The sequence below is a fragment of the Panicum hallii genome, chromosome 5, assembly GCF_002211085.1.
Source record: "Panicum hallii strain FIL2 chromosome 5, PHallii_v3.1, whole genome shotgun sequence".
Classification (NCBI taxonomy): domain Eukaryota; kingdom Viridiplantae; phylum Streptophyta; class Magnoliopsida; order Poales; family Poaceae; genus Panicum; species Panicum hallii.
Window position 1 is genome coordinate 2,855,797 of NC_038046.1, and position 121,990 is coordinate 2,977,786.

General features: G+C 48.6%; 21 protein-coding genes and 1 long non-coding RNA gene across 34 annotated transcripts; 9 read left to right on the top strand and 13 right to left on the bottom strand.

Moving 5' to 3' along the window:
• The first annotated feature begins 12,459 nt into the window (after positions 1-12,459).
• On the top strand, positions 12,460-15,486 carry LOC112895044 (transcription factor bHLH77-like). The gene is made up of 8 exons (XM_025962908.1): positions 12,460-13,655; positions 13,747-13,959; positions 14,054-14,119; positions 14,220-14,288; positions 14,411-14,485; positions 14,590-14,814; positions 14,899-14,995; positions 15,086-15,486. The coding sequence occupies exons 1-8, from the start codon at positions 12,975-12,977 to the stop codon at positions 15,121-15,123; spliced, it is 1,464 nt and encodes a 487-aa protein (XP_025818693.1). The 5' UTR covers positions 12,460-12,974; the 3' UTR covers positions 15,124-15,486.
• A 4,716-nt stretch (positions 15,487-20,202) lies between these two features.
• On the top strand, positions 20,203-28,899 carry LOC112894148 (probable UDP-N-acetylglucosamine--peptide N-acetylglucosaminyltransferase SEC). 4 transcript variants are annotated; one of them, XR_003228959.1, is made up of 28 exons: positions 20,203-20,526; positions 20,627-20,772; positions 20,882-20,980; positions 21,074-21,124; positions 21,297-21,413; positions 21,515-21,571; positions 22,002-22,121; positions 22,400-22,462; positions 22,543-22,621; positions 22,933-23,042; positions 23,139-23,192; positions 23,286-23,353; positions 23,422-23,524; positions 23,682-23,884; positions 23,991-24,087; positions 24,367-24,438; positions 24,517-24,593; positions 24,704-24,820; positions 24,907-24,991; positions 25,112-25,279; positions 25,795-25,905; positions 25,996-26,082; positions 26,318-26,445; positions 26,956-27,038; positions 27,116-27,221; positions 27,314-27,481; positions 27,544-27,664; positions 27,744-27,763. XR_003228959.1 is itself a non-coding variant. In XM_025961770.1 (28 exons), exons 1-28 carry the CDS (start codon positions 20,385-20,387, stop codon positions 27,831-27,833), a joined length of 2,901 nt encoding a protein of 966 aa, XP_025817555.1. In that variant the 5' UTR covers positions 20,203-20,384; the 3' UTR covers positions 27,834-28,899. The 4 variants fall into 4 exon arrangements, 2 of the variants coding, with proteins under 2 accessions (XP_025817555.1, XP_025817556.1); XM_025961770.1 differs by having other exon boundaries at positions 27,314-27,460; positions 27,744-28,899; XM_025961771.1 differs by having other exon boundaries at positions 24,367-24,408; positions 27,314-27,460; positions 27,744-28,899.
• A 970-nt stretch (positions 28,900-29,869) lies between these two features.
• Positions 29,870-30,935, bottom strand: LOC112895151 (cysteine proteinase inhibitor 4-like). The gene has a single exon (XM_025963030.1). It carries the CDS (start codon positions 30,529-30,531, stop codon positions 30,103-30,105), a length of 429 nt encoding a protein of 142 aa, XP_025818815.1. The 5' UTR covers positions 30,532-30,935; the 3' UTR covers positions 29,870-30,102.
• Positions 30,936-38,386: 7,451 nt separating this feature from the next.
• LOC112894378 lies at positions 38,387-39,591 on the top strand. Its single transcript, XM_025962069.1, has one exon. It carries the CDS (start codon positions 38,552-38,554, stop codon positions 39,434-39,436), a length of 885 nt encoding a protein of 294 aa, XP_025817854.1. The 5' UTR covers positions 38,387-38,551; the 3' UTR covers positions 39,437-39,591.
• Positions 39,592-44,093: 4,502 nt separating this feature from the next.
• LOC112894697 (protein YLS7-like) lies at positions 44,094-47,425 on the bottom strand. Its single transcript, XM_025962482.1, has 4 exons — positions 47,285-47,425; positions 46,734-47,206; positions 46,294-46,571; positions 44,094-45,287 (listed from the first exon to the last, which is right to left on the bottom strand). The coding sequence occupies exons 2-4, from the start codon at positions 47,158-47,160 to the stop codon at positions 44,490-44,492; spliced, it is 1,503 nt and encodes a 500-aa protein (XP_025818267.1). The 5' UTR covers positions 47,161-47,206; positions 47,285-47,425; the 3' UTR covers positions 44,094-44,489.
• A 1,006-nt stretch (positions 47,426-48,431) lies between these two features.
• On the bottom strand, positions 48,432-51,367 carry LOC112895429 (signal peptide peptidase-like 3). The gene is made up of 12 exons (XM_025963382.1): positions 50,862-51,367; positions 50,634-50,753; positions 50,409-50,533; positions 50,106-50,294; positions 49,969-50,003; positions 49,722-49,878; positions 49,566-49,619; positions 49,363-49,455; positions 49,141-49,280; positions 48,929-48,999; positions 48,765-48,845; positions 48,432-48,668 (listed from the first exon to the last, which is right to left on the bottom strand). The coding sequence occupies exons 1-12, from the start codon at positions 51,283-51,285 to the stop codon at positions 48,604-48,606; spliced, it is 1,554 nt and encodes a 517-aa protein (XP_025819167.1). The 5' UTR covers positions 51,286-51,367; the 3' UTR covers positions 48,432-48,603.
• A 297-nt stretch (positions 51,368-51,664) lies between these two features.
• LOC112894712 (pentatricopeptide repeat-containing protein At3g29230-like) lies at positions 51,665-54,028 on the top strand. Its single transcript, XM_025962504.1, has one exon. It carries the CDS (start codon positions 51,698-51,700, stop codon positions 53,471-53,473), a length of 1,776 nt encoding a protein of 591 aa, XP_025818289.1. The 5' UTR covers positions 51,665-51,697; the 3' UTR covers positions 53,474-54,028.
• A 1,805-nt stretch (positions 54,029-55,833) lies between these two features.
• On the bottom strand, positions 55,834-57,994 carry LOC112895775 (EPIDERMAL PATTERNING FACTOR-like protein 9). 2 transcript variants are annotated; one of them, XM_025963766.1, is made up of 3 exons: positions 57,570-57,994; positions 57,362-57,429; positions 55,834-56,302 (listed from the first exon to the last, which is right to left on the bottom strand). In XM_025963766.1, exons 1-3 carry the CDS (start codon positions 57,685-57,687, stop codon positions 56,120-56,122), a joined length of 369 nt encoding a protein of 122 aa, XP_025819551.1. In that variant the 5' UTR covers positions 57,688-57,994; the 3' UTR covers positions 55,834-56,119. The 2 variants fall into 2 exon arrangements, with proteins under 2 accessions (XP_025819551.1, XP_025819550.1); XM_025963765.1 differs by having other exon boundaries at positions 57,362-57,435.
• A 1,283-nt stretch (positions 57,995-59,277) lies between these two features.
• LOC112895776 (putative lipid-transfer protein DIR1) lies at positions 59,278-59,917 on the bottom strand. 2 transcript variants are annotated; one of them, XM_025963768.1, is made up of 2 exons: positions 59,797-59,850; positions 59,278-59,757 (listed from the first exon to the last, which is right to left on the bottom strand). In XM_025963768.1, the coding sequence occupies exons 1-2, from the start codon at positions 59,833-59,835 to the stop codon at positions 59,512-59,514; spliced, it is 285 nt and encodes a 94-aa protein (XP_025819553.1). In that variant the 5' UTR covers positions 59,836-59,850; the 3' UTR covers positions 59,278-59,511. The 2 variants fall into 2 exon arrangements, with proteins under 2 accessions (XP_025819553.1, XP_025819552.1); XM_025963767.1 differs by having other exon boundaries at positions 59,278-59,917.
• A 1,987-nt stretch (positions 59,918-61,904) lies between these two features.
• Positions 61,905-62,685, bottom strand: LOC112895777. The gene has a single exon (XM_025963769.1). The coding sequence runs from the start codon at positions 62,570-62,572 to the stop codon at positions 62,267-62,269; it is 306 nt and encodes a 101-aa protein (XP_025819554.1). The 5' UTR covers positions 62,573-62,685; the 3' UTR covers positions 61,905-62,266.
• A 4,693-nt stretch (positions 62,686-67,378) lies between these two features.
• LOC112895778 (non-specific lipid-transfer protein Cw18-like) lies at positions 67,379-68,156 on the bottom strand. The gene has a single exon (XM_025963770.1). It carries the CDS (start codon positions 68,040-68,042, stop codon positions 67,737-67,739), a length of 306 nt encoding a protein of 101 aa, XP_025819555.1. The 5' UTR covers positions 68,043-68,156; the 3' UTR covers positions 67,379-67,736.
• Positions 68,157-69,338: 1,182 nt separating this feature from the next.
• On the bottom strand, positions 69,339-70,419 carry LOC112895675. The gene is made up of 2 exons (XR_003229244.1): positions 69,823-70,419; positions 69,339-69,740 (listed from the first exon to the last, which is right to left on the bottom strand). It is a non-coding gene; the product is annotated as an uncharacterized LOC112895675 (long non-coding RNA).
• Positions 70,420-79,027: 8,608 nt separating this feature from the next.
• LOC112895197 lies at positions 79,028-80,697 on the top strand. The gene is made up of 4 exons (XM_025963117.1): positions 79,028-79,178; positions 79,709-79,891; positions 79,998-80,159; positions 80,516-80,697. The coding sequence occupies exons 1-4, from the start codon at positions 79,173-79,175 to the stop codon at positions 80,570-80,572; spliced, it is 408 nt and encodes a 135-aa protein (XP_025818902.1). The 5' UTR covers positions 79,028-79,172; the 3' UTR covers positions 80,573-80,697.
• Positions 80,698-87,187: 6,490 nt separating this feature from the next.
• LOC112896006 (pentatricopeptide repeat-containing protein At1g05600) lies at positions 87,188-88,672 on the bottom strand. Its single transcript, XM_025964040.1, has one exon. The coding sequence runs from the start codon at positions 88,670-88,672 to the stop codon at positions 87,188-87,190; it is 1,485 nt and encodes a 494-aa protein (XP_025819825.1).
• LOC112894887 (glycine-rich RNA-binding protein 4, mitochondrial-like) lies at positions 88,424-97,083 on the top strand. Of its 8 annotated transcripts, none has more exons than XM_025962728.1 (6): positions 88,443-89,038; positions 89,147-89,215; positions 92,496-92,602; positions 92,688-92,771; positions 93,329-93,442; positions 96,667-97,083. In XM_025962728.1, exons 1-5 carry the CDS (start codon positions 88,873-88,875, stop codon positions 93,389-93,391), a joined length of 489 nt encoding a protein of 162 aa, XP_025818513.1. In that variant the 5' UTR covers positions 88,443-88,872; the 3' UTR covers positions 93,392-93,442; positions 96,667-97,083. The 8 variants fall into 8 exon arrangements, with proteins under 8 accessions (XP_025818510.1, XP_025818511.1, XP_025818509.1 ...); XM_025962727.1 differs by lacking the exon at positions 96,667-97,083 and adding an exon at positions 93,531-93,614 and having other exon boundaries at positions 88,444-89,038; XM_025962725.1 differs by lacking the exons at positions 93,329-93,442; positions 96,667-97,083 and adding an exon at positions 89,344-91,552 and having other exon boundaries at positions 88,424-89,038; positions 92,688-92,708.
• On the bottom strand, positions 93,477-97,527 carry LOC112894889 (protein NRT1/ PTR FAMILY 2.13-like). The gene is made up of 4 exons (XM_025962733.1): positions 97,306-97,527; positions 96,715-96,932; positions 95,551-96,131; positions 93,477-94,656 (listed from the first exon to the last, which is right to left on the bottom strand). The coding sequence occupies exons 1-4, from the start codon at positions 97,418-97,420 to the stop codon at positions 93,759-93,761; spliced, it is 1,812 nt and encodes a 603-aa protein (XP_025818518.1). The 5' UTR covers positions 97,421-97,527; the 3' UTR covers positions 93,477-93,758.
• A 3,236-nt stretch (positions 97,528-100,763) lies between these two features.
• Positions 100,764-102,009, top strand: LOC112894891. Its single transcript, XM_025962735.1, has 2 exons — positions 100,764-101,375; positions 101,501-102,009. Exons 1-2 carry the CDS (start codon positions 100,890-100,892, stop codon positions 101,549-101,551), a joined length of 537 nt encoding a protein of 178 aa, XP_025818520.1. The 5' UTR covers positions 100,764-100,889; the 3' UTR covers positions 101,552-102,009.
• A 4,306-nt stretch (positions 102,010-106,315) lies between these two features.
• On the top strand, positions 106,316-106,681 carry LOC112896010 (peroxidase 5-like). The gene has a single exon (XM_025964043.1). The coding sequence runs from the start codon at positions 106,316-106,318 to the stop codon at positions 106,679-106,681; it is 366 nt and encodes a 121-aa protein (XP_025819828.1).
• A 774-nt stretch (positions 106,682-107,455) lies between these two features.
• LOC112894890 (putative pentatricopeptide repeat-containing protein At5g37570) lies at positions 107,456-109,181 on the top strand. The gene has a single exon (XM_025962734.1). It carries the CDS (start codon positions 107,459-107,461, stop codon positions 109,025-109,027), a length of 1,569 nt encoding a protein of 522 aa, XP_025818519.1. The 5' UTR covers positions 107,456-107,458; the 3' UTR covers positions 109,028-109,181.
• A 364-nt stretch (positions 109,182-109,545) lies between these two features.
• On the bottom strand, positions 109,546-110,653 carry LOC112892245 (thioredoxin F, chloroplastic-like). Its single transcript, XM_025959382.1, has 3 exons — positions 110,231-110,653; positions 110,000-110,099; positions 109,546-109,905 (listed from the first exon to the last, which is right to left on the bottom strand). Exons 1-3 carry the CDS (start codon positions 110,545-110,547, stop codon positions 109,771-109,773), a joined length of 552 nt encoding a protein of 183 aa, XP_025815167.1. The 5' UTR covers positions 110,548-110,653; the 3' UTR covers positions 109,546-109,770.
• A 1,327-nt stretch (positions 110,654-111,980) lies between these two features.
• Positions 111,981-114,221, bottom strand: LOC112892244. The gene is made up of 5 exons (XM_025959381.1): positions 114,062-114,221; positions 113,735-113,973; positions 113,149-113,229; positions 112,564-112,920; positions 111,981-112,416 (listed from the first exon to the last, which is right to left on the bottom strand). Exons 1-5 carry the CDS (start codon positions 114,219-114,221, stop codon positions 112,312-112,314), a joined length of 942 nt encoding a protein of 313 aa, XP_025815166.1. The 3' UTR covers positions 111,981-112,311.
• Positions 114,222-114,874: 653 nt separating this feature from the next.
• Positions 114,875-118,820, bottom strand: LOC112892243 (snRNA-activating protein complex subunit). Its single transcript, XM_025959380.1, has 11 exons — positions 118,370-118,820; positions 118,217-118,269; positions 118,044-118,110; positions 117,899-117,954; positions 117,079-117,523; positions 116,397-116,485; positions 116,207-116,297; positions 116,024-116,119; positions 115,814-115,939; positions 115,471-115,731; positions 114,875-115,292 (listed from the first exon to the last, which is right to left on the bottom strand). The coding sequence occupies exons 1-11, from the start codon at positions 118,520-118,522 to the stop codon at positions 115,011-115,013; spliced, it is 1,719 nt and encodes a 572-aa protein (XP_025815165.1). The 5' UTR covers positions 118,523-118,820; the 3' UTR covers positions 114,875-115,010.
• Positions 118,821-121,990: the final 3,170 nt, after the last annotated feature.

Below are 121,990 nucleotides of genomic sequence, written 5' to 3' on the forward strand. Positions count from 1 at the left end.
GTTGCTGACCTGTAGCTGAGCTGCGCGCATCGGCGCGTGGCGGGGACGGAAGCGACGCACGCCTCGCCGACGACGACGGCAGTGGCGTGCCCGGCTCGCGCAAGGGAGGAGGCGCCACCGCGGTACCGCACTGTGTGCCTAGCGTCCGGATGGGGTGCTGATGTCTGCTCCGTTCTTGCATTGCATTCCCTTTCGTTTTGGTTGCCATGGTAGTATAGCTTGAGCGTTGTTTGCCAAATTGCCGTTGCTGTAGTTGCTATGCTACGTCATCTGAATTGTTGAAGAATCATCGATAATTTTTGGACATTAGATTAAAAAAATGGCTAGCTGCTGCGTCCAAAAGTTTGAAAGAAGTGTTGATGAGAAGTTACCGTGTCTCCACTTTTCTGCATCTTTGGATTTACAGAAAACATCTCAAGGAGAGCTGTTGTTGGACATGCCGGGCCCATCGTATCAATTCCCCTCGGATTTCCACTACAGTGACAGCAACAGTCCCCCTCCCTCTGCGATACTTGCAGCGTAGGATCACTGATGCCTGACGTCGTCCTCCGGTACTCGAGGGCCGTCCGAGCCCTGCGCGTTCAATGTTCAACTGAACTGTACTTGACATGTTGCGCGCACAGTACAGTCACAGCATCTCTGCTGGACTGCTCCGCGTCGTGCCGCCGCTCAGGCAACTCACAGTCGCCGGACCGGAGCACCAGCCGGCCAGCTCTCCCTCCTCTTTACAGCGAGCCGTGCTCGAGCTCGAGGGCTCTGCTGCTAGAGCTCCTCGTTTTTACTGGGACTGGGAGAAAGGGGGAATGACACCTGCCTCCGCTGCGGTCACTGATTGGGGCTGGGTCACGGTCGCAGCAGGGAGAGAAGCAGACGAGGGGAGACCAATGACCATGGCCTACCCCCATCATCCACGACCGGTCTACAACAGCGGCACCAGCGCTGCCTCCTGCAGCGAAGCAAGTCCCAATGGCAATCCCTGTCCAATTAGGACAGTAATCAAGCCCCGCCTGCCCTCCCTATCACCTCGCCGCTGCGCCATGTCAGGAGGCCGCGTACGGTGATTTCATGAATTCCACCCCCCCCCCCCCCCCCTGATTTAACCCCTCAGTCCATCACCAACTCATCACCCCTCTCTCTCCTGCAGTCAGCCGATAATTATACTGCTACAACTACAGATACAGCAACAGGCAACTGCATCAGCATCACACGGTGGTCTCGGTAGCAGGTCTCTCTCTCTCCCCTGCCCGTCATCTCAATGATTGGAGGCCATGTTACCGAGGCGGAGGAGCAGGTGGTGGAAAAAAGATGTCTGTCACAGGCACCGGTAAAAAAGACGGCAGCTTTCTCCTCTCCACATCATCAGCAGTGGAGTCGCAGGACGAGAGTACCCTGCTGGCGCTCCGCCTCCGCGCACTACTACTACTACCATACTAGCCCTACTAAACAAAGCTGCGGCTTTGCCAATAATAACTATTTATATATGTAATAACTAGTTAATAAACAATTAGTTGAGCCATGCTGCATCGATCGCGATGATGAGTTGTAAACAGCCGGCGTCGATCGCCCGAAAAGATTCAGCCCCGTCGATCGATCGGCTCGCTGGCGATCGCCGGGGAGATTAGCCAGCCGGTGGGCCCCGGCGGGGGGCGTCGTCCATGGGGACGCGAGATGCAATCTGCCAATCTCGACGGGACTGGATCGCTGACGGACGGGGAGGTGGCTGGCGGCCCCGGCGATTAGCGGTGGTTAGATCTTGACCGGGCGCCGGGAAGGATTATTAATTATCATTTTCTTTCGGGATTATACTAGTCGTGCCCCCTGCGTGTGTGCGTCTCTCTCTCTCTCTGTACACTACGCCGCGGGGGAGGGGAGGGAGGCGCCCGGCGCGGCAGCCCCCACATGGCCGGCGGGATAAACTAGCCGCCGGCCACTTACCCCTCGCCCCGCTTGCTGCGGTGTTGCTCCGGTGAGACGCCGGGAGAGGGGGTATTGTTTAATCCGGGGAACGGGCGCGGGGGACGAGGTAATCATTGACAGCGGATTAGATGCCCTGCCCAGTGAGCCTGCTCCGCTGTTGGGATTGTGCACTGCTGCCCAATGGTGATTTCTTTTTTTCCCATTTGGTTGGTTCCTGCGGTTGCGTCCGTACAGACTACAGAGGGAGCCGGTGGTTTTTACTGGCTGACCGGGGAGCTTTTGGGGCTGATCCATCGGTAATTCCTGTCATTAGCAGTGCTAATCTAATGATGGGCGTGTCGTCTGCTGCATGGCAGATTGGCAGGGAATCATTGTCGAGCTCGCCTGGGGGAGTGTGCAGGCACCAGGCAGGTACTGGTACTGTAGAAAAGAAGTGCCTGCTGCTACTACTACTGAATACCGATACGTATGCCAGGCGCTGCAGCAGCGGCGAGCGATCCTACCGTCAGGTCAGATGGCATGCGTGCTTGGAGCTCCAAGCAGTTTCTTTGATGAAGCATTGCCATTTCAATCCTATCCCCGTGTAGTTTCGTGATCTCACCACCATCTTCCTTCAGGTCCAGAACTATTCCCAGACAATATTGGAAAGAAAATATACTCCAGTAATCTCTTTTTTCCTAATAATTATTGGATTCTTCCAATATTTCATTCCAATTTCTCTCAAATTAAGGGAGAATTTTTGCTCTCCATAATATATTCGTTGTATTGGGATGAAATTATTGGAAAAATGTAAAAGCATCTCTCCCAATAAGCTATGAAAGTGGTATTGGGATATTACAATACTATTTTATTAAAAGTTGTTTATTAAAAAATTGCTGGAGATGCTCTTACAATTGTTGTGCTACGCTATGGAGTCGTGCTTGGTTTCTACCAATTTTGGTCGAGTCGAGAAGCACATACTATTAAAAAAACCCTTTAGGGATATATTATCATTACAAATTACTTTTGCTCGTACATTCAAAAGCAGAAGCACATACTACATCAGGGTAAAGGATTTTGAAACTCCACCAAAGTTCCAAATCCAGCCAAATCAAGTTATACCTTTTGTTTCACATTATTTTAGCCGCCTGTCTTTGTTTTCTCTTCATGAGCCCGCAATTAGTGCTGATGCTGCTGACACCGAGGACATGAGGACAAACACCTGGTTGCAGTGATGAGCTGCGTGCATGCATCACACCCTTCACAACTCATGTAAGCTTCCACTGCATCGGTCGCCTGGCTAAACAAAGCCCGAGGGAATGGTTGAAGCAAGCAATATACAAGTACCAGCAGTGTACTCTACACCACTTTATATTCGCAAAAACAAAGTGCTCCAGATCTGGGATTCAAACAGAGCTGCACCGTAACCACTTGGCGTCCATTGCTTGGCAGCCGATTTGTATATTGCTGTCAAAGGCGTGTGCAAAAAGATGCCGCGAGACAGGTGTTTGAACAGGGGCAACATCTGAATACAAAATTACCCGGCTTTTGGCTTCTGAAGATGCTGAGGAATTAGAAACGGCCTTTGCCTACCTGGCATGTTGGTGGCCCTTTTCATCAGGGATCAAGTACTTTAGTACTTTCATACTGGTACACAAGTGGTAGCTAGCTCAGCTCAAAAAAATAAATAAAAAGGGTGCATTTCACTTTGTTCTTGCGCAGACATGAAGCTCTCGTACAATGCATGAGCTCATCGTGTTTGGATCGGCTGGACCAAAGTTCAGTTGTGTTATATCGGATGTTTGGATACCAATTAGAAGTATTAAATAAAAGCTAATTATAAAACTAATTGCATAAATGGAGGCTAATTCACGAGACGATCTATTAAGCATAATTAATCCATCATTAGTATATGTTTATTGTAGCACAATATGGTCAAATCATGGACTAATTAGGTTTAATGGATTCTTCTCGTTAATTAGCCTCCATTTGTGCAATTGGTTTTGTAATTAGCCTATATTTAAACTCCTAATTGGTGTCCGAACATCCGATGTGATGGGATTAAAGTTCATTCCCCTTCATCCAAACAGCCCCTTGGAGAATTCTGAACCTGTTGTACAAGAATGAATCACATCAGAAAATGTAGGTCTTAGAGAATTCTGAACCTGTTGTACAAGAATGAATCACATCAGAAAATGTAGGTCGGTTGGTGCTGAAGTGATGTGATCCGGGACAAGAGTAATGCGCCCACCCATTCTGGATTGTGAGCTTCATTCAGTTCGGCGCCTCTAATGATTTCATTCCCGTGTTGCTCAAAGAAGAAAAGATGCCAGATCCAACAGGGAAGCGTGCTCACCCTAGCTTGTCTACAAAGGATTCCCGAGCACAACCTCGGTGGTCGCCTCATCATCATGTTACAAACAAAAATGTAGGCCAATGATTCATGTTCTGCTAGAAGCGGGAAAAATATCCGCACGAATCTTAAAGGCATTCGACGGTCAGATGACTCGAGACGTCGTAGTCATTTATTCATTCGAATTTGACCGGTACACTGCAGAAAATTTGGTGCTCCACAGACTTATTAGCCGACACGAACTATACGACTATTCGGGCCTTACGATTTTCCCAGTATTTAAAGTGGGGCATCTTTTTAGTATTGATCAGGCCTACCATACCATCAACTTGAAGCAACTGATGCTACAGGCTGCTTGCAGGTGTCCAGACAAAGACTGAAAGAGAAACATCAAGAAAAGATCAAGATGATATTTTGTTCTTTTGGGCATGGAAAGAAATAGCTCCTGTTCGGGCGAATACGGTCGCTCTACAGTCGCGAAGATATGATAAAACAGGCAGAGCTGCTCCAACAATGCATCTGATCAGAATGTGCCAAATTGCCACTGAATCATGCATGCATGCAACGGATCATTGAGATTGCAAGGACAGGACAAATGATCTTCTTAACCTGGGCCCCAGACGAGACGCTGCAGGAACACACAGAGGAAGGCGACTGCGAGTTTTCAAATTCGTCTAGGAGGAGATTAAGAACTCTTAACCTCCCCATGGCAGCAGGCATAAGCGAGGTTTTTCAATTGGCATGTTTGCTCTGATCGATCTCTGAGCTGCAGCGGAAGCATTGTTCGAGCCATCACCGCTGTGACACTATACTCCCTGGGTCATGCCTGACATCATTGTCAGCACTGCGAACCACAGACCACAGAACTACACATACTTTTCTTTTATTGCCCAAACGATCGAAGAAAAAAATCGTGCATGTAGTCACCGGAGAATTAATCTACTCTAATAAATCTGACGACATTGACAAAAATGGACAAAACAAGGGAGGAAATGTCTGACCGCCAGCGGGTCCGTACGACTCTAGAGCTCTCCGTCCCTCGCGATTGGTGGCGCCCCCAGTTTCTCCCGGCCCGCGGCGGCTATCGCTCGACGCCGATCCCCCGACACGCGCTGCAAGTTGCGCGCGTCGCGGTGGCGCTGTCATTGCCAGGGTTCGATCCGGTCTGCCGATGAGGAGCCAAATCGCCCCCGACGCTAGCCCCATCCCCAGCGAACGCTCGTTTTCACCGGGATATCGCCGCGATCTGCCTCCCCGGCTCGCCATCCATTCCTCAGGACCTCAATGCAATGCACGTCAACTCGCCAGGCCTTTTCACTTCTTCATGGCCTGCCCACACACCCTCTGGCCTCTGCCGGCAGGTGCGGTAACAACAAATGGCTACTGAGACAGAACGGGTAATGGCCTTCACATTTGCGTGAGATGACACGGTTGGTGGCGCCAATCAATTTGGCTGGGGGGATCGCTTGATGAGCGATAGGAACAGGGACTGCAGTGCAGCTCCATGGTCCAAGCTACCTTTTTCAGATTGCTGGGTTTACTCTGGACCCCCGGGAAAAAGGCTCTGTACTGTACCTGGCGATGCATGCACGCATTCAGTGCTCTGCATGCATGCTCTTGCTCTCGCTCTCCTCTCCTCTCGTCGGCCGCCCCGGTCAGTCACTACTCACTGTGCCTGGGAATCTACTGTGGCTTGATCCGCTGGGGAGACGCACTGTTGCTGTCACTAGCAGGTGGGGCCGCCAACAACATGGTATGGTCTCATGGTCTGTGCCCTCTGGTTTACAGAGCTGCGTGTGTAGATTTGGAAATGCATGTAGAATGAAGAGGTGGAAAATGGGTCTGAGTTCAGTTCAGAAAAAAGAAAATGGGTCTGAGTGCCTGACACTGGAGGAGAGAATCTCTCCGAAATACATCAGAGTCCAAGCTCCCTTCTAGAAGAATACAAAAGTAATCAGGCTCCAGCTCAGGCTGTAGACTCGTAGCACTGTTAGGTATTAGCCTCTAAGAGCTATGCTACTAATGTGAGTGTGCCAAGCCTAATGCAGTAGAATTGACCTTTACTGCCGTGCCTGATCTGCTTGGCCTGTTGTAGTATCATCACCAAGAAGAGCTCCGTGACTCGCGTCAACTCGACTTGCACGAAAGCAACCGAAGAAAATTATCTGCATTTACGGTTGTCAGTGAAACCAGTGACAAGTAAATATAATTTTAGAATAAGTTTTGAAGTGAACTCCATGTGATCTGATCCTGGTCTCAGTAATTTTTTTTTTTGCAAAGCTCCTGTAAAATCCTAGTGCTACAAAACATAGCACACGCAAACATCAGACACTGTATAAAGTAATTACCTGAAGTGTACTTACGACGGAACAAGAATTTAGGAGCACAAGATGGGATGGGCAAGCTACTCACGTAGCACTAGTAAATCAATTGCATGACACGCCTCGCAAGCCGGGGAGCCGGGTCGCAACAAGCTTGGGGGCAAAGAGATTTGCCGGCAAAGCAGAGAGAAACCTGCCTTGGGGCCAGCCAAGGAGGGAGACCAACGCCAAGTTTTCAGCAAGGAGAGATGGGATCACAAACAGTTTACCACACTCCGGTAGCCTGATTTCACAAGCACCTCCATTAAAATACACTGGTTTCCCCGGGGTGAGAAGCATCAGGTCAGACTTCCATGGTTTAAACCGCGATACACAATCGTCACCCTTAAAATAATTACCCAAGCAAAAAAATACTACTCTAGCAGCTGTCATCAACCCCAAGAAAACCGCCTGCAAAATATCAAGGCCGTTTTCAATTGGCCACTGGCACTGTACTCTTCCTAGCTAATAGTACGATTTGTATACTACATCTGCTCTGATTCACTTGCCTTTCAGATTCGAGCGTAGAAACAGTCTCTGGTGCAAAGGGCGTGATAGGTAATTTTCTAGAGTCGTAGGTATCATACTCTCTCCGTCCTCCACCTCCAGAAGGATAAAGCATTTTAATTTATCCTAATTCAAACTGTTCAAACTACTGCCCTCCACCCCTTGTTGAGAATGAGGCCTCGATTCGCTTGCAGCTCACTCTAGTGAGGCGAGCACGAGCAATTGAGCATCGCATTCGTTCGTTCCCTTCTCACTCACTCCCATCTAATTTCGCTGCTGGCCTTTCCGGGTCCCAATGATTGCCGGGGAGATGGTAACTGCCCCCCCTGCCTACGGGGCTCTTTGCTTGCAACCAAAGGAGCAGGGCTATTGAGTAGTACTGCCCCCGCCGCCGCTGCACCGGCTGCAACACAACGCAACCACAGTGGGGCCAGGCCAAGGCCAGGCCCTGTGGCTGTGGGTGACGAGCCGACGGCGAGACGGACGGGCGTACGGCGACGCGATGCTCAAACAAATGGTCCCAAAGCCGGTGTCTGCCGATCGGTGTTCTCCCTGCTCAAAGTGGCCTCAAACGTGTGCTTCCATTCTACTTCAGCCGATCGTATCATTCTACGCGAGGAAATGTCGCATGATAGCCCCCAGCCTCCCCGCGCGCGCGCGCGTGTTTCTCAAAGCTGATTTTACTGTAACTTGAGGCTTAGAGCCTTTTTTGGTACATCTTCTTGAAAAGCTAAGAGTTTCGAAAAGAACTTCATATGAAGCTATGCTAAAAAGTATTTTCTCAGCAGGTTCATCCATAAAATATCCGATGAAGCTGTTTTCAGTTTATACTGGGAGGAGAAGCTGAAAATCGTAGCTTCGTCCGGCTCCTCCCATAGACCCACGTTTCGCCAAATAATTTTTAAAATAACTTCAGCTTCACCAAGAAAGCTGCTTCAGGAGCCGTTTCAGATAAGGCTAAAGCTATGCCAAAGTCCCGTTTGGTATAGCTTATTTTGGCTTCAGCTTCACCTATTTTCGCAAATTGAGATACTATAGAATGAAAATAAGCTCGTGCGAAAATGAACCAGAAGCCAGACGAAGCTAGTTTTTCTAGCTTCACCAGTGAAGCAGGCATAAGCTATGCCAAATGGGATCTAAACACCCGTAGTAGCTGTTTTTCGAAGGACTGACGTTGATCAATCATCAACCCGTTTGTTTTACTTTTAATGCCGGTGTCGGCTCTGCAAATGGAGCTTTACACTTTACAGTGGTGGAGAAAAGTCGTAGGGGCTTATATGCATGGTCCTCGGCTTATTGTGCATCTGACCTTTGTTACAAAGCGCGCGATGTCGTTGTTAAGGCGCAGGGGAGCTTTTTTTGTACGTGGACTCTTTTGGGCTCCAATCCGAGGTTAAACTAAGAGCCCAAAAGGCAATGACAGCGAGTAAAAGGGAGTAAACTAATGTAAGACTCGGAAAGAGAGGGTAAAAGGTTGGTTAGTGTAGGACTAGCCAACTGGTGCTTTGGGCACGGGCACTGCTCCATAGGCTGCAGTCCCTTCCATCCACAGGGAGATGTTTTGTTGTTCTCGCACTCTCTCTCTCTCTCTCTCTTGATTTCTTTTATCTTTTTATATGCTTTTCTCAAAGGGAATTTCCCTTTATTATACTGGTATTTTGTGTTCTTCTCACCAACAGGCATGTGACTGTCAGCACCGATCCCGATGCAGCGATTAGAATAAGCTGCGCGCGCGTCATATCTGTAAAGAAATGTTTAGGTGCCCAACTGTCTGGTGCCGCTGCCTGCAGTAATTAACCGGCGCTAATCCCTTCCCCATCACTTCATCCCCACAACCGTACCGAGCCAGTTGCAAGTTCACATTCCCGTCTGCAGGCTCACACAAAAGTCAATGACGATTTGCAGGTTAGAATAAGCCTGCAACTGAGAGAACAGCAAGCTGCCACACAATGTACCCTCCTCCTCAAATGCTACCCATAAACTACACCAAAACTCCAACTTCTCAGAGCTTCTGAAGCGTACATCCATGGGAAATAAGCTGCAATTTTTGGAAGTAGCAGCGAGCAGAAACATTTCAAGCCGGCCATTGACAACAGTGTGTTCTTGCCTCTTTGGGTTTTTTGTTTTTCAAAAAATGGAAATAAAATAATGAAAAGAAAAAAGGGGCTCTGTGGTACGGTGGAGAAGCGGTGTTGGACGCAGAAACCGGGGGTGCTGTTGGTGCCGTGCACTAGGGCAGAATTAAATCGAACTGGGACAATTTAATTCCGGAGGCTCATCACTGGTAGGTGCGGTGTGGACAGGCACAGGCACAGGCACAGCCCTTGGCCTTGCTCCCCACCTTTCCCTCCAGCTCCAGCCAGTACGAGCAATGCCTGTACGCCCCTGTCCCGTCCCGTCTCGTCGGCACCACCCCCAGGAAAGCGAGCGGGCACGTCCACGGTTTCCTTGGATCCGCTTCGTTTCATTGGTTTGGTTTGGTTCGGAGACGGTGGACTTAAAAAAAAGGAGGCCATTTCAATGAATTAATTTATTTATAGATCAACCGATCGAGGAGACGAAATTCTCCACGAGATGGTTAGGAGTCCCGGAAGTCAGAAGATCAGGCACCGTGGCCGACTTCATTTCCCTTTTCGTGCAGAGGGGTGGCCATGGTCATGGTGCTAGTAGAACATTCCAATCTTTCTAGAAATTTTGGGGACTGATTCAAATCCTGAAATCATGAGCATTGTTTAAAAAACACACCTGCATCTCCTCCCTGCTGCTTCCATAAAGAAATTGGTAAACCATACAGTGTTCTACACATCAAAGCTGTATAAACGTATCATTTTTTTCTTACGTTTCAACACAGGATGAATTGAAGTGAGTGCTGACAAAAGAGTTTTATGAAACCAGACGAAAAAGAGAGAGAGAGTGAGAGAGAGAGAGGAAGAGACTAGTAGTGCAGCAGAAGCAAGCATGAATGAAAGACTCCCGACTCCCTCCTTTTCCTTCCGGGATGACTTGTGCGTAAAGGCTTTATCATTTTAAGGCAAAGGGATCGATCGGGTTTACCCTACCACCCTGGTGATTCATTCCCAGGGAGACATTTTTCCCGTGCCCTCGCAACGGAACAGTGGCCCTATCCGTAAGCGCCACTGTTTGGCTTGTATACCGGAAGAGGCAGCGCTACTGCTCGTACATTTGGCTCCTGCACGGCTGCCTCGACGGATTTGGGATGGAAATGGTCTCGGTCCATGGAGAGGGGAGCTCCACCACTTGTTGACCCCGTTAGATGGTGGTTTATTAAGTTTATTAACAGCATTTTTTTGCGTTACTCTCGAGGTAGATGTTGTCGCTGGGTGAAGGAATCTCATGCCACCAGGAGTTGTCTCACGAGATTGAAATAGGACAGCAGAGTGCTGCGATAAAAAAGGAACGCGAGAGTATTCCCTTCGCTCCTTCTTAATATAAGGTGCATTTTGCATACATTTTTATAAAATTTATGATATCTAAAAATTAGGCTGTGTTTATTCTCGTTGTGCACAGTCGGAAGAGTTTCAAGATTTCTATATCATCTTGATGCTTGAAACTAATAAAAGTTCTCGTTTCAAAAAAAATATTTTCCTAAATTTATGACATCTAAAATATTTTACTCTAAATTACTCCCTCCGTTATAAAATGTAGATAGTTTTGGAAAATTTAAAAATATAATTTTTTCTATGTATTTAGACATAATATTTATCTAGATGCGTAGCAAAAGTTACGTATCTAGATTTGCCAAAACAACCTATAATTTAAAACGGAAGGAGTATGTGATAAGCTAATTACCACAGAAAATTTTTGACGCGACAGCAAAATTCTGATGGTTGAGACGAACTTTCTCTCAAACTCTAATAGTCTAAATTGTGTTTTACGATAGCAACGGCAGCAAGTGGCCTGGTATCCACTAGACACTGCTAGTAGTTCAATGCTCTCAGTAGTATAGGTATCGTACAGTGTACGTGTACATGTTTGGTGGGCAGATGGGGTTGGACAAATCTCCCGGCTCAATCCTAAAGACCTTACCGTTTCTGTTCGTCTTTCATTCCATTTGAATGCATGTCTATCAATCTACATCCTACAGAGGTCTACATGAAGAACTCCCAGAATTGAGTTTTTGCAAACCATGTATCTATTTTTACTAGTGCCACCACAAACCCATATTTTGCACTTTTGCCCTGTTGTTTATATTAATCTTCATTCTCAAGTATCTGAACAAGAATATTTATTATAATTTCCAAATCACTTAACCCGAAACGTTGTCTGCGTGATGTCTCTGTCAGTATTGGAGATTACATGGACACCATAGGCGGGCAAAAATAGAATTACTGTTAATACACTGATGGTGTAGAATATCCTTGGGTCAAAGCTCTGCTATGTGTCTTTAATAACACAATAAGCTCACTGAGAAATAAAAGTTTTGGTTTCGTTAGCATGGGTAGGGAAGAAGAATGCATGAAGATGAACAGGTAAACCTCAAGAACACATAACAAAATTGAAATAATGTGAGAGGTTTGGAGGAGAAAAAAAGTTATTACCATCATCATCCTAATCAAACTAAATTATGTCTTAGTATGTGCCACAAATGGTGGATCATTCCGATTTTTTCCAAGAAAAAACTAGACAGTTCAAAATTCAAACATTAATGTACAAGTGCTACTACAAAATGATCGGCTACAAATAACTTCCACACCATTCCATTTTTTAACTTGTCGTTTTAAATCTTAAGTAATCAGAGCACATGTGCTTAGGGTGAGACTCGGCTGCTAACAAAAACAGGCGGGCAATTCCAATTTTCCACCCACGCCAAGGCACCAACATCATCGAACAGAAGCGGCTGAAAACCTCAATCAGCCATAAAAAAATTGTCACAGCACACAAACAAGCGGTTCCCATCCAATGGGCTCCTTGTTCTATCTTGGATTTAAAAACTGAAAAAAAAACAATAAAAATACTTTGGTTTTTGGCCAGTATACGATCTAACCCAGACTACCAAGCATCCTTTTGTCCCCTTGTGGCCTAGCCCCCTCCCCGATTTAATGATTGGTTGATCCCTCAATTTCATGAGCCAAACAACACACCATCCCTGCTTGTGCTTGGGGACCATCACCTTCATCTAAAACAGTTCCAGGATCAGAAAACAAAAATGCAAGCAAATTGCAAGCATTGTTTTTTTCTCGGGGGGTTTACAGCACAAATAAAGGCGGCAGCAGTGCCATCACCCTTTTCCCCCCTCCTCTCCGCCTCCCGCAAGCAACTCACCGCACCCGCACCGCACCACCACACTCCTCTCCAGTGCTGCTCCCTCTAGCTTCTTCCTCCTCCACCTCCCCCCCCCCCCCCCCCCCTCCTCCTTTCATGGCAGGAAAGGCTGGGGTGATGATGCCCATAAGCCATCCAATTTGACCCATGCCATCCTGGACCTATATACATACCGTCCCTGCTCGCACATTCGCAATCTCTACTTCTCTACCACTGCTGTGCTAGCTCCTCTCTCTCTCTTCCTGCTTTTGCCTCAGCCTGCTGCAAGCTTTTGCTTTGGTTTAGGTGCTTCTTTTCCACTCCTTTACTGTTCCCCCACTTTTGCTTGCTTTGTCACGCACACGAAAAGCTCCTGCCTTTACCTTCTCGGACCTTATCTCCGCCCCGTAGTGGGATTTGGTGGGAGCTGCGCTGCTTGCCCCTCGCGTTTCTTTGCTCAATTGGGGTCGCAGCTCGCGGGTGCGCGTGCGCGTGCTCGTGCTCGGAATTCGGGTTCTCTGGGTGGGGATTGCGCGGTACCCTGGGCGATTGCGGACGCTCGCTGCAGATCTTTGCGCAATTCCGGCGAGACGGAGATGAACTGTGGGCCGCCCGACCAGCTGCCGCCGGCGTCGGCGCCGTCGGCGCCGTCGTGCTTCCTCAACCTCAACTGGGACCAGTCCATGGCCGCCGCCGCGGCCGGCGACCACCTCGACCCGGCGCTCAGCTCGATGGTCTCCTCCCCGGCGTCCAACTCGACGGCCGCCGCGGCGACTGATGGGCTCGCTCTGCACGGGATCTCGCCGCAGCCGCAGTACGGCGGCACGCCTCTCAGCTCGCCCCCCAAGCTCAACCTCTCCATGATGGGCCAGTTCCACCACTACCAGCCGCCGCAAGTCGGTGGCGCCGGACCCGGCGGCTTGCCAATCCTGGAGAACTTGATGCCGATGGGCCACCTGGACCAGTTCCTCGCCGACCCAGGCTTCGCCGAGCGCGCGGCGAGGCTTTCCGGCTTTGATGGCCGCCCCGGTGGAAGCGGCTATGGCGGCGCCGTGCCGGGACAGTTCGGCCTCCCGGACGCCGGCCCCGTCGGTGCATTGAAGGAGCTGGAGCTCGGGAACGGCCGGGATGAGTCATCGGTGTCCGATCCGGCGTCGGCCAGCGCGGAGATGGCGTTGAAAGGTCCTTCCGACGGCAATGCAAAGAAGCGGAAGGCCAGCGGGAAGGGGAAAGGCAAGGACGGCCCTGGGTCCACCGCCGCAAAGGATCCCGCCAAGGTACGTCCGCAATTGCGTTTGTTTGGTGCCTCAATTCGCGACGCGGTTCAGTTTTTGGAGCAAAAGATTTCATTTTGGGAGCGTCTTCCAGGAGGAATCCAGTGGGAAGCGGTGCAAATCGGCGGACGAGAGCAATGGCGCGGAGGACAACTCCGGCAAGGGGAAGGCCGCGCAGAGCAACAGCGAGAATGGTGGCAAGAAGCAGGGGAAGGACACATCGAAGCCCCCCGAGCCGCCCAAGGACTATATCCATGTCCGGGCGAGGCGCGGTGAGGCGACAGACAGCCACAGCCTTGCTGAGAGGGTACAATTCCTTGTGGCTCAATTGCATTGTTCTTGCTGTCATCCTTGCTGTAGGTTCATGTTTTGATTTCTCTCGCTTCTGTTGAACAATTCAGGTGAGAAGGGAAAAGATCAGCCAGAGGATGAAGCTGCTGCAGGATCTTGTGCCGGGTTGCAACAAGGTAACAGAAAAATGCCCTCATAATCGATATCAGGCACTTGCTGTCCCTAGAGTAGTCTGTTGTGCTCATATTTGAAATTGGGAAATGTTACTGGTTTCAGGTGGTTGGCAAGGCAGTCATGCTCGATGAAATCATAAACTATGTGCAGTCCTTGCAACGGCAAGTCGAGGTATGTGCCCACTTTCAATTCACAGCTGGAGTCATTGTGAAACTGCAGTTTTTGCCATTTTAGAATGGAACCAACGTCGATATATGCTATCTGAACCCTTTCCTTTAACATCCATTTTGCAGTTCCTGTCCATGAAATTGGCTACTGTGAATCCCCAGCTGGACTTCAACAATTTGCCTAACCTCCTTCCTAAAGATGTGAGGACAAGCATACATGATTGATCGCATTACCTTGTTTGGTTCCTCTTATTGAGGCAACAGTATTTCACCCTATCTCATATTCCAATTCTGTTTGTAATCAGATACACCAGTCCTGCGGCCCGATGCAGAACTCGCATTTTCCACTGGAGACCTCAGGTGCACCGCTGCCATACCTTAACCAGTCTCACCAGGGGAGCCCTCTAGGTTGCAGCCTGACCAATGGCATGGACAACCAAAGTAATATGCACCCACTTGACCCAGCATTTTGCCGGCAGATGAATTCTCAACATCCTTTTCTCAATGGAGTTAGCGATGCGGCCTCGCAGGTAAAATGCACACCAACTTTGTGAGCTTAAATTATCAGCATCTGTATGCAGTGACACTGAGTATGAATAAACAATACATCACAGGTTGGGACTTTTTGGCAAGATGATCTTCAAAGTGTTGTTCATATGGATATTGGGCAAGGTCAGGAGATTGCAGCCACCTCTTCGAACAGCTACAATGGTAGGCAAATTTCTGCATCCTAGTGAGCCAATATCTTAATTGTCAAACATGGCCATATATGAATTCTGATATTGAATTACCGCAAGCCAGGTTCGTTGCAAACAGTCCACATGAAAATGGAGCTTTGACATAGCTGAAATTCAATCCAAAGCTCGACGCCCGTGTATATAAAGACGAGAGATCAGCTTGCAGCGGAAGCACTCTGAGATTCAACCTAACAACGTTGGGCCCTAGCAGTGTTTTAGCTTCTAATTTTCCCCTTGGTGTAATCATTCTTTGAACAAAATGTGAAGAGCACCACGCATGACGGTTGGTTACGCCTTCGCCTATTTAGCTGCAAGATCGCACGCAACGAAATGTGGTGCCTGCCGTACATGCTCAATCAGACCCTTATCCTCTCAAGCGAGAGGGAAGACCTGTAATATCATTTGTATTGCCATTATATTTGTAGCTGATAAATATAAATATTTAAGATCATCCCTATTACTGTCGTTCCTGGTCTCGGTGAGCTGAAATCCTTGCTTCTGGGTGAATTATAGGCTTCTTTCTGATTCCTGCATCTCCTTGAGTAAGAGGCATAGCATTTGTTCTAGTTGGTGCTTTGAGCTTTGGAGCTAGGATTTTTTGGTTCTGGAATATATTCAGCCAAGAAGAGGGATCCTGTGAAAGGACATGGACAGAAGGAACAAGCAACTTGTGCCGGGAGTGGATTTGTGGGTGCTTTTTAGCTGTATGATAAGTCCCCGAAGAAAGGGACAGCACTCCACTAGGGCAGGGGAGAGCTCAGCTGAGGAGGCCATCGTTCCCCTTTCGAATTATTTCTAGGCTGGTTTTCGCAGAGATGCCATGCCAGGCGTACATCAGGCGCGCAGTGCAAGTGTGCAACGGCATTCAGTGGCGATGCTATCATGCTATGCTGCTCCTGTTCATCTAAAGCTACATCAAACAAGAAAGAGAAAAGAAAAAAAGATTCATCCCTCTTTAGTCGTTAAGTTGTTAAGGATTGGAGCTACCACTCCACTTCAGCGGGTCCAAATCGTCCAGGCTGTGATCACGCGCCGGAACGGAATCAGCGGAGCGAGTTGTTCTGATCTCTCACTTTCCTGAGCCTGACCGGACGATCTAGTGCAGGATATAGCTGAGCCATCTCCAGATCATGACTAGATTGCACACCTCGCAGCAGCGCTTACTGCTCCCAAATCACTCTGCTCCGATACCCTGTTACCGGAGCACTTACCGCTGCTCTGTCTGACCAGATGCAATCGCACTGCAGCACGAGCTGTAAATTCGCAGCAAAAATGAGTGGGACAAGCTCGTAAGTCGGAAGGGGATTGTTCTGCAGCCGGGAGGGCAGACAGAGGGAAGGTGAGATAGGGGATGATACGTTTATAAATACGGGAACAGGGAAGAAGAGGACGGTACAACGTGACGTGTCTCGTACAGGAGTTCGTTCGTGGCCTCGGCGTGAGACTGCGAGATCGTGGTCGCCACGAACACCCAACGCTTCCTGCTTTCGCCCCAGATCATGGCTTTGTCACGAGCAAGAACAAGAAACTTTTTTTTCTACAAAAAAATATCCCATGGCATGACAAGTGTTTTTTTTTGCCCCTGAGAGGACCAAGGCGAGATAACTGATCCGGGCAGATTTTCTGGTGGGTGTTTTGGTCAGAGTGGGCGTTTGGCCCTCGTCGTCGCTCCATGTCGAGAGGTCTGCAACTGGAGTGAGGCGTAATTTTCTGTTCGCTTTGAAGCGAAGACTAGTGCGTCACCTGCCGCGAAATGCTGCATCGCAAGGGGGATGTGATGCGATCGCAACCACAGCAGCAAGTCAAACGCCCTTGCTTTTGTTATGAGAGATATGTGTATCACCAGCTGGTCCAGATCTGGACACCATATTCCCGGAAAAAATTTAAGGTCTGCGCCTGGCCTCCACGGTATGAACTGAATTTTTTTTTAGCAAAGTACAGTCTCACGATGCAGGCGTCACCGTCAGCATCCATGACAAAATGTTCATTGCTAGCTTAGCAGTACGGGCAGAATCGAACGGCAGCTTCATCCGCTGACACCCTGAGCCCTCCTCGAGTCCTTTCAAGGGCGATCGATGGCACCTGCAGACTGCGTAGGCACGAGAGAAGTGCCGGGCAGCTTTTCTGAAGCCATCGATTCTGAATCTTTCTCGCCTGCATACATGCAAAAGAAAGGCGCCCGAACTGTCCATATCCGCTCCAGCTTTTGCATCATCGGGCACGCAATCATGAGCGGCGAGATCGAAGCGAGGCCAGTGCTGACCCGCAGCCAGCCCTACAGAGTTAGGCTGTTTTTCACCGGAAAGAAAAAGGAATCTGAAGCCGAGCCACGAGCCTGTTCATTCTGCTTTGCGATTGCATTGCGTTCTGTGAGACGGAACATGAAGGGGAAGAAGGCACGTCAGGTTCAGGAGGGCCCTGCCCCTGCGGATTAGTCCTGGCGGCAACCAAAGCCAAGCCATGGCAGAGCGGACCAGCACTGGCTCGCGGTTGGCGTGATGGAGATCTGCCTCCTAATCCCGCCCCCGCGCGCGCCATCTCATTTCCCACCCGACATAAGCCAGCGCGCGAGGCCGGGGGGCGCGCGTGCACAGTCGCCGCCGCGCCGGCCGGCTGGTGGCCCGTCGGCGTTGCCGCCAATCCCCATCGGCAGGTGTAGACTCCGTCGCCTCGCTCGTCGGACAGGTACGCAGCCACAGGCCGATCATTGCGTCCAACCCAAACCAAATACCCAGTCCACACCGTCGTACGAGTACATTTAAACACAGTCCAGTCCGAGGCTGCCGGACCCTGTGTGCAAGCATATCATTTTTTCCCTTTTTTTAAAAAAATGAAAAAGAGATGCTGGCAGGCCATGCAAGTCACTTCTGAAACGAACGGGACACCAAGGTCATCCGTTGTGATTTCCCGTGGGATTTCTATGGCGCGGGAGCCCTGCGGGGGTGAGTGGTAGCTCGACAGGTGCCGTATCGATCTTGGGTGGGATGGGGGGTGAGGCCGGCCGGCGAGATGAGGAACAGAACAGGAGCCCGCAGGAGGGCCACTCCTGTTCCAGTGGCTTGCGTGCGTTGGTATGTGCCTGTCAGCCCGGTTGCGCCCGTGGCCCCGCCGCCATGTGTGCGTGTCACCACGCCCCAAGGGACAACGCCCGTAGCAACGTAAATGTACGCGGCCTGGGTCTGGGTCTCCCCTGATGACGCTCGGTTACTGCTGGTACCGAGCACTGGCGATGGAGAAAAGGTGCGGTGGCCGGACGGGCCGACGACGGCGACGCGGCGCGGTACGCCCCCGCGGTCCCCGTGCGCGCGAGACCCACGCAATCATGCCGTGCGGCGAGCTAGCGATCGGCCACGGCCAGAGACCCCCGTGCGAAAAGAGGGCGAGGTGCTCTGCGCCCCCGCGGCTCGTGTGCGCGGTGGCGCGCAGCGTGCGGGCGGGCGGGCGGACGCGCGGCCGCCTCGCGCACCGGTTGGGCCTTCCTCCCACGCGGTCCCGGGTCCTCCTCCCCCGCACGGCCGCGGCCGCGGGTCGCGCTGCTCGGGGCGCGCGCGCACGGGGGGCGGGCGGGTCATCAAGCCCGGACGGCGATGTGCTCCGCTCTCCGCGGGGTGGCTTTGTGCCGCATGGATGAGGCCACGGAGCCGGCACTGGAGCGCGCGCGCGTTGCGCGGAGTCGTGAGGCGGGGCGGGCGCGACGGCGCCGTGGCCGTGGCCGCGGTGCGGCTCGCTGCGCTGCTGGGTGGGGGTGGGAGCAAAGCGCCGCGCGCGGGGACGTGACACGGTCCCGGGATGACACACGACGCGTCGCATCGGGCGCGGGGTGGCTGACGGGACCGACCGATTTGAGAGGTCCCTGCGCCCGCCCTACAGGCGCTGTGGCGTCGTGGCCTGATTGAGGGTCGACGGCTCGGGCGCGCAGGGGCAGGGCTAGGGTTGGGCTCCTTGCATTGCAGTGGCTCTCTAGTCTCTACCTATGTGTGTAGCTAGGTGGTCCGTCCGGTCTACGAGACCGGTAAGAGCTAGCCTCTATCATCGCCGGCGTACTTCAGGGGCTGACGACGTGCACAGGACCGCAGCTTGTAGTAGAGGGCATCTGGGTAGCCTACGGGGCTACAACTGGCCGTTCACGTGGCCTAGCGTATAACAGAGCATCTAGGTCCAGACGAAGAATGCTGCAGAGACTCGGTGTGTTTGGTTCCTAGCCACACTTTACTTTACCAAATGTTAGTCAAACTTGATCATGTTGGTAGATGTTTGATTGGTAGCTAAGCTTAGGCAAGATCCTCATGTCGTGAAATAAAAAATATGGCAAGATTCTTTTAGGTAAGGGAAAAAAATGTAACTTTCAAATTCTTTACCACACTTGCCTAACTTTAAATGTGGCAAAGTATGATTAGCAATCAAACATGCTCAGAGTTGTTGGCCAGAGTACCATTTTCTTTCAATATACTGCTGAGTTCTGAGTTATGCACGTTTGAGTAACTAGCAACATCGAAGCAACATTTACTGTATGGAAAGGAGGCCTGCAAGTACTGCAATCAGCAACCAGCTTTGGCATTATAACCTGAAATAAACCCAGCACAAGTACGCAGGTCCTTACACATGCTGTACACCGTAGCGCGTTGGTGGAACTTCAACTATAAAGACGGGAGATTGATGCAGTTGACGCATATGCCGGTGCACGATCACCCTCATCAAGATGAGAAGAAAACGGTGCAGACCAAAGTCATGGATGGTGTCAGTTTCAGCAGGGGAAATGTAGTTGAACCGGGGGGGGGGGGGGGGGGAAGAAAGGGAGGTGTAGAGTCATACATGGGCTCGAAGTGGAAGCTCTATGGGCTATGCAATTTATTGTTAGTTAGTTGGGCCATCGGTTTTTATACCGGCCATCGTGTGTATAGCGAAGTGGCCGATGAGCCCAAATACTGCCGTTCGTTAAGTGCGGCCCAGCCCAACCAAACAAGCAAAACCAAACTCCACTGGCCCAGCTCATAGCATGACGCCATCCCGTCCGTCCAACACCAGAACCCCGGAATCCAATCCAACGGCCCGAAACTGCCGAACCGCGCCAACGACAACTCCGCGCTATCGAGCTCCCGCGCCCACCCGATTTCCAATCCCAGCGGCGACAGGCCTCGCCTACAAATACCCCACACGTTCCCCAAATTCTCCACACGAACGCGACGCGTCCGAGCGAAGCCACCATCATCCCCGAAAGCGGCCGAGACGCGTGAGCCATCGACCCCTCCAGCCTCACTCCCACTCCCACCCCACCCGCACGCGGAAGCTCGACTCCGTGCGGCGGTTAGGGTTTGGCGCCCCTTCTAGTAGAAGCTTCGGACCCCCGATCGGCGTTGGCGGCGATGCTCTCAATTTGCGGCCACGGCGGCGGCGCCGTGGCCGCTGGTGAGGAACAGCGCGCACCCTACCCGCTCCCTCCTCCCCATCCTCGGCCGCAGCAGCTCGGCGCGGCGATCGGCGCCCTGCTGCTGAACCCCCTCCAAGGTTCCAACCGCTCCGAAACCCTCCCCTGTTCTCCCGCCGATGCACGCAATTCAGTTCGATCGAAATGATTCGTAGTGTTTTGGTTGGTATTGTGGTTCAGTTGACGAAGGCACGCGCCTGGAGATCGCGCAACAGAGTTACAACGCAGGGGATTACAGAGCGGCGCTTGAGCAGAGCAATGCGGTGTACATGGAGAACCCGAGGCGCCTGGAGAACCTCCTGCTGCTCGGCGCCGTTTATTACCAGGTTTTTCGGCGAAATTAAGCCTCAAGTTGTTGATATGTGCTTTTGCGTGTTCTGGAGAGCTGTATTGATGCCTTTGTTTCCTTAAAAAATAAAATAATAAATTGTCTAGCTGCGGGAGTTTGACATGTGCATCGTGAAGAACGAGGAGGCTGTGGCAATCCAGCCCAATTTCCCTGAGTGCTTCAACAACATGGCGAATGCATGGAGGGTGAGCCCATTTTCTCAGGAAAGTCTTGGTGGGAATGTGCGGTACTATTGTTCGCATGGCTTAATGCATTTTTGGTTCTATTGTCTGTTGCAGGAGAAAGGCGATATAGATCGTGCCATCCAGTACTATAAGCATGCAATTCAGGTAAGCGTACTATCTGATGACTGAAGCTGAAATGTGTGTGTGTGTGTGTGTGCGCGTGTGTGTGTGTGTGTGTTTGTGGTGGTGGCAGGGGGTCACTGTACACTTTTTTTTGAACTTTTTCGCTACGTTTTTTTTTGAACTTCCAGACTAATGCAACATTATAATTTTGTAGCTGCGACCGACCTTCGCTGATGCATTCTCAAACTTGGCAAATGCTTATACTCGAAAAGGAAATCTCATCGAGGCAACCAAATGTTGCCATCAGGCGCTAGCACTAAATCCTCGTTTGGTAATTAACTATTGCTTTTGCTAATTGGACGCTAATGAATAAATCTTCAAAGTTGACCGGGCTTTCTGGAGGTTTTGATTTGACAAACATTGCAAATCTAGGTTGATGCCTACTGCAGCCTTGGTGACGTGTTGAAGGCACAAGGATCATACAGAGATGTAAGTAGGGAAACAAAACCTTATCTGCTGCCCATGGCATTATTAACCAATCTGTATCAGATTTTATGCCTGCGTACAATAAAACAGGCATTCGTACCGAGTATCCCATGGGATTTCCAGTTATAAGTCATTTTCATTTTTAGTAATCATGCAGTCGTGCTTCGTTTCATACCAAGTTTATTGTTTTCGTGTATTGATAAATCGGTTATTTTATTCACTGCTAGCAAGTTCAACTAACTTAAATTGGGTCCATTTATTGCTGATTTTATCTCCGCAGTTCTAGTCCCAAATGAAAATCGCACACTTTGCCTGTTATTTTCCCTTGAATTAAAATTCTTTGTAACACTACTTCATGTTGATCAATGAGACACGGCATCTGTACTGGTACGAACCATGATTTGGACGTTGATGCGACTTCCATCTTGTGCAGGCATACAGTTGCTTTAGAGAGGCTGTAAGCATATCACCTAGTTGTGCAACTGCTTGGTATAATATTGCTGGACTTTTCATGCAATGGGGAGATTTCAATAAGTCAGTTCTCTACTATAAGGTGTGTAATTTGCACTGACTTGGCATTGCTTCTTGTTTATATCTTCTCCTTAAGAACTAAATATCACTGTTTTATTGTGATTCATGAGTGGATCATAAGTTCACCAAGGTACAACAAATAATTTAATTATTCTGGAGTTTATAAGCATGTGGGTTCTTGTGTTAGATATTTCAGTTTTTTTCCTAATTCTCTTGTGGTGTAACTGCCACCTTTCGTTTCTTTGGGAAATGACCAGTGTAACCGCATTATGACTCTCTTAAGTTTGACTACATTATCAGGAAGCAATCAAATTCAAGCCGGCATTTTATGATGCCCATATGAACTTGGGCAGTCTTTACAAGGTACCATTCCATTTATATTAAATGGTGGTTTCATGTGGAAACATCTTTCTGACATCTCTGAGGGAAACATTGCTTTTTAGGCTGTTGGAATGTGTCAAGATGCAATTGTATGCTATCAAAATGCAGCACAGGCATGCCCACAAAATGCAATAGCTTATGGTGAGTATATTTACCTCTGGTTGATATTAACTAAGAAGAAACAAGTTAACCATAGGTTCCCAACTGTAACCTGACTTCTGAGATATCCATAATTACTTTATATGGCGCAACGAGTTATTTTTACCTAACAGTGGGATATTATTATTTGGATGAACGCAAGGATTATTTCTTAGGATGTCGCAGTTATCAGTTAGAGATATTGTTTACTGCACTGAAAGACACACATGTAAAACTCATTATATTATTGGTCATTAACTCGTGGCTCTGTGATGAGCTTGTGGGTTCATCATGATGATGTTCTCTGTTTGCAGGTAACCTTGGTGATGCCTACTATGAACAAGGCCAACTGGGCTTAGCTATTTTAAGTTATAGACATGCCACTACCTGCAACCCGTCATATGTTGAAGCTTATAATAATCTGGTTTGTTACTCTTTGGCATTCATCTATGCTGGTAGACCTTCACTTCTTTTGATCACAAAGCATGACACTTAGTATGTATTATATTCAACCTGGTAGGGAAATGCTTTAAAAGGATCTGGAAGATGTGACGAGGCAATCGGTTGCTACCAGGTTGCCAACAGCTTCCTTAATTTTTCTTTATGTTCTCATCTATTTCAATTCTATGATGCAAATTTGGCCTGTTGTGCACTTTGCTGTTTGCAGTCATGCCTTGCTCTTCAACCTAATCACCCTCGAGCTCTGACAAACCTTGGGAACGTTTATATGGAGAGGTGAGTTTATTAGGATGTGGATCATTTATTTCTATTGTACGAGAGTTATATTTTGGAAATACTTGCAGGAGCATGCTGGACATAGCGGCTTCACATTTCATGGCAGCTCTTACAGTTACTACTGGATTGTCTGCACCTTACAACAATTTAGCGACGATTTACAAACAACAAGTACTTGTGTTATCGAACTGCTTCATTCTGCCAACTAACTATTTTGGACGCATACTTTTGTTTAATTTACAATTTATAATTCTTCATCATTATCTTTGTGTGTACATAATAGATTCTACCTAGAATATGATAATATTTTTCCTCATTGTTGAAATAGGGAAACTATGCTAATGCCATAGCATGTTATAACGAAGCACTCCGTGTTGATCCTTTGGCTGCCGATGGTCTTGTGAATAGAGGGAATACATTGAAAGAAGCAGGCAGGGTCAGTGAAGCAATTCAAGACTATTTGCAGGCTGCTGCAATTAGACCAACCATGGCTGAAGCTCATGCAAATTTGGCATTTGCGTATAAAGACACGTATGTGCATTCCTGTCCCAATTACTGCAAGGGGAAATCGCACTTAAGACAACTGAGCCTTACTACATCGTGCTTATATGCTGTCATCTTATATCATCATTTGCAGGGGCCTAATGGAGTTGGCAATTATCAGTTACAAGCAGGCCTTGCAATTACGTCCAGATTTTCCAGAAGTTGCGTGTAATCTCTTGCACACTCTACAGGTGCGGTAAAATGTTTGCCACATTAATAACTCTCCTAGTCTGGCATGAGCAATCTTCAATCATATATCAATAATAAAAAGGAGTTAAATTCTATGTTAGCGAAAGCTACAACTTATTTCCTTTTTACCGTCTGAACTTTTGCTGCTGTACTAACTTTACATCAGAGCGGGACACGATTTGTGAGATCAAAATGATTTCCGTAGAACTTAGGTTAGGATTCTTATTAACATGAAACCTGAGCCAGTCGAGTTTCTTTTGTTTGATTTACAATTTTTGCAGTGCGTATGTGATTGGGATGATAGAGAAGAGAAGTTCATCAAGGTAGAGGGGATTATCAGACAGCAAATAAAGGCATGAGCCTTTTACACCTTCCTTTTTTTATCTTTTTTCCCCCCTTAATAGCTGTCATTCTTATTTGGCCATCTCCAGATGTCCCTTCTCCCAAGTGTACAACCATTCCATGCTATGGCATTCCCGATCGATCCAAATCTTGCACTGGAGATCAGGTGAGACTCCTTTTCTGTACTGACCTCTGTAATCTTTGTAGAAATGAACAAATGGTAATTCAATAGCCGCATATATTAGAAGCACGACGACTTGACTTTTTTCGTTTCAGTAAAAAATATGCAGATCATTACTCTTTGGTTGCGTCACGTTTTGGGCTTCCTGCATTCTCACACCCCTCACGTGCTCCTATCAAGACTGATGACAGAACTTCTCGCCTTAGGATTGGGTACATTATCTATCACTGCTGCATATTGCTCTAACTTACAAGTTGTTGCTCCCTGACAAAATCCTGTTTCTCCATTTGGTTTTTAGATATGTGAGTAGTGACTTCGGGAATCATCCTCTGTCTCATCTCATGGGATCTGTATTTGGAATGCACAATGAAGACATTGTAGAGGTTGCTCGGTTTTTTGCTCTGCCATGTTGATATATATATATATACATATATATATATATATCATAATTCCTTAAGAATTCTGTTGAAGGGGGAAATAGTTATTTATGAATAATTCTTCAGGTTTTCTGTTATGCTCTGAGCCGAGATGATGGTACGGAATGGAGGCAACGTATTAAAGGTGAAGCAGAGCACTTCATTGATGTGTCAGAGATGTCATCTGATATGATTGCTAAAGTTATCAATGAAGATAAGATACAAATTCTTATAAATCTTAATGGATATACAAAGGTAGTATTTATTTTCCGTGACAATCAGTGATCATTCCATTAATTTAATGCAATGTAAATAATGACTTTTTTCTTCAAAGTTTTATTTGTTTTTGTATTATTGATTCAATTATATCAGTCTGATCTGTTGGCTTTCTGCCCTCAAATTGGTCCAGTTTCCATTTCCATATGCTGTGTAATAAGAATCGTAACTGAACTTCACTATTTCAGTTAGCACCAAGCGTCCAAGCCTCAAGACTAATATTGGAAATGAACTTTAGTAGTTAAGTCGTAAACTTAATTATAAAGGATAGCATTGGAATTGTGAAGTATTCAGCTATGCAACTGTTAATTTTGTGCACTACTTTGTAAATGATAGTTTTTTCTTTTCTTCGCAACTTTAAAGCTGTGTAATCTGGTTCTCCTGTGCTATATATTTTCTAGTACAGCTTTCTGTTTCTAGTGAAGTAATGACATCCATTCAAATTTTTTTCAGCGATTATTTTTACTTTTGCAATAAATTTGTATGTTTTTCAGGGTGCACGCAATGAAATTTTCGCCATGCAGCCAGCGCCAATCCAGGTTTCTTACATGGGATTTCCTGCAACTACCGGTGCAAGTTATATTAATTATTTGATTACTGATGAGGTAAACATATTGAAGTTCTGTGCCCTATCTTATTTGAATGGCACGTCCTTTCTTTGCCTTCATATTAATTTAAACTTGTTGCTCTGGCAGTTTGTCTCTCCGTTAAAATATTCTCATATTTACTCAGAAAAGCTTGTCCACCTTCCTCATTGTTACTTTGTGAATGATTATAAACAGGTATGTATTGTGTCATACATATCAGGTAAAAGTTGCTTTAGTCCTCCAGCCTTTGAGAGAGCAGATTTCCTCCTTGCTTCCATTATAATATATTTATTTCCAAAATGATTCATAAGATAAAGTAACACTAGAGGAATAAACAAGGGGTTTATGCCTCATATGAAACACCTAAATGCAATAAGTTTGTGTCTCTGTATTCTGCTTTATATTCATAACGTTGATTGCTTTGTCATAGAAAAATCAAGACGTTCTTGATTCTGTTTGCCCACACAAACGAGCCGACTATGGCCTGCCAGAGGACAAATTTATTTTTGCATGCTTCAATCAGCTCTACAAGATGGATCCAGATATATTCAACACCTGGTAAATCCATTTATGTCTTACTGCTAATATGCATTGCATGGACATATTATACCAATATTAAAGAGTAATTATATTTCTCCTATAATGAAAAGGCAGAGCACCTGCTATTGTCCTCAAAAAAAGAGTAATTATAAGATAAGTCACCCAAAAGCTGATGTTTTGAATGCTGACATGGTTCACAAAGGCAACTTTAAAACGAACTAAACGAAGGAAATGTTTTTAGATTAATTTGCATATATAATCTTCACTTAATCAATATAAAATATCCAAAAATATATAGATAGTCGGGATTTAAATGTTTTGATGCAAAATACGACTTTGTTTGTTTCTTTCAACAGTTCTAGTAGTAATTACTATTCTCCCTGACATCATGCTGAAGGCTTTTTGTTAGTTTTTATATGATCAATAAGTAGTTCAGATGCGCATGATGCCCTCTGTTGCATCCTCAAAAGAAATTTGTAGTAATGTACATACCAGGCGTGTTTGTCAGAAGTATAATTGATGAATCAGGTGCAATATTCTGAAGCGTGTGCCAAACAGTGTCTTGTGGCTCTTGAGATTTCCAGCTGCTGGGGAGATGAGATTGCGTGCATGTAACATTCCACTCCTGTTCTCTCACTTGCGGATTCATCTACCTACCTTTGTTTTCTTAACTTTGCACTTTTGGCAGATGCGATTTCAAAAGGAGTAAGGGCAGACCAAATAATATCTACAGATGTTGCCACAAAAAATGAACATATAAGGCGAAGTGCCTTGGCGGATCTCTTTCTTGACACGTAACCATCCACACTTGCTTAAGATAAATATTGTTCCTCATTGTTTTGCTTTTCTTGTGAAGCTCTGACTTTACCCATTGCTGGATGAACAGCCCGTTGTGTAACGGCCACACTACTGGTACAGATGTATTATGGGCCGGCGTCCCAATGATTACCCTTCCTCTGGAGAAAATGGCAACAAGGGTTGCAGGTTCCCTCTGTCTAGCTACTGGGGTCGGGGAAGAGATGATAGTCGATAGGTCAGACTTCTAGCCATACATGTACCTTTTTCCTCACATCATTGAACTCTTTTTTTCTACAACTAACATTTGCTATTATTCAGCCTGAAAGAATACGAGGAAAGGGCCGTATTTCTAGCGACGAATCCATCGAAACTCCAAACTCTTACAAACAGGCTCAAGGCTGTTCGGATGACCTGTCCTTTGTTTGATACAGCTCGATGGGTAACATTACAGTCTTGTTTCTGCTCCATACCTTACCTTTTCAGAGTTGGCAATTTCACCTTTGTAAAAAAATTTGCAGGTAAAGAATCTGGACAGGGCATATTTGAAAATGTGGGACCTGCATTGCTCTGGTAGGCACCCTCAACATTTTAAAGTGGTAGAAGAGTAGAAGACGATACCAGTTTCCCTTTGACGGATAAATACAGTTAGCAGATGATGTAATATCATACGAGTTACGAGGTAAGTATATTAGGGGCTGTCATATACTCATACGGGAGGTGATTTCATTTGAGGCCTCCTCCACAGCTAAGAGGACCTGGACCCAGCGTAGAGGTAATAAAAAATCTTGGGGTACAACACTAACTTGATGTGTTTTATGCATAACGACTGTGTCAGCTTGTTGCACTCCTAGGGAAATCTTACTAAATTTCTATTCTGACGGTCCTGTTGGGAGCTCTCTGGTAGTGGACATTAGCCTGCTCTTAAGCAAGAGAGCAACACTTATCTGATCAATGCCTGGAGTGGAGCGAGACTTGATCAACTTACTAAATCGAACAATCTCCGAAACCTGGATCATTTTGGTGGTGGTACTTTTGGTGTGTCGATTTCACTGTTTGCTCGTACTAACTTTTGAACGAGATATGCAGATTGCTTCATGCCTGAGGTGGAGCACGATGTGATTCCTTGTCAATTAGGACTGATGATGCTGGGCCTGCGTGACGCCTGATCCAGCTATATAACGATCCCTCTTTTAGGCAGTAGGCTTCACTGTTGTTGCAGGTTATGCATCATCTCTTCTGCGAAGCTGGTCTCGCCAGTGTCATTGCCTTCTGGTCCGCATCATTAGAAAAGACAAGGTTAGGTTGAGCAGGCATGTAGCTGAGCAGAGGCACGTTGGACCGTGCAAAACTTCTGAATCTGCTTGAGCTGCTGTTCTGCGGCATGCGTTGCTGCCCACGGACAGGACTACTACGGGGGTCGGGCTTCTCTCCCAGCAAAGATCATTTAGTGGCTGCGTGCCACGGCCAGAGTAAGTCCACCGTTGCTTGCTCGACTTGCGTGAAGCAGGTATCGTATCGGACCAGCAAAAGCTCGTCAGAAGTTGGGTACCTACACGGCGAGTCGATGACTACGGCCAAGACGCAGCTGTTATGAGGTGGTTGTGGTTCTGAAGCGCGCTTATGGACTCTGTACAACGACTAACAAAGATAACCTAACAAGCTATTTTACTAGAATTTTTCGAATGGGTGGCAAGAGTTTTGCCATGGTTTTGTTAGAAGAGAATTGGCCAGTATTTTAAAGGAAAAAATTCTGGTAAAAAAACTAAATAAATAACTAAGGGGTAGGGTAACATACCCCACCAACAATGATCACAACCCAGACAGGATTGTAACACCGAGCACGACTAAAAGCAAATTCATCATAGGGAATACTTGATGAACATGACTACACGAGCCAATTTGCAAAACAGCCGAAACGTTGAAGGAAGAGCTATGCATGCTGGTTCTAATAAAATAGGGTGTCATTTTAATTTAGCTGCAGTCGTGGATGTCTTCGCCGGCCGATTTTATTATCTACTCGGCGAACAAGCTGGATAGGAACCCATGCTGCTCTCGTTTGGCTTGTTGGAGCAGCTCTCTCAGATGCGCCAGTGATGCGTGGGGTCGAGCCCATAATAGCACGGGCACGTGAAGGTTGGTGAAAGGGGCGGCGCGCATGCTGCTTCACGGGGATTCTGGCTGCTGTCCTGTCCGGCGTAGCTCGCCGACGACACATGTTGACAGAGCGTAAGATTTCCCGCTGATGATGATCTGATGGGTTTGTTTATTGCTTGCAAAGATAGAATTTGCATGCGTGCACGGTGTTTACTGACCGACCTTTAAAATTCAAGTAAACAAAGACGAAACATAATCCCACTGAAAAAGGTGTGGAAACGTGAGAAAAGATAGTGGCATGTACGTGACGCAATCCGATCCATTCTTGCTGTGTTTTGAGCAGACAATACAAACATGCATGCATGATGGCCGCGTGATCTTTGCTTGCTGAAGAGTCATGGCTCTGGCTCTGAAGCTAGTACGAAGTGTAGGCAAATGGCCCCGGGTCATCACTGATGTGGATTGATGGGCTCCAAGCTTTCGGTTTAGTTAACTCAATCACTCGTTGACATTTAAAAAATATAGAAATAATTCTGATTAGAAGCTCTGATAAACAAGTAGCCTCCATGTAGAAGCGCAGCGTTTTATTGTTACCCTCATCTCTTTGTACAATAGCCTTCAGACAGAACATCTACCGCAGCGCAAAGTTATTGGTCTTCATCACTCTCTAGTCTCTACTACCCTTGTACAAGAACAAGACTTTATTCGCTCACCAAAGTCTGCGAGAAAGCAGACCGCCCAAAAGTCACGGACGACAGGCATGCTCAACGGGTGCCGCTGCACTTATTTCGGGGCGGCCGGCGCGAACCTGAGCAGGGTGCGCGACTCGAGCCAGGGTTTGACGACGACGACGGCGTCGAACACGCGCTCGCCGCCGCCGTTCTCCGCCGCCGCGGCGACGCGGAGGTAATACTTGAGCCCCGACACCACCTGCCGCTGCGCCGCGACCACCCTGCCGAACTCGAGCCTTTCGCCGCCGCCGACGTGCCGCCGGTTGTACTCGGCGACGGAGAACCGGCCGAGCTCCTGCACCTCCCCGTCGCGCTCCACGTCCCGCACCTCCGTCCTCGCCCCCACCTTCCTCCCGCGGTACTCGCCGCTCGGCTGCCGTATGCCGCTCTCGCCGTCGGCGCGCGCGGACGCCGCCGCCGCGGCCACGAGCAGGATAGCGGCGAGGAGCACGCAACAGGCCCCGAGCAGACGACGAGCCATCGCACTGTCCAAGGTCGCGTACTCCGCCGCTCTGCTTATATATCACTAGCTGTTCTGCGCGGTTGTTGAGCTGTGAGCCTGTGACAGCTTGTGGTCGAGTGATTCCTGGGCAGCGTACGGCGGCGCCATTATATATAGCCGGAGCTCGCCTGCCTGGAAGGGAAAGGCGTCGCTGGGTTTGGAAGGGTGGCATGGAGCGCGGCGCGGGTGTGGCCAAACGCGGCGCGCAGTGGGTGCATGAACTGCGCGTCCCGAGGCGGCGACGCGCGGGGAGGGGATAGCCGGATAGGGACGGGGGGAGGACACGTCGGGCGTGGTCGCGTGGGGCGTGGCGCCACGTAGACGGGCTGCGTGAGGTGGTGGGGCCGGTTCCTCGTGGGCCATGACGCCAGGCCACGAGGGGTTGTTGTGTCGCCGCATAGGGCTGCTGAGCCTGAGCTGAGCGGATATGGTAGACACTGTACCGTACACCGTACTGTGGGCTTCTGTCTACCCCCACCCCCCCCCCCCCCAAAAGTTTTTTTTTACATTGCTAGCCACTCCCAAGTAGTCCCAACGCATGACAGGTGTCAAACCAGCCGTCGCCATCGTTGAGTAACCAAACTTCCTTCGCCGCAGCGACTGACGGAGGAGCAGAACATGCTTACTACTGTTCGAATTTGAACAACGACCTAATTTCAGTATTGCTGCAATCTTACCGAACAAACAACACCAAATCCGGCCCGTGGGCACCCAGTTCAGACAGGCCTTCTGAACGAAAGTTGTGCCGGCCTCAGCCGCAAGAAGGCCCAGTAAACTCCCTACAGCATCTAGGCCCACGGTGGGAAGGCTGACCAGCGCCCACGGCCGGCCTGCCGCATCCGCCGCCCCGCAGCGCGCGCGACCGACGGAGTGATCCCATCCGGATATCCGATTGCTTCAACAAGCAGGTGACGGAGGAGTACGGGTGATCGACGTGAAGGGCGTGGGCGTGGCGCAGGGCGTGATCCAGCCGTACCCCTACGCCACCACCAGTCTACCACGGCCAGCGGCGGCGCCCTGCTCGTGCTCACGCGCTAGCTCCTTCACGGCTTCACCGGCCTCGGCAGGGTGTACACGGCCGAGTCCAAGGACGGCGCCGCCACCTGGACACACGCCGCGCCCCTCGCGCCCTCCACAACCCCAACTCGGGCATCGACGGGACCCGGACGCGCGACGGCGGTAGGCTCGTGCTCGCGTACAACGCCCGCTCGAGGGGGCAGCTCAAGCTGGCCGTCTCCGACGACGACGGGGACTCATGGAGGGAGGAGGTCGCCACGCTGCCTACAGGACGCCGCGGGCATGGAGTTCTTCTACCTAGGACCCGGCCGTCGTCATCACCAGAGGCGACGGCGACGGCCTCATCCACGTCATCTACACCTACAACCGAACGCAGATCAAGGTGATCAACTGATCATCAAATTCTCCGATTCATTATTACTGCAGCTGCTCGTTGCTTAGTGCTGCTTATTTGTCTCTAATATAGTCCGAGATTAACGGTTTCTGACGGCAGCATGTGATTATTCAGCCCGGGAGATAGTTCGCATGATGTTAAGGGCAACTGGAGCAGGCTCCGGTCTATATCACTATACGTGTAGGGGATCCGAGTCCAAAGCCAATACCAGTGTGTGAATAAGTGATGTAGGTGTTAGAAAATAAAAGCTCACCTCTTTATCATAAGATAAAAATGTCATTCTTTGCGTCCACATACATACATATATATATATGTGTGTGTGTGTGTGTGTGTGTGTGTGTGTGTGTGTGTGTGTGTGTGTGTGTATGCTGTTGTTCGTTGCGGAGATACATCTGTTACACAGATCAAAAGGAATTGAACTCGAAAGCCACATCCATCAAAAATCACAGAAATGTATCAATCGGGCCTAGCTAGGGGCGTGTACGACTGCACATATTTTCTTTTAAAAAAACTGAATAATTGCACGGCCACGGATTAACTACCAACAAAGAAAAAGTGGATGGATCTGCTAATGATCCTCTCAACCTGCTGCAACGACAAATGTTGATGGAACTGGAGGTGGGGGTGGGGGCATGTATGTATCCCTTTCTTTCTCTATCATTGTACCGGTTCACTCAGTCCAAAATAACTGATGCCTGGCTCTCTCTCTCTCTCTCTTTTTTTTTAATTTTTGAGCAGCAGTCCCTTCAGAAATGTCTAGATGTATAGACCATATGGAAATAAATTAGGGCACGTAGACTCCTCCAGGATGATATACTCCCACACATTCTCAAATCATTATTAGCTTTTGGACACTGATAACAATAATGCGTACAAAATTTTAGCTATTTTGTTGGAGGCCGTATGGATGCAATCTGATTCTGCCGAGGAGAGCCTTTTGTTTCTTGTTCCTAGATTTAGCTCCTTTTATTTAGTTGGCTTTCTCTTTTCCTTTCCCTACTTTTCACCTGTATTTTTTTGCTACTGTTTTGCTCTATTTTTATTAATATATAACCAGTAGGGGCTTGCCCCTCCTGTTCACCTCAAAAAAATGACGTCATTTCCCCCCTCGTTTAGGATTTTTTTTTCATGAGACAGGCTAGGTTGAATGAAGGGATTTTATTTTATTTTTATCTAAAAAAGGAGAAATTATAGGTGCGATCGGGTCTCGATATGCTTGATCCCGAATCAAATAAACTAAACAGAATGCGAGCAACCATTATCCTCTTATAATGCTCGCTTTACACGTTGGACACTTCATGATCAATACTAGTGCTGGATGTAGTCTTCCTTTTGCAAAGTCCAAGCAGGAGGAGGATCATATCGATCTGATCCGAACGGAAACGGAAAAGGACCGAGCAGTCTGCTGCTGGGGGACAGTATCATGATAACCATCTCGATTTTTTTATATAAATTAAATAATAATGTACCCACTCCTCCTATCCGCAACCTTACTTTAATTGAGGTTCTATTATTGAAGGTTAATTTTTCTTTGTACCAAATGGGATACAGCCACGCTGAACCTTGATAGCACGTCAGTGTATGCCCTACAACATTGAAATAGATTTTAAAATATTGCCAACTTTATGTACGTTAAGCTAACTAGTTCATCTGAACATAATCTCATTGTTTACGATATTTTGCATGAACATAAAATTCTTTTTACATAGATTTTTCTTGGAGACACTCTACGTACTACCTCGGAATGGAAGAAAATCATATATGTACCTGGCTATAAACATAAAATTATTATTCACTAGATTTTTAATGCTATAAACTTCTTGTTTGTTGGGCATCATTTTGGTGGGCGGAGTGAGTACCTCGGTTCCGTCGTTACTGCGTGCGGAACGTTTCGTTCCATGCATAGCACAAGTGATCTTCTTGCACGTCCAGAACGAACGGTGACAAACTATGTAGAAACTTGATTATTATTAACAGCATGCCCAGACATCACTACCGGATGCAGCAGATTTGCCGAGTGCCAGAAGCACTCGGTAAATCTACAAAGCCTCTCGGCAAAGAGTTTGCCGAGAGAGGCTCTCGGCAAAGACCTCTCGGCAAATTTTCTGTCGGCAAAGGAGGCTTTGCCGAGAGCCCTTTCTCGGGCGCTCGGCAAACTATTTGCCGAGAGCAAACGGGGCCCTCGGCAAAGAAAAGGATACTACCTGTTGGCTGTGTGGCCGTTACGGCTTTGCCGAGAGCCTGACACGGCACTCGGCAAACAGGCGCACCTTTGCCGAGAGCCTGCTCTCGGCAAAGCATGGGCCTCTTTGCCGAGTGCCTGCTCTCGGCAAAGCATATGGAAAGAAGTTTCATTATCACATGTGAAGGACATATAGATTTGTAAGCATCGTACGTTACAACTTTCACGAAACCATATCAAAATTTTACCACAGCCTCCCCATATGATATCATGACATCTCGACAAGTTTCATAATTTTCTGACCAAATTTGCATTTTATGGAATTTAAAAACAACTGGATCCTAAATTTGTGGTTACGTGTCGTGAACATAATCTTTAAAATTTGTTGTCCGTTCGTGGATATGGCATCAACGTACGTTCAATAATATGAATATAATTTTTTGATTCACTTTTTTCAATTCCTCGATCGACTCGCAGTTCAAATTTGAATTATCTCAAGAAATTCAATCAAATGAAATAAATTGACTAAATATACCAAACAATTAGAGTAATAGGCTAAAATTATATATATAGTTCAACTTAACGTATAATTATAATACAAAAAGTTTGGTGCCAATTAAAAGGAAAAAACAAAACTTGTTTGCCGAGTGTCGTCAAGGACACTCGGCAAAGACCTCTCTTTGCCGAGTGTCTATTGCCGGCTCTCGGCAAACTGGGTCTTTGCCGAGTGCCCTGTGGAGTACACTCGGCAAAGATAACGGCCGAGTGTTTTGCTCTCGGCACATACGCTTTTGCCGAGTGTTTTCCTTTGCCGAGGGCTACACTCGGCAAAATGTGTCTTTGCCGAGTGCCCGATGTTTTGCTCTCGGCAAACGATTTGGCCCTCGGCAAAGATCGCGTCTCCGGTAGTGCATGTCATCACTGCCGGCTACTCGTTTGACGGGTCGTTTGACTTGGATTAGCGCGCGCGCGTGGTGATTATTACGATGCAGACCGATCGGTTCGATCAGATGGGAGGAGGATGTGGCGCCGGAGCAAAAAATAATCGCCGCGATCACGCGTCGTGATTCATCGCGTACGTGGACGGTTTCCCTGCCTGCAGATAAGGTCGTCGTCGATCTCGTGCGGCGTTATCGTGGCAGCCGCGAGCGTGACCCTCACGTCAAACGCTCTCGCTCGCTTCGCTGGGGACCTGCTGGACGGAGAGGTGACCGCCGGCCCAGCCGGACCAGCACACGAGGCTACCTCTTCGCGGCCGCGCGGGGCACCGACGACTGCTCCGATCTCGACCTGATCACCTATTCCCTATTGCTGCTTGCTTGCCTACCGTCTGACCGAACAGGCGGTTCAAAATGAACTGGAAATGCTAGCTAGCTACGTGCGTGTGCAAGTCGCCATGGACCGAGGCGGCAGGCCGATGGGTGCACCATTGCTGCTCGATCGCTTTTCCGTGCCACCAGATAAGGTATTGCCCAACTAGTAGCATATTCCGTGCCATTAGCAGCTGGCGATAATATCCACTGCTGGATCGTACAGTACCGTAGGCAGCCCACCGATCCTGATCCAGCTCTTCCCCGCCACACTACGGATGCTACTTACTAGCTCATTACTTTTTTTCTCGAATACATACGAGAGCTGCGTATATCTTTGCATTAATAGGTATTATCTCCGTCGTAAATTACAATTCATTTTAACATATATATATATATAATTGCTTTGCATATAGATTTATATTATATCTAGATTTACAGTAAAATCTATGTATCTAAAAAGCGAAAATAAATTGTAATTTGGAACAGAAAGGGTAGAAGGAATTTTTTTACAACATTCAGTGCCCGTGCACGCGCAGCTTTGGTTGTTCACTACTAGCTCATTGCTTACAACGGTCATAAATAAATTTAGCTCGGTGACTTCTATAGAGGATCAATCGAACTGATGATCGATCCCCTTCCATAACCAACCTCGCAAGCCGCACCGGACCAAGTTCCCGTCCAGGTGCGTGAAGAACGCACCGCCCGTTTCGTCTAGCTAGCGAGGCCGTTGGGAGGAACGATGCAATGTGCCAATGCAAGCATGCTTGCAGACGCAGCGCCGCAGCCACGCCGACCGTACAACGACCGCAAAGGAGGCCAGGAACATCCGGTGAGCGGACAGGTTCACTGCATCCGGACGCCCTTCCCTTGCCACCCAGGCGGCACACGTGGACGATCCCTTCCAGAACTGGCAGCGCCCTGCGTCCCAGGCCACAGTCACACCATGCATGACACCACAAGTCCACAAGCAAACACGAGCCTTGGCGTGGCCGTCTCGGCCGCGCGCGCACTGGCGCCTGCGCGGAACGAGCCGGCCGGGGTGGAGAGGGAGCCGCTGGCCTTTGCCGCGCGGGGTGGGCTGGGTTGGGATTGGTTCAATGGTTAGTTCGGCCGGCCGAAACCGCGACCGGCAAACCGTGGTGCGACCGGCGAAACCGTGGGTCACTCGGGGTCTCGTGGCCCGGCTGGCACGTACGCGGCGGATGCATGGTATCGGACCGGACCCGGGGTGGTGGTGGGCCGACCGGGTGCCGGCGCCGGGCGAGTCGTTGTACGTCCTCGTCCCCGCTCGCGGCCGCGGATGGCCACCGGCGACCAACCTTGATAATTCCTGGCCCACCGGCGCCGCTCGTCGCTCTCGGAGTTCCCGGCACGTGTCCGGTGCCCGTGGTCACGTACGCCGTCCGTCGTCCTGGTTCAGCAGGACGATGGCAGGTCAGTGGATGGGCTTGGACACCGGCACCCTCTTGATGAGAGTTTGCATTGTATGATGGATCTTGTTCCTGCAAGGACAGATGACACCTGTGCTTCGTACGCGTCTGGAGCTAGCTAGCACAGGTCGCTGTTCTCGGTTCCATCCAGTACGCACGCCGCGCTACAGAAGAAGCTCGCAGATTTTCCCGGCGGTGATTTTCTCACTGGCAGCAGCAACCTGTGTGCTGCGCTAGAAAGCAAGCAAGGCCCCATTCAGAACGCGAGAAATTCTGCAGAATGTCTGTGCCAAAGTCCTACAAAGTTCCTGCTAAATTCTTCGTGAGGTGGTGAAGTCCATGCACAAACCACCAACACTACGACCTTCACTGAAGTTGTTCCCAGATCCGAGAGGTTCAAAAGCTTGGCAATCAAGTCCCTCAACTAAACTCAACCCTTTCTCATAACGTCAACGAAAAAGAAAAATGCGCGTGAATTCCCAAGCCGACTGCTGACTTTGCCAGCGCCGAGACGATACACGATGAGTATACGCAGGTGGGCGCCGGTAAGGGGCAGAGCTAGCGCCTTTGGCGAGGGTGGAAAGGAAAGGGATGGATGCCGGCGAGCCCCCGCGCCCCGAGAGCGAAAGGGCGGGTCCCCATCGCCCGTCACGGCCAGCAGCGATGCCGCGCGGCCGCGGCCGCCCCCACGGCCGCGCCAAGGGCCAGGCGCGGCACCTGCACCTGCCGCGGCGCTGACCTGGCCCAATCGCGCCCTCGCTGCCCCGCACGCCCGCGTGGCCGAGGATAAGGACCCGCGATGCCGCCGGCATATCCCTGCCCCGTTGTCACGGTGACGGCGGCGTGTCCGTGCTCGTGCTCGCCGGGGGGTCCCAAAACCAATGCAATCCATGGGCTTTCCGGGTCGCCTCCCTCCGTCGAGTCTCGGCATACCGCATACGACGCGTTTGATTTTAGTCCGGGTGCCTAGTCGCTCGCTGGGTTTCTGAATGGAAGCTTGCCCCAGTTACCCTCGTTTATTCCCAAATGGACGGGGAATCTGCTGCCGCTTGGTCCTTTGGAGGCCAAAGGGTCGCTTCTAGTTTTTCGCGAACAAAGGGTCACTTCTAGTTACTGTAGAAAAAGATAAGGCTAGAACACATACTTTGTACAAGCTTTGCCTTCCCCTTGGCCGCATGGCATGGCTGCCTCGGAACACATGCCTAGCTAGAACTTCACAAAGCGGTTACCGAAAACCTCGACATGTAACCGCGACCAGAAAGAAAAATAACCGTAGCTTGACAAGATTTACACGTTTCAGCTGGTCCGCCATTGGCTCCACGGAATGGGACTCATCCCAGCGTGGCACACGACCGAATTAGCCAGAAGGCTCTCCATCTTTAGCGCCCGGATTTCCCAAAACGCCCATCAGGAGAGCATATTCCGAGGGTTCGCCGCTCGAAACCCCGTTTCCTCAAACAATAATCGCGTCCCCACCCCACTAACGCCACGGTTAATCCACGGAATAAACCCTCCGCCCCGTGGGGCGCCCGTCGCCGAGCCAACCACCCTATAAAACCCGGGGGGTCGCCGGGGTGTCCGCCTCCACCTCACCGTCGCAGCTCGCACGCACCACCACCTCCCCGGGAGAAAGAAGAGAGACGCGCGCGCACCGGGCGCGAACATGGCCGTGTACATCCGCCTCAACGACGCCGTCCGCGCGCGCCTCCGCGGGGACGCCGCGGGGTGCACCAGCAGCGGCAGCGACCACGATGCGTCCGCCTGCCTCTCCGGGCTCGTGCAGGCGTTCCTCGAGACGGACGCCGGCGTCGCCGAGGAGGGGGCCGGGCCGCCGCCGAAGGGCGCCGGGGCGTACGATTCCGATGACGGGGACGGGCCTGAGCGGGCGGCGGCCGCCGCGGCGTCCGTGAGGGAGCTGCTCGACCCGCCGGCGGAGGAGGACGTGTTCCGGATCAGGCTGGCCGCCGCGGTGGCGGCGGCCGTGGAGGCGGAGGCGGCGCTGCGGGCGCACGGGGCCGCGTTCCGGCGCGCCGTGATGCGGCGGCTGCGCGGCGCGGGGTACGACGCCGGCGTGTGCAAGTCGCGGTGGGAGGCGTCGGGCGGCATCACGGCCGGGACGTACGAGTACGTGGACGTCGTCGCGCCGCCGACCGCGAGGGGCGGGCCACGGAGCAGGTACATTGTGGACGCCGACTTCCGGGCCGGGCTGGAGGTTGCCCGCGCGACGCCCGAGTACGCGGCCGTCGTGGCCGCGGTGCCGGCGTCGGCGGTGGTCGCGCGGGAGGAGTCCGTGGGGCGTGCCGTGCGCGTGGCGTCCGACGCGGCGCGGCGGTCGCTCCGCGCCCACGGCCTGCACGTGCCGCCGTGGCGCAAGACCCGGTACATGCTCGCCAAGTGGCTCGGGCCCTACAAGCGGTCGACCACCACCTCGCCGTCGGCGGCCGGCGGCGCAATGCCGATGCCCGGCGCCGCTGGCCTGGACGTCAAGTGCCGCGCCGTCGGGTTCTTCCCGCATCCGGCCGCGGCACCGGCGGCGAGGATCAAGTAGCTCGCCCGTTCTCCGGCGAGATCATTGAAAAGTGTTCTTTGTAGAAAAGAGAGATTTTTAGTGCGCGAGAGTTCCATTTTGACTTTGAGTTGCTCTCGAACTTTTTGTACATGAATTTTTGTTCGAGATTATCAAGAGCAAATTGTTCTTGCACACCACTTTACTTTTTTTTTTTAAAAAAAGGCGGCACGAGAAATCATTTAGTACTGGATCCTGATCTTCCATCAGAAATTCAGAAAACAATAGAGAGGCTAAAAGAGATCGGAAAAGAAAGAAACGGTGTACGCGGCGGGCAGGTGGTGTTGCATTGGACGAGCATGGATAAACACGATAGCATTGTTTATAGACTCTAGCTGCGGTGTGCTTGTCGGCCGCGAGATTTAGGTTTTTATATGCCTGGCTCTGTGATCTGCGTTTGATATTTTCGCCTTTGAAAATGAGCAGCATCCTGATAAGCACATGACAACCATTCCAACAGCAACCCTCTTGTCGCCTGCGGAGGCCACCCAATCTTGCTCTGCCAGTAACACCGAGCTCCAAAAGGATTCCTGAACTCGTTGCCTGATGGAAGCATCAGGAGACAAGAGACTCGTACATGCTTTGCTGGAAGGATCATACAGTGTCGACACATCACGGGGCATCAGTGTCCGTGATCTCAACTTCTGACGATGCAAAGTACTGTGCGCCATGGTCCATGGGGATCAAGTTCAACGAAAAAAATGCGGAAACTCATTGCGAAATGGATTTGGTAGGAGAAAGGCGACGGAAATTATTGTCAGTGGTCCAGGGTTAGATGGATAAAATGGAATAATGCGGCGACGAGACTTTCACTTGGAGGGATCATCCTGGCGACGCATGCGGGGCCATACGTGCCCACTCCAAGGACCATCACCTCTCTCCCTCTCTCGTCGGTACCGCGAGCTCGTACACTGAGGAGAAGAGTTGTGGCCTCATCACTGGCGGTCCGGCACCGGCAGCTTGGCGAGGCTCCGGCGCCTTCGTGAAGCCGCCTGCTGGATGGGCGCCACGCCACGGCGGGCGGCGGCAGCGTAGCGGCGAGGGAAAGGGACGCGGGGGACACCTGTGCCCGGGCCGCGTGGGGGTGGGGCGGCAGGGGGTGGGGGGGGGGGGGGGGTGGGCTATCAGTTATCACCGTGTCCCGGATCGGATGGTTCCAGCCACCTTCGTCTGCTGCTGATGGTGAAGTCGCCACACAAATTATCTAGTACTATCTCCACCTGCATCCCATGGTGATTTAGTTGATTGCCACTTAGACTGACTGGATGGATGTGGAGGTGTTGAGTCATTGACACAGATGCGTCGAGAGAGGTGTCGACCGTGGCCGTGGGGGGTCCGTCGTTGAAGACTTGCAGCCACGCTTTCGATACATTTTAAGGTTATATCTCAGGTCAATTTTTTTAGAATGTTATTTCTTTTTGCGAAGAAGATTTTAGAAATGTTATTAAGAGCATATAATCTAGTGTTGCGTGCTCATTTTCAATACTTAACGAAAAGAAAAAAGAATCTGAAAAGAAGATCGGCACTCGCTTAAGACAACAAGTAGAACCTTTTTGTTTTTTGAGAAACAAACAAGTAGAACTGAACTCAAGCCACTGAATGCACAAATACAAATGCCACACCGATATCTGAAACGACTGGCTGCAACTACACGCTCGAATTCGACAGCTGCATGTGCATCGCCGTTATGCATAAAGATACTTCCTATTTTTTAAAAAAAACAATGTTTTTTCAAAGAGGTCGACACAATGTGTGGCATTGATGCAACTGCCCCTTAACCAGCCGCTTGGTGGTATGCAGATGCAGTGGAGATATGGGCAGGTGCCATGACTCCTCTAGTGGCCTGTGGATCACTCATCGTCGCTCGACAGTTGCTCCATGCTCGGTCTGCACCACCAGCTGAGCCGGATACAGCCGCGTACATGCGTCGTCAACCGGCCACTACAGAGCATGGATCACTCGCACAAGATTGTTGCAGAGCCCGAGCACAGGTGATGCGGCACGTGGGCAAATCATACAACGGTGGAAGGGACCCACCTGATGTGACGAATTTGTTTGTGAAAAGCTTTCGGTTTAATTTAATTCAGTGGTGAGAAATGCCCGGTCAAAGTGGAAAATCTCCTGGGCCAGGGCTCTGCTCTGAAAAGATCGGGCATGGCGTGCTGGGTATTGACCTCGTGGATATCGTTGGATTAGGACATGATTTTTGCGGTTTGGTTTCAACCCGTGTTGAACTTGTCGTTCTTCTCTTTACATTACCACTTTTTTTTGTCCCTTATCGTAAGGTGGATGTAATTTTTTTACTTAGTGTCTGTTTGGTTGATGGGATGAATGGAAATGGAACGGAGCGGCTCCATTTTTACCGGTGTTTGGTTGAGCAATGGTAGGACGGAGCGGCTCCGGCAAGCGAATATACCCTCAGGATGCGGAACGGCTCGGCTCGGTAAAAACGACCGGACGCGAGCACGAGCACCGGTGCCCGTTACCTCCCCCGACGCGTAGGGGACCGCCCCTCCCCCCCGCGCGGCGGCACCCCCCCTCCCCTGCCCCCCCTCCGCCCCCTACCGGCGGCTGCTCCAGGCGAGCGCCCCAGTCCCCCGCCCGGCGGCTGCTCCCCGAGCGCGCGCCAGCACCCCCCCTCCGCCGGTGGCTGCTCCAGGCGCGCGCGCGCCAGCACCCTCTCGGCGGTTGCTCCCAGGCCGAGCGCGCGCCGCCCCCCCCACCCGGCCCCCCCTCAGCGGCTGCTCCCAGGCCGCCCCCCCACCCCCGACGGCGATTCCTCCAGGCCGAGCGAGCGCCAACCCCCCCCCCCCCGCCCCGCCGGTGCTGCGGATCTAGCGCCCCTCGCCCCCCCCCCCCGCTTCTGTCTAATTTCTTGATTTAATTTCTTGTCACGTTAAAACTCAGTTAATTATAATGCATTTTAACTGAAATATGGTGGTAAGCTCACCCCAACAAAGGAGGAGGTAACCACACTCATAGCTCTCCAACCAAACACAGAATGGAACGGTTCTACTCTAACGCACTCTTCAACCAAACAAAAAATAGAGCGGCTCCGTTCTTCTTACCAACCGTAGAACGGAGCGGCTTCATTCTCAGAAATTGAAATGGAGCCATTCCATCCAAATTGGCTCCCCAACCAAACGCACCCTTAGCACATGAATCGGTGAGAATTGTTTGGAGTGTTCTGCTGTTTTTTTTTTCTTTTTGGAAAGGAAAAAAAACTGCAACTTGTTTGTGCTGAAAGATTCTCTTTGCTCATCACGGGATGGCAATTGCCGATTGGAAATATGGTTTGGAGACACGTGTTCTGTATGGTCATTCCAGCAGCACACATATAGTACATCTAACTTGTTGATAGTTTGGCCTACGATGACACGTATATTGATCCGCATTTTGGATAGTATATAGTACTAGTGGGTTTCCAAAAAAAAGAATAATTGTATAAGTACTAGTCGCATTGCAGCACGCCGCAACACATATTTCTTCTTTTAACTAAAAAAATGGTACTTTCTCATTCTAAAATGTAGATTATTTTAGCAAATCTAGATATTATTTATCTAGATTTTTTAAAAAATATAAATATAAATTTACCAAAACGATCTATATTTTAAAATAAAGGAACCACAGCAGTATGTGCCGCCGCACGCAATGTGCCGCTCCTTCTTCTTATCGCCGCCTCACAGGGGTTAGTGGGCAGCTGACAAGGTCCTAGATTAATAGCACGCAATTCGCATGGTCACCGAAAAGGCGAGCAGGCAGCATCCGGTTGACGATACTATGGCATAAACTAGAGCCCTTTGAACAGAAAATAAATTTGCTGGAGCAAATGGCTGTAGGAGGAGAGGAGATAACATGGGGGGCCAAGGCTAAGGGCCAAATGGCATATTCCGGGTATAGAACCTAACCGATGAGATCAAAGCTCCCGATGACAGCTGACAAAACAACGTTATCTTGAGCCCCGCGGCGATTGACGGCACTGACTGGAGAAGGGTCACCATCACATGGCCATTGTTTAGGCGCATCATGGGAATAGAATTTTGTCGGAGCAGCGCCTCTTTTCCTTGTTAGTTTCTTCTTTTCCTGATGAACCAAAAGCTGATCTGGAACTGAATTCCAGAGAGCAACCAAGCATTCAGATAAACAATGCTCTGGCCTCACAGTATATAATACTCTCTTACAGAGCAACCTTTTCTTTTCTTTCTTTTTTCCCCCACATCGAGTAAGAAGGTATTTGCAGCCGAATTCTCCTGAGAACCATGGATTTGATTAGCTAGGCAGCTATGATTTTCCAGAGCATAATGCCACTTATTGTCTCGCACTTTTTCTAATTAGTAGAAGGGTTTTCGAAAGGACTAGATGCACCAACCTGTTACTGATAGAAATTGATGCACCAACCATTGCCCATTGGTACTAGAAAACTAATGGCAGTCACAATACGCAGTTTCTGCAGCCAAAAGATAACGATCTCCACCAAACTGGTAAGTAGCATTAGAATATTACCTTTTCTTTTACTTTTTGTACCATTGCTTTCTAGAACACTACTAACACGTCAAGATCATACAGTACATATAACTTGAACCCAAAGACACGTGTTAGGCAAGACCAAAACAGCAGTATTTTGCAAAAACACAGGAAGTGCAGTTAAAGCCAATTATCGTAGCAAATATATCAGTTTACACTGTTGCGTTTACAGTGAACACTTTGTACTGAATACTCTTTTTAGACAGTTACATCCTCATTCTCTTCTACCAAGCAAACTATTACACGGACAGAGACTCAATTCCAGTTTACACTATTGTGTTTACAGTTCCACAAAATCTGCCAAGAAATGATACATCCAAGAATGTGTCAGACAAAAAATACACTGAATCTTACGTATCCAAAGCTATATTCCTCCCTATGTGGTAAGAACAACATGCTATATTCCTTCCTATGTGGTAAGAATAACAACATGCTAAGTGCCGCGATACACCCCAAGGTGTTTTGGAACACAACGTATCATGTGATGGAGAGTAGACAGCGAGTTCTATCTTCAGCTTCTATCTCTCTCGAACTCTCTTCGTATGATCTCTAGCAACATCTCATTCCATGTATCTACTGGCCCTGGCATGCACCAGTGCAAGCAATCCTGAGGTGGAGGCTTGCCATCTGGCCCCCTCTGTGTTTTCTTGTTTGGGTCTGGACTTCTATATGGGCCAGGATGCCCATCAGCCCTGAAGGCAAAGGGTTCAGTGATGTCCATCAATTTCAACCTTGAACCGTGTTGCCCTGCATTCTTCACTGCCTTCCTGAAGCCTTCAACCTGCTTACCATACATCGCATCAGTAAACCCATTCCTCACCACCTCATCCAAGGGCTTGACCTTTCCTGTGCATGATCCACCAGTGTTCCATGCTCCACCTTCATAATGATCTGGTGACCATGTGCGCACAATAGCTAGGCCCGTGAAATTTGGGTTAGTCGCCACAGAAGTCAGGCAAGTCTCAACAGAGACACCAAAAGCATCAACATTGTTCATCTGCATCTTTCCTGCTTGCCGAGGCCACCAGAGCTGCCCTCCAACAACATTGCCATTTAGGACATAGGCTGATCGTTTGGCGAACCAGTGCCCAGAAGAGAGGACGATTATGTCAAACCTTGGGAGAAAATCCATGAAGGTCTCATCTGGGACATCCAGAAAGACCTTATCGATACCCTTGGGAGCAATCCCCACAGCTTCAGTTGACCTGTGCACTAACCAAGAAGACCAGACACGGGCAATAGTCGTTGAAGTTGACTTGAACAGCCACTTGTGCATCCTTTTGTTGCCACGGTTTTGTGGGACATCTACCTGTGAAAAGGAGAATACCAAATGGTTCAAGACAACGAAGCAGCTAAGTGTTGCTTGATGACATAAGGTACAAATACACTCAGCTTAGGAGTGCAAAGTTCTTTGATGTTAGCCTTCATATGACATCTGCGCTAGTCTAGGGAGAAAAGCACCTTGAGAAGTGCTCAGTACAGATGAATATGTCAAACATGAACAATGAAAAAAGAAAAGTAACTAATCTTTATAATAGTCTCCGAAACTCCTACAAGAGCAACTTCCCAAATAGGAGCCTCATATGCTGACAAAGTATACCCTTTGAAACAATTCTAAGTCATGGAGCCACCTGTCTGTAAGAGTATGCAAGAAATATTCCAAGTACTTCTTTGCTTATTAGTGGTAGTTCTTCAGCTTCGATAGGCTTTTTCTGCAAGCTTATCTTAGATTTTTATCCCGAATACTTCCACATTCCATGAGAAAACAATAATCGACAACATCCAAATATATATAAACTCTAAACCTGATACCTGAGTTCGTGAATGTTAAACTTCTACTAAATATGACAGCATTCCTACCTGGTTGTGGCACCCACTAAACTAACCGTGTTTGGTTCAGCACCACCCAAATTAATGATGGGAGGAGAGGGTGGGGGCGCATCAAGTTGGTTACAAATCTAACAAAAACTGGGTGGTAGTAGCATGTTACAGAGAAACTATGTGCCTGTGTGGACCCAGTGTTGAGTTCTTTTCATTTTAACTCAAATTCCAAATAATGTCATTGTGGGCAAGCACTGAAACTACTAAATGTTAAACAAAAACAATGGTTCATTGGTAACTCCAGAACAAACCCTGACTCAGGGTAAATTGTTAGCAGAAACGCCTAGGAATTTGTACTTGTATACCAATTTGCAGTGGGAAAAACAGAGGTCAGCAAAACTAGACACAAAAAGCATCTAACAGGTCATGGCTATCTTTAATGAATTTACACAGTTTGAATGTTAGATCATGAACAGCTTCAGCCGGTGTCTCACCTGCCACAGAAGGCAAACAAGGGACTCCATCTGATTCCGAGCAACTGAATCCCCAACAAACGCAAGTGTCTTGCCTCTCATCAACTCCAAGAACTTCCTTGCATCAAAGCGTGGAAGAATGCACTGTTCTGGTTTCCATCTCCAGTTCTCATATTCCTTATCCGGCCGCCCATTTCCTTGACAATTTTGCATCTGCGTGATGATAGGGCAAGAGTTGTTTGTGTATAGTGGCCCAGCAGAATCAAGAACCCACCGCCCATGGTATAGATCACAAGTACCTGTACAATAAAAACGAGGATCAACTTCTCCTATCCCAGTTATTCCTATGTGAATATGTGATGATAAGTCTAATAAACCACCACAGTACAATGCCAATAACATCTCATTCGTCTTGATGAAATGCTGTACAGAAATATCAAGGAACTGAACTAACACTTCACCTTGCTCAGCCTTTCGAGAGTCCTTTGATGAATCCTCATCCGGGGTTGACGTTTTATCACCGGGAGCAACTGGATCCGGCTCTTTGCTTTCAATTTTCTCTGTAACCGGAGATGGTTGGCCTGAATTCACGTCACCTCCCTGACCATTCTGCTCCACCAAGGGTTCCCGGCCACCCTGCACCAACTCTTCCCCAACTGCAGTGCTATTCCTGTTTCCACCAGCATCCTCCGGCGACGAAAGCTTCCCCAGGCCGCTAACTATGACTGGGAGGTAATCCTGCAGCGACGTCCGCGGCAGGGACGAGCCCACCGAGAGCGATATCACCACGAGGGTCAGCACCAGCGCCAGCACCGACACGACGATGGTGACGAGCCACCGCCGGACTCCGGAGACCCCTGCCGGGGCCTTCCTCCCCGGCAAGCTCATGTGCACGGGCCCTCCCCCGAGATCAATCCTCCCATCCGAACCGCATCTGCCGCACGCGCGACGAAATTCAGATCCAGGAAAGGAAAGAGATCGCGACGGAGGGCAAGGCGACGAGGAGGCGTACCAGCGTGGAAGATGGAGGTGGAGAAGGTATCGGATTCGGGCGGGGAGGCGGCCGGGCGGGAGCGGCGCGGCTATGCTCGCGTCGGTGGCTGCAGGAGAAAACGATGGGAGGGAGGGAGGGACGGTGGAGGGGGGAGATGAATATCTGATCATGCGGCTTGTCAAGGTTAATAAAGGTAAGTTTGCAGTGGTAAACACCCATCATCTAGTGGTCAAATAAATGCACCGGGAAGAATCTGAGGCGACCTGCTGACCTCTCTTTCCGTGGGTCCAATGCTCCAATTTTCTGGTCAAATAAACTCACTGCAAAATTCCTATGAATTTAGCGATATTTTCGTGCACCTTTTTGAATTTATACAAGTGTGGTTTTATTTAGAAAGATTAAAATGTGACTTGCGTGATTAGGACAACTCTACCGCATTGTATGAACAATTTGTATCTTAATCTTGGCAAATTTGGATTATCTCTTATCTGCGCAACTAACATTATGCATTAGGGCCACGAGGTTGGGTTGGTGTTCCTATAGTCAAATAGGAACAAGTTCATACCACATCATGCATGAGCTGCCCTATAGCCATAGAGCTCATGCACCTTGTTGCCTCCCTTTATTTTCTCTCCCTCTCTAAAGCCATTAGGAGAATTAGGTTTGTGCCGTTATGTCAGTTACGGATTCGATATTTGTCATTACTTTTGTGATGATTAGACTCATGTCACAAATGTGTAAAACTTGTTCCACCTATGCCGATATCGTATCACTTTTAGTGACATGAATCAAACAAGTTTTGCCACTAAAATTGATATGGCAGTAGCATAAATGGACTAAGTTTCATAGTGGTGGTATGATTCTAAACATTCAAAATTGGGTGCCGTATCAAAACCGTAATTGACATTGTGGCAGAAACCTTAGTTTCCTAATTGCATCTGTTCCACCATGAAAGACATGTCCAACCCTCTTGGATGCCTGCATAATATACACCCAACATCCAGAAAATGGAGCAGCTCCTTACTGACAATAGGAACTTTACATCGAGTTTGATCCATCGTATTAGGAGCAAATATCACCTAACTTTGCTCAATTTACATCACCCTAACGACTTTAACACGCCGTGTGTACTGCAGCAGGCTAGTAATCAGTTAACCACCCTTTGTTGTGTGTGTTGTATACTGGAAGAAAGCAAATTTCTAAAGGAGTATCATGCTAATGATTGGCATGTTTTCACCAAAAACCATCAGATCCATGATCACAAGTCTAGCTAAACCAAAGTCCATTTCAAGCCTGCAACCAATGCCACCATATCAACCAGGAGCATCCCATACAGGTTACACCTTGGCGTTCCAGAGCTGGCTGAGCTCCCCTCTTTTCGCGCCAAGCAAGGCGATAACTCCTGCACCAATTCATCGCAGGCACAGTTGTTAGAACTCCGATATATTATGCGCCAAAATGTCGAAAACGGCATCCAATTGCTGCTAGTCTGTGGTACCTAATGTTGAAGGAACAAGGTAGAGCAGAGCAGGCTGTCCGCTATTCATAAGGTACAGTCCGACATATGTGCATGACAAACCTGCATTGGCATAACAGTGTTTATGAAAACAGCAATTTTCTTCTCTGAAACTGAGATTCAGAGATGGATTGACTACTACATACCGAAGGCGTAACCGACCATTAGGCAGAGGAAGTAGCCGTCAGTCAAGTCCTTGCCGTTCGATCTGTCAAATCTGCAGCTCAAGGACAGTTAGTAGGTTTCAGAAGAAGAAACAACTGATCATCACTAGAATCCTTTTGTAAAAGAACTGATTATTAGCCTATTGTTCTTGACCGACATTGCTTGTAGATTCAGAGTCCAGTTTTGGTTTTACCTGAAACTGAAAGCAACAAGCAGTCCTGGAAAGAGAATGTCCCCAAATCCAATCATGTCGTACCCATTCCATGAATCGAACTCCTTTGGCATCTTCAGCACCATGGGAAGGCTCGGCCCATCGTCACTACCACGAGCAACCTGAATTTTGCTGTTTTTTATTTACACGATACTAACATTTGTGTTTACTCCTTGCATGTTATATATGTAAAATCAAACTCACTGTGATCATGACACTTTTCTTGAAGATGAGGGGTGAGATGAACACCCAAAATATGTCGTACAGAAAAGCAGAGATGAGGAGCGCCGATGCAACCTGAAAATGGTCTGAAGATCGTCAGATGCGTAGCAGACAAGGCAGATGAAAAGGAATGCCGACTGCTAAACTTCTTAAACCATAGGATAGCATGTCCATAATGTTCATACTTTTATGTTTGGCATATGGACCACTTGCAATACAAGAATCATCATACAGATGCCCTGAATGAAGAAGAAACGTGTCAGTGAGCACAGACACTGATGGCCGAGCAAATATTCCTGCATAACGAAGCACACTGGACTTGCAGCACGGGAACATCTTACCATGATGTTCTGACCAACCCAACCAGACGGTGAGTTCTGGTGTGCAACCCAGGTACCGGCGAAGATAAAGGCTAACGACAAGGTAACTAGTGTCAGCACCTTCACATTCCCTATGCCAGGAAACTTCACTTTCGGTTCGCCACACCGGCTGCATGCTCTGCACGCACCAGTTTTTGCAACAGTTAGGTGCAGAACAAGCAGAAGCACCATACAATGCAAAAGGTTTGGTGCCAGTTATCATTCACACCTTATGGCAAGAGATGACGCGACGTATTCCATTCCCTGGAAAATAGATGATGAATCAAAGATGAGGTGAAACAATCCAGGGCATTTGCTCCATGGATCAGCTGAGCCAATGCAGGTTCATTGGAATTGGGTGCGTACCTGGATAGCGCCGACGCAGAAGAGGAACACCAGCAACCACGCGGACCAGGTGGACTTGAAGAAGAAGAGGAACAGCAGGACAAGCGACGACGTGACGATGAACACCAGCGCGGTCTGGGTCTGCAGCTCCACGACCTCGGCCTCGGGATTCTCCTCCCCGCCCAGCGAAGCAGCGTTGTTCTTGTTAGGCTAGAGCGTTGCAACAATCGTGGAGATTTCGTCAGTAATCTTGCAGGATTTGCAGAAATTAAGAAACTGTGCCCGAAATTTGTCACGAAATTTAGTCTACGGCTGTGCGTGTACCTCTTCTCCGACGACGGCGACAGTCCAGACGGAGGCGCAGGCCACCGTGCCGACGGCCATCATCCACAGGAAAGGTATGGCGCCATCGAAGGACGGCTTCTGCGGCGCGTACATGAGAATGTCCACTGCAAATTGGGAGCGACGCGGCACAGATTGTAAGGGATCGGAACCATGGATTCATGGCACACAAGCACAAAAGACCAAGAAAATGCAGCTCTATTTCACCCTTGTTCCCCTCAAAGAGGGCGGAATGAATCTTGTCGCCGGCGGACTTGGACACCATGACGACGGGGATGTTGATGTTGGGAGGCGGGTCCTTGTCTGTGCAGACCATCTTCTGCAGAGCTGCAGCACAACAAGGTAGCACCGTCAGTGTTCGCTGCCATGGACGACGTTTCGCTACGAGGACGACTGATGTGATGGGAAAAGCGCCGGTTGCGCGACGTGACGGACCGTCCTCGTCGTTCATGATGATCAACGCCGTGGCGCCGCCGGCCTCCGCCGTCTTGGCCTTCTCGATGAACGTGCACTCCCCGCGCTCCGCCATGGCCACAGAGTCGGATAGCGGTTTGGCCGACTTGGCGCAGCTGCCCTTGGGGTCGGGTTGGACGGCCGGCCGCTTCTGGCTGTCGGACGCGGCGGTGTCCGGCAGGACGGCGCCGAACCTCGCGCTGATCCCCGTCAGGCTGTCCTGCTCGTCGCCGTTCACCCAGTACATCACCTTCACCTTCTGGAGGGTGTTTTCGCAGCCGGGGAACTTGGGCGAGGTGCCGTCGTCGAACTCCGAGGCGGCGCCGGCGGCTGCGGTGCGCGCGAGGAGGAGGACGGAAAGGAGGCGGAGGAGCCCGCGGCGGGGAGGGGAGGTCGGGATCGCCATGCCGTGCCGGCTCGACCCAGGCCGTCGTGCGCACGTCGTCCTCCGCCCCTGCGCGGCGAATCAGCAGCTGCATGCGTCGACGCATGCGCCGTGCGTGTAGGTCCTGCTACGCGATTCCATATTTAGATTTCGCTTCCCTTCCATTTCGCCTCCCTTGTGATGATTGAGGAGTGAGGAGGGGGGAGGGAGGGTGGCTGCCATTCATCCAAGCCCGTGTGTTTTCGCGGTCCGGATCAATTGAGCCACTTACAGGCCCACCAGAGCCCACGGGTACATTGTGGAAATGGGCTCATGCCAGCGCATCAATAGCTAGCCCAACAATAATCCATCGGGCCTCGAATTTATCATTCCTCTAAAAAAAGAAAAGACGAAACAAAAGCGGTTCAGAGTTTGAAGTCGCCATGCCCGATCGATGCCGCCTCCGCTTCTCGCCGTCGCGCTGCCGACGCTCCTCTCCCGCCTCCGTGCGTGCAGGTCCGCCTCCCACGCGCTCCAGTGCCACGCCCTCCTCCTCACCTCCGGCCACCTCGCTGCCTCCCCGCTCCGCCTCTCCAATCTCCTCCTCCTCGCCCTCGCGTCCGTATCCGCTCCCGCCGCGCACGCGCACGCGGACGTCGTCTTCGCGCGCCTCCCGGAGCCCGCCGCCCGCGACCCCTTCCCATGGAACACCATCGTCCGCCTCCACGCTTCAGTGCGCCCCCGCACCGCGCTCCTCTACTTCGCGCGGATGCGCCGTTGCGCCGTTCAGCCCGACGCCTACACGTTCCCGGCCGTGCTCAAGGCCTGCGGCTGCGCGCCTGGTTGCAGGGTCGGGCTCCTGGTGCACGCGGAAGCCGTGAGGAGGGGGCTCGACGCGGACCTCTTCACGGTGAACGCGCTCATTAGCTTCTATTGTAGGGTCCAGGACTGCCGCTCGGGTAGGAAGGTGTTCGATGAGGCGAGTGGCTTCTCACGGGACCTCGTCTCGTGGAATTCCATGGTGTCGGGGTACGTCGGGTGCGGGGAGATGGAGCTTGCGCAGGAACTGTTCGACGAAATGCCGCAGAGGGACACGTTCTCCTGGGCGACCATGATCGACGGGTACGGGAAGCAGGCTGGTGGTGTGGACCGTGCACGCGAGATGTTTGATCAAATTCCTGAGAGAGATTTAGTGTGCTGGAACTCGATGATTGATGGTTATGCGAGACACGGAAGGATTGATGAGGCGAGGTCACTGTTCGAGGAAATGCCACAGAGGAATGTGATCTCATGGAGTGTTCTCATTGATGGGTATGTCAGGTGCGGGGAGGCGAAGGAGGCTTTGGAGCATTTTCAGAGCATGCTACGGTGTGGTGTAAGGACAGATAGGGTTGCTGCGGTTGGGGCTGTCGCGGCTTGTGCTCAGCTGGGTGCTTTGGAACAAGGCAGATGGCTGCATTCTTACTTGGAGAAGAAGAAGGTCTTATTCGATGTTGTGGTGCAGACAGCTTTGATAGATATGTACATGAAGTGCGGGCGCTTGGATCTTGCCATGTCGATCTTTGAAAGCATGGCTGAGAGGAGTGTGATCACTTGGAATGTGATGATTGTCGGACTTGGAACTCATGGTTATGGTCTGGAAGCCGTCACACTGTTCCATCGAATGGAGGATGAAAGAGCTCCAATGGATAATCTAAGCATACTTGCCGTGCTTACTGCTTGCACACATGCTGGATTGGTCTCAGAGGGTTTAGGGATATTTCACAGAATGAAAAAGGATTTCAGGATAGATCCCAAGGTAGAACATTATGGTGCATTGGTTGATCTACTTGGCCGTGCTGGACGTTTGGATCAAGCTAGGCATACTATAGAAACAATGCCCGTGGAACCAACTCCAGAGTTGTGGGGGTCTCTTCTTGCTGCCTGCCGAAGCCATAGATGTGTTGAGCTGGCTGAGTTATCAGTTGAACGTCTTGCAGATCTTGGAGCTGATGATTCAGGAGTCTATGTTCTCCTGTCAAATATCTATGCTGATGAAGGAATGTGGGGTGATGTCATGAGAATTAGGAAATGGATGAGTGACGAGGGGATGAAAAAGGATACTGGGAGGAGTGTGATTGAAGTAGATGGAGAAATACATGAGTTTGTTAATGGAGGCAGCTCACATCTTTGTAAGGATGAAATGTACTTAATGCTGCGGAATTTATCTAACATGGCAGCATCTATTTGACTGCTCTTTTGTGCACGTAATGTCTGTTGATTTAACATTCTTGATGTATCAAATTGCACCTGATGGTTCATAGCCCTGATGTTAACCAGCTGCTTTTCAAGATTCTGTTTGCTAGCTTAAGCACAAGAAGGGGCCAGGTTAAACACCACTGGATCAGTGCACATGTTGAGTATCCATGTGCTGTCCATTTTGTTCAATTTTTCTTGACTTGCATGCACAATGGTGACTGAACATGTGATTTAATGAAGAAGCTTGGTATTTGAGGCTGCAGTTGCTTACTCTAGTCAGTTTAAAAGGGTACAGTGCTAACTGTTTGGACCAGCTGTAGACTTTTGGACTAAAAGTTGGTTTCGGTCTCTCAGATTAATTGAGAAGTCTCTGCACCCCTGTTGCATTGTTCTTACATCAGTATGAAGATACATGAAGTTGAGAATGAAGACTGAAGCCTTCAAAATTGTATGTTGCTGATTACTTCTTTATACTTGCTGCATTTCATTTAGTAGCTATGCTGTTTGCTGAGTACAAAATGAGAGATGGCTGATCTATGAATTATCATAAGCTGGTGGCAACAGTCGGCAATGCAGACCCTAAACGATGCCTTATTTTGGTTATTTGGTTTCAAAATTAAAATTTTCTGCTTTCTAATTACAGATCTGCTTTAAGCATACAGTCTTGACTGTGTGACCATCAGGCATCAGCATGACTTTTGTGATTTTGCAATGCATTTCTGTTGTTTAGTAAATCTGGCATGAATGAGACATCAAAATGGTTGGTCCTCTACTCCTCTTTGGCTTTGCTACCGGTGTAGAAGTATGCTCAAGCTTAGAACTATGATGAGCACCATCAAGATACAAAGGTGCTGCTGGACCATGGGTGTTGATGTCAACCTTGGTGCATGATACTCAAGTAGGATTTGATGCAGGCGTCTTATTGCAAAACAAAATAACTCCATGTGAATCTCTCTTAGATTCGGGACCATCTCAAAGGGAGCCACTATGACATATTCTTGTTTATTTAAAGACAAGCGGTGAGATCTCATTCTATTGCCAAAAGTAGTACTGGGACCACTACATGTCATCTATTTTGCCCTCTCTCCATACGCATCTTCTCTCTTGTGTCACTTTCAGGATATCAGTCAATTCTTTTTTCCCCTTCCATTGTCTTTTTTGGGAGATCTGCAAGTATTTGAAGCTACAATCATAGTATGTGGTAAATTGCTATCTTCACATGTGATTAGTCAACATAGTGCGGTTACTTGAAAATTGTTATTTGCAATTTCGAAATCATTAATGTGAAATATAACTGCCCCTTTAATGTGTGTATCAATTTTTGTATCACCTATGGCACCTTAGTGAGAGCTTCCTTAGTGATGAAAGCTCTGGGAAGTGACTTTTTAAATCAATACATTCTCCAAACAAATCCTCACTGAATGCCTTTGATGAATAACTGAATATTTGCCGAACCTCTTTATCTCAAGGCTTCGATGAACCTTCTTGCACGGTAACACTTTTGAAAACATGTCTTGGTTTTGGGTGAATCACTAAAAATTTAAATGATTTGTAATTGTTTTACTGCATACCTAGTAGTAGCCCAGAACAAACTTTGGTTGCCTACTTATCAATGGCCTTTTAAGCAATACATTTTTCTGCAAGGAATTGTGTTATCCTTCTCATAATCTGCATGCATTGAGTTGCGGCTCTGCAGTGGCATCTTATGCACAGAGTTGTTTTTAGTAAATATTTCCAGTTGACTCGAATCCTTCACAGGTTTTATGTTGGATATATACAGAGCAACCTGCAGGTTCTGTACTTGCAAACTTTTTGCTCTTTTTGGCATTGATAAGTTTGTTGCTTACAATAATGTACAACATGAATGGAACTATGCATAATTGCATATTAACCTAAGTTGGAGGGAAGAAGGTGATGGTATGGCATCTTTTCTCAGATATCTTCTTAGTTAAACTTTAAAATGAAGTCTTGTTTGATGGGTTGCAGGCTGCACAAAAGCATTCCCTTTGCATAACCTCGTTGTCATGGCCTTCCTTCTGTGATTTGTCTAATTTAAAATACTGCTCGTTTGTACAGGTCACAGGTGGTTGTTACTATGAAAAAGAGAAATGACATGAATGCCCATAAGAACTGGCTGTGTTCAGAATGGATAAAATGGAACTTTAGGTGGAACAGAACAATATTTAAAGAATTTACGCAAGTTAAATGTTAGTATAAAAATGAAGTTTAACATCCACAGAAGATTCAGCCTATATCTCCAAGGCTACTAAAGCAGATGATATTTTTGAGGTCAGTTCATACTGCACAGACTTGATGCATCGTAGCCATTGGTGTAAAAATTATTGTGTACATACTAAAATAAGGTGGCTACTTCATACTGCAGATGTCAAAATTTCTAGCCATTTACTGCAAAAATAGTCCGTTACCTGAACTAAGCATTTTAAACTACAAAATGCCCCTCCAGACCCAAGTCCTCTACTAGCTAGCCTCTTGTAAAAAAGGAAAGGAAAAAAAGGCCTTTTCAACAGAGAAAAAAGAGAGTAGAAGGAAAAGAAGAGGAAGAACCAAAAATGGAAGAAAATTACTACTCTTCACTAGGACATACCATAACATAGAAGCTCGTCCTACTCATTAAAGATCACCTGTGGCAAACACACTTGTAATGGTAAGCACTGTTCATAGGGTCATTTGCATCCACTGGGACTTGCTCAGCAGTACACTTGAATCGACACCCCCTGCACTCGTTGTATGTGCATATTGGAGCAATTGAGCCGATCAACATTCTCCTTGCATAGTTGGGTAGTATGTCCTTGTTTAGACCCTAATATGAGGCATTTGAGAAAAGATCATGTTAGTTATACTTGCTTTAAGATCTTTGCACACTTTGTGGGTTAAACTAATACATAGATTTCATGCCTTTTTTGTTGTTCTAAAGCCATTTTCTTAGTCTTAGTAATACTTTAGGATATGTTACCCAGATATGATACAGGGTGCAGCATTCTAAAAAAAACACTGACATAGGGAGACGGATAGTATTTTATAACACTAATAATTATATATGAAATAATACAGTTTTTAAAGGAAATAGAGTAATACAACTAATAATTGGCTATTTTACCACTCATACTTATCAGACAACATGCTATTGGGCTGCCCTTTCCTTTTTTCTGGCCCACGCAGCCCAACTAAATAGCGTGTCCTAGCTCTGCCAAGTCCCTGGATGCACACACAGAGTCACCGGCGCTGAAATATCTTGCCACCGGCCATCATCTTGCATCAAGTACTCGCAAATTTGGTTGCCCATTTCCTCCTCCTCTCTCTGGTACTCACGCTTTCTCTGGAGGCAAAGTATTTTGGTGTGGATGATGGCTGCCCATGCGGACTATGCTGCCACGGTTGTGGTCGTCGTCGTCGTTTCAGATGCCAGGAGCCTCGTTGGCTCTTCTCTGGTCAGCTCATCATCGCCTTCTCTGATCAGCTCTCCGTCGCCCCTGTGCCTCTTCCTCCAATCTCAGCGTCTCCTTTCCATCCTCTCCTTAAGCATCCTCCCCATGCCTAGAAGCTGAAGGTACGTATCCAGTAGGCAAGTACTGTGACCAAACCCAATGCGTGTCTGGCTTCTGCAGTATGCAGCCGATACGTATCCACGGTGTATCCATATCAGATATGCAATACGCTACCCCCTCCCTATTCGTGCATCATAGCCCCATGAAAGCTCCATAGATAGCTAGTGCAAGATTTACGCAAAGCATGTTGACATCTAAAGTAGGAAAAGTTTTCCTCACATACATGTCTATAAGAAACAAAAGTGCTGTAAGATTTTGAAAACTGAGAACCCTTAAGAACGCCACTTAGCAATAGTTGAAAGAAAGAGAGGTACCTTCATGGTCTCCTGCGAAACTATATGTTTGTCAGGCAAATCCTGGTGGGGATATTGCTCTACATAATCTGCACCTTCATAACAAATTGGATTGAAATGAGCCAACAGAAGGTGAACAAAAGCAAAGGCAACAGCTAACAAGAACAAAAGGGATTAGTCTCGTGCAAGAAAAGGAGGAATAGCCGAGTGTTTGTAAGAGGGAAAAAACCTGGTGTTCTGCCATGGTGACCATGGTTGCAGAGAGCATGACCGATAATAATCAGGCAAGAGAGAATGAAGAAGAGGAGCTGGGAGCTTGTGGTAGTTGTGGGGCAACCATGAGCCATGCTTGTTCAAACTAGCAATGGATAGAGAATGGGAGATGCTGCTGTGTTTAGATTCAGAGAAACAGCAGAAGGGAGCAAATGTTAATAGGCTATATAAACCGAGACTGGTGCAATGGCTCTTTGTGTATGGCCGCTCTGTGGCTCTGCTCATGCGTTGCATATGCATGTTCCTGTGCCATACCATGCAGAGACATTGGTATGTAGAGGGAGCAGTGGGGACTGCGGAGACCACCAGGTGGCTCCTCACCCCCCTCTCATTTGCACGAACACACGGGATGACAGATGAGTCTGAAACTTAGCAATAGGGGGTCCTCGCTTCAATTATTACCGTAGCATCACTTTGTCTTCTATGCATGTGCTTCTCTGCATGCTAACTTTATACCCCATTTTGAACGTAAGAGGTCAATGTTATGCTTTTTTTGCCATTTATTTCAATTGTTGTTCCTTTTGTTCTACAGAACCGTGACCTGTTGAAAGAGACGGGGCAATTATTTACACCAGTCGTAGCGGATATAGCACATAATAAAACTCAAGCAGGGAACTGCAACCTTATTCAGTAAGAGAAGATGCTTTTTTTTCGCGAACGAGCAACCGTATTCAGTAAGAGAAGATGCTTGAAAGAAGGCAATGAAAGGGAAAGCTCTGATGCACAGTATCATTTCTGACCTGCAAAGGTGAACGAAGCCAGAGGAGGGTGAGAAGCAGAGAGCGGGCATGCTCTTGATCCTGCATCTCTGCATGCCAAGATTTTGCGCTGTCGACCACCGCTGCCCTGTCCATCTCCTGCGGCCTCAAGGGATGGGCTGCGTCTGGATTTCAATTCAGAGCTGTACCATGTACAGTCTGTTGATATCTCGTCGATAGCAATCGCTGGAAGCTCTGGATCTGCGACGCATTTGTTCTACCTTTTATGTGGCTGTCCATATGGTGGAGATGTTGGGCGTGGATATGGGCAGGGTTCAGCTGCTGTTGCTTTCAGTTTCAGAGCTGGTACCGCGCTACCACGGGGAGATGCTGATGCTCACGAGGCCGTAGCCGGGTCAAAGCTTAGTCAAATTAATTTGTTTGGCAACATGCAGGCGGACACGGGACACCACCAGGACTCAGTAGGCCGCATGCGCTGCTGGTTGTCCAGATCAGGACGTATCGCCAGCAATGGAAGCACCCGGCGGGTAAAAAAGGCTTACCTGTTACTACAAGTTACTGAATTCATTATTCATCACTAGCTGAGCACATTGTATGTATCTGCATTCTGCACCCATTCGTCGGATTGTGCATGTCGCAAAATGGTTCAAAGTGCTGTATTTTTTATATCATATAAGAGGAGGACTACTCAAATTATGTGGCGCCATGTCTCTTCTGTGACATTCTTGCATCGTGGATCAAGGGCGAAGGCAGTCAACCCTCTCCACTCATGAACCATAAAGAGAATTTTTTTTTTTACACCAACGGTGTTGTGTTTGTTTGCAGCATATCTGTGTACATGCTGGGGATTGTCTGGTTGACGACTTGATGTTGTTGGGCAGAGAGGGGCCAAGTAAGGATCTGGCCTAGTTCACGAAAATTGCAGTACGCATGAGACATGACATCTTGCAAATAAAGCAAAAGTCAAATTTTATTACTGCGACACGGTTGAGGTGGACACACACAACATAATGGACGTACAAGAATTCAAGAAACGCGAGAGGTACACCTGCAGCAAACCCGGATAACCTGACGAGCACAAGCACGAACGCAAATCACCCTGCAAATCGACACGGCACAAAACGATGGCTGTGGAGGGAGTGCACCGGCCGCCGGATCCCAAGTCTACAGCTAGCTCTACTAGCAGGAGGTCGGCGCGTTGTCGAACTTGCACTTGGAGGGGATCTGCATGACGCGATCGCCGTCGATGTAGCTCGGGAGGTTGCCCCTGAAGCTGCACAGGCACCTCCACCTGGCGCTCCTCACCTTGTCGCAGCAGTCCTGGCTGGGAGCCGCCTCCGTGCTGCCCTTGTTGCAGTAGGACTGGCACGCCGCCACCGCCGCCTGCATGTCGATGCCGCAGAGGCCGGCGGCGCCGGACGCGGCCGCCACGAGCAGCAGCGCCACCAGCGCGGCCGCCGCGGCGGAGCTGCCCATCATCGCCTGTTTCCTCCCGGCGGCCATCTCTCTGAGATCACCGGCCGATCACGTACCTCGGACGATGTGACGGGCACTTGCGATCGAGTTGTGACGACGGTGTGAGCAAGCGAGCGTGTGTGATCACGTCGGACGACGGCCGGGGCCTTTAAATAGCGCGGGGGTTAGCGTGGCCCGTGACGCGCATGTGCCCGCGCGCTTGGCTCCGGCCGGGCCGGCCCGTGCCAGGTCACGGGCCAAGCCAGCCATTGGCCGCAATCGCCATGCGTGCAGAGATGCTCTTGCTCGCTTGCCTTGCCTCTACCGGTCTGAATGATGCAGCGCACGCGGGCTATGGGCATGTCGACGGTAACGACGACGCTGGCCTTGCTGGAATCGGATGAAGTCTGGTCCTGGGGGTGTCGCTTCGTGCCAAGTGGGGGCCAAGCCAGCATGGATGGAGCTCGGACTTCAGAGCATCGTTGCCAATTACGAGAAGGAAATGGTGCGTGGTCGGCAGATCGGACACGACCGGCTGTCTGCGAGCTGCTTTGAGCACCTATTTCTGGCTGTGCCACCGTTAGTTTAGTGACCCACGGTTGGAGAAATTAGCCTGCTTGCTCCACCTTTGGACGTGTGCATGCACATACGCGCAGCGTATGGTCGGGAAATCTGACGTGGAGCAAACTACACTAGCGCATCGATCGATCAGTGTGCCCGTGACTGGCTGACTGCTAGCTGGAATGGTCAGAACTCTCCTGCACGATAAGTCCTATCTATGGAGTCGGAGAAACCATACTTTTTTTTCTGCACATCTGGCAAATCCTAAAACTTCTGAATTTCTGGTCTTGCGGATCGGATAGCACCATGGAGCGGGGAAATCAAGTGTTACAGACCGCATAGACTACCAGGTAGGAGTAATATTATCACACGCTTATATTAGTGGATCTGAATATTCTTTTATTTATTCTCCGTGGAACATTTTTTCTTAGCCACAGGAACATTTTGCTATGATTTATGAAACACCTTTTTTCACTGGTAAAACACCTTTTATTTTAATAGAATATTTTCTAGAACAAACTTCAAAGTTTTTTTTCTTATATTCCATCTGAAAACTAGTTAGCTAACTCCATCTAGGCACTTGTTGTTACAGGCTTTCAGCTTGCACTATGTAACACTCCACGGTTGATGGACCGGTATGGATATGCGGTGAACAATTTAAAAAGTTTATGGATCTAAAAATATACTTTTAGAGCTGATTGGTCTAAATGATATACCCACACAAGTTTAAGGATCGACGGTGCATTTTACTCTTAAAAATATAGTAGTAAACTGTTAATTTTGAACTGAGAAGCCCGCATCTATTTTTTCTCTCTCGAATACGCAGCGTATTACATTGCATTAAGAAAGAAGTAGAAAGGCTAAAATAGTAATACAAACACACACGCACCCCCGCACACACCCTGGGTCTAAAATACAAACGCGCCCGTATCAAACATGAGTCGACCACAACTACCACCACACGCTGCTAACTACTAGGTCGAGCAGCGACCAGACCAGACAATCCTTTGGCGCCTGCTAGCATCCAGAGATCGCATACGTTATCCCAACTGTTACAAACACCAATATTGAATTATGTGTTCGAACACGCAGCCTTCCCAAGAAAACTATGATCTATACACATGATCGAAAGGCTTTACGCGTTATTGATTAGTGCCTCTGTTACTGGATGATGAACCTAATTTTCTCACTCTCCTCAAGTACTTGAACAAAGTCCGTATAACCTATAACCTATTTTTAGTTCGATTTACTCCCCCCAAACACCAACTATGCGAATTGGTCCAATCCAACCCTTGACATGTTTTCCTTTCTCCATACATAAATATATCATAAATTTTTCATTATTGTTTTGATAGCCTAAACATCAAATAATAAATTAATCCTAGAAAATTGAAAAAAAAATGGACCTTACAGTAGCAAAAGAAAGACGAGCTCGAGGTGCAAAGCAGAGGGTCATGCCTGGCCCCCACGTCCCATATCATGCTCTTCCATGGCATGCATGCTTGCAACAGCAGATCAGTCAAATTTTGACTAGATAGTTCGTGCGCACGGTACCAGAAGCACAGAAGAATGAGCTTATTATTACACAGAATGCAACTCGGTGGAGCTGCAATTGCAAGATACATACTACGCCAATTGTTCGCACGAGTTCCACTGATCATAAGCACGCGACTCAAAATTCATAAAAAAAACAAAGAGGAAACATGACGCATCTATAGCACCGGCGTACGATACAAGACTACAAACAGGCACACAGACACAACACAAACAACGGAGAGCAGAGCAACGGGTCGGATGATCATCACCAACAAAGATGGCATATCAGCATCTATGAATCGAAGAACAATTTAGTCCGGGATGTGTACGTATAGATCCCGGTGTGGCTGCTGGCTCCGAGATCGATCGATGCATCCATCCCCTAGCACGACCTGTTGATGCCGCACCTGGACTTGATCTTGTTGGCGCACTTGGCTAGGCTGGGGCTGGCCTGGAGCTTGCCCCAGTAGTTTTTGCAGAGGCAGTCAAGGTTGGCGCCGCCCGTCAGCGGGCCGCAGCACGCGTCCGCGTTGCCGCCGCTGAAGCAGTAGGACATGCACTTGTTCATCGTGTCCCTGCTGACTCCGCAGTCCTGGGCGGCCGCCGCCGCCACCAGCACCAGCATGGCCACCAGCGCGACGGCCACCGCCGCGCTGCTCGCGAGCTGCTGCTTCCTCCCGGCCGCCATGGATGGGATTGGTGTGTTTTTGTGTGGAATGTGATCAGCAAATTAAAGGAGGCTGGGCTCGCTCGATCTGCAGCGTTCGCCGGGCTGCTGCGATCTCCGTGTGGCACGATCGACGAAGGCGGGTGGAGGTTTATATAGAGCGAGGGGAATGAAACGGCCGGCGAGATCACAGCGGCGGCGGCGGCGGCGGCGTCGCCCGTGACGACGACGACGTGCGTGCATGTGCGAATGTGCTCGCGAGCTTGTCACCATCAGGAATTCAGGACTCGGCTCAACATCATGTCATCAGGGCGGCCAGTCACGGGCGAGACCGAGTCATCAGTACAAGACTGCAGCTAGCGCAGGCCGTACCGACGACGGGCAAGACGACGGTAGCGGCCGTGGCTTGTTGCTGGAGCTGGATGCATCCCGCGTCATGTGGCTGGGTGGCCGCGGCGAGAGATGTACGCGTGGTCAACAGCCGGGGCACGGGCTCGCGTACGGTAGCGCCGTAGCGGGGGGTAAAATAACCTATCGCCATGCCTGTGACTCTTTCAGTTAGTTACAGTACATAGCTAGGACCTTTTCGCTGATGAAGAAGAACATGCCCAGCGTGTACGCTCGAGATGGACCGGAGATGCCTCCCTTTTCTACATTCTGATTCCTTTTCTACATTGGATCTCTCCCTGTGTGTTACAGAATTTTTTTATTTTTTAATTACAAAACCATCTTTAAAACCACTCAAAAGGCCAGATTTGCACGGTTTCAATAGTTGGATGGTCTCGAAGGTTAAAAATTGGATTTTTGCGATAGTTCAAACGTGTAAACCGAACTTTTCCTTATTTTCGTTAGAATAGTGTTTCATCTACTTTGCCCACGTTCTCATAGAGTGACGGTTCACTTCTTCTCTTGTAAACGGAAAACGAAGCATCTTGGCAGTAGCAGCAGCGGGAAGACTGAAGACAATGAAGGACAACAACAAATTTGATCCTTAATTACTTATTGCTGATGTTGGAGCTCTTGTTTCAGCTCAGCGTCTGGCAGTGGTAACAGCTGGGTGTTGCTACTTCTCGAAAAATCTTCGGTGGAGAGGCGGATGAAAACATTGCAGAGACTGACAGTCCTGAATTGTGCTGTCACCCAAACTTCAGCAAAACTGTGACCCAACCCAATACACAAAGCTTGTTTAATTAGAAACAATCATGCCTATGCCGCTTCAGCAGTTGAGCAGTCTCTTGTACTCTGCATGCTTGGCCGCGCGCCATGCATGCCTGCAGCAGCAGGTCCGGTCCTTCATCTCCGACTGACGGATGGCGAGCCAGGGCTGCGCGGGCGCGTGTGCCTGCCTCACTAGATGCAAGAGGTAGCAGGCTGCAGGCAACAAGGCATCCAGGCGGAAGAAGAGGGAACAAAGGTCCGGCAGACAGCGGCGGAGGCCCGGCAAGCCGTGGCGTGAAGCACAGGCAGCGTTTCTCGCGGCCACAGGGGGTGCACGGTATTTCAGATACCGTCCCTGGACGGTATAGTTACTTGCGAGACGTCTGATCGAGCTTGGACGGGCTAGATTAGACCCGTGGCGGGAATCGTCTTCCTCGGACACCGAGGCCATGGGGGCCTGCCGAGACTGAAGAAGAAGAGGATGGCTCACTTGCCCGACTCGAGCGGCGGCGGCGGCGGCGGAGCGACCTGCACGTGTTCGTGGAAATGACTCGCCCCCGCTCGGCCTCCGACTGGGGCGCCGGTCTTGTTCAGGCGCGGCCCATAGGCTAGCTGAAGCATAGCGTCAGAGGTCTCGTCCATGCCGACGGTGATGGGTCATGGGTGATTCTAAAACCGATCGGCTTATGATCTGAATCACATGCGCCGTGCGTCCTTGGCGCCTGGCCAAGTAAATTGTACTCCCTGTTTGATACTTTGATGCGGTGGGTGAAGAGCACGAAGTTGATCGATACACAAAATACACAAACGTCAGAGCTGCTCGTGCTACTTGGTAGCGGTGCTTGGGCTTGGCGCAGCCGCCGACGCCGGCCACCCTTGGTGACCTCATCCTCGCGCAGCAATGCCAGGAGCCAGGAGGCCGGCAGCTGGTCCGGCCGTTCACATACGACTGAACGGCGAGCTTGGCAGAGCGCGAGCGCGTCACGAGATGCAAGAGCGCGCAGGAAGCGAGGAATCCAGAAGGAAGAAGAAGGGAGAGGATGGTCAGCGTCAGACAGGCAGCGGTGGCGCTCGGGACTCCGGCGAGCCACGGCCCGCGGCGTGAAGCAGAGCGACCCGGCGTTCCTGACGACCACAGGGGCGGACGTCGTTTCAGATACCGTCCGGGTGGACTCTAATACCGTCCGTCGGATCCAGCCTTTACGATCCGGATTAGGCGAATCGCGGAAGGCGTCTTCCTCCTCGGACTAAGGGACTAACAGCGGGGGCGCGAGCGCCGAGCGACAAATGCTTGTGTAAATTCGTCGCTCCGATCATCCTACGGCGGTGGCGCGGGGCCTCTGTGTGCGCCTGTGCGCCCGTAAGCTAGTAGGAGCTTTAGCAGACCAGAGGTCTCGTCCATGGCGGCGAATTTTAGTACGACGTACCACGGTAGCAGGCCACAGGCGGCGTCCATGGCGGCGTGAGCACAGCGGCTGCTAATCTGCCAGAAATCGACCATTCTACCCCTCCACTGAGACGCCACGGCCCTTGTTTCTGCGTAGCATCGATGCCTGATACTGCGAACGTGGCCGGTGGCCGCCGCCGTGTCGTGTGCAGGCTGCAGACCGTCACATCGCATGCGTGCTCGCGCCGGGTGCGATTCGTTTCTCGTCGTGCCGTGCGTGACTGGTGAGGTGGCCGGCTTTAGCCCTCTGCGTCATGGGCCAAACCGGCCCGCGGTTGTGCCACGAGCTCCGAGCTCGATCGCCCCCGCCGTACGGACCCTGCCAGAGCGCTCTCGCGTATATCGTGGGCGCGGCTGCGCCTGACCTCCCGAGCACCGGCTTGCAGAGTATATGAGTGCCAGAACGCTGCGCATACATGCTGCTCGAGCATGCGGGTGGTGGTGGATGCTGCTCGAGCGGACCTCCTCGAGCGACTCCTCGTGGACGGCGTGGTGCCGCGCGCCACCGCCGCCATGGCTCGGTTTCGCGGCGACACTACCGGAGTTGTGGCGGTGGTGGTGCTCCACGTTAGAGGCGTCCATGAGCCGGTGCCACTGGGGCCTCTCCCTGAGTACGGCGTGATATGCGCAGTAGCGCACAAATTCTGGTAGCTGCTGGGGTACAAGTAGCCGAGAAATCCTACCATCAAACGCGTCTGCCATCGTACACTTTGGTCAGAGTTTCATTTCATCTTCGTCTTTCTTCGTTCTCATAGTTCGTGTCTGCTCTTGTAAACTGAAGATGAAGCAAGTCGGCAGCAGTACTATACACTTGAGGACAAGAACAAATTTCATACGTGTTGCTGGCGTGGAGCTCGTATTTCAGCCCAGCATCTGAAACTGAAAGTGGCAACTCATTTGAGTATTGATGTTTTTAGGAAAAAGCTGAAGATACAGAGAGTGGAAAATGATCGATAAAGAGACGATTAGAAATTTGCAGACCGGCAGTACTGAATTGTTAAGATATCAGAATATATGTGATTTTCAATGCACAAAAAGCTTGTAAAAACAGGAAAAACTGATGCTCGCTGGTAAAACCACGGATCGGAGCTGCTTCCCTGATATTGGCCACGGACTAGTACCCAAAATGATTCCCTCGCATGCTGAAGAGGAAGAACGGATTGGTCACTCTCTAGCCGGATAACACGAGTATGGTTTTCCGGGAATCAAGCAGTTCAGTACCATGGTTTTCCAGCTTTCACCATGGTTATGCTTCGTGAGCGATCGCTGCTAGCTCGACAAGCTTAGGCGCGCCCCATGTCTGCCATGCCCAGCAGCCGGTCCGGGTCTTCACCCGCGACGACAGAATCGCAGAACGCCGAGGCAAGGCAGGCTGATTGGCTGAGAGAGCGCGAGTGCGTCGCAGATGCAAGATGGCGCGGCAAGCGAAGCGAGGCATCCTGGAGGAAGAAGAAGGAGAGGATGGCCAAACAGGCAGCGGTGGTGCTCTGGCGAACCGCGGAGTCAAGGAAAGGCGGCGTTCCACGCGACCCAGGCCCCCGGGGGCGGACGTTGTTTGGGATACCGACCGGGTGGACGGCATTTCAAATACCGTCCCCCTTGCGTGCATGTGAGCCGTCCGATCGAGCTTGTGTGGCCCAGATTAGACGACCCATGCGGAGACGGCGCCTTTCTCGGGCTCGGATGCCAGAGGCGGCCATGGCGATTCGCCGAGACTGAAGAAGTGGAGGATGGCCGGCTCGCTTGGCCGGCTTGGAGTTGGAGCAAAGGTGGCCCGGCGGCGGCGCGACCTATACCTGTTCGTGGAAATGCCTCACCCCCGCTCAGCCTCCGGAGGGGGCGCGGGGCTGGCTCCATGGCGACCTCCCCGTGCGCCCCTAGGCGAGCTCAAGCATAGTGGTATCTCAATGTACAGGTGCTCCTCTGCATTCTGCTATTGCCGTCTTGCATTCGGTCGAGCCTCTCTTCTTCCAGCAAAGGCAGCGACCTACTATACTTGTCCACAGCCTTTTTTGTTCAAACTTGAAAAAGCAACAGATCGAAGCAAGGCACGCAGCATCTAGGCTCCTTTTGTTTCAGCTTGCACACTACAACAATCTACAAGTGGGCCGGGGGAATTGGTCCCGTTTTCTGTCCTATTGGTTGCGTACAACAATAGGTTAGTCAAAATTTTGATTAGTTCGTGCGCACAGTATGATTCAGACCAGAAGCACAGAATGAGCTTGTCACAGAATGCAGCTCGGTGGAGCCGCAACTAACCAGAAGACTGCAGATACATCCAGTACACAATTGTTCGCACGACGTACTTCCACTGATCATGAACAGGAGAGACGTAATAAAATCACAAATAAAAGCAAAGAGGACACACATGACGCATGTGTATAGAGCTAGCACAGGAGTGGACGATCGATCCGGCGGTTCGGTAGCCGCGCGTGGATCAGCTAGGTAGATAGATGATCATCAAGATCAGAGATAGGAGTAACTAACAACGACCCCAAGGCAACACAAGAATACAAGGGGATCACCGGACACAACAATGGGCGCTGCTGGTGGCTCCGATCGATGGGTCCCGGCCCCTGGCTAGCACGACCTGTTGATGCCGCACCTGGACTTGATCTTGTAGACGCAGTTGGCGTAGTAACGGTTGGACTGGAGCTTGCCCCAGTAGTTGCGGCAAACGCAGTCGAAGTTGGCGTTCCTGAGCGGGCCGCAGCAGGCGTTGGCGTTGGCGTTGCCGCCGTACGCGCAGTAGGACAGGCACTTGTTCAGCGTGTCCCCGCTGACGCCGCAGTCCTGGGCGGTGGCCGCCGCCACCAGCAGCATGGCCACCAGCGCGACGACGGCGACCGCCAGCTGCTGCTTCCTCCCGGTCCCGGCCGCCGCCATCGATGGATGGAGTCGGTATCTGTCACGGACTCACGGTGTAGCTAGAATGCAGACTGGGCTCGGCAGTGCTCGCGGGGCTCTTGCGATGTGTGGGTGGGTGGGTGCGTGTGCGTGTGCGTGTGTGTGTGTGTGACACGATCGATGAAGGCCGCAGGCTTATATAGGCAGAGCCGCAGAGCGCGGGGAAGGAGACGAGACGATAGCTAGCGTCGGCGTCCGGTCGTCGCCGCCCGTGACGACGAGACGATCTACGTGCGCGCATGTGCCGATGTGCTCGCGAGCTTGTCAGCACCATCGATGACGATGAGCACTCAGCTCAGCATCGTCGGTCGTATCATCGGCGTTGGGCCAGTCGCTCACGGACCGAGTCGTATCATCCGCCCTGCATGTGCGCACCGCGTGTACGTGGAGATACAAGTGGAGGTGGAGGTGGAGGTGGAGGCATCTCACGTCGCGTCAAGTGTGGGCGGCGAACGGTCGCGGCGGGCGGCGAGGAATGTAATGTATCGCGTGGTCAACAGCGGGGCGGCACGGGCTGGCGTACGGTAGCAGCGCCGGCCGTATATGTAGCGGGGTGAAATAATTAACCTATCGCCATGCATGTGACTGATTCTTTCAGTTAAGCTAGCAACTTAATTAGTATAGCTAGGAGTAGGAAGCTAGGAGCAGAACCTTTTCGCTGTAGAAGAACAGGTCCAGTCCAGCCTTCTCTACATTCTGATTCCTTTTCATACTACGTTCGATCTCTCACATTTTGACAACTCCATGCCATGCATCTTCTACGTATGTATACACACTACTCTTGCTGTCTTGCATTCGGTCGAGCCTAGCTTTCTTCTTCCAGCGAATTAAAGACATCACTGCTGCAGAAAACGTTTCTAGGGACGGATAAAACGGTATTTTCAGGACGGACGCGATACCCGTCCCTACTTGTCGCCGCTACAAGTGTTGTTTGCAGGGGTGGGTAACGTGATCGTCCTTGGAAATAGATTTTTAGAGACGGGTCACCCCGTCACCCACCCCTACAAACTGTTTTCTAAGGGCGGGTTATGGCTTCAGCTGCCCCTGAAAATGTCCTTCCCGCCAAAATTTTTGTACATTTTTCTTGCCAAATTTTTAAAATAAGGTTCTCAATTAACCCATCAGATCCAATACTCAAATAATACTTATATGCAATCAAATTATATAACCAGTTCCGATCTCAACAAGAAAAGAATAAGGGTACATCCATGCTACTGTTCTTCTTACAATAATGCAAGTTCGTACATCAATACTTTAGGTCTTAATTTCTTACAATAGTGCAAGTTCAAATCTATAAGAAAAGGGCAAGGGTACATCCATACATATTACACATTCACGCTCCTCCAACCCGCTTCTGTAGATATGGAAGATAGTTAAGGTCTCCAATCGTCCAACCTAAACTTCAACAAAATAAGCTAAAGCACGAACAAGTGCATTCTCCTTCGCTTACCAATGATAGACACATACAGTACTACAAATATCGAACAATAGAGTGTTAAGCTATCAAAGAATAGAGTTTTAAGCTGATTTGTCCAGTAGAAGGTGAGTTTTGCTTGAAACTTCAAACCTCTGGTGAAGATGGCTCTCCACCCATGTAAGTTACATCCATCGCTTCAATGACTTGATCTAGAATCGCCCAAAAGCTCATTGCCGCGTTGGTAGTACCTTGGAGGAGATCTAAAGAGGTGATAATAACGTTATAAAAGTTGAAAGATGTAACATAAGAAAAATTAACAATGATAAAAAGAATATCTTATACCATGTTATCTTCATTAAACTGACAAAGCCTACCAGCAGTCTGAATAACATTGCTTTCTTCTGCCTCAAGACGCTTTATTCGAAAATGTTATCTTCATTAAACTGACAAAGCCTCCCAGTAGTCTGAATAACATTGCTTTCTTCCGCCTCGAGACGCTTTATTCAAAAATATGAAAAATCTAGCACAAAGTATCCATGAACCTGAAGCTGCTCTAAGCAGGCCTCCACAGGTAGCCTCTCATACGTTATCCGATTTGGTGCAACTCCACCCATTGCAGCAATTAAAACCATCGGGATGGCATCTCGTGGTGCTATGTTTCGAACAGGTACTTGAAAAGAAAAGAGATATGTACTTTTTTAAATGAGGTTGACGAAAAGCCATCTAATAGGGTTGATAAGCTGCATTGTATGTAAGCAAATTTAAAAATTATTCATGTGTAGTAAAAAATATATGAAAAGAAGGAAAGAATATTATAATGTTGGGAACTGCTTTGCGCATTCGATCGTCCAATGGCAAGCCAACGGCGCCATAAAAGTGAAGTCCTAGATGTTGAGGCAATACGTCCTCGAACATGCCTCCACGTCCACCAAAACCACTGCGGCGGCCACCAGCACGATGGCCACCACCACGACGGCCGCCACCACGGAGCATCATCTTTTTAAAGATAATTACACCATAAAACATCATAATATTGGTTTAGATAATATAAAATTGAAAATGGATATTTTTTAGACTAAGTAAATCACTAACTAATTCACTAACTAATTTGAAATGGAAAAAAAAGAAAATCAAGAACATACCACTAATTTTCCACAAATTTTTCACTAACTTAGCACATTCACTATTTTTTTTCAACATTCACTAAGCATGTTCACTAATTTTTTTATAAGCAGTAAAACTAACCATATTTAGAGTACAAATTGGAAAAGGAAAAAAAAGTAAAATCAAGAAACTCACCTTGTCTCGGCTTGGGGAGGAGGAGCGGCGGCGCCGCGCGCGGAGGAGGGGTGGTGGAGCGGCGGCGCGTGTGGAGGCCGGCGGCGTGCGGAGGAGATGCGGCTCGGGGAGGTGGCTGGCCTGGGCGGAGAAGGCGCAGCTCGGGGAGGAGGCCAGCCCGGGCGTGAGATCCGGCGGTGGCGCGCGGGGTCCAGACCGGCGCGGGAAGAGGCAAGACTGGCGCAGGGAGGAGGCGCATAGGCGCGCGCCGGGAGTAGGCTGGCGGCCCGCAAGGAGGAGGCCCACGGGCGGCGCGAGGAGAAGGCCACGCGGATCTACGCGCGAGCGCACGCAGGGAGGAGGCACGCGGGCGGCGTGGGGAGGAGGCCGGAGGGGAGAGGAGGTACGGTGACGCGCGCAAAGAGCAGGAGGCGGCGGCGCGAGGAGGTAGTGGTGCGGGGAGGTGGCAAGCGAGGAGGAGGAGGTAACGATGCGAGGAGGTAGTGGCGCGGGGAGGAGGCCGGAGGGGAGAGGAGGCACGGCGGCGCGCGCAAGAAGGAGGAGGTGGTAGTGGTGCGGGGAGGTGGTGGTGCAGGGAGGAGGTCGGAGCTCGGGAAGGAGGCACGAGACTTCGAAATTTTAGCAGCCTGACAGCGTCTCGCGCGCAATTGCCGAAATTTTGCTAAGTGCCTAGCCTCCACTCGCTTATGTAGGGTAGCATTTGTAGGGCGGACGACGTCCCCACCCGTCCCTACATTTTCGGAGGCGGGCAGGGGCGTCATCCGCTCCTGCATATCATTTTCAGGGGCGGGTGACGTGTAACATTTAGGTAATTAGAGATATAGACACTAGGTATTAGTGGGAGATATGTATGCTTGCTATGATACATGTGAGTAGTACAAAAGACTAAGGGTACAGTTGTAATTCCTGTAGAATATAGGCCTTTATGTGAAAATAAGGATCTATGTGTGATTAAAGCAAAAATTTAAGGAGTAATATGTAAAAATACAGGTAATCATGACATTCCAGGAAAATTTGCAAACATACCCAAAATTTGATCAAATTTAATTGGAAAAAGACAAAAGTAATTCAAATTCCACCTTTCTTCAAAAATTTAACATAAAAAGTTGTAAACTTTGAGTTTCTGAACTTGAGCCCTAAAATAATATTGTAGAGTTTGGAAAACTCTACAACTTTGATTTTAGGCACTTTCTCATTTGATCCCTATATCAGTGAGAAATTTTAGTTTTCTGAGAGGCCCTTGAACTTTCTGGAAATCTCAAACAAGTCCCCCGGCTCTCCTCCCCTCTCTTCTTCTTCCTCGCACACGTGCCTCCCCTGCTCTACTCGCCTGCCGCCGGCAGTGCTGCGCCTCTGGCCGCCGCTCTACCGCCGCCGTCGCGCCACCTCCTGCTGGATCATCTACCACGCGTCGTCCTCCACTTACCCCTCACCTCTTTCCCCTCCCCGTTGTCCCCATTTGCGAGCGCCACGGCTTCCCCGAGCATCCGCCGGCCGCCACCTCCTCGTCGCCGTGGAGAGCCCACCGTGGAGCCTTAACTCTCTGTCTCTTGCGCGCAACAGCACCACCTTAACCTCTACGTCCTATTCCTCCAGAGCCTTTGTCAATTCTCGAGCCCCGAACCACATTCCACCGCCGCCTTTCTTCTCCTGCTCCGGCAACGCACGGCATCCCCGTGGGCAGCCACCACCAGGCATCGTCCGCCCCAATCAACCCTCGTGCAAGCTTTCCCGTTGCTCACTCGTGCTCGTCGACCCCCTGTTGCCCTCCAATTGCGGCCGGAGCTTCGTCTCCGACAAGCGCCGCCGTCGCCGCCTTCGGCCTCACCGTGGGCAGCACGATCCGAGCATTCCCACACCCCCACGACTCCCTAGCCAGCACCACATCATCACCCCGGAGCTCTACGACCACTTAGTGGAGTCTCTAGTGCCCTACATCTTCCTCCCGACGCTCGCCGGCATCCATCCCCGCCGCCGCCGCCACTGTCTTCGCCGGTTGCCCCTCATCCGACATGTATGCTCCCGATTGACTGCACCTACACCTTCCCCACGACTCACTGAAGCTTGTGCGCAGGTCCCCTGCCGACGTTGACCATCGGAGCCTCGCCGTCGACAGTGACCTCTCCGCCGCCACCTCGGGTTCTCGTCGAGATCCACTCTTCCGACCATCACAGCCCTCGACACGGGGTGCAACAGAACCGTCGTGAGCTCCTGAAACCTCCTCTCCCCTTGGACCTCGCCGCCGGTGATCATCTTCGCCGGAACATGGCCGTTCTCTCCTTGCTCTGCGTCTGGCTCTAGCCCAGGGATCTCGGGTTAGAAGAATCAGAAACCCAAGGGGTTATCTGCAAACCATAGACTCATATGAATAGTGCTAAAAGGACCCCTTTTGTGTTATTTTGATGCAAGCTTTGAAATTCTGTATCAGTTCAAGGAAAAATCACAAAATTACAAACTAAAATTTGTCAGAATCCTACTTTTAAGATCTATAGCTTTACTTAAAGGATGAACTTCAGTTTCTGAATATTTTGTGCTCTAATTTAAATGTTAAGTTTAATTGGTTGTAGGCTTAAAGAATGCATAGTAATTGATAAAAAAATGATAAAAATATGAAACCAGTTGTGTTAATTTTCTTTTGACATGTAAAATTTAAGAAAAATAATTATTCTATTATTTGAGTAGTACTTTCTTAATATATGAGTTTAATTATGAATAATGCATAGTCAACCTTATAGAATTAATATCTATGGATTTAAATGCTTAAAAGTTATGAAAATGTTCTAGGGTTCTGTTTTTAATTAATATAACCTGTCATTAAATTCCCAACCTAAGTTTAGATGTCAAACAAAAAAATAGATTGGACATATTCTAATAAGTCCATAATTTAATATTAACGTAGGGTTCATATAAATACTTGGTATAGCAAATGAATAAAGCTTTTTAATATAGTTATTGGAAACCCACCCCAACCTGTTACCTTATGCCACTAGTTAGATGCTTAGTATAGTTAACCCTGCTGTTTAATGTATCTAGGTAAAATAGTTAATACTCAATAAATGACTGCCCAGTGCAGGAATAGATTGCATAGGTAATAAATAAATTCTACTTTCTTTGGATTGCAACTTTATTGTGAAATAACATAAAAGAATATACATTCTTCAACTTATAGTTTTGCATATCATGTAGACTCGACTACTCTCGCCGACGGTGATTACGAAGTGGTTCTGGAACAAGGAGTAGAACCAGCCGAAGATCCCAAGAACGCCGTCGAAGGTTTATCTAAAGCTCCGAACCAAAGTTCGGACAACTTTGACCCTACTGCTCCCAATCCGACACAAGAAGGCAAGCCTCGGACATAACCCACTATTTTAATCACACTGCAATCTATATCTATTTACGTATCCTATGCATTAAGTTCTTAGAAATTGCTTGAAACCCTAGTCGCATTTCCCTAGGAACTAATGTATTGAATAGTAGCACTTGAGTCCGACTAGCTGCTATGCTAATAGGACCGGTAGAAGTCGAGTGATTTCCTATCACTCGCGCGATATAGGAGTTGAAATTGTTATCACTATAAGGATGACGGACGGGAGTTTTGTGAGGTATCATGGTTGAGATGATACCCCGTCTGTGTTGTTGAACTTGATAAGGTCGCAGTGTGTGGTAGTGCGGGTTAAGCGTTTGAAAGTACTAACCACATGCCGCGAAATATGGTAAGCGGTAAGCCTAGTAACCAATCGGCCCAAGGAGTGGACATACCTCCCACCATTCGTCTTGCTTCTTCTGGTTACTTAAGTTCGACGTGTGGGAATACGTGTTGCAAGGGCAACCAGGAATACGGGTTTTGTAGTCGCGCTACAGACGTACGTCCTGCACTTTGGAAGTGCGTATAGTCCTGCAGTCGCTTGTGGTGGCTCTGATCCACGAGTCGAAATGAAAGGCAAACGGTTGCTTCGGAACGACCTTTGGTGTTCCAAGCGTGTGTGTTAGGTTTACCCTTGCAAGGTTTGAAATTCGATTCAGGAATCGTCCGTTTCTCGCGGAGATTGAGACTGCTTAATCCCTTTGCCACATAGAGTAACAAGAGCAATTTTGTGATTATCAAAGATGATGCTTGGCTAAAGATTTTACCATACTTGAGTCGTTATAGGTGCTTACCTAGACTGGATAACCAACTAGAACCTGAAAACTAAAAGTTGAAATTAAGGATTTACTCTTTGTTGCTTTTCAGCTGAAAACTCTACCCAAAACCTGAAAAGCCTACATAAGTCTAGGTACATGGCTAAGTATACCATGAGCGGGTAAGTCTTGCTGAGTATTAGCATACTTAATCTTGCTTTGTGACTATCTACTTCAGGTAATCTCCCTGATGAGCCAGCTTTCATTACACCGTGGCCCTACCCCCTGCCTGATGGTTGGTCCGTGGAGTGGGATCCGTCCCCGGCCAACACAGATCCCGCCGAGTGATATCGTGCCAGGGCTAGTATGATATCCGTAATATCGACGTGTACAGTGTCCGTGTTTTCAAACTCCGCGGCTGTGACCCAACACTTAAACTGTTTTGTAATAATCTCCCTTCATTGGGAATTAATGTTGCTTTTATATACTTATGTAATATACTTGCCTGTGATGTAAAGTGTAATGGCATTTATATCTCTGGACTCGCCTTCGTGCGAGGTACCTTGTTTGATCCTGCTTTCGATGGTTTATCGGGATGTTACCCGACAGGCCAAGGGATTATACCGTTTGAAACACGAGGTAGCCCTCAAGAGAGAACTCGCGTACTTGAGCCGGTGTAATTCAGGTTGGTTCTGCCACATGACGTCATCACCTGCCCTACAAATAATTTATAAATTCATTTAAAAATTTAATTAATTTTTAAAAAATAGCAAAACACATCCAAAAATAGTGAAATTTTTACTCTAAAACTATTGCAACATATAGAAGTAGAAAAAAATATGCCAACCATATTTCGATTTATAAATTGGTTAAGAGTGTTGAAACAACAATGCAGGACTCTCCCACATTTACTTTCTCACACAACTCAAGCCATACTTTATGGTTTCCACACTTTTAAGCATTATACACACTGAAATATATTTGGCATATTTTTTTCTACTTCCATACATCACAATAGTATTAAGGTACAAATTTCACTATTTTTGGATGAGTTTTGCTATTTTTGGAATTAATTGAATTTTCTGTATGATTTTAAAAAATTGTACGCAGGGACGGTGGAGGTATCACCCGTCCCTAAAAATGCATTTCCAAGGACAAACGGTGCATCACTCGCCCCTAGAAATTCCATCTTTAAGGACGGGTGGCGCCATCACCCGCCTCTAAATGAGGCTATTTGTAAGGATGGGTGATGACGCCATCCATCCCTAAAGATGCATTTTTAGAAACGGATAAGCTACTACGGTACCCTCCCTACTTTTATCAAAAACGGGTTATATTTTAACTCGCTCCACGTTGTTACAAATTTTAGTAGTGTATCGTTTTTTAGTAGCGTAGGGAACTATAGCAGCAACTAACCAATACATGTGACATGCCGTCCACAGCTTTCTTTGTTCCAACTTGAAAAAGCAAGGCACGGAGAGATGCATGCATGCAGAGCCGGGTGGTCCCAATTGTCAGTTCGTACGTACGTTCTGCCACGGCAGGGCAGAGCCACGCAGTGAGAAAAAGTCAAGTCTACTCTAGTCCTACGCACACGTCACATGGCGGGGAGACGACTCGACGAGGACCAGACGAGAGCTTGCAGCTGCGTGCTTTCCTGCACGGCTGCACCTGTCCTTCCGGGCTAGAGTTTCAGGGGCGAAGCAACGAGGAAGTTCAGGGTGGTGCACACATGTAGTTTAGTTTTAAAGGGAAGGAAATGCATGGTCAAAATAAGCCAATTGCTGTTAACAAAATTTTCTAGCGTGGATGAAGCGTGGCGTCGCCCCTGGTTGCAGGCAAACCGGCCGGCCAGCTCCCTGCAGACGAAATGGCACCCGAAATTTGTACAAAAAATGAAGCGCTGGAGCCTGGGATTGGACTACTACCGCAACGCACACACGGTAGAGTTTCAAATGCAAACGAGTTTGTCTGGCAAAAAGGAACTACTAGAAGTGAGAAATTTTCATAAGAGAATCACTTCCCTGTGCTTTGGACTTTCAAAAATTGGCAAGTGTAAGGTCACTTTAGAAATAACCATCCCTCCAAGTCCAAACTCAGATGAGTTCCGCGTACTGATATCTTCCCATTTTTGAGGGGCATCGTTCTACGAAATTTCAAACTCGGATCGAATTCGTCAGAGGGCTGAAGGAAGCAGTGCCTGGCCATCGCTTCAGAGTTCAGACTCTGACGCCGGTCGCTGTTTCAGAAACTGAAGCGAGATCCTCTTCTATGGCTGGCCGCCTGGCCGTGCACTTGTGCTGCATTCCATGGCGCAGACAAGCAGTAAAAGGAAACGAAACTATTTGACTCGTTTGATGATCAGAGGAAGAAGATGGGAACCAAAAAGGGCCAGCAAGCTTGCCGCAAGCATGCAAACGCAGCAGGAAGAAAAGCAGATCTGGGTGCGTCAACTGGGGCGGGCGGACATCCGCACTGTCCCTAAGCTAGCTAATCTACTACATCAAAAGCCTAAACTGGGAGGAGGGGCAGCGGAACAAGCTTTTTAATCAAAAGGAGCAGAGAGCACCTGTTAAAAACCTGGAAAAAGATAAAGGAAAAAAGAGAGAGGAGGGAGAAGGAGAAGCTCGCTATGCGGGCCGGGCTTTAGAAAAACCGCCAGGTTCCTGAGGTCGTCTTTGTCGAAAGTAGATAGATCCCGAAAGGTTCTTAGCTGGCCCAACAAAAAGGCCCATCGCATATGCGTGCATATCCGTCCGCGTGTACTGCTACAAGGCCTGGGCCATGTTTTTCTTTTGGCTACGCATAGCTTGACACTTTATAGTAGCGTGTGTCTTTGCGCATTAGCGGCGACAGGGTAACTGCTTTGGTTTGCAGTGATGTTAAGAGCATCTATTGGCCAATCAGTGCCTGAACAAAATTGTACTGAAACAAAGCAGTAATCCATTATAAGCATGCATGTTTGTCCAAAAAAAGATTTGAAATCATCGCAAATTATTATATTCCAAAAACGGAGAACTCCGTTTAGCGAGCTTTTTGTATCATAACGTACGTGTTCAAACTTCAAACCATCTGTAGTGAGTGACTGATACGCCGAATGACTTGTAAAAAGGAGGCGACGTGCATACAAAAGGGCCCATCGGCCAGCGACTTTTACGCGCACGACGGTAAACATGACGAACTGCGCCCAACTCGTGAAAAAGGGCTACCGTATTCTCCCGTTCGGTTAGTTACGGTCAATTTTCCAACGAAAGCAGCCATCAAGTACACGATTAGACAGGACACAGGAGAGGCTTCACGCACGGCACTGATGGCACTGACCCTTTTCTTGCTCGTTCTTCACCAGCCGGCTGGCTGTAGCCGATCGATGTGTGACGCCGGTGGAAAGGGAAAGCTCTCTCGGCAAGGTAAAGCGCGGCGTGGAGGGGGGCCGGCCCGAACCGCACGAATCATTGTGGTTTCGCCATGGTTCCGAGCAAAAGCGGGTGGCTTTTGCCGCTTTCCGCTCCCATGCGTGGCCGGCCGGCCGGGCGGCCTTGAGACTTGAGAGCTGCTGCTGCCCCTGCCCGGCCGCCGCGGCAGGAGCTGCCGGGGAGACGACCGCCACCCGCCTCGCTCCGCGGGCGGATTGGATGGACGGACGAAAGCACGCGCGCGACAGACACGCACACTCATTGTTTATCATGCCGCGGCAAGGACTTGGTGCCAAAAGCCGGCAACTTTACAGTCCTCACTGGGGTGACCCTCTGTGACTCTGCTCTGTGTGTGTGAGAGAGAGACACCAACACACACACTTGCACGCAGAGACAGACAGAGAGAAATAGGTAACTAATCTGGCCCAGTGAGAGGCAGCGAGCACAGGAAAGACGAGCATCATCACTGCACTACGGACACTAGGAACTCGGAAAGCAAGGGGGCGTGGTGCGCCCTGCCGCTCCTGCGCTCTCCTCTCCTGCCGTCCTGCGGAGTGCTGGTACTCATTGCCTGCCCCGCTGCCCGGGCTCGGCTCATCAGTAGCGGCTGAACGCTAGCTGCCGCTTTGGGCTCTTGCTTTTCCCCCGGAGGGCTTTCTGAAAAGGTCCGGTACGTGTGCCCCCACATTCTCCTCGGCCCGAGCCTTTGGGCGGCTATGTATAGAGCAGAGCCCCCAGCTCCTCCGGCCTCTTCTGCAGCTGCCCAATTCCAACACAGCCTTCTTTGACTGCCCCCTGTTCCTGTTCATCTTCCTCTTCTCGCGCCTCGGCCACCTGCTTGGCTGCTTCAGCAACTGCGAGATGGAGGTGAGCCAAGCATGCATCCCTGTTGTGTCTCGTTCTTCTCTCGTTTTCCTCGGTTATTACTACGAAAGCATTCTTGCATTGTGTACTTCTTCAAACTGTGCATGCATGTTCTACTCTTCAGATACTGATCGAGAATTCGAGATACATTAGCTTCACTGCTGTGAGGTGCTGATTTCCATCCTTTTGCAACTAGGAAAGACTGTACATACATCTTGTACTAGCTAACAGCGAAACTTGTCATGGCAGTAGGAAATATGCTCATCTCATACAGTTATCTACTGTAGATCTGAAATATATTATGCTCGTAACGGTATACATTCTCTTTTTAAACAAGTACGTTAGAAGCCCTGCATTGACATGCATGCTTTAATAAGGTCGCTTCAAACTCTGTGAAAACAGGATAGCATTCTTCAGTCAGCTCGGCTTCCTCATGTCCATTTTAATCTGCATAAACCTCTACTCTAACCAGAAATGTGCTGTACTATTCAGTTGCTTACCGGAGGAGTAATTTTTGTTGCGATTTTTGGCAGGCGCAGGACGACTGCAAGTGGCGCCAGATCCCGGCGTTCGGCGACTGGAATCTGTGGGACGACATGCCCGTCACCCAATACTTGCAGGCAGGACCCTTCTTCTTCACAGCGCCGGTTGACAAAGACGACGAGGACCTCTTCAAGGTGCCCCAGTTCCCTGCCAAGCCCTACAGCTACAAGAAGGTCAAGCAAGCACAAGCACATCTGTTTTCAGCATTCAGTTTAACATCTCATTTTGACTTCACTTTAACTGTCAAAGAGACTGATAATTCTGTGATCAATTTTGCAGCGTGTCGTGCGAGTGAAGGGAGAGAGAACCAATGCTGGGCCGGCGAGGAAGAAAGGAGCCAGGAGGCAGTATGTGAGCGAGCAGCAGAAGTGGAAGCCCAAGGGAGCTGTGGACGAGGACCTGTACAAGATCTCCCCGCAGCTTCTCTGCAAGGTGAAGAAGGCAAGTGCCCTGTAATTCTAGTTTGCTGCCTGATTAGTGCGTCTTTAACGGGTAGCACGTGTAGCTGCTAAGTGGATTTACTTTTATCCAGTTCTTGTCATGTGATTGACACAAGCCTTTATCTAGCCTAAGCTGAACCTTTGCAAGTAGCTTTTGTTAGGATAATAGTAGAACAACAACATTTATCAAAGATGTGACCTTTGCTCAAAAGCTTAAGCACTACATTTGTAGCGAGCATTCTTGGAGCTTTTCTAGTTTTCTTTCCTACTAAAGCTGGGTTGTAAATTTCAGAAGGATTTTAGCTGAAAGTCGATGTATGATGATTTTATTCTCACGATCTTTTGTTTGTGTTGCAGAAGAAGCTGCTGAGGAATTTACTGGGGGGTTGCCTGGGCTTGAGCTGCATCGCCTGAGAGTAGTGGCAAAAGCTTAATAAGTCTATGAGGAATTTGGTTGCTTCTTTAGAGAGCTGTATAGTATCTATGCTAATATGGAATTAATGAAAACTTACTACTGCTTTGCACTCGTTTGAATGTAACACCTGCATTCGATCTCTCCTGATGTTGCTTTAGTTAGTTTTAGTACTTCACTGTAGTTGAAAAAAATGGCTCCACATCTTAAAGCAATTAAGGGCATAGAGGGATAGAAAAAAAAATTCAAACTCAAATTTGAAATGCCTGAACACGTTACTTTTCCAATTCCCAAAACTTATTATAAGTACTTTTTAAAATGTAGGACCTCGACCTTATCACAAGTACTAGGATTAAAGATCGGTACGATTTCATCCTGGATTAACTGATACCTTCGTCCTTCGGCAGGAACTGTAAACTTGGCTCATTACAAGCAAAAGCCTTCGATTCAACTAGAAATAAACATACAAGTCCTGGTTCCAAGCACGACATTTTATTAGAACAGCAAAGTGAATACCCCCCGTGATCAAGTTTTTTTAAAGATGTAAGTGAGAGCATTAGTACTCCTTTGACACCTCGATTCGACTATTTTCTTGAGAGTTCAGAGGTTTCGGAGTCCGAATCCAAGAGAAACGACATCGTGATCTATATAATAAAGAAGCAGCTAGAGACGATCGGAGAAGCCTCCGCCTATAATACGAGGCTTTGCTACGGTACTCCCAAATGACTGTGAACCATTCATTTAGGATTTTAGGTAGATCTGGATAGTTAATTAGTATCATAAATTACCTCCCAGGATCTTGATAGACCCCCGGCCCTACGTGCACACTTGGTGGATCCTGACGTGTGCAACATTTTATTTTTGAAAATATGACATGTAGAGGTGTAACGTGCATATGTCATTAAGACGTCATCTATTCTTGATCCCGACATGAATATTTGGTGTATCATTGTTTTTTAAGCATGACATGTAGAGGTGTGTATGGTTACTGACATGCATAGTACATGGTTAAGATTCTAACATGATTCTATGTTTGGAACTGATGGTGGAACGTGGTAATTCTCATGATCTTTGACCGGTATACATATAGGATCTGCGATGGACGACTGATGAAGAAGCAAATAAACACAATTACAATAATCACGCAATAATATCCAGGGTAGTTTGATTCTACCGTGTGCACGCAGGAGAATCAGGCCTTGCGTGATCCCAGGCGCGCGTGCTGCGGCTGTCCGGCAGTATCGGCCGCCGGTGGTGCATGCCATCAGTGATGTCACGCATGCAAGCTTGACGCAGTTTTCTTTTTTTTTTTTGCTTGATTTTTTAATTATTACTTAAATGTTCCATCTGCTCTAAAACTCAACGGCTGTGATTTTTTTCGAGATCTTACCTCCTACTAAGACGTAACCGGAGTACTATAGCAAAGCTCCGCAATATGCCGTCCAAAGTCCCTTCTCTTCCAGGCCTCCCCCTGCTCTGCAATTTTCCCCGGGCGGCTGATCGGGGATCCCGTGCCGGCCTTGGCCGGCGGCGGCGAGTAGCGGATGCTGTTGGAATGGCAAGAGACACCGGGGCGGGGTTTGGAAATTGGAACGGCCGCCGCAAGAGGCCGGAGAACGGCGCGGCTCAGCCGATTCCGCAACGTTATCGATCGAGATAGCCATGTAGCAGCTGGATTGCGCGCCATAATTGCCGAGTCTCCGGGTTCGAATTTCGAACGCAATCGAATAACGCGTTCGTGCCGCATCGCTGGGCGCGGATCTCCGCGAATCCGAGTACGAGTCCCGTTGTCCACCGGCCACCGCCGGCGCCCGTGCGTTCTATGCATAAATACCGTGTGCCCTGCGCCGCGCCGGACAACCACAAGATCGCAACTCGCGCCGCGCCGCGCCGCCGTGTCCTAGCTAGCCGCGCGCCGGGTACAGCCGCCGCCCGCCATGCCGCGCCGCAAGATCCAGATGGCCCTCATCGACAAGGCGGGGTCGCGGACGAGGACCTTCAAGGGCAGGAAGGAGGGGCTGAAGAAGAAGGCGCGTGAGCTCTCGGTGCTCTGCGGCGTCGACGTCGCGGTCGTCTGCGCCGGCCCCGGCGGCGGCGCGCCGGACGTGTGGGAGTTCGGTAGCGCGGGGGTCCTCGGCAGGTACCGCAGGCTGCCGGCGGACAAGCGGGCCAAGCACACGCACCTCAACTACCTCAACGTCGAGCTGGGCAAGGTCCGCAAGGAGAAGGCCAAGCTCGCCAAGGAGCGGCAGGAGGGGCCCAAGAAGCTGGCGTCGCCTGGCGCGGCGTTATTGAAGGGCATGAACCCGGAGGAGCTGCTCGGGTCCATCGACGCGGCGCTGCTGGCCACGGCGCAGAGGCGGAAGGCGCTGGGCATGCCGGACGGTGGCCAGCTAGGGCAAGGGGCCCCGCTCGTCGGCGACGGCTTGGACGACGACATGGAGGCCTGGATCAACGAGCTCACGTGGCACGGCGTCGAGCAGAATCCGCTCGATGCCAGCATGACAATGCAGCCTGCTGCATCCGGCGGCCCATACATCAACGGCGGGAGCTTGGACATGGGCGGCAACCAGTACCTGCAGCAGATGGGAGGCAATGGCGAGAACGGCCACGGCCAACAGCCATGGGACGCGTACCATCTGCACAACACCGTCGTCTCCTGCCCTGATTACGGCTTCCATTACACTGACAGCAACTGCTCATACTCAGGCATGGCCGGGTGCCCCCAGATGCCGGTGCCGAGCAATGCCATTGCCTACGACGGCTGCTGGTTCGATCAGGCCATGTGGGGCGCCCACGAGTCCCCACGCGACGCCGTCGTGCCAGCCGAGTACTACCACCCCTCCCTGGACATCACCTGCAACCCTGCGTACATGCCACCGGAGCACTCCGGCATGGGCGCCGGCGACTACTTCACCGGCGTGTCGGCCATTGGCCTGGACGGCGGCGGCTTCATGGATGCAAGTGGCCACGGGTACGGGACGCAGTGCTTGGCTGATTACTTCCAGTGCCCGGACGCCACCCAGCAGTACGGAGACGAGCCGCTGCACTACCTCAGCGATGTGGCCGACGGCATCCTCGGTTGCAGCTCTGGGACATCTGAACTCTTTGCTCACAGTCACAGCAGCTCTGGGGCACTTCAGTTTAGTTCAGAGAAGTTCCAATCAGATGTGCGAGATCAGGATTCAGGAGTCCAGAAATATTGGGTGATGGAAGGATTCAACTGAGCAGTCCCATTCAGATGTTGGACAAAAGCGACATCATGATTCAGGACTCCAGCAATTTTGGGTGATGGAAGGGCCGCCGGATTCAACTGATATCGCCATTGCCCAGAGAGGAGATACGTTGTTGGCGGGCTACCTAGGTTCTATCTGTAAAGAAAAAAGGCCGGGAAGTTTGTAACCGAGCAGCTCAGCTCGGAGAAGATCCGGCAATTTTGTACAAATAATAGAAGGCACTTTAATGGCATTATTACATTGAATCAGAATATAGTCAAGTTCTTGTCATCAATATCTTTCTATCTTTTTCTGTGTCATTTTACCGGAAGAGTAACTTACAGTTTGACAAACAGCAATATCGTATAACTACACAGCCACGCAGGTGTACAGCCCCCAGACCTGCCATAAACTCTAGGGCCATGCTTCCATGCCAGGTTTAGCTAACATAAAACCGACCACACAGATGGAGCAGACGCTCTGTAGCCCTACAGTTCACACTTTTGTAGCTAACGCTTTTGCTAAGAATGTAAAACTGGTCGATGTACAAAGCAAGCTCTGCATATGAAACTCATATACCATCATCACCTCCGGAGCTGGTCGAATCACTTTCACTGCTCCTCCACTTCCGCACTTCCGTTCCCACTGCTGGTCTGCTGCTGCTCCTGCTAAAACTAGATTATCTCCTCCTCATTCTGCCTTCTGCATTCACTTGGGCTCGAAGCACCTCAGCTGTACCAGAGCACCTCACCAGCTTCATGTTCATCATTTACATTTACATAAGCAATTTCATCATCCATATCATCCTTATTTGGTGAGTTGATGTTCAAATAGCGAACTGTTGTCCCTTGTCTTGAAGCCATGTTACTGGGAGACCAATTATAATTGTCATTACCAAGCATGTAGGTTCTACTCTTGGTCAGTTGGATCAGCTGAAAAGGAAAATAGTTTTGAGATAACAGGGATGTGTAGTGCTCGTTATCGTATCTTGGAAATGCAACGAGCAATGGGGATGAGAGCTAGTGAGCATAAATGATAAATCTTGTCTGATTAAATTAATACTTTTAGCATGCTTGTAGAAAGAAATATAAAATAGCCAATAAAACCTTAACTATTATTACTCCTATGAAACAATAACATAGTACCCTTTCATGTCTAATATATTGCCTTAACTATGCCTGTGAATTTTTGTATAACATACATTTGGCTAAATGAAGTTGTGCCCTTGGTACTGACCAGGGGAGGGGCTAGATATCTTTGTTAGGTTGATCCCCACCCGGATCGGTCCAACGACCGAGCTGGACTCGGTCTCGCGCCCTGATCGGGGGCGCCCAACCCAAGCATGGTTGGTGGGCCCCCGTCGCGCAGCGCTATAAATAGAGGCGGGGGCCGGTGGCGCACAGTACGAGGTTCACCGTGCGCCACCAACACCCCACCGAAAACCCTAGTCCCGAACCGATCCACGGGAGCGCTGAAGCGGTGGGAAGCGCCACCACCTCTACACCACGCTGCCGTCGTCATCGACTACATCCCTGACCTCAGCCGCCGCCCCTGCGCTGCCATCGACCTTGGCCTTCACCGTCGGCCACTTCGACATCGCCGCCATGGACACCACTGCATCATCCTCCACCAAGCCCGAAGGTGCTACACACTCTTCTCTCTCTCTCTATCTCTCTTGGTGTAATCCAAGAACCCTTGATTTATTCATGAGTCAATGTAAGAACCCGCTAGATCTGCTCCTAGAGGTCTTGTTTCTCTAACAATGGTATCAGATGCCTACACTAGCGTGTAGATCTAGTCGAGGTAGAAGAAAAAGAAGAAGAAAGAAGAAAGAAATTCGATCTCGAATCGAAGAAGCAAAAGACAAACCCTAACCCTAACCCTAGGGCTAACCCTAGGGCCACAGGACCTACCTGCGCCCACCACCGCGGGCCACCGTAGTGCGGGAAGGACACCAGAGCCGCCGGCTTGCTGGCGCACAACAGCCGTTGCGTGGGAAGAAGGCTCCCGAGCCGCCGGCTCGGGGAACTCGCTGCACCGCGCACACGGGCCCAGAGCACCGCCGCAAGGCCGCTCGACGGCGGCACGCTCACGCACGGGCGAGCGCGCGCGCCGGCGAGGGGCCCAGCGGCGGCGCTGCCATCTCCTCCAGTCTGCCTCAGGCGGCCGCCGATCGGTAGGAAGCTGAGAGAAAGGGGAGAAAAGAACGAGGAGCTAGGGTTCTGGGGGAGCTGGCCGTCGCCGGTTTTGATCCGGCGCAAGCGGCGGCCGGCCGTCAGATTCAGATCGACGGCCAGGAGCAGGCGCCGTCCTATGGGCTAGGTTTTAGCTCAGGCGGGGCGCCACTTTCCCGGCCCAGGTCCAGGTTGTGGCCTGGTGCGCGGGGTGGCACGCGTGTAGATGGGCCGTGGGCCATTTTCTTAGCCGGGCCATATGCACAGTAGCAAAAGGACTTTGGTTTTATTATTTTTAGAGGCCGTTTCTTGATGTTTTGATTAGTTTCAATCTCTAATTTATTTTCACCAACGTGATATTGTTTAGAGAGTAGATAAGTACGCTAAATGCTTCTGGGAAAGTAGTTTTATTCATGTTTCCGCTGCTATATTTATGTTTATCTTCTAATTAAATTAGAACCAACGGGACAATTTAATTGGAAGAGTAGTAAGTTTTTCAAGTTAATTATGATATTGTTATTTTTCTGACCAAAGTTGATGATAGCAATATTGTAATTTTATTCATGAGTTTTTCCATGCATTAGTTCTATTTCTGCCCAACGGTGATGTAGAATTAATGTAGCAGTAAATATTGCATGTTTTAATTTTGACCAACGTTAAATTAAAACCAGATATTATAATCCCCCTCCTCATTTAGAGGGTCACAGACAAGTAGTGGCAATTAACTTTTGGAAACCAAGGAAAATGGAAGTAATAGGAGTTAATGGAAGTATGCTACTTCTTTCCCCAGAAAATCTATGCCCATGCCCAGAGGATGAGGAGGCAGCGATGCTCAATAGGAGTGTATGATTTAGAGGACCCTTACACACAAATATTTTCTTCATCAAGCATGAAGCTCAAAACGAAAAATTGCCACCAAACAAGAAACAGAAAAACATATGAAAGCCTTCAGGCAATGCAAAAGATTGGTTAATGATCGTGTACTTATCACAACAACTACTGCATAAATAAGAGAGTACCTTACACATTTTGGTGCAGTTGTGGTTTCAAGAGTCCAAACAAGAAACAGAAAAACATATGAAAGCCTTCAGGCAATGCAAAAGATTGGTTAATGATTGTGTACTTATCACAACAACTACTGCATAAATAAGAGAGTACCTTACACATTTCGGTGCAGTTGTGGTTTCAAGAGTTTCCTAGGCTGAATCCCAACGCCACTTCTTCCAACCTAAGCTTTCTCCAGCAGTCCAGCTCCTAAAGCTTCAAACTGGGACATACATACCGCTGAGACTAAGGAAGACCAAACACGGATGTCTGGTGTTTCTCCATGTTCAATCATCTCCTCTAGCCATAGCAATGCATCATATGTTCTGCCAGCAGAACATAAACCTTCAATAACACTGTTGAATGCACTTCTGTCAGGACGATGATGTCCCTTCACCATCCTCTCCATTAACTTTGATGCCTCAATGAACTTGCTTTCTGAGCACAACCCATGCACCAAGATAGAGAACGTGTCCTTTTGAGCAACACAACCGAGCTGCCTATCCATCTTCTTGAGTAATTCTAGTGCCCTTATTGATTGCATTGAGTCACAAAGACCCTTCATTAGCAAGTTATAAGTTGTCACTGTTGGAACAAGGTCATTCTTGGGCAACTCCTCCTCCACTACCTTCACAGCGTCATCGACATTCCCTTCCCTGCATAAAGCAGTGATCTTCGCCTCATACATGCACATTGTTGGCTTGAAACCCTTCTTGGCCATGTCCTCAAACAAATTTTCCACCTGACCAATTCGACCCTCGTTATAGAGGTCAAGAATCATGGACTCAAAGCTCACTACAGTATGGCCACCTCGCACAGCCAATGCTTGGTCAATGGCTTCCTGGGCATCGTCGAGGTTAAGCACAGCAAGCATTGGCACACGAAGAGACCGACGACTACCTGGTGACCTCAGGCCCTTCCTGAGCACCTTATCCAGAACAGTCTCAGCCTGTTCACCTCGGCCAGCCGCACAGAGCGCAACCAGCAATGCCCGGTACACCACAATATCTGCGTCGCAGCCCTTCTGCGATACGCGCCACAGCATGGAATAGAGGACATGCGTGGCCTCGTCGAGCATGCCAGCGTCACAGAGAGCAGGCACGATCGCGCGGTACGCGTCCCTATCCGGTGTAAGGCATAGGTTCGGCATTTCGTCAAGCACCTGCAGCGCGAGGTCAGGACGTCGCACGCGGCAGAGGCCAGATATGAGAAGAGTAAGGTCTCCGGATACTACCGAGACTTCCGGGCGCCCGGCGAAGTCAGCGAAGAGGCGGGCGGCCTCGGGGAGGAGATTCTCGGAGACGAGGCGGCAGAGAAGGGCGGAGAAGGAGAGGGACCAAGACGGGGACGGGGAGAAAGGGAGCGAAGAGCGGAAGATGGAGACGGCGGCCGCTGGGGAGAGATTGGGGATCGAAGCGGCGAGGAGGGAGTCGGCGGAGGGGGAGGATGGGAGGACCCGGCGGAGAAGGGACGGGAGTGCAGGGGAACCGGCGGCCGCGGTGAGGAGGGAGGAGCGGACGTCGTCGTTGTGGCGGTAGGAGGGCGGGTAGCGGCGAGGCGCGTCCGAGTACAGGTGGACGGCTTCGAGGGGGTTCTTCTGCCGGCGTATGGCCCCGGCGAGCTGTGCCGGGGTCAGCACCCGCGGCCACCGCACCGGCGTGGCGCCCATTGCCGTTGCTGCTGTAGCCTGTGTGTGGCGCGTCGTTGAGGCGATCAGGAGATGGACCGGTCCGGTTCGACTGACTTGTGCAGCGAGCAGGCCATATTGCTCTTGAGTCTTGAAGCCCACAATAACTGGGCAGGCCCATTCTTCAATCCCCACTGGCTCTCGCGAGTCGCGACCACCGCCGCTGCTCGCCGGCACCGGGCATGATGCCTCGGGCGCTGCTCTCCCGCCTTCGCCTCGCCCCTCTCCTCCACGACGGCCACCACCTGCCACGCTTTCTCTCCGCCGCCGCCCCACCACCACCAGCAGCAGATGAGTCGCCCCCCGGTGCGCCGCCGCCGCCCTCCAACTCCAGGCTCTTCGTCGCCGGTACCACTCTGCTCTCCCGCATCCGGGTTTGTCTCCCATCCGATCCGATCCCCGGTTGCATCATATCTCACAACTTATTACGTCTCGGTTTCCCGCTTGCGCGCACAGGTTTGTCTTGGTCCGTGGACGAGCGCTCCCTCACGGACGCCTTCTCCTCCTTCGGCACCGTCACTGAAGGTACGAAACAGAATCGCAAACTTGAACCTCAATGTTACTGTAGTTAGGAACTTAGGAGTGCTCAATTTGGGTGTGGTTAATAATATAACCTCTCCGCGTTGGGGTTTTTGGGTTCGGTTCGAGTTCAGATGGTGCGCGTGCTAGGTGTTCGAAGAGATGCCGTGGAGGTGGTGAGCCACTCCATCGCTCCCAGCCCCGCGAGCTGTTCGATGAAATGCTTGTTAGGGACGTGGTCGCCTGCTCGGCCGCGATCTACCGGCATGCAAGGAGTGGGTCGTTCCACCAGTCAGTTGGGCTGTTTGTCAGCATGATGAGGGAGGGGGTGTGCCCAAACTCATTCACCTTGGTCGGTCTGTTGCTTGCGGCACTTGGGCTGGGTGACGCTGTGCTTGCCAAGTGCATCCATGGGTGGACTGTGAAGAGTCGGCTGGAATCCAATCCTTTTGTTGCAACTGCACTGGTCAATGCATATGCGAAATGTGGATGCCCCATGAACGCATGGGCGTTTTTCAGTGATTTGAGGGATCCCAGTGTGGTTTCCTGGAATGCTATGATCACTGGGTTAATGCACAATGGCTTGTTCGAGGAAGCATTGTTGGTGTTTAAAAGGATGTGTTGTTGTTTTGGGCTAGTTCCTAATAATGTTGTGACCATGATTAATGTGGCTCAAGCTTATGCTGGTTGTGGTGACCTTGGAATGTGCAAGAGTGCACATGCTTATGCAGTTAAGATGGGCCTTGATATGGATGTTTCGGTGACAAACTCAATACTTGGCATGTACTTGAATTTTGGCGACATTGAGATTGGAAGAGAGATTTTTAGGAAAATCATTGTTCATGATCTTGTTACTTGGACAATGATGATGGGTTTCCTTCTTGAGCAGGCACATGCTGGTGATGTTATAAGTCTCTTTGTACAGATGAGGTCAAATGGCATAGTTCCTGATAGGGTAGCAATGGTCAGTTTGGTGCAAGCTTGTGCGCTTCTAGGTGATGCAAGGAGAGGAAAATTGGTTCATAATCAAATGGTCATCCATGGTTTTATTAGAGAGCTTCCTGCAGTTAATTCTTTAATCACAATGTATTCCAAATGCAAGGATTTAAGTTCCGCTAGAGTGTTGTTCGATGGAACAAGGGAGAAAAGCTTAGTTTCATGGACTGCCATGGTGTCAGGGTATGTAGGAAGTGGAAAAGCACTAGAGGGGATGCATCTCTTTAGTAAGATGAGGCGTGAAGATATTTTTGTGATTGATTCTGTGACGTTAGTCAGCTTATTGATTGGGTGCTACGAGATTGCTAAGCTTGAGCTATGTGTTCAACTTCATGGGTATAGCTACAAGTCAGGTTTATATCTGCATAGACCCGTCCCTAATACTCTCATGGCAGTTTATGGTAAGTGTGGATATGTCAGTTTAGCCCATAAAGTATTTGATGACATGATTTCTCGAGATGTTGTTTCATGGAATACTATGATATTATCCTATGGCATAAATGGCCAAGGAGAGCAAGCAGTAGCACTTTTCAACGACATGGAGGAATCTAGTGAAGAGCGAGACAGTGTGACATACTTGAACGCAATGCTGGCATGTAGCCATTCTGGACTAATTGATGATGGGTTGATCATATTCAGGGGAATGATCAATGAGAAGCGCATAAATCCATGTCAGGAGCACATTGGATGCCTAGTAGATATGTTGGCAAGAGCCGGTCGCTTGGATGAAGCAGCAGAAGTGGCTAGCTTGACCAACAAAGAGGGAGCAAATTCTTGGAAGGCTTTGATGGGAGGAGGTCACCTGCACAGTGACACAGATTTAACTGAAGTTGCTGCTAACAAGGTGCTGAACATGGAGTCATTTGATTATGGCCATGTGGTGTTACTGTCTAATGCTTATGCATCAGCTGGGAAGTATATTGTTGCCGAATCTATCAGGTCCTGTTATTCAAAACAAACAAAAAGGAAGACTCTAGGGCTGAGTTCCATTGAGGTCATGCCATCCAGCACAAGATAGCACTACTATACTTATCTCGATGGAAGGGAAAAGATATATGAGACAATTACCATCCACTCTTTGTCTGTCTGAAGCTAGTGCCTAGTGGGGATGTGTTTAGCCTTTTAGGCATGAGCAATGGAGTTACACTTTGCAGACAGCCAAGTCCCACGTGATTAAAAGAGACATGTCAAGAATGAGGCTATAGCATGGTTGATACAATGAAGACTTGCATTGTTCCTTGGATTGGTACAGGTTATACAATTTTCATCTCAATTCTAGCATGGTTGAATCAGGAGGCAGGAGCCTTATGTCATGTGAATATGGAGGAATATGGAGTTTATCTGATGGTATTCTGACCCAAAAGAAAACTTGTTGACTAACCATCATTTCCATTACATCTGTGGTTTTGTTTTTCCTTACTAACCACTGAGGTCTGATCTGTATCGATATCCTCCTCACTATGCTAACCAATCTTTGAATACGAACATTTACTGAAATGAGAACATGATTAAAGCCTATGGTTCATGTTTCATTGCAAAGAGTTGGTAAAAGGTCTGAGATACTATCTGTCCGAGCTTCTGAGAGTACTTGATTTTGAACAATATATTAGGGTGCAGCTCATCCGTACAATGTAGCTTGTGAGTTGTGGCCTACAAGTAGTGCCTAGGCAATTGAAAAGTGATAATGTTAATTTTACTTAAGTATTTTATGAAATTTGTGGCTCATATGCATCCGTAGACAGTTTGATTGCAAATGTGCAAGTATTTCTGCCACATCTTGCATATTATTTGCCAGTCCCTATTTATCAGCCACTTATAAGGTTTAACTTGGGTGTGTGCTCATGATTTTTCTTTTTGCGAGAAAGTTCATGAAATTAATCATGTGGTTACACCTTTTTGTTTTAAAGTCGATAACATTAACACTAATGTATCATGTATGTATGTTGCTGTTCCATTAGCCTACTGTCAACAAAACCTATAGTTAACAATGTTGACACTAAATAGCTACACTCAGAAGAACTATGTATGTATTACTCCACAGATAGCTATCAACACTTTGTATAAAAATGAGCAGTTGATGATCCTCTATTTCATGCCTGCATGTAGTTTTGTTCATCCACATGAGTTACCAGATCAGTGTTCATATACTTGAAAGAAAACCAGTGGGTAGAGTTGTTTATGTGTTTACCTGGCATTAAGCTAGTGTGATAAGAGATGGATTTTTTATACCTTTGCCCTACGTGTCCCACAAGTTATATGAGTTTTTTTTTTTTTGCTTTTGCTTTTGCAGTTAGAATAATGTATGACAAAAATTCTGGAAGGTCAAGAGGCTTTGGATTTGTTCACTTCTCAAATGACCATGAAGCTAAGTATGCGAGGGATGCTATGGATGGAAAGGTATAGCTGTATAGTTCTGAACACATGTTAGCCATTGCGGTTAGGAAGGATTCAGCAAATTAATTGACCTATGTTAATTCTACAGGTAATGCTAGGGCGGCCATTGCGAATAAGTTTTGCTCTTGAAAAAGTCCGTGGCGCACCAGTGATTGTTCCTCGACTTTCTACGGTGAGGAAATTTAATAGCTTACAAGTTTACTCCCTTCCTGGAAGCAGAAACGTGCCTGCTAACAACTTGGTCTATAGAAACATTGTTTTTAATGACTTTCTGGCATTTGCATATCTAAAATCTTTTTACAAGTCAAATAAAATCTTTGTAAACTGTAACAAATTGAACTTTTAGTCATATTGGCTGCTGCCTCTTGTTCTTTATTAACCCTCAGTTCATAAGTTATTTAAGCTGATCTGCTTGTATTGGCCATGGCCCAGCAGCTGTGTTAGAAGCTAGCTTGAGAGAGATGAATGCTAAGAGCGTCAGCAACTGGTTGGAAATACTGTACTGAGACAAGCTAGTTTCGTATTTAAAAAAATCATGTGACGGCTAAACTGCTGTTGACTAGTCAAACGAGCTGCTTGCTGTCTCATGCCCTTCCCAAGTTTCTTCTCCCTTTTTTCCTTTTTAAGAGAGGTCTACTTAGATTACGCATTTATCTATGTGATAGATTGCCCATACTGCCTTTTAATTTGGAACCTGATGTAATTAATTTGGCAATTTTAAATTTTCAGATGTTAAAACTATTGGGTTACATGTTAATGGAGCTTACTGCCTTTTCCAATTACTTCCTGTAACTGGCTAGTTATGATTAGTTGTTTGAACCTTGGTCCCAACGCAATATACAGGTAATTAGACTTCTACATACAAAATGCAGTAATATCTGTGAAGAAATTGGTGTACTCTGCCTGTGCTTACATGTTACACATATTACAGGCATCCTTAGCTTCTACTGAAGTATGACAGACTTTGTTAAAACTTAATGGAGTTCCAAAATAATAGACCTTATTTACTGTTGTCTGGATAACAGAGTCACCATGGCTGGCTGAACTGTAATTCACTTCTTCTCTAACGTTCATAAGATAATATGTTACTATAAGGCATCTTACAAACTGAATCTTAATTGTCACTAAGTCTGCATATTATAAATCGCCCTTGAAATATTCATTTGCTTGGTGCACTTGTGACGATCTCGATCTCTGTAGCTGCTGCTTCCTTGGCATGTGTTTTGATGGACTCTTCAGCATGGAATGACATGACCTTATATTGATAATAGTGAGAGCATACAAGGAAGTAGAAAAGATTCAGTACTCCCAGGATGGCAATAAAATAATAGTAATAATCAAGTTTGCCATTGTTGATATTTTCTGTTAACCAGCTTGTGTTACCATTTCTGGCAGTAACCTTTGTTGTGATTTTTACCAGCGCAGTACTAACGTAGTTTGCTCCAGCTATAGTACAGAACAATAAGGATCCTGCTAGGGTTTGCATATGCTCTGGAAACTGCTTATTGTAGAATTCTATTTGTCCAACTGCGTTGAAGGCCTCAGCAATACCCATTAAAACCAGTTGGGGTGCAAGCCACAAAACTGTCATAGATGATATGCCTCCATTAGACAAAGCTGAATCCCTCCTTTTATGCTCAACAAGTCCTGCTACCACCATAGAAATTGGAGAAATCACCAATCCTACACCCTGTCTCTGTAGGAGTGTAATTCCACCTTCCAGCCCAGTCAATTTTCTTACAAGCGGTACCATAAGTTGGTCGTAAATGGGGATGAACACAATTAGGGCAATAAGTGAGATGGATGTAACAGAGCCTGCAGGAATTTCAAAGTGTGGCCCTAGGTGACAGTCCATGGTAAACGCTTGCAATATTATAAAGGTGAATTGTTGAGCCAATGCAACGAAACATAGGATGCCAGAAAAAGAAATAGGCACAATTCTTATCAAACATTTGGCTTCCTCTATTTGCTGGATACTGCAGAGTTCCCATGAGTTTCTTGCAGAACCGTCATCGTTTATATCACCATCCCGCATAATTGCACCTTTGTTCAGAAACCTGAGAATGAATAGAAATTTGGACACATCAGACAATCCTAGCATGTTGCCAACATTGTTTTTCACTTCATTCAGGTGTGTATCACATTCTACTTACACTACATGCTTGCTTGCATAGAGCATGGTCTAAAGTAGTCTCTATGTGGCCTGTATGTTATTTGCCATTACATGGATTTCATCAATTGGCCTAGCTCAGTTGGTTCTATCCCTCTTCAACTTGAATTTGATGCCTATTTGTTATATTTATATGGCCATCCTGTGCCTCCTAGGCTGGTCGTTTTTTTAGTATCTTCAACTGACGAATGGTTTCATGTCAGTTTGTTAATCAGCAGATTCACTTGCAATTAGGATATACATAATACTTACTCCGTCCTTTTGAAATTATAATATGTATTTCATTTCTTAGGAGTTAGGACAAAGCTTCGACTGACAATTGCCATTAAAGTATCACCATGTGATAGAAAATCATAACCCTACATAAATATTTATTAATACAAACCTAATAATATTGAAATTATGTCACGAGAATTATGTATTGATGGAGTAACTGTTGGTCAAAGTCTTATCCTAATGAAACAAAATACGCTTTGTAATTTCAAATGGAGGGAGTATGACTGAAACATCCTGCTTTTCAATTATTCCAGCTTGTCAGAATAGCGAGGAAATATTAGTAGTGGCTCTTGGCCGGGTTGATCTTTGAAAATTGTTTTTTTCTTGGGAGAATCAGGTTGCTTTTGGAAATATTTCAATATGCATATTTTCAGACATGTGTGATAGAGTCATTCTGTCTAGTTCTTTAGAGGATTTTCCTGTACTAATATGTGTGCTAGATCTAGTGAAAGCTTTTGATCTTTGCATACCGTACTCATATGTAGGGGTGATATATATATTTCACCTGAATTGTGAAGTAAGTGGCAGTCTGAAAATGCGGATGCCCCTTGTGGGAGGGTTGTAGAGCATCAACTCTTGTTCGCTTATGTCACAAGAACATGGAAGATTGAGTCCTCTCTTTTTAAATGATGCCACAAAAACTTGCGCAATTCCAGTGAAGATGCTTCCCTCTGGTGGTACATGGACATAAAATCTGGCACCGGCGAAGAAGATGATAATTGCGAAAAACATGAAGAATGTGGGTATGCCAAATCCTATTGCCCAGCTGATGTTTGTCTGGATGTAGATGAGAACAGTCATAGAGAACACCAGAGCAGCGGTACTTGTGGCATAGTACCAATTATAGTAGCTATTTAGGCCCTTTCGACTCTTTTCATCAGTCTGATCAAATTGGTCTACTCCGAAAGGTAAGCTGCAGGGCCGTATTGCTCCACCACCAATAGTTAGCAGCCCTAGGGAAAGGTATAGCACTCCCAGCTGCAGTGTTGATGGACTATTGCAGTGTCCACCTAATTGGGATGTTTGATTGCATATCGCCGGTTTGAGGGCAGGAAGTGATGCAGTCAAAGTCACCCCCAGTATCCCCTGTTTCGTTGGACAAAAACACACAAATTAGAAAGAAGCAATGCACAACTCCATCAACTTTTGATATTTGCAAGCATGTATTAGAAAATCAAGTATGGTTGTAGTCTTGCATTTTTTTTTTGGAAAAAAAAACTTGTGTAAGGTTGCCTACCAAGTGAGCGTGAATATGCAATCCAACTACATTATGCATCTTGATCTAAAAGGTTTGAATCATGTAGGATGTGCTTATATGCACTTAATCTACATGAAGCACTGTAGGATGCAGCATGATAGCATGCATGTGTGTATACGGTGGCCGTAGCATGATTTTGCTGGGATCTATGGACTGAAACTCCTTAGAACAGCTTAGACCAGTAAAATATCATCAACTGAGATATCAAGTTCTGCGAACTACTAGAACCAACTGAGTTTAATCGTTTGGCTTGAATCCTTGCACTCGCGTTCATCATTTCATCTTGAGGTTCATTTTATGGAGCCTTTTACTAATACTGACAACTGATTTTTTTTTTCATTTCATTTTTGTGCTGACGAGCAGTCGAGCAGGTTGAAATGAGCAGAAGCTTCATGGACTGATATGACATACCAGGAGGGTCGCGAAGCACCCATAGGCTAGTGTTTTGAACCTTCCCAGGTAGGAATCGGAGATGAAGGCGCCTAGCAGTGGTGTGAGGTTCAGCGTGGCGAAGAAGATGTTGGTTATGTTGGTCGCCTGAAGTTGCCCGATGCTGAAGCGCTTCACAAGGTACGTTGTCAGGTTTGCTGCCACTCCGAATGAGGCCGCCTTTTCGAACGTCTCGTTTGCTGCACATCGAAAGAGAGAGCCATTCAGTATACACTTTTTCGAAAATTGATTCGTGTAAAGACGATGGCAACCGTCACTGGTGTAAAGCAGTAAAGCTCAAATTTTGCGCCGATAATAAGAGAGTAACCCGCCATGCTGCTTCATATTCAAGTGAAACAAAGCTACCCTACAGGCTACAGTATACAGAATTCATCAAGTGGATAATTCTGGTCGGAATCCCAGTATTATCCTTATCCAGCATGTTGTGGGTACAGAACAAAAGATGAGTTTTTCCCACAGTGTAGAAGAGGGTTATCCGACGTATCAAGCGCTCACTCCATGCACGCCCCCATAAAGAAAGAGAGCATAACTGATGCGGGTACTGAACCGAACCTATGATGAAGGGCATGCACTTCCACCCTTGCGGCTTCCTCCTCCTCGCGGCCACCGCCGGCTCGCTCGCACGGTCGATCTGCCTCGCCTGCCCTCCCTCCTCTCCGGCAGCCATGTCTGAGCCTAGCTACACACCAGCGGCTGGACGGAGCAAATGCCAGCGCTGTTCCCAAGTCCCAGGTCGCCGGCACCGTCTCCCTATAAAGCCTCGCACCGAGGGATAGCCTTCTGGCTGCGAGGCGACGGGCGGCTGGCCTTGCACGTGGTCTAGCCGAAGTGATTTTGGTCTTGCCATCTTGGAGATGGATTGCGGCGGCAGCAGCACGCCCATGAGAACGCACCGGACGCTTGTTGCGCCCGCCCATAACTCCGTATGAAATGATCGGCGTCGTTTTGTGTTGACACTTTTGTGTCGGCAGTGTGTACGTCTGGAGCGTGGTGTCGGAGGAACCTGCGAAGGTGCCCGCCGGGCGGCGCGTGCGTACACACAAGTGGAGCCGAATCGTGAAGGTGACTGACCGTCCAGTGACAGTGAGCGGATGGACGGACGGTCACGTCGTAACCAGCAGTTGGGCCTGTAGACAGGATTGGACTCAGCGAGCACGAGCTTTTGTGCAAAATCGGGGTGGACGGGCCAGAAGATCGTGAAGGTGACGGTCGGTCACATTGGTCCTGCGAAGAGAATTGGGCTCGGTGAGGACAAACTCTTTCGGGCCCAACTCCGGAAGGTGGAAGGAGAGAAAGAGAATCATCATCATTGATTGATCGATCTCTCACTCTCTCGTCACATTTGTTTGGCGGAGGTGGTGGTAAAAGGCTAAAAGCCAAGCCGCCATACATAATCCCTGAAGCAAGCCGTGTCCCATCATGCAAGCTCCTCCTCCCTAATACAAAAGCCGGCCGGCAAGCCACTAGAGGTCTTTCAAAAACAAAGCCATACAGGTATGGCATGTCCCATGTCGGTCGACAGGATCATTGCTCGCGCGCACAACTTGGCGTACGTCCCGTCCTTCATTTCCATGGCATATCGATCCATCGCCGGCCGTGGGGCGTTCATTGGTTTTTAGTTTTTTTACCAACCATGACGTGACCCGATTCCTCAAGGCTTCCTCAATGATTAAGCAGACATGAATCCATTTTTTTTTTGTCTCTCAAATAGAATTGCATACTATCTCCATTCTTTAATATAATATATGGCGTTTAGAAATAGATGGTTACTAGTTCTTAAATAAATGGCGTTTAGAAATAGATTATTAGTTCTGAACTAATCAGTTTGTCCTAAGCTTCATTGATATTTACGAACGGAGGTAGTAAAAGTCAGCGGTAGAGCTCACCAACCTGACTATCTGCGCAAGCCATGGGTATTAATTTAGCGATAAACCGGAGATTAGGTTATCGATTAAGTTCACCCATAGGCATGCATGATGGGCACTGGCGCCGGTTCTAGCTCGGACAATAATGATTCTCCCTTTTGCTCCAAATCATTGATGCAGGCACAGCTTGATGAAACAAAAGGCAAGCGACCTGCTAGCTGGATTTAGAGAAAGAGAGGGGCAGAGAGTCCAAATTGTTCGTCCATGTCCTCTTTGTTTTTGGTAGAGAAAGAAAAAAGAAGAAGAACCACATATTGCTCTCCACTCGAGGTGCTCGATCGATCCATCCATCTCTCAGCGAACTCCGAAGTTTGGAGCATATGCACACATCCTATATAATTAAGTATTCCTGCACTTGTACGGCCGTCGTCATAGGATAGGCGGAAAAGGAGAAAGGAACCCTAGCTGTGTCCAGGCCAGCAGGCCAGAGGGAGGATCAAAGATGGAGGGGTGCAGAAGCAGAAGGACAAAGATGCCGCCCATCGAGTGCCCATGGAAAGGTGCTGCGACGCTATGCCGCCGGAGCTATAGCTGAAGGCTGCCAGGTTTTCGCGTGTGAGAATGAGAACTGACAAGGGAAGAAATTGATAGATATCCTTTTGCCGCCCGGCACCAATGAGCCGTTGGCTGCTCCCCCGACAGCTTGTGGTCGTCAGGGAGGCAGCCGAACCCTCTGCAGCCTCAGCAGCAGCCTCTCTGCCAGATCAGTGATTCAGTGTAACATTGTTTCGCAGGTCCCCGCATTGCATAATGATAATGACAATGCTTCCTCGTCTGTTAACCTTGATCTGGCGTGTTATGTCCGGGCCTCTATATACTTACTTGGCATAATGATTTCTTCTGCTTGGTGTTTTAAGCTTTCAGTACGGGGAAGGTGATGACCGCACTGGCTTGACTGTTTGTGCAGATGAATGAATTCCCGGGTTGCGTTTTGAGTACGTTGGGTGAATATCCTTGGGCAGGGTACTGAGGCGTCAGAGTGAGTATGGATGAGCACATGGCTTGTAGGATGGTAGCCTGCAAAATCCAGACTCGGAACCAGTAGTGTATTTATCTCCCAAGGAGGGAGGGAGATGGAAAAAAAATCCACAATAATAATGCATCTGCTGATCTGCGTCTTCCATTCAGTTGCCCAGTTGGGGCTGAATTGAACTGCTGAAGGCAGCAGGCCGGACTAATTTTTCCTACCGACAAACGAGAAACAGCACTAACGTGTCCGATCCATCATGTATCAGCGAGGACATTACAGTGGACTGTGGAGTAAAATCTTCGTCTACCTGTTGGAGAAATCATCTTCTGTAACTTAGCCCGGAGATGCTTCCTTTGTCCATGCCGGCTGCCGTGGCCGTGGCCGTGTCACGGCGCACATTTTCCCGTAACATCTGCGCGCGGCCGGCCACGATAGGGAGAGCAGGAGTGGCGAGGAAGGCAGTAACCAGCATGGCAGCATCCACCACCATTGTCGCAGGGTAGCAGGAGAACATGGCTCGCCGCTCCGCCTCCGCGACCGGGCTCCACAGCACAGCGCACGCGGAGGCGCCGCTCCACGGCCGCACCAGTCCTCGGGTTCCTCCCTTTCCGCGCGCCCTTTCCCCCTTGTTTGACCTGGCGATCCCCGCCGTCAAACCACCTGCTGCGCGCCTCACATGCCGACGCCGCCACCTCCCATGCACAACAGTGCCGGTACGATGCCGCCGCGCCGCGCTCCCATGGGCTCGTGCTCCCGGGTCCCGACCGAACCCGTCTCCAATCAACACGGCCACCAAACAGAAACCGGCCGAAACGAAACGGCCAACCCGAGGGACACGGAGGCAATCGCGCGCCGGCACCCCGGATTACGGGGAGCCCCGCGCGCCCGAACCGGCAGAGCCCGGCTCCCCTGCCCCTCCCCGCCCGCCCGCCAGCCACAGCCAGCCGGCGCCGGCGGCACCACCACGCTAATCATGAATAAAACACGGCCGCGGCGGGAGCGAGCGCTTTACGCGGGGGGCTAATCGCGCAGCCATTCCGGTCACGGCGACCGGCAGGCGGGCCCCATGCCCCCGTCCCCATCCGTTCCTCTCCTCCCCCGTCACCCCGACCCTCCCCCGATTTCTATTTCCCGTTTCCCACCTCAATTATTGTCTCGTCTCCCTCCCCCTCTCGGGCGCTCTCTCCTCCTCCTCCTGCACCCGCCCTCCCGTCCCATCTCCTCGCATATCGGCGTCGGGAATGGCGGCCGCGGTGTGGGCGCTGGTGGTCGTGGCGGCGGCGCTCGCGGCGGAGGGGCGCGGGGCGGCGGGGGCGACGGCGACAGCGACGGCGGCGGCAGAGGCGGCCAACGCGGTGCTGCGCGCGCACCAGCTCCCGGGCGGCCTGCTGCCCCGGTGGATCACGGCGTTCCGGCACGACGCCGCCACGGGGCGCTTCGAGGCCGAGCTGGAGGCGCCCTGCATCGCGCGCTTCGAGGTCGACCTGCGCTACAACGCCACCGTGGCAGGGGTCATCAGCAGCGGCCAGATCGCCTCCATCTCCGGGGTCGCCGCCAAGGACCTCTTCATGTGGTTCCGCGTGGAGGACATCAGGATCGACGACTCCTCCGCCGGCGTCATCATCTTCAACGTCGGCGTCGTCAAGAAGCACTTCCCGCGCGCCGTATTCGACGCGCCGCCGCCCTGCACGCCCGACCCGCTCCTCCGGCTCCGCACCACACCGCAGGTAGATATGCCACCCGTCCATCCAATCCAAGATCCTTTTTTTTCTTCTGTTTCGTCAAATCCTTGGCGTTTCCTCGAGATGTGCGAATGAATGTAACCGTTCTGCGTTTTTCTCGGACGCCGCAGCGGCTGGAGGACTTCGACGGATTGCTCACGGGCGGCGCCGCGTCGCAATGATGGGACGGGCGATCCGACGGCGCCGGCGAGCCGGGACCACCAGAAGCGCAGTTTTGAGAGAAGATTATCGCCGGCCGGCCGGCCGGCCGGCTTCCGTGCACATAGAAGATAGCGTGGGCATTCCTTCTGTTTTCGCCTACTCCTAGCTAGCTAGCGACCAACCGACCCCTTCCGCATCGTTTCGTCACCTCTGTTCTCGTTGTCGTCCATGTCCGTGTCCTTTGCGGGCGGAAGCCGGCGGCCGGCGGCCACGGAGAATCCTGCCGATTCGGCAGGCAGCGATGGGGGAAGGAAGGATGCTCGCTCGGCCGGTCATGTTGCCTGCGTGAGTGCGCGCCGTCCTTCTGTACCTCCTCATGGCCCGGTGGCCGCGGCGGCGGCCGTCGGCGATATTTTTCGCGGTAATGGATGGTTCTTGTACATGTCCATTCTCAATGTCCAGGCTTCAGGTGATGATACGTTCGTGTCTCGGGAGTTGCCGTCGCGAACTCGCGTCGTCCCCCTCCTGCACATTTCTTCCCAGCTGTCCGTTTGAATGCTCTGCAATTCGGAGGCGACCGTCGTCATCGAGTGGATTGATTGATGCCCGTGATGCCGTCTCTGTCCGTTCCATCGTGGCATCCAACGCGATCGATAGCCTTAGGCGTGTAAATTGTTGATCGTTAGGTTTACCTCTAACTCTTTTTAACCTTTTTTATAACTTTTTTAGTTTAAATATTTATACTAACTTTTTAAAATTCTATTTTAAAAATTATATAAATATTTGAAAAAAAATGAAGTTGCACCTAAAAATCACCGATTTATATCCCACATCGCAAGCTGCCGGCGCCTCTTGCTCACCCGAATGGTCGTCGGAGAGAGGTCCGAGAGGGTCAGTGCTTTTCGCCACGGCCCACGGCGGATGCTGACTAATCTCCTCTCCTCTCGCCATGGCTGCTGATCTGATTGGTGAGGTGTCTCCGCTCGCCGTCGCTCGCCACACGCTGCCTCGCCGGCAAAAGTGCACTCGCTTTGGGAGGATTGGACCAGTCACCGCACCACGCTGCACCCTGCACGAGCCATATCGACTGCTGAGTGGTCACTCTCCATGTACTGCTGCAGAAGATGCCTCCTATTCCACCAGAACAAGATCCACGCTACAGTTTCGCTAACTAACCACCAGTAGAATCTTTAATTACTTTTTCGCTAACCATCATAATAGAATCACTAATTTGAGTACTCATGCAGTATAGTTTCAGAAATTAAGTGCTCTTACGTACTCTCTCAGTTCCATATTATTAGTTATTTTAATTTTTCTCTCCGTTCTATATTATTAGTTATTTTAATTTTTCTAAATACATAGATTTTAATATGTATCCAGATATAATATATAAAAAAATCTATACACGTAGCAAAACTAAAACGAGGAAGTATCGTAGACTCGTCGTCGTAGTAGTGATCAGTAGTAACTATTAACGAAGGCATGCGTGGGCATTAATCGCAAGGATCCATGATTGGTGGCATGGCTGATGGGTCTGGTACGCAGCATGTGACGAGTCCGGCCTGGACAATAATTCCCCTCCTCTCCTGGGCCTTGGCCACAAGCGGACAGGATGATGCGCCTGGCGACCCTGGCCTGGCGCTTCCAACACCCCCTGTTCGGACAAACCAACAGCTCAGCAACATCTGGATCCCCTGCGAAACGGCACACGATCGTTTTGTTTCCTGCTTGTGCAGTGCAGTGCAGTGGTGGTTGCGCTGGCTGCTTCACTCTGCTGCCTGACGACGCTGCCCAGATTTGACCGGGTTGTTTACATACTGGTATAATCTTAATTTAACCACTGCTCTGGCCTCTGGGAACAGATAACTAGTGCGTAATTCTTACCGTCATCTTCTTCGTAAACGAGTCCAAAATTACTGCTGACGAACACATGGGTTGAGGTCGCCAGTGGGTCCACGGTTGCAGGGATCTCGCGGCAGAGGGTGTTGTGTTGGGGGCGAGGCAAGCAACTGCAGGTGAGGGTCGTCCTCCTACGTGTCAGTGCTCGAGTGGGGAGCGACAGGTCACAGGCAACAGCGACGTGACGGGACGCGATCGGTGAGCGAGACATGTGCGAGGGGAGGCTAATGATGGGAAAGGGACAAGCGTATCAACTGCAGCGCGCCTCCTGCAGCAGCTGCCGGGGTTGGTGCAGTAGGTGGTGGCGGCATAGCAAATTGGCTATTGTTGGCAATGCCGCTGCCGGCCGGGGTGAATCCGGCGAGGGAGCTGTGAGCCTGGGAGTGGAGCAGCAACACCTGGCCATCAGATGGGTTACCTTCGACTGCGGCGGCGTCGGCTGGCGTAGACGGTGGCCTGTACTAGCTGTGGATTTGTTGGCGGATTAGGTGGTCGGGATAGGGATGGAGGAGGAGATCAGGAGAAGGCGAGAAGCCGTCCGGGATTGGTGACGTCTGAGGCTTAGCTTGTGCATGGTGGCAGCGCGTTGATTGGTGGCGTGTGGTGACGACGACGAGTTAGTTTGTGCTTGGAGTAAACGGATCGGGGGGGCAAGGACAGTTCGGGTGAGGTTATATATCGCTACAGGCGATAAAATCCAACAGACTAGCTATAAGTCTATTTAATTAACCAACCATACGGACTTGACAGACCAAAATCGTATTGCGAATACTACCCTCGCCTGGGAAAAAAGAATAAGAGATGCATGCATGACAAATTGATGATAGCACCCACATGCAATGGAGCTTTCAACCAAAAAATTCTATAATTCTTGAACTATATATCAAATTAAAATTCCGGATGCATCATTGTATTTCTTGCAACAACATCTTCAAAACAAGATCACACTTGAGTATATTAGCATAATATTTTAAAAGTATTCTTTTAATACTAAATAATTAATTTTGTCTACTGGGAATGAATATTTTAACAATATGAATAAATAATTATTTTCTACGAATAAAAAATTAAACATCACGTACAAATAATAATGTACTACGAACAAAATGTTAAACATAGCGAACATTTGATTGCAAAGGATAAATAATGCAAAATAAATATCACAAACAAATTAGTCAATATTATGAAATAATTTAATCTACAAAGCGAACAAATAATTTGGCATCGTGAACAAATCAATTACACGCAGATAAAAAATTTTATATGAAGAACAAATGCATCTACATCGCAAAGAAAATATTATTATTAGCATTATAAATAAATTATTTTAGACACCAACTTATGAGTCTACAATACGAATAAATTAGTATACATTAAGCATGACTCACTCTTAAATATGAACAAATAGTTTTATATTGTAGTACATGTAAATATAGATCTATTAACAATCAATTATATAAAAAATAAACATGATTGATATGAATTATAAAAACATAAATTATAAATTCCAATAAAGATTATGAACATGAGGTTCGTATTTAAGAGAGAGAGAGAATAAATAAATAAAAAGATACATGGGATTAGAAAAAGGAAAAAATAAAAGGAAAGAAATAGGAAAGAGAAGAAAAGAACAAGAGAAATAAATACAAGAAGAAAATAAATAGAAGATAAAAATAAATAGTCTTGTTTTGTTGCATATATTGTGAGTAATATCATCATGTATAAATGGATAAATGATTTGGAAGAATTTTGGATAGAAATATTTGCACTCTAATCATATTTTGACCCACCAAACCCGACACATGATGCGGTCAATAAATGAAGGTGTGGAGATTATTTTCACGCCATCACTAATTTGTGTAAAAAAATAAAATTGCATGTTTTATGGAAGGAGGGTAAGTACAGATAGAGAATTGGAAGGGAAAAGGAAAGGAAAATGAAAAGGTGGATGGAAATAAATAACTAAAAGAGAAGAAAAGAAAAATAAGAAGGAATCAGAAGGAAGAAAAAAATAACATTCAGTTTGTTCGCTCGAACTCTTGACAAAATAAAAAACATATAAGAAAAAAAAGAGAAGAAACAATAGTTATTCTTCTCAGACCTGACACGTCGCATGGCATGTGTGAAGTCGCGAACCCCGACATCCGTCCCTGTATATTTTTCATTTTAGCCCTTTTATTGAAAAAAATTCATGTTTGCACCATTGATAACGAATTCCTAGTTTTGAACCGTATGGATTGGCGCTGTGAGCCATGGTGCCGAGGTAACGTGTCTGGATGCCATGGGCCATGGCGTCGAGCTCCCAGCCCCCAAGTTGATCTGGCGCTGATGTGGCACGGCGCTCGATGCCATAGGCCACGGTGCTGAGCTTGGCGCCAACCTAAGCGGTGAGGCGCCAAGTTGGACGGCGGCCATGGCGAGGATGGCAATATGGAGAGCGGCGGCTCCAACGGCACGAGCGGCGCGAGCAGGATTTATGTGAAGTGGTGAACCTAACCATGCGTGTTGTGTAGGAGGAAAACCGGCGGGCCATGGCCAGCGGCGAGCTGCAGCTTCGACCGGCGGCAAGGCTCGGGAACGAGCGCAGAAACAACGCGAACTTGGAAGAATGAGGGGAGCATGAGCATAATTGGCTCACATACAGTCGATTTGAGTTGTTGGTCAATGAAAACGATGCAAGTTCGACGACGACCTGGATCTCGGGCGAACTGGAGGCCAACAGCTGGAAGACCTTCGATTCCCGGCGAGGTGAGGGTCGGTGCTGGTGTTGGAGGGGTTAGGGAGGGAGCTAGGAGGTGAGTGAGCCTCGAGTGTGGTGGATGTGAAATCCATGGAGGGAATCAAGCGGATTTGGCCGACAATGGTGAGCTACTCGAGCTCTGTCAATGGCATCTGGAGGAAGAAGGGGGCTGAGCGAGAGAGAGAAAGAGAGCAGGCACTTCCTTGGGATAAGGAAGAGAGCATGCACATCCTCGCCGTCGCATGCCCGCAACGCCACGCGCAACATGGGCGGGATCATGTTCGCCATACCGTTGGGCAGCCTCGACGGCCACGTCTCCAACACCTTCGGGGGCCCTCACCAACTTCCCCCGGCCTCCTTCAACCTCACCCAGCCTGTTGCATGCTTCGCGTCCAAAAACCTCACCGCCACCGACATGGTCACGCTCTTTGGCACGCACTCCATCGGCCGCTCCCACTACTCCTCCTTCTCGGATAGCCTGTACACGCAGCTGGACGCGGCCATGGCCTAGGGCGCCGAGCTAGGCGCCATGGCCTATGGCGCCGAGCGCCGTGCCACGTGTTACCTCGGCACCATGGCTCATGGCGCTGACCCACAGAGTTTAAAACTGGAAATTCGTTCTCCGGGGGCCCAAACATGACTTTTTTCAATAAAAGGACTAAAATGCAAAAAGTATGGACACCCGTCCTCGCAGTACTGGGCCGCACTCCTTAAACGGTCCATACATGCGGAGTAGACTCTTCAGGTGATAAAAGATGTATTATCACGAGAGGTGTATAGCCATCCCGGAACAGTTCACGCTGATCAAATTGTCGATTGTTCAAGTCTGAGTCTTGCCATTGAGCTGTGCTTTTTCGTGCACTTTAATTTTATGGAAGGTTGCATTTTTGGAACTTGATTGTTCATCCATGTGAAATTTTCAATTTGATTGCGAGTGGTACACAAAGAGAGCCACGCTGGCTAGAAAGGAAAAGAAAACAATACTATTTCTCTATTTTAAACTGTAAGTCATTTTGATAAATCTAGATATATAATTTTTAGTATGTATCTAGATATAAATATATATCTTTAATTGTTAAAATAACCTACAATTTGAAACGGACGAAATAACTAGCTTTGGGCTGAATTCGCGTATGACAGAAATGGGCCTGTAACCTCAATCCAGCCACATTGCAAGAGGAGCCTAGCCCAGAAGTCCAAACTCCAGCGCATAGACTCGAAACCCCGCCCGCCCACACAACCCACACAAACCTCTCTCTCTCCCCCCCACATGTCCATACGCGATGCCATGGCGCCCCTCGACCGCATCGCCCGTGGCGCGCTCCACTCCGACCACCCGCCGCCGCCGCCAGCCGTGCTGCACGCCCACCTCCTCCGCTCGCAAGCCGCGGCCGCCGAGCCCGCTCTCATCCGCTCGCTCATGAACAGAGCCATCAGCCGCCTCTCCAAGTCGCACCCGCGCGCCGCGCTCGGCCTGCTCCTCCTCATGCCGCGCCTGCCCGTCTCCCCCGACCACTTCACCCTCCCGTTCGCGCTCAACGCCGCCGCGTCGCTCCGCATCCTCCCGCTCGGCGCCTCCCTCCACGCCGTCGCCATCCACCTCGGGCTGCTCCCTCTCTGCCTCCCCGTCGCCAACGCAATCGTCGACCTCTACGCGAAGTGCGAGGACTTCCCCGCTGCGCACGCCGCGCTCGCGGACATCCCCGCTCCCGACGCAGTCTCCTTCAACTCCCTTCTCTGCGCGCACGCCCGCAACGCCTCCGTGGCTTCCGCCGAGTCCCTCTTCACCGCCATGCCCAGCAGAACCCATGTCTCCTGGAACGCCATGGTGGTAGTCTACGTCAATGCTGGTGATCTCGTATCTGCTCACCGCGTGTTTGATGAAATGCCTACAAGAGACATGACCTCGTGGACGGTGCTGATTGTTGGGTACTGTAAGCGCGGGTTGGTCCAGAATGCGCGCGAACTGTTTGATAAAATGCCGGCAAAGAATCTTGTGGCTTGGGCGGCAATGATTAATGGTTATGCACAGACTGGGCGGCCAAAGGCGGTACTTGCTTTGTTTAGGCAATTGGAGTCTGCTGGGTTTGAGCCTGATGCAGCCACAATGGTTGGGGTTATTTCTGCAGTTGCACAGATGGGCAGCACGGATTTGGCTGGGTGGGTTGGAGCTTATGTTGACAGGAAGAAGATCGAAAGGAATGTGAAGATTCTTACAGCATTAGTAGATATGCATGCGAAGTGTGGAAATGTTGAGCAGGCACTGAGTGCTTTTAGGGAGATTGCACAGCCTGATGCCTATCCATACACAGCGTTGATAAGTGGGCTGGCAACTCATGGGCATGCAAAGCTGGCACTTCAAGTTTTCGAAAGGATGCAGGCTCAGGCCGTCTTGCCGGACCCTATCACCTTTGTTGGTGTGCTTACTGCGTGCAGCCATGCGGGGCTTGTCGACAAGGGACTGGAGTATTGGGAGGCAATGGTGCGGGATTATGGAATCGAGCGCCGTGCGGATCACTATGCCTGTGTCGTAGACATGCTTGGACGAGCAGGGAGGATTGAGGAGGCATTCGAGATGGTTCAAACGATGCCAATGGGGCCACATCCAGGGGCTCTTGGTGCACTGCTGAGTGCCTGCAAGACATATGACAATGTTGAGATTGCAGAAATTGTTGCAAACAAGCTTTTTGAGTTGGAACCTAGGAACACTGGGAACTATATACTGCTTTCAAATATATATGCTGGGAAAGAACTATGGGAGGAGGCAGAAAGAGTCAGATCTCTAATGAGAACAAAACTGCCGTTTAAAAAGCCAGGATCCACTTGGGTTGAGGATCGACAGAGGGAGCATGCATGATGTCTGTAACGGGCTAACGGCTGAGAATCAGTTGAAATAGGAACACTGCTTTTGATTTGGAGATAGCGGAAGCTAGGCAGTCTTAAAATAAAACATAGCTACTTAACAGTTAGCAAAGCAAGAGCTTCATATCAGTTTGCCACTCAGGTATCTTTTCTCCCTTCACAGTTCATGACTTCATATCATATCTGTAACATACTGTGATAAATTATTTTGATCCATATAGGTGCTGACCAAGTTGATTTCTTGTACGAAGTGTAGTTATCTCCAAATATACTTAGACAGCAGAGCATAAAACCTAACACTTGCAACGAAGCTCTACATCTAGAATAAGTGCTATAGCAAGAGGTCTTATATGTGATTCACTAAGTTTTAGTAACAGGAGTGGTTATAGTTCATTAGAATTAAAACGGTACACCTTAGTGCTTGTTACTCAAGGGGTTCAGCCAGAGAACCACCTGATATAGTTTTCAAAACATGCTGAGTATGAAAGACTAGGATCACTTGCAAACTTGTAATATCAGAAAGCAGTATCCTCATGAAGCAAAATTATTATTTACAGTGAGCACTCGACATGAATGAGTGTATATTGGTCTTGATGACTGATAAATCATAAGCAGAAGAACTAGAATAACATTTTTTTCCCTGAACGTTGAGTATCCACTTCCACAAAAGGGCGCGGCCCATTCATTGTGTACACTACTGATGACATACTAATTCGTGAACATTTTTCAGGGTATTTCTCAGCTTGACTTCACTGTCTCGATGGCATGAGCTAATTCATCGATCTTGGCACCAGTAACCTCCTTGACAACCTTCCCATCCTTGAGAATCTTGAATGTTGGCACAACCTTTATGCCAAGCTCTTTCGCAAGAGGCTGCAAGTAGCAAGCACCAAGGTATTTCAGCATGTCATATCCTACAGAGCACAGAGTAGTAAATACACGAGAAAGCAAGGTTATCCCAACTGACCTTGTTGTCCTGGTTGCAATCGAGCTTGAGGAAAACAACATCGAGGTTCTTCTCCGACATCTCCTGGAATTTTGGTGCCATCACCTTGCAAGGGCCGCACCTGTAAACAAGAGTGTCAGACAGTCATCAGATTCTACAATCTACAGTGAGGTGAGGCCTGTTCTCTTCTTGGTCTTTCATCCTGGTAAAAAAACTGAAACGTAGAAGAGATTGGTAGAGCTCAGACGGTACCATTGAGTGTACATGTCAAGGACAACAACCTTGTCTCCTGCTGCCTTGACGATTGGCCAGAAGGTGTCCTTGCTCACCTCCGTGACCTGTCCGGTAACTGCCTCAGCTCCCACCGACGTCGTCTCCAAGCTGCTCGACCGCACGGAGGTCACTCCCCTCATCTCAGAGCCTGTCATCACCGTCAGGCTCCTCTTCTGGGACGCTGCCGAGCCACCAAGCAAGGCTGGGAAGCGCCTGCAGGCGCCCGGCCGGCATGTGGAGATGGCCGGCGAGGAGGCCGGCCCGTGAGACGAGGAGATGGAGAGGCGTAAAGCCATTGGTTGCTAGAGCTTTGGAGGGTAGCTGCCAACTGGGTGGTGAGTCTGATAGGAGAGGGAGCTTACAGCAGCGGCGGCGACGGACGAGTGGGTGAGCTTGAAAGGATATCCTGGGCTCCTTTGTGGTATTTATCGGCTTCCAACGAGTGATAGTTTCTTGTGGGAAATGACATAACTGTCCCCGGCAGTTTATGCAATTTTGTGGTGTTGACGGTGTGACGCGCTCTCTTCTGGAGTGCATTTTCGGTATCTGGAGCATCAGATTGTGTGGTTGCCTCATCAGTTCTCTGGTTGTTTCATGGAGGACTGTTTCAAGTTTGCATAGCGTATGTATACACTCGTGTCCGTAACTGGTGGTCCCCGAGCAGAATGAGCCCATAGGTCAGGGACACAATCTCCCCGCATATTAGTAACCCTTCGCGCTTGATAGCATGTGGCCTCACGATGATTGTAACATCAACATGGAATCAGCATCATAGATCCTTCATCCTTTTACACCTACATGTAAGATGTAACTGTTCTGTATGCCATTGACATCGTCTACACTCATAATTTTGACTAATAGTTTTATATGCCAAAAAATTCATAAACCCTTTGTCTACCATAGCTCCCTTCCTCCTTTTTTCCCCCCATCAGCGCGTCCATAAGAGGTCGTGCTGTCCAAAAACCAGATCAAAATCCATCCTTTTTGTATCCATTTTTCTTCTTGTGGTTTTCTTATATAGGAGCCCAGTTATGTTGGGGCCGAGTAGATGAAGTCATAATCTGACACGGCACTTGGCAATGAGCTCAGGGGCGTTCAATCGGTCGGTTCATATGTTGTCCCAACCACGTGAAAAAAAGAAAGCAACCGACGATATTTTTCAGAAAATGGCCAAATCCAGGATTGCACTGCGTTATCTGGGTATTCACACGTTGCGTAATTTCGTAGACAACAGGAACTTTAAAACTTCGGGGCAATATTTGTGGCTCTGCTCGCATCAGATTGGGCCATTGGGGTAAAAAAATTCGAAAAGTGCCCGGGATATTATCGGAAAACGCCAGATATGCGTCTTGTTGGCTGCTACGAGTGTGACAGGAAGATGGAATGCACCGTCAGATAATTACGGCAAAGGAGGAAGTACGTGGTTCAGCCGCTCAGGGAAATTAGGAACCAGAACTTGGCATCTCCAGAAATCGTCAAGGCCGGGGTCAATGGAATTCGGCCCACGAGGCCTGGTGGCGAGATGATCCACCTCGCTTATTGGAGCAATCATCATCCGTCTAGAATCAGCATGGAAATGCCCAGGATCATGCATCAAGAGTCAAGACAATAACCGAGCATGCACTGTGAACGAATCAGGGGGGGTAATCTATTGCCAATTACTTTTCAAACTTAAACAAATATCTACATCCATAGGTTTTGACACAAAATAAGAAGGAAAACTTCCATGGGTACCGTAAAATGGCAATCCGATTCAAGTCATTATTACCTACTAAAAATGTATGCGCTTAATATTCACTAAGATTCAGCAGCTCAATACTACATATAAGTGGCAACATGAAGTCATGACTGCCAAATTAATAGCTCGCAGGGCAAACAAAAGGCCAGACTAATATCAGAAGAATGGATCATCAACTGTTTGTGAAAGTCTAAAATCTCTTCCACTTAAGATGGTGGCGCGCCTATATGAAACAATTTTGCTAGACATAATTACATGCAATGTATACACAGGCTACAACATCAGGAGGATTCGACGAATTTTGTTGAAGCTGGTGCGCGGATCACAGAATTGTTTTCAAGAACTGTACAATGAAGTAGATCACAGCCAGCAAAAGCCCAATCTGGTACACATCTTGATTGAATCCATCATCTGGCCTTTGAAAGAACTGCACCCGTAAAACCAAAATAAGGTTCTGAATAAGTGGCATAACTGAACTGACCTCTTCAGATTTGGGGTATTAGAAGTGATCAAACGATAGCTATGGAGATTATCATGTAGCGGCACAGTTATGGAACTACAAAGATTGATGTACCTTTGTAGGATCACCAGAAGGATCCGGATAAGCCTCTAAATTCTGATCTTCCTTTGTTGACAGCTTTGATGCCGTGCTCTTAGCAGCTTCGATTGTATCCTTCCCGGACTCAATAGTGGAGTAAACCCTTCTGGACAACCAGAAGTAGGTCTGGGCAGGAAGAGACGAGGCAGAGAGGTCCCAGGAGTCAACCTGTTCGAGTACCTGGCCACTTATCTGGTTCAAGACGAACTGTGATTCAACACGGACAATGACATCTCCTCCAATGGTTGCAAAGAATGGATTCTTAGGCTTCCCTCTAAATGCCCACTTGATGGTCAGATTACTTGTCGATTGCATTGACATTTCCTGGACTGTCTGACACAATAGCAAGAGTGCTGATTAGATGCTATCTGAATTTTGGAGAGGGATCATGCTGGATACAGGAAAAGTAATAACATGTTGTGCAGCAAGTTTGGGCTCAGGTACCTAATACCTGAAAGATGCCCCATGGTTCTTTTTTTTAATGTTTGACATAATTCAACAAAAAATCATGCATTGCGATGAAATGACTGGAACACGTCATTGCATCTAATCAATTCTTACCACTACAGGGTTTTCCAATGCCTTGGTGATCCACAATGGCCTCTTGTAATTCTCACGCCCAACAAATGTCCTGAGCGGATCCTGAAAGAAGATAAGTATGGAGGCACTGGGTAAGCAGACATGTATCTGAAGGATGAAAGTTAGGCCATCACAAAATCAAGAGCGCACAGTGGCAATTTATTTTATCATATGGAATTTCTTTGTTGAAATCGATGAACACAGTACAAAAATATTAGTGTATGACTATTTACTTTCTTGTTTCCATGTTCCAACTATTCAGTCAATCAATACAGCAAACGATTGCTACATGCAGGCATAAGCCACAGCTATTTATGGATAGCAAATAACACAGTGATTCGTTGAGTGAACATTCACTAATTAACTAGTGACTTTCTTTCTACTTCTACTTAGCTGAAAGTTGGAAACTAAAAACCGACCATTTGAATCTTGGAGTTGACACTTTAAATTTGCTTACAGTTAGTCTTGAAACTGCTACATCCACAACCTAATGTAAAATTTTTGCCTTCGTGTTGCCAAACAAGGGATCAAGTACAGTTGCACAGAAAGATCGCATGAGCATCAGCACCTTGTATTTGACGGAGACAGCATAGCAGTTGAATGCCCGGTTGTCCTCCCGCAGCTCGAGGATGTCGCGCGCTAGCTGCCTCGCCGTGGACTCCACGTAGGGGCTGCTTATGCACTCGAACTCGTTGCAGAGCTCCCCGAAGTCCATCCCGTCGACCATCTTATCCGTCCGAGACCTCTCCTCGGGAAGATCGGCGGCGGCGCTCGCCTCCACCTGTACCTCCTTCGAGTCATCGACAACTGCGCGCGCGGTTCACCACGTCGTCAGCACACACGTTGCGGCATGCATCATCAGGGAAGAAGGCACGCGGAAGGGTCCCGAGCTCACCGTGCAACGGCGCGAGACGAAGGCGGCGGCGGCGGCGGCGGCGGCGAGGAGAATGGGCGCCGGAGACGGGCGCGACGCTCGCCCGGCGGAGCGCGGCGGAGGAGCATGAGGGCGAGGGGCGGCAGGAGCAGGAGAGCGCGGCGGCGGTTGGGGTGGCCATTGGTGGCCCATGTCGCGGACGGCGTGGCGCGGCGTGAAGAGGCGCGGGGATGGGTTGATGCGGATAAGACCGCGGCGCGCCACCGCCTCTCGTTTCGGCCTGGTCGGTCGTCGCCTCTGTGGCCTGCGTTCAACGCTGGCCCGCGTGGCATGGCCCAACGGCCAATTTCTCACGGAAACTCAGCGCATTTTACTAGTGGCGCGCCTTCTTCTCGGCCCAACTGGTGGGCCTGGATTTCTCATCTATTTTACTACTCCAGCGCATAAAATGGCTTCGAAAAATTTCACAGTACTCCTACTCCCTCAGTCCCATATGAGATGGTGAAATCATGACTCCTGTACGTATGCACTGTATCGGTAGGCGGCAGATCATCAGCACCCAATGCCGATTTTTTTTTGAAGTAATCAATGCCGAACTGTCGATGCATTTGAACAGGAGCTCGATCAACTGCAGTCTGCAGATGCGGCTCAGGCTCAACTAGCTGCCCGGGCCCCGGCAAATGGGCGACTTGCTGCTGAGCTGGTGAGGGGCGGTAGCGCCGACGACCAGACGTCCGAAGCGACCACAGGGGCGGCGAAGAGGCGAGCGCGTAGCCTCCGCCACCTGCGACAACAGTAGCTGCGCACCTGTGCACGCCGATGTTGGTTTGGTTGCGAGTCATCATCATAGGTCTATAGCCAAACTCAGAAAAATGTACCAAGTCGACATGGATCCCTCTGCGGCGAAGAAATGTACAGTATAGTGTAGCATAGAATAGACTATTTCCCACCCCAAAAAAGAAGAGAGATGTTACTCTTGGATGAAATCATATACGGTGTGCTGATACAGCAGCGTGTTGTCCTCCTTGTAGTGCAGGAGGTAGTAGCATTTGATGCAGAAATAGCAGGGGTTGTTCAGCGCCCACTTGTCGTCGACCGTCATCTTGGTGGCAGGGTAGATCTGGCACACCGAGCACTTCTGCAAGCGCTTCTGCAACTGGAACGTCTGGAGAGGGTAATCTGATTGGTTCTGCGAGTCCTCCTGGTGGATCAACCTCATGTCCCTTATCACGATCGTGTGCTTGCAGCTCCCCTGAAAATGTGCAATATCATGCCGCAAACATGGTTAAACGGACTGATATCTCTGTTTCGTCAAGCATTCAAATTCAGCATATGATAGACAAATAAAGATTTCAAACATAAAAGATCTGTAAAGTAAGGAAAAATGAAATTCTCTGAAGGCATTAAGGCAAGAGAGTAGATGAGAGAACCTGATGGCAGTAGAGGTACCCAGCACCAGGCCGGAAGTGCAGGTCAGAGAAACGAGTTGTTTGCATTCTTTCTGATTTAAATTCAGGCACGTTAGGAATATTCAAACCCCTCAGTAGATCCTTCTGCCGTTTCTTCAAAACACCAGATGTTATGGCATCCCACTTCTCTGCAACCTCACCACTGGAATTCTGAAGCCAATCAAGTATGGGTTTACTGTAATCAGTGGCAGAAGGATGTCTCGTGTCGTTGTAGAACGTGTCCTGACATAAGAAAGTGGAGATTAAAAACGTAGCCACAGTTCTTCAAGAACATGTATTCAATTTTCAAACAGGAAAAGCATACCTCAATAAGGAAATATCCAGAATGATCGTGTTGTCCAGCCACCATTGTCAGCTTATCAGTCAAACAACAAATGTTGTCCCTCAGATTAGTAAGGTACTGGCTTCCCAACACAAGAAGTTCCTGGCACTGCAAGGTATGCTATTCACCATAAAACTGGGGCCTTCACCTTAAAAATTAATTATGTGTACTAATTGAAGGATAGGCTATTACCTTCACAGATCCATATTTCTTCTGATAAATTTCGACACAAAGAATTACATCTGGATGGACCACAGGCCTGTGCTCGTCAGATCTTAAAGATTTGTTCTGGAAACAAAATAGGCTGTAAGATAATATTCCCAAGGTAGGAGCTTGAGAAAAGGCATGCTACAGATGAACTGAGATAATCCAAACCTTCCAAGGAGCACCGACTAATTTAAGAGATGTCGTCATTTCGATTTTCTCAGATGATGTCTTGGAGCCTTTAGACTTCACAGAATCACCACTGCACCGAAGAATCATATTCATTTAAAACTGTGGCAAGAAAAAGATCATAATTTTTTATTACTAACAATAGACAACAATGGATATTTAACTGCTTTACCTGAAAGAGTGCAGCCTTGTTGCAAATTTGTCTTCGTCTTGCTTGACCTTGATTTCTACCCACTTGTCTACTTTAGTAAGATAGCTTCCCTGATAATGATAGCGGAAACAACAAAAATGTATAATTATGCAAAAGAATTTTAAAAAAAGAATTTGCAAAGATAACAAATGTGCTTCATTGTTAAATGACAGAAATTGCAGGTTACTTTTAAAAGAATATAAAAACAAGATTGTATTAATCAAATGTTTTAAAGGATCAGATTAGCAGATATCACTGCAAAACAGACCTAATCCTGAACAAAAGCATATCTTACAATGTAACTTGCGAACATCTCATCTATTACAGTGAGAAAGATCTACCATTGACTTTGTGGTTTCTAGCATCTTCAGATTTACAGACTAGCAGCACCTGCAAAATTGATTTTCCTAGGCAGATGGTTGTATTACCTAAATAGACTAGTCTTATAATCTGAATACAGTGACAACAACAGATGTGGATGGATGGATTTACCAACAACTACTTAGCACCTTATTACTCCAATACAGGAGACATGTTTAGTGAACATAGTTGTTTTAGGACGGAGACAACCTAACGCAACAATGCAATGAGGCAGCTACATTAGATGAATTCTCAAACAATTGCAGTAAACAAAACAAAAGGCAGTCAAGAGGGATAGACATACTTGTAAAATCTTTGCTCGAACCTCTCTATCAAAATGTCTGCCTCTCTTTTTGCCCTTTTCACATGTTGTTTGTCCATTAATTCCCTCTGGATCAAGTGGAACAATTGACAAACCATCAACAGGTGATTCAGAGACCCTGTTCTGAGCAGATGGATCTGAAGTGGTCCTTCCATTTCCCTCACTGCCTTCTGGTTCATATGGTACAATTGCCATATCACTAGGTGATCCTTGGTTCTCTCTTTCAGCCGATGAATCTAATGTGACGGTTGCAGTTTTCCCCTTCCTGGATCTAGTTTTCACCTTATTGCCTCTGGGTTTACCATTGGTGCTTTCAGGCTCATGTAATATTACTGCTGTATCCTCACCAGGGAATCTAGAGCTCTCTCTTTCAGCTGATGGGCTCGATGTGAGGCTCTCATTTCTTGGGGTCGGATTCGCTGACATCCTGCATATAGAAAATCAAAGAACATATCAGATTCTACTAGCCAAAAAAGACATCATGAGAAAAAGATGGTGCAGTGCACAAAGATCACAACAATGCCACTAATATAGATTTTTTGGTGAAGAATCCCTCTATATTTTTGCTTTGCAAGAGCACTTGTCAGGAATGCCAACTTGCACATTGCATCAGAAACCTTAGCAAAGCCTTACATATTTGAGTCGCATTAAGGCAGACAAGTAACAACCATGCCATCCTTACTGAAGATCATTTGCCAACGTTGCATCTAATATGACTTGCCTAAATCACCACAACAAGATAATGAATCAACCATACTAACAAAGTAGACCAACCATGCCATGGTTAAAGCAGGCCACTTACCCTTCATCAAGCGTTTGCTCCTCTGGTTGTGGTGGAGTGCCAGAATCCAAGTCCTCCTACAAACAAAAACCATCAGAGACTCGAATCAAACCGCGATCCAAAACAAAGTGATAAAAAGCAAGCTGATTAGCAGTAGAGAGATTACCTCCATAGCCTCCTGGAGGGCGCGCTCCACCAGCTCCTCCTCGGAGAGCACCCTCAGCTCATCGACACTGCAAAAAACCCCATCCACCCAGAGTAAATCAACACATTAATCGGCATAGGCACAAAGGGGAAAGGATCGTTACTTCGATACAACAGGATGAATCATGGAATTACCAAAGCTCATCGTCGAATTCGTCGCCAGGGTCTCCCAATTCAGCTTCCAAGGACTGGTCGCAAACGAAACAAGCAGAGAGAATCATACCCAAACTCTGGGGGAAATCAAGGTTAGGGTTCTAGGAATAGTTGCAAGGTGGGGTCGGTTGGCACCTGGAGCTCCTGGATGGCGGAGTGCATGAACCCTGAGGCGTTGGAGATGGGTCCCACCATGAAGGGAACGAACAACGGGCCACCCCGAGCGAAGGACACGCTCTGCCGCTCGCCGGCGGCGGAGCTCTCGGCTCCCTCTCCGGTGGCCGCCATCACCGCGAGCGGTTCTCTTCTCCTAATGGATGATGTACAGTGTTGACGTTGCCGCCTAACCTCGAAGACTGGAGGTGAGCACAGAAAAAGCGGGGACGCAGGCCGCCGCGCACTGGCCTGACCGTGCCCTCGCCGCCCGCGTCGCCGCGTCGGCTTGCCCCGATCGACGGCTGCTGTGTTGGAGCGCCGCCGATGTCCGCGCCCCCGGCCGCCAGAACCCCTCGCCCCGTGGCACTGCAGAGCGCGCCGCCGCGCCGCCGCCGCCCGCGCGCGAATCGTCGTAATCGCCGTTGGCTTCTCCTGTTTCTGGCGTTATGTGGGTATGTGGGCTGGTACCTTGTCTGGCTTACTGGGCCTTGGGGCTGTACCTCGGTACAGTGGGCCTTGCGCGAGAATTTTTTTTTACGTGTAGCTTTTCGGCTCAATGGGCCTAAGGGCTCTAGTTGGTAGTTGGACTCGCATTGCTATAGCCTAGCCCATCCATCTTGGCGTGCTTGATGACGGTGGTCATCGTCTTCCTCGCGAAACAGCTGACCTCCTCCGGTGGCTCCACGACCCACACGCCACAGCTTGATTTCTGAGCTTGTTTCACCCGTTCACGTCTGAGCACAAAAGGATGGGATTAGGATCCAACGGCAGCACCACAATAGGCTGAACATAAGAGAAGTAGAGAGCAATGTTCTTTCTTTGAAGATCGGGTCCTCAATTCCTCATTACCATTCTGTCGGCGAAACAGAGATTGGCTTACACTAGAATAGGAGTACTATGTAGACAGAGGAGAAAGTCCTCCAGACTCCATTCTCAGTAAACGTCATTTGTTTAGGTTCTTTTTATGTGATTGTTTCCAACACAGTCTGTGCTAGAAGCTAGTCCTTTGGCAACAAATAGTCAAATACGTGTCCTTTCCTGACAGGACTAGTTCGACCTGATCATGAGTAACTTTTAAGCTAAAAAATATGACATCAGTAAAGTAATAGAAGCTATGGTTGTTCATGTCCTTCGGAGAATATAAAGAATATGTTATATAAGACCATTCCAAATGAGGAGTTTCTTTCACGGTTTTATAGACTAGCTATAATACTCCATTTAACTACGATACACGGAATTAGATGAAGTTGGATGAAATGAAACCCTCTAGCCGACTAGCCCTGATCACAGCTTCATGTTTCAACGTGTTAGTATCTTGGTAATAGTGTACACTTAGTTTTAGATGAAACTTATTTAATTTCTCTCTTTATTAATTTATTATGGCACAATAGAAAGTGCTGATATGATACTCTATTTAATAAGAATAAAACTGCCATTAAAAGTAGGCTAATATTTGTCCATTGAGGATATGGAGTGTAGTTAGGTATGTTTGATTCTATAGTGACTAAAAATAAATTCCAACCTAGGGACTAAAAAGGACTAAAAATAAATCCCAGCCTATTTAGTTTTAGGGACTTAATCATTAAATGTGATGATGCAAAATCAGTTCTACCCCTAGTTCCTGCCACTGCCCATTAAATATAGGGTTGGGGTGGACCTTGGGCCTCTGATGGGTACCCATGGCTTTTGCTCCTATAAGCAATATTTTTGTGATTTATAAGTTTATAGACTATAAGTCCCAAAACATCACCATATTTAATATTTTAGAGACTTATTCCTAACCATAACCCACATCAAATCAAACAGGGTCTTATTGTAATGTTTCAGCTTCCCACCTTCAGTTCAATGCTTTGAAGCTAGAGAAGCGTTTGTATCGTGTTAGTATTTAATAGAAATACGGATAGTCGTCTCGCATTGATATTTTCCTGGGAGCAGTGTTTTTTTCTACTAGTACTGAAAAGAGAGAGGCGCACGTCAGGTGTCTGCGCTCTGCAGCAATCGCCTTCTCCTCCTTCCTGCTTCTCCTGGTGTTTCTCTGCCACAATACCTGCACACAAGCGTAGGGAGCATGCAGGCCACAGTGCATTTGGTTTTTGCCTAGTCGCCGCTGGAGACATTTGTGCTAGCTGTTGCATACGTGTAGTCTTCAGTGTTTCAGAACAAGAAATGGTACATTTACTAGTAAAACTTCACCAGAACGGCCACGAGCCACAGTAACTCTTCCATAGGACAGCTCACCACACGCGCAGACATCGGTCGCCATCAAGTATTCAACCTCAGCACGCGCTGACACCAAATCTTGCAACGGCAGTTTGATTCACCTCAAGATCACAAGATGTTCGCCTTGACATCTTGGGTATGGTATAGAGACTAGGATAATCTTTGTTTTTTTTATATCGTAATCTTGAAACGTACATTCCTTAATCATGCTTGACGCATTCTTCATCTTCGTAGTATTGGCCTTAAGTTGGGTTTGTTCGTCATGAGCCATACCATTTTGAGGTAGTCATGAACTGATGAACAGTAAGTTTGTCTTGCTAAACAAGACTCAGAGGAGGAGGAACAATGGTATTGTACCATGGAGAACTGAAAGTTTGTAGTGGACCCTGCAGGCCGGGTTCTCCAAAAAGTTGGCAAGTTTTAAAGATAGTCAAATTGAGTTGGACAAATGTCACTGCGCATGTTTATCTCTACTTCCATAAAAAGACGTGCCTTGTTCATGAGAGTGTGGGTTGTGTATGGATCTTCTATGGAATGATATTTGTACTACGATATGGCGTATAAATCTTTTCGTAAAGATATTTATTTAATTTGCTCAAAATGATGACACCGCTCACACATATAGCGCTAATTTACTCGGCTTATGATATCACTAACACTTATATCATCTGACGTTAATATATGCTGCCTCCAGCATGCAATCTTTAAAATGCAACTTTTTACTATTAACAGCCTGATGACTAACATATAACTTTCCTCTCGCTTGAAAACGGTTCTACACACGTTAGCTAGTCATTTGGATAACCAAGCGCGCGCTTTAACATTAGATTTAAAAAAAATTAAGTTCTAATTGTCCAATGGCTGGACCCATGTCGTTAGTAAGGCAAAGCCAAAATCGAGAAGTTGAGCTGGTTTGAATTCGCCAGCCATTTTAGAGGGCGAAAGATTCAAAAGATCTTTTTTTTTCCTCGCAATGCTGAGCCTCATTGTCAAAGTTACTAAAATTACCTCGGGCTGAGTAACCCCGCAGAAATTTCAGTCATATAAGTTTGCAATCTCTGTTTCAAACGGTACAGACGAGAGAATTTTCCATTTCCCAACCTCTACAAATACTGTTCCAAAATAAGTGTTGCAGACCGTTCCTGACTGCACACATTGCTTTTGCAAAAGGCGTCAGAGTACCGTGGTGTTCACCTAGATACCAAATCATGGTTAGTGATGAAGACCGAACAAAAAGAACGGCGTGATATGATCTCGACATGACCATCAAGTAAACTGATTTCTTTGTAGATCGGCTGCTTTGAGCAGATTCGCCGGATAATCTCCGGTCTGTTAGATTCATGATTGCAATTCCTCACTACTCACTAGCGCATCAACCAA

Bases quoted from the DNA above. Each gene is read 5' to 3' on its own strand.
- LOC112896010 (XM_025964043.1), top strand. From the start codon at position 106,316: ATGGCATCTGGAGGAAGAAGGGGGCTGAGCGAGAGAGAGAAAGAGAGC.
- LOC112894712 (XM_025962504.1), top strand. From the start codon at position 51,698: ATGCCGCCTCCGCTTCTCGCCGTCGCGCTGCCGACGCTCCTCTCCCGC.
- LOC112895778 (XM_025963770.1), bottom strand. From the start codon at position 68,042: ATGGCGGCGGCCGGGACCGGGAGGAAGCAGCAGCTGGCGGTCGCCGTC.
- LOC112894887 (XM_025962724.1), top strand. From the start codon at position 88,873: ATGATGCCTCGGGCGCTGCTCTCCCGCCTTCGCCTCGCCCCTCTCCTC. The intron at 89,039-89,146 runs GTACCACTCTGC...TTGCGCGCACAG, and splicing joins CTCCAGGCTCTTCGTCGCCG to GTTTGTCTTGGTCCGTGGAC. The intron at 89,216-89,343 runs GTACGAAACAGA...GTTCGAGTTCAG, and splicing joins CTTCGGCACCGTCACTGAAG to ATGGTGCGCGTGCTAGGTGT.
- LOC112894148 (XM_025961770.1), top strand. From the start codon at position 20,385: ATGCTCTCAATTTGCGGCCACGGCGGCGGCGCCGTGGCCGCTGGTGAG. The intron at 23,193-23,285 runs GTTGCCAACAGC...TGCTGTTTGCAG, and splicing joins AGGCAATCGGTTGCTACCAG to TCATGCCTTGCTCTTCAACC. The intron at 25,280-25,794 runs GTAGTATTTATT...TATGTTTTTCAG, and splicing joins ATCTTAATGGATATACAAAG to GGTGCACGCAATGAAATTTT.
- LOC112895151 (XM_025963030.1), bottom strand. From the start codon at position 30,531: ATGGCTCGTCGTCTGCTCGGGGCCTGTTGCGTGCTCCTCGCCGCTATC.
- LOC112895044 (XM_025962908.1), top strand. From the start codon at position 12,975: ATGAACTGTGGGCCGCCCGACCAGCTGCCGCCGGCGTCGGCGCCGTCG. The intron at 13,960-14,053 runs GTACAATTCCTT...TGAACAATTCAG, and splicing joins GCCACAGCCTTGCTGAGAGG to GTGAGAAGGGAAAAGATCAG. The intron at 14,815-14,898 runs GTAAAATGCACA...AATACATCACAG, and splicing joins TTAGCGATGCGGCCTCGCAG to GTTGGGACTTTTTGGCAAGA.
- LOC112892245 (XM_025959382.1), bottom strand. From the start codon at position 110,547: ATGGCTTTACGCCTCTCCATCTCCTCGTCTCACGGGCCGGCCTCCTCG. The intron at 110,100-110,230 runs GTACCGTCTGAG...TCTTGTTTACAG, and splicing joins CTTGACATGTACACTCAATG to GTGCGGCCCTTGCAAGGTGA. The intron at 109,906-109,999 runs GTCAGTTGGGAT...TGCTACTTGCAG, and splicing joins ATTGCAACCAGGACAACAAG to CCTCTTGCGAAAGAGCTTGG.
- LOC112895775 (XM_025963765.1), bottom strand. From the start codon at position 57,687: ATGGCTCATGGTTGCCCCACAACTACCACAAGCTCCCAGCTCCTCTTC. The intron at 57,436-57,569 runs GTTTTTTCCCTC...TTTGTTATGAAG, and splicing joins TCACCATGGCAGAACACCAG to GTGCAGATTATGTAGAGCAA. The intron at 56,303-57,361 runs GTACCTCTCTTT...GCCTCATATTAG, and splicing joins TTTCGCAGGAGACCATGAAG to GGTCTAAACAAGGACATACT.
- LOC112894697 (XM_025962482.1), bottom strand. From the start codon at position 47,160: ATGAGCTTGCCGGGGAGGAAGGCCCCGGCAGGGGTCTCCGGAGTCCGG. The intron at 46,572-46,733 runs GTGAAGTGTTAG...TTTATTGTACAG, and splicing joins CTCTCGAAAGGCTGAGCAAG to GTACTTGTGATCTATACCAT. The intron at 45,288-46,293 runs GTGAGACACCGG...TCCTTTTCACAG, and splicing joins TTGTTTGCCTTCTGTGGCAG to GTAGATGTCCCACAAAACCG.
- LOC112892243 (XM_025959380.1), bottom strand. From the start codon at position 118,522: ATGGCGGCCACCGGAGAGGGAGCCGAGAGCTCCGCCGCCGGCGAGCGG. The intron at 116,298-116,396 runs GTAAAGCAGTTA...TCTTCGGTGCAG, and splicing joins ACAAGGCTGCACTCTTTCAG to TGGTGATTCTGTGAAGTCTA. The intron at 115,732-115,813 runs GTATGCTTTTCC...TTCTTATGTCAG, and splicing joins CTGGATATTTCCTTATTGAG to GACACGTTCTACAACGACAC.
- LOC112896006 (XM_025964040.1), bottom strand. From the start codon at position 88,672: ATGGGCGCCACGCCGGTGCGGTGGCCGCGGGTGCTGACCCCGGCACAG.
- LOC112895776 (XM_025963767.1), bottom strand. From the start codon at position 59,835: ATGGCCGCCGGGAGGAAACAGGCGATGATGGGCAGCTCCGCCGCGGCG.
- LOC112894378 (XM_025962069.1), top strand. From the start codon at position 38,552: ATGGCCGTGTACATCCGCCTCAACGACGCCGTCCGCGCGCGCCTCCGC.
- LOC112892244 (XM_025959381.1), bottom strand. From the start codon at position 114,221: ATGGCCACCCCAACCGCCGCCGCGCTCTCCTGCTCCTGCCGCCCCTCG. The intron at 113,974-114,061 runs GTGAGCTCGGGA...CCGCGCGCGCAG, and splicing joins TCGTCTCGCGCCGTTGCACG to TTGTCGATGACTCGAAGGAG. The intron at 112,921-113,148 runs GTAAGAATTGAT...CTATTGTGTCAG, and splicing joins CATTGGAAAACCCTGTAGTG to ACAGTCCAGGAAATGTCAAT.
- LOC112894891 (XM_025962735.1), top strand. From the start codon at position 100,890: ATGGCGGCCGCGGTGTGGGCGCTGGTGGTCGTGGCGGCGGCGCTCGCG. The intron at 101,376-101,500 runs GTAGATATGCCA...CGGACGCCGCAG, and splicing joins GGCTCCGCACCACACCGCAG to CGGCTGGAGGACTTCGACGG.
- LOC112895429 (XM_025963382.1), bottom strand. From the start codon at position 51,285: ATGGCGATCCCGACCTCCCCTCCCCGCCGCGGGCTCCTCCGCCTCCTT. The intron at 50,295-50,408 runs GTACACGCACAG...GCAACGCTCTAG, and splicing joins TCGCCGTCGTCGGAGAAGAG to CCTAACAAGAACAACGCTGC. The intron at 49,456-49,565 runs GTATGAACATTA...GACCATTTTCAG, and splicing joins TCCATATGCCAAACATAAAA to GTTGCATCGGCGCTCCTCAT.
- LOC112895197 (XM_025963117.1), top strand. The intron at 79,892-79,997 runs GTCAAGCAAGCA...TCAATTTTGCAG, and splicing joins AGCCCTACAGCTACAAGAAG to CGTGTCGTGCGAGTGAAGGG. The intron at 80,160-80,515 runs GCAAGTGCCCTG...TTTGTGTTGCAG, and splicing joins TTCTCTGCAAGGTGAAGAAG to AAGAAGCTGCTGAGGAATTT.
- LOC112894890 (XM_025962734.1), top strand. From the start codon at position 107,459: ATGGCGCCCCTCGACCGCATCGCCCGTGGCGCGCTCCACTCCGACCAC.
- LOC112894889 (XM_025962733.1), bottom strand. From the start codon at position 97,420: ATGGCTGCCGGAGAGGAGGGAGGGCAGGCGAGGCAGATCGACCGTGCG. The intron at 96,132-96,714 runs GTATGTCATATC...CCAACGAAACAG, and splicing joins GGTGCTTCGCGACCCTCCTG to GGGATACTGGGGGTGACTTT. The intron at 94,657-95,550 runs GTGAAATATATA...ATTCATTCTCAG, and splicing joins CCACTTACTTCACAATTCAG to GTTTCTGAACAAAGGTGCAA.
- LOC112895777 (XM_025963769.1), bottom strand. From the start codon at position 62,572: ATGGCGGCCGGGAGGAAGCAGCAGCTCGCGAGCAGCGCGGCGGTGGCC.